Source organism: Gorilla gorilla, chromosome Y, assembly GCF_029281585.2.
Source record: "Gorilla gorilla gorilla isolate KB3781 chromosome Y, NHGRI_mGorGor1-v2.1_pri, whole genome shotgun sequence".
Lineage (NCBI taxonomy): Eukaryota > Metazoa > Chordata > Mammalia > Primates > Hominidae > Gorilla > Gorilla gorilla.
The window spans coordinates 41072186-41216364 of record NC_073248.2 but is presented as its reverse complement, the minus strand read 5'-3'; positions in this window follow the sequence as shown (position 1 = coordinate 41216364).

The following is a 144179-nucleotide window of genomic DNA, read 5'->3' as shown; positions in this document are numbered from 1 at the left end:
TGAGAATCATCTTTCCTAATACTTGTCAGTGCCTCAAGATTGTTAGGATAAATATAAAACTTCCAACCAAAGGATACTGGGTGACATCCAGAATTTTAAGAAAAGTTGTGAAATAAAATATCCAGCTTCTGGCTCTTTCCTCATGAGCATGCTCAATGTCTGGGAAATCCTTGGAACCTGGAAGAAGGGTAGAGCTGGGGTAGGTGGGGATGATCTTTGAAACCACTGCGGCTCTGGCAGCCACTGTTGCTCCTCGGGAAATGGCTTGGAGCCTCAGCCTTCAGAAGAAGTAACAGGGGCTCAGCAAGCAATATTTTGTGTGCCAGGTTTTCCATCTCCATATCTGTTTTGGTGATGTATCTATTCAGGTCTCTACTTATTAATTAGGTTATCTTATTTTTTTTTGTATATTTTGCATAAAAGTCACTTTTCAGATGTGTTTCCTAAACTTTTCTTAGCCTGAGGCTTGTTTTTTTCGGTTCTCTTAACCAGAACAAAGTTTTTGTTTGTTTTGTTTTGTTCTCTTCTTTTTTGTTTTTTGCCTTTTTTGAGATGGAGTCACACCTTGTCACCCAGCCTGGGGTGCAAAGGCATGATTTTGGCCCACTGCAACATCTGTCTCCTGGGTTGAAGGGATTCTTCTGCCTCAGGTTCCAGAGTAGTGTGGATTACATGTGTCTGCCAACAAGCCCACATTTTTTTTTTGTATTTTTAATAGAGACAGTGTGGCAGTCAGTTACTATGGGATGAAACAAAGGGGGTTGAATGCAGAAATGAAGACAAAGACAAAAAAGATCTGTTTTAAAAGAGGGGTCGGGGGCTCATTGCTTCTAATCAGCAAAGGCCCTGAGCTTCTACAGGCCTTCGTATTTAGTAGGCAGAATCAACAGGGAGGAAAGGTAATTGTTGGTCAGCTGCTTGAATTATCACAGGCTCACATAATTGCTTTCTATATACTACAGGCTTCAGATGTTCCTATATATAACCACAAGAAAGACTGTGCTTGGGGAATGACTGTCCTCAGCATTCCTTCTGACACCAGACGTGGTGTGTCAGGTTGCCAACATGCTCCATCAGGTCCTTTAAGGGCTTCTCTGCTTTGGTTATTCTAGTTAGCCATTCATCTAATTTTTTTCAAGGTTTTCAGCTCCTTTGCGATGGGTTCGAACTTCCTCCTCTAGCTCGGAGTAGTCTGATTATCTGAAACCTTCTTCTTTCACCTCGTCAAAGTCATTCTCCACCCAGCTTTGTTCCGTTGCTGGTGAGGAGCTGCGTTCCTTTGGAGGAGGAGAGGCACTCTGATTTTTAGAGTTTCCAGTTTTTCTGCTCTGTTTTTTCCCAATCTTTGTGGTTTTATCTACCTTTGGTCTTTGATGACGGTGACATATAGATGGGGTTTTGGTGTGGATGTCCTTTCTGTTTGTTAATTTTCCTTCTAACAGTCAGGACCCTCAGCTGCAGGTCTGTTGGAGTTTGCTGGAGGTCCACTCCAGACCCTGTTTCCCTAGGTATCAGCAGCGGAGCCTGCAGAACAGCCGATATTGGTGAACAGCAAATATTGCTGGCTGATTGTTCCTCTGGAAGTTTGGCCTCAGAGGAGTACCCAGCCGTGTGAGGTGTCAGTCTGCAGCTACTGGGGGGTGCCCCCCAGTTAGGCTATGTGGAGTTCAGGGACCCACTTGAAGAGGCAGTCTGTCCGTTCTGAGATTTCAAGCTGCGTGCTGGGAGAACCACTATTCTCTTCAAAGCTGTCAGACAGGGGATATTTAAGTCTGCACAGGTTTCTGCTGCCTTTTGTTTGGCTATGCCCTGCCCCCACATGTGGAGTCTACAGAGGCAGGCAGGCCTCCTTGAGCTGCAGTGGGCTACACCCAGTTCGAACTTCCCAGCCACTTTGTTTACCTACTCAAGCCGCAGCAATGATGGGCTCCCCTCCCCCAGCCTCACTGTCGCCTTGCAGTTTGATCTCAGACTGCTGTGCTAGCAAAGAGTGAGGCTCCGTGGGTGTGGGCCTTCCAAGCCAGGTGTGTGATATAATCTCCTGGTGTGCCGTTTGCTAAGACCACTGGAAAAGCACAGTACTAGTTTGGGAGTGACCTGATTTTCCAGGTGCTGTCTGCCAGCCCTTTCTTTGAATAGGAAAGGGAATTCCCTGACCCCTTGTGCTCCCTGGGTGAGGTGATGCCTCGCTGTGCTTTGGCTCACACTTAGTGCACTGCACCCACTGTCCTGCACCCACGGTCTGACACGCCCCAGTGAGATGAATCCGGTACCTCAGTTGGAAATGCAGAAATCCCCTGTCTTCTGTGTGGCTCATGCTGGGAGCTGTAGACTGGAGCTGTTCCTATTCAACCATCTTGGCTCCACCCCCCTTCTCTAACTTTTGACAGAAAAGTGTTTGGAATCAGAGTTTTTATCTAATTTTTCAGATCCTACAGTACCACCTAGTAAGATAGGATTTTTCTCTGTGTATAGCCTTGTCAGCCCTTTGCCTGAAACGTCTAGTTTCTAACTTTCTCTTCCTCCCATGCCCCACTAATAATTATAAGACTCTATGTCCCATCTGTAAGCAGAAAACCTCCACTTTCAACAGTCAAAAAGAAGCTTCCCTTGAGAGACAAATTCCAATCTCATTGCTGAAGTTTTTATAAAAGAAGGAAAAGAATGGAATCTTTTTTTTTGAGGCAGCTCTTCTACATCCAGCTACACTGATACCTAAATAAGAAGAGAATGTAAATTTTCAAAGTCAGTCCATATTATTTACGAGGATGTCAATGTTTTGCTAGGACCACAGTAAGGGAAGCCAGGGATAGTATAAAGACTCAAACTCCATTAAAGACTCTTGCTGCCATGTAACTACTGCACAATCTCTCTTAAGCTTCCCACATACCTGGAAGGTTTTGGGTTGAATGGGCTTAGGAGAAAAACAATGAATTTTATATATATATATATATACACATATATATATACACACATATATATATATATACACACACATATATACACACACACACGTGTATAAAATTTTATATATGTGTGAGGAATTAGGAATTATATATAAACATGTATAGACATACATATATACACATATATGTACATATACACATATATGTATATGTATATATGTGTTATATATATGTTTGTGTGTGTATACATAAACACATTTATAGACAGAGCATGCATATATATGTAAATATACACACTCACTTATATATCTGTCTGTATGTGTGCATATATGTGTGTATATATACACGTGTTATATATACACATACATATGTGTATGTGTATACGTATATACCTACATATACACATACCATCTATACACACATACCAGAGTGTATACGTATACATCCATAAACTCTGGGTATTGCATATTTGCATATTACATATGTGCATATTACATACATATATGTACACACATACACATGTGTGTGTATGTGTATATGTATATATATACACACATATAGAGATATATACACACATATACATATACGTATGTATCAACACAAGTGTAAGGTTTCAGCAAAATTTTAGTATATAAAAACAGACCGATTTGCCAGCAAGTTGCTACATGATTTGAGAGCGATTAATGCACAGATTTAATCAATGGGTTCATTACAGCAAGGTCTGCCATTCCTGGCAGCCATTCCAAGTGAGTCACCTCCTATAGTAGTAGATCTCAAAGATTATTTCCTTACTATACCCTTACATGAGAAGGATAAGCAAAGTTTCACCCCAAAGCATGCTCACCGGTCCTACGCTATTTCAGCGTTTTGTAGGACAATCCTTAAAGGAGCCTCATAATATATTTCCTACTGCCTACATCATTCGTTATATGGATGAAATTCTTTTGGCTGCTCCAATGGAAGGGTTATTACACCAATCGTTGAGAGAAGCAAAACAGGGGGACATCTCAAAATAGTTCAACAAAAGGTAGAAGCAACCTCCCCATACCAATACTTAGGCACTATTGTTACTGAAACAAATGTTCGACCTCAGAAAGCAGTCCTCCATAGGGACAGATTACAAACCTTCAGTGATTTCCAACAACTATTAGGAGATATAAATTGGCTGTGTCCAATCCTAGGTATTGCTACTCATCAACTCAAACACTCAGACACTCCATGGAAATTCTTCATTAGGAGCAATGGGCTTAGGAGACAACCCAGTTGCTGGTTTGTCTAAGGAGGCTGAAGCTGAGTTACAGCTTGTAGAGCAGATTCTTCAGCAAACACATGCCTCCCGGCTACAGCCACAAAAGCCCTTGGTTCCCTTTATTCTCTCTACCCCTCATTCTCTTACAGGACTTTTAGGCCAGATCATAGAAAAAATATGTAATTGTAATAGAATGGCTTTTTTTGAAATTCAATCAGAGAGTAAAATCTCTGCAAATTTATCTTTCTTTAACTACTCAGTTTATAACAAGGGGTAGGGATAGATCAAAAATGCTTAGGAGATATGATCCACACAAAATTATTTTTCTCCTTTTAGAGCCAGTCTAAAAGTATGAGGAGAAATATTGGATTCCCAGCAACAGGCTGCAGCATGGGAAATGTTGACTGTGTGGCAAATTGCTCTTTCAGATTGTGTAGGAATAATACATAAACATTATCCATCAGACAAAATTTTGCAATTTTAAAAGCTCAACCTTTCATCTTCCCTGTGATTTCTCAGCACAAGCCCATTTCAGGCAGCCAGACCTACTTACTGATGGCTCTTCCAAAGGTCGCAAAGTTACTTATGGTACTAAGCATGCTCAAACAATGAAAAACCCCGGAGTTTGAGATCAACGCTCAGAACTAATGGCAGTTATGCAGGTTTTACAGCTCACTGGTTCATCTCTTATTAACACTCTCTGTGATTCAGCCTATGTTGTAAATGTAGCTGGTCATATTGGGACGGCCACAATTAAAAGCACCCTGGAACCAGAGCAGTTTAACTTGTTTCTAAGACTTTAAGAAGCTGTTTGCTCTTGTGCTGCTTTTTATATTTCTCATATTTGCTCTCCCACTCAACTACCTACACCACTATATCTAGGTAATAATAGAGCCAATAAATTGGTTTGTTCTGCATTTCAACAAGCTCAACCTTCTCATATATTACTGCATCAAAACTCTGCCTTTACTCATATGTTTCATTTGCCTAACAGCCAGGCTGCAGCCTGTACAAGCCTGTCCTGCTTGCCAGCATGTCACTGGAGTCACACCCATAGAAGGCTGTAACCCATGAGACTTAGCTTCAAATGAAATCTGACAGATGGATGTTACTCACAAAGCTGCCATTGGTAAGTTCTCCTTTGTTCATGTGACTACAGACACATATTCTCATATGCGGCATGCTACGTGCAAACCAGGTCACACAGCTGGTTGTATGTAATGACATTGTCTTTCATCATTTGCTCATATGGGGGGTCCCTAAACAATTAAAAACTGACAATGGACAAGCTTATGTTAGTCATGCTTTTTAAAATTTTTTACAGCTATGGTCAATCACTCATAAAACAGGAATTCCTTACAAACCCCAAAGACAAGGAATTATAGAGCGGGCAAATCAAACATTACAAGCTGTGCTGAAAAAAATCTATAGGGGAAACAAGAGATCAGTTACCACCTCAAACAAAATACATTTACTTTTACTTTAATTTATTTTTTTACTTATTTACTTTAATTTTTTTGACTCCTGGCACAGATAGTAAGACTATGGCAGGATGACACTGGTAAATGTTATAGGGAAAAAGTAAAGTATACCCCAAAATATTATGAAAATCCCCCTAAGGACACTGGAAATGCTCAGGAGATTTACTGATGTAAGGATGAGGGTATGCTTGTGTTTTTACAGGAGATGGATAATCTGTGTGGGGTGCCCTCAATGTGTTTGTGACCATGTAAAGGGAGACTGGAGAGAGTCATGGATCCCAACTATGAATCCAACTCCTCCATTACAAGCCATGAGTCAGTTGAAATTGCTGGAGCACCAGGGTCAGGCAAACACCCCTGATATCACGTTTATGGCCATGCTGCCCATAACATCCTGTGCAGTAGGTTTCCCTTGTGCAGAGAGACAAAAACATATTGGGCATATATTCCCAATCCCCCAGTATTACGGAGTGTAATTTGGAGTGACACTCCCCCTGACATCTATCATGATCATGAAGCAGGGGCACCAGGACCCCTAACACCCCCTGACAAACAGTAATTAGACTCTCAGAACAATGATTATCAATTATGCTGCTCCATTGGAGGGACTTCCTTCATGAGTCACCCAGGGTACATCACTCAACTGCAGTGGCCTTGCAAATTAATCCCAAGTATGGCTGAGTTACCATGGAAAAAAAAATATGTACCTATTAGGACTTAGCTCTATTAACATTACTGGTGTAGCTACTAATCACTCCCAGCCCCATCTCCCAAATCGTATTAATTATACAGAATGGGCTCCCTTTGATAATTCTTACCCTCCTCCTTGGACCCAGTGTCTTGGTCCCCTAGCTAGACAAGAGTACATGCTAATGGGAGACGTTATTTTCTAGGTCCCTGTAGTCATTTAGGTGGGAGAGACGAGAATCCGACCTCATGGCATAAACTTCGCTGACACTGGTCAGCATCTCTTCACTACATTGCGCTGGGATTCAATCCCAACCTGCAGCAAGTTTCACTTGGCATGGAACAGGCTTCAGCCCAACTTTGCCTCAATGGCATTACCAAGAAAAGAGAGGTCCAACTCAGGAGTCGATAGGGAAGGCAGCACTCCACTATATGAATGGCAGCATTTGTGTCAGAACACTATCTAATTATAGTAATTGTGCTGAACACAGTTTTAATGTTACCGTTGTAGAAAACACTACCACTCAATTTACAATTTGTGTTTTTGAACTTATGTTTTTCTGGCAGCAAAAAGGACCAACTCCAGGTAAACGATGCCCGACTGACTTGTGATTCCTCTTAACTGTATTATTCCCTTACTCATAACACAGTACAAACATACAGCATATCCACCCTAGTAATTGTAGGTCGCAATCCCAGATTATGGATTCCTGTAAATCTGCCTGAGCCTTGGGTGGCCACCTCTGGTTTCCATTTTGTAAACTTTTTTCTTAGTCAGCTTATTCATTGTGCTTGCAGAGCCTTAGGCATGAAAATTTTGGGGAAAGTCTCCTTAGGTACATTAATAACTTCTGTTGTGGTGTCCTTAGTAGCAATGTACAGCTCCATTCAAATCACAGCTCAATATGTAGAAAATTGGATGTGTACAGCCGGACAGGCATGGGTGCTTAAAAATAAGCTTAACACTGAGATACACATGGAAGTAGCAATGTTAAAGAGTTAAAGATTACAGTTCTGTGGCTAGGAAACCAAGAACAAACTAGCAGTTGTGGCAGCAATTGCATTGTCATTTTAAGCATGCTCATATTTGTGTAACCAGTTTGGAATAAAACTGAAGGGAATATCCACGGAAACTTGATTTACAAAGCAAAATTCTTAACTTGAAAAAGCATACTCAAGTAATTCAGCCATCTCTGAAAACTTGGGCAGAATTGCAGCAAGGTTTAGAGAGCCTTAGCCTTTGGACCTCTTCCAAACATCACCTAAATGTCTTTTTTGTGATTATCAGAGTAACGTCATGATGTCCCTCTTTTATGTTCATTGTCTGTAAAAGCAGCTGGACCACCAAACAGCAGTGGAGAGCTGCACAGTCTGCAACTATCTTTACTCAATTAATGCAAAAATAAAAAGGAGGAGATGTTGGAGGCCAAAAGAATGAGGGTCGTGACCAACTCAGTAATGACTGGAGGGTCTATGAGCAGAGAGGGAACTGTTCTCATGAAAGCAGCATGTTGGCAACCTGACACACCACGTCTGGTGTCAGAAGGAATGCTGAGGGCAGTCATGCCCCAAGCACAGTCTTTCTTGTGGTTATATATATAGGAATATCTGAAGCCTGTAGTACATAGAAAGCAATTATGCGAGCCTGTGATAATTCAAGCAGCTGACCAACAATTACCTTTCCTCCCTGTTGATTCTGCCTACTAAATACGAAGGCCTGTAGAAGCTCAGGGCCTTTGCTGATTAGAAGCAATGAGCCCCCGACCCCTCTTTTAAAACAGATCTTTTTTGTCTTTGTCTTCATTTCTGCATTCAACCCCCTTTGTTTCATCCCATAGTAACTGACTGCCACACTGTCTCTATTAAAAATACAAAAAAAAAAATGTGGGCTTGTTGGCAGACACATGTAATCCACACTACTCTGGAACCTGAGGCAGAAGAATCCCTTCAACCCAGGAGACAGATGTTGCAGTGGGCCAAAATCATGCCTTTGCACCCCAGGCTGGGTGACAAGGTGTGACTCCATCTCAAAAAAGGCAAAAAACAAAAAAGAAGAGAACAAAACAAAACAAACAAAAACTTTGTTCTGGTTAAGAGAACCGAAAAAAACAAGCCTCAGGCTAAGAAAAGTTTAGGAAACACATCTGAAAAGTGACTTTTATGCAAAATATACAAAAAAAAAAATAAGATAACCTAATTAATAAGTAGAGACCTGAATAGATACATCACCAAAACAGATATGGAGATGGAAAACCTGGCACACAAAATATTGCTTGCTGAGCCCCTGTTACTTCTTCTGAAGGCTGAGGCTCCAAGCCATTTCCCGAGGAGCAACAGTGGCTGCCAGAGCCGCAGTGGTTTCAAAGATCATCCCCACCTACCCCAGCTCTACCCTTCTTCCAGGTTCCAAGGATTTCCCAGACATTGAGCATGCTCATGAGGAAAGAGCCAGAAGCTGGATATTTTATTTCACAACTTTTCTTAAAATTCTGGATGTCACCCAGTATCCTTTGGTTGGAAGTTTTATATTTATCCTAACAATCTTGAGGCACTGACAAGTATTAGGAAAGATGATTCTCAACCTACATTTGATTCCATAAAGAAATAAAGGAATTGGCATGGCCAGGCATGATGGCTCACATCAGTAATCCCAGCAGTTTGGGAGGCTGAGCCAGGTGGATGTCCTTAGGTCAGGTGTTTGAGATCATCCTGGTCAACATGGTGAAACAAACTCTCTACTAAAAATGTAAAAAAAATAGCCAGTAGTGGTGTCTGGGTCCTGTAAACCCAGATCCTCAGGAAGCTAAGACAGGAGAATTTCATGAACCCGGGAAGCTGAGGTTACCAAAGCTGAGATCATGTCATTGCACTCCAGCCATGGGAACAGACCAAGACTCCATCTCAAAACAAACAAACAACAACAACAACAAACAGAACAGAACAACAACAACAAAAGGACTCCATTGCATTTTTAGGCAGTTATTTTAGAAGGCTTGGTACAATGCATTACTATTTTGGTATTCTCAAGACAGAAAACACAGTGACAGTAGTAAGTAAAAACCAAACAGCAAGTCATTACATGGTTTCAGGTCTAACGCTTAAGTCTTTAATCCATCTTGAATTAATTTTTGTATAAGGTGTGAGGAAGGGATCCAGTTTCAGCTTTCTACCTATGGCTAGCCAGTTCTCCCCCCACCATTTATTAAGTAGGGAATCCTTTCCCCATTGCTTGTTTTCCTCAGGTTTGTCAAAGATCAGATAGTTGTAGATATGCGGCATTATTTTCTGTTCCATTAATCTATATCTCTGTTTTGATACCAGTACCATGCTGTTTTGGTTACTGTAGCCTTGTCGTATAGTTTGAAGTCAGGTAGCATGATGCCTCCGGCTTTGTCCTTTTGGCTTAGGATTGACTTGGTGATGTGGGCTCTTTTTTGGTTCCATATGAACTTTAAAGTACTTTTTTCCAGTTCAGTGAAGAAAGTCATTGGTAGCTTGATGGGGATGGCATTGAATCTATAAATTACCTTGGGCAGTATGACACTTAATTTTTTTATTTTTTACCAAGTAGAGCTGAGAGTACGTTTTTTAAAATTGGTTTTCTGTGGCACAACACGTGTATGCTTTTTGGCAGCAATCATAGATTAATGAACAAACAATAACAACAAAATAGTGCTCAACAACACCTGCCGTTCGGGGAAGGCAAATTAAAATAAGAGTGTGAGCACTAAACAGCTATACTATGTCTAAATTTCTTTTTAAATATACTCAAAACTGCAACAGAAAATCTCATTCATTGCTGAAGGAATGCATAATTGTACAGCAACTTTAAAATATGGTTGTTTTCTTCTGAAAGAGTTTGACAGTTTTTTCCAAAGGCGGACATGATCTCAAAATATAGGCTACCAATTGTTAACACTTAGGTATCTAGACAACTGATTTGGAAGCTCACATCTAACCAAAAACCGCAAGCATTTATGTATAACTGCTCTCTTGACAATGGCCACATACTTGAAGGAATCAGGATGCCCTTCAATATTAACCAAGCTAGGTAAATTCATAAAATGAAATACTATTCATCAAAACAAAAGGAGTGATTTATGAAGTCATGCAAAGCCGTGGATGAATCGGGCATTCATAAAGCAAAGTGATAAAAGCCAGTCTGAAGAGGTGACATATTGTATGATTTCATTTCTATTACGTTGCAGAGAAGAAATATTTATAGAGACAGTAAACTGGCCTGTAACTTACAGTTGTTTTTAGTGGGCAGGTAGTGAGTTGAAAAGGAGAATGCAATTATGGAAAGGAGCACAAATGGGCCAGGTGAGAAGAGACTCATTCTGCTTGATGAGGTCATGCTGGGCATGTGGAAGAGTCAAGAGTGTGTATAATGGCATGAATAAATAAATAGGCTTCTACTCATGATAGGAGAGGAGCGTCTTCTTTCATCACACATGGAACTATTTTAGGACAATTTCTGAGGAAGCTTTTGTTGTAAGTGGAAAATCATACATAAACAAATGTACCATTTCAAACACTTTGAGTGTATAATTTGGAAGCATTAACTACGCTCAAATTGTGCAAACATCACCACCATTTTACAATCTCACCAGCAATGTACAAGGGTTCCAATTTCTCCACATACTCTCAAAGTTTTCTTTAAAAAGAAAGAAAGAAAGAAAAATTTCAATGGGGATAAAGTGGTAATCTCATTGTGGTTTAGATATTCCTGCATTAAGTGGCTAGTGATTTCGAACATCTTTTCATGTGCTTATTGGCTGTGGATTTGTAAATGATTTCTTGGCTATGTCACTGACTGAACACAAAACATAAGAAAAAATAGATCACTTGAGCTTCATCAAAACTAAACGCTTTTGTGCGTTAAAAGACACTGTCAGTATAGTGGAAAGAAAACCAACAGCATGGGACACAATATTTGCAAGTCATATATATGGTATATATTCATATCACCCACTTGGATCTCTTCCTAATGCACTCTTCTTTTTTTCTTACTCTAAAATATTTTAAATAAACATCCCCTTTTGCTGTGAAACCTTTCTCAGTCTCCTTTGCTACTTTACTCCCCTCAGTCAAATTCTTTCTCCTGAGGAGGCAAGAGTTGAGGTTACTGCAGACCATGATAGATTTGACGCCAGTAACTCAGATAACTTCCACTGGTAACAGGTCGAGGAGCTGCTGGACAGGGTGGCGGGAGTTCATGTCTAGTGTGTGGCTGGCCTGGCCCCAGGCAGTTCTGGACTGTGGAGGGACCAGAACCCCATGCTGCAAGCACTCTGTGGAAAGAGCGCTCACGTTGCTGAGAGAATGCTGAGGAAAAAATTTTGTCTTTTTAGTGAGGTTAAATTCCTTCATGTAATATAAAATTAACTGTTTCTTAATGAATTCCTTAGTGATCTTTAGTACGTGCATATTTGTGTGCAACTACCACATCTTAGTTCCAAAGTATTTTCATTATTCCAAAAGGAAATACCCTACTTATTGAGAAGCTCCTACCCAATCTGTCCTCTTTCTGACACCAGCACCAATAATCTGCATTTTTTCTCTATGGATTTACCTACTCTAAATATTTATATAAATAAAATCATACACTATGTGACTTTTGGCTCAGCTTCTTGAGCCAAAATTTAAGTTTCTTCACATTGTAGCATTAGAGTTGTAATCCTTTTCACAGCTGAATAGTATGCCATTGTATGGACATACAACATTTTCTTTCTTGTTTTTTGTTGGTGGACATTTATTTGGCGTGTTTCCAGATTTTAGTCATTGTGAATGCTGCTATGAACATACGTATACATATTTTTGTTTGAATACCTCTTTTACATTTTTTTGTTTGTATATAGCTTGGAGTGCATTTTGGGGGTTCTATGGTAATTTTATGTTTAGCTTTTGCAGAACCACCAAACTATTTTCCACAGCAGCTGCAGCATTTTTCTTTCACATTTTCCCACTTCCATTTCCAAATGTGGAGGTGCACTTTTTTTTTTACCTTTTATATTGTTTATATATTTGTCTTTTCCTTAATCTTTACTTATTCACACTGCTGTTTCATGTCTGTTCATTTTATCCTAAAATACTCCATAAAGCATTTCTTAAAGGGTAGTCTACTGGTAAAAGACTGCAGCTTCTACATGGGAATTTTATAATATCTCTCTCACTTTTGATGGGCAGTTAGTGTAGGTATAAGATTTCTGTTAAAAGATTTTTTCTTACAGCATTTGGCATATCTTAGTCTACTACTTTCTGACCTCTGAATTTTCAGAAAAGAAATCCACTGATTACTCATGGGGGTTCTTTTTACATGACCAGTCACTTCTCTTGCAACTTTCAAGTTTCAAGTTGTTTTTGTTTTAGAAAGGTTAATTATCAAGTAAGTTTGAATGTGTTTGAGTTTATGCTGCTTGGAGTTTGTTGAACTTCTTTGGTGTTTATTTATTTCCTCAAATTTATGACCTTTCTGACCACTGCTGTTTTAGTCTCCTTTAGGAGGACTGCTTGATGGTGGCCCACTGGTTTCTAGGTTGTTTTCACAGTTATTTATTTATTTATTTATTTATTTATTTATTTATTCCCTTCTTGACCTAACAATTTCAACTGCCCTTTTCTTAGATCTGCTGATAGTTTGTTCTTCTATCTTCTCAAGTGTCCTTTTAAATCTCCATAGAGTTTTTTTTTTTAATTGAGTTTTCCTCTGTCACCAGGGTGGAGTTCAGTGAGGCAACCTTGGCTGACTGCAACCTCTACCTCCTGGTTTCAAACAATTATCCTGCCTCAGCCTCTCAAGTAGCTGGGACTACAGGCTCATGCCACCACACCCTGCTAATTTTTGTGTTTTTTAGTAAAGACAAGGTTTCACCATATTGGCTAGGATAATCTTCATCATTTGACCTCATGATCTAACCGACTTGGCCTCCCAAAGTGCTAAGATTGCAGGTGTGAGCCACTGTGCCAGGCTGTAGTAAATTTTAGTGACAGTTGTTTAACTTTTCAGCTCCAGATATATATGTATAAGTATATATATATATATATAAAATATATATACACACACATATATATACACATATATACACATATATTTATATTATATATTAAATAAAAATATATTATATATAATATAGAAATATATTTTTATGTATTCTATATATATAAACTAAAGTCTAACATAATCTAAAGTCTAAGATATATGTATATATAGATTAGATAGTTAGATAGATAGACAGATAGATAGATAGGTAGATAGATTAGAGAGAGAGACAGAGAGAGAGAGAGAACCACTGAACCTGGCCTAGAATTTCCTTCTTAGTTTTACTGTAAGTTTACTTTATTGTAAGTTTTGTTTATTGTAAGTTTACTGTCTATTAATAATTTTTTTCTGTTCATGGCTTTCTGTGCTTTTCTTCATTGCATTAGCTTTCTAAAAAAATCATGAATTTTAAAAATTATTTTTTAGTTAGCCTGCCATTTGGGCCACCTGGGAAAAGCTTCTGTTAGTGATATTTTTTCTTTCTAGGGTGAACCACACTTTCTTTTTTTTTATTATTTATTATTTTTATTTTTTTGAGGTGGAGTCTCGCTCTGTCCCCCAGGCTGGAGTGCAGTGGCGAGATCTCGGCTCACTGCAAGCTCCGCCTCCCGGGTTCACGCCATTCTCCTGCCTCAGCCTCCAGAGTAGCTGGGACTACAGGCGCTCGCCACCACGCCCGGCTAATTTTTTTCGTACAGACGGGGTTTCACCGTGTTAGCCAGGATGGTTCTCGATCTCCTGATCTCGTGATGCGCCCGCCTCGGCCTCCCAAAGTGCTGGGATTACAGGAGTGAGCCACCGCGCCTGGCCGAACCACATTTTCTTATTTCACCTTATGCTTTGTGATTCTGTTGGTGTCGAAAACAGGCATATAAATTTTTAAGTGCTGTACCTTTGAAAATCAGATTTTCTCCCTCTGTAGCTTGCTAGGGATTTGTTTATTCATCATCTAGGCTATTTCTGTCATGACTATCCGTCTTACTCATTTTGTTGGGGGTTTTTCTTGAGGCTGCATCATTGTGGAGCACAGATGTGTAGCAACACATTTTATTCTAAATTTTCACTTACATATGTTTTCTTTGAATGTTTTCTCTATCATTCTCTGGCCTCTAAAGAGAGAGAAAAAGAAAATAAAAATTAGGAAAAAAAGGCTCTGCCTTTGTAAATCGTCTGAAAGTTACTTGAGTAGGAGGAGAAAAAGCCTGTAAAAGGTTTGGAAAATGAAACAATGACTGTTCACCACTCGCAGGACCTCCGTAATAAGAAACAGCAAGTTTAGCAAGTCAAACTTGCTAAACTCGGTTAGCAAGTCCTCCTGAGATTTGGAGGATAAGGTCATTTTTGCCTATCGTGGCTACTGCCAGCTGCTCCAGAAGTATTTGCAAGGCTGCACACCACGGCAGTAGTTGATAGGAATAAATAACTGCTGTTGACCTATGCTGTAAAATTGATCGAACTTAATTGTTGTTGACTTTACAAATCATCTTTTGAAAGCTTCAAAACTTCAGATATGATCTATAATTCCAAACTATTTGCATCATAGCGATTCTGCCACTGCACATATTGAATAGTTGAAAGGACAGATACATAGTGCTCTGTAATTCATTGTCTCATTTTTCCAAGAACCTGTATCATTTTACTTTCAATCTCTCTCTTTGCACTTAAAGTAACACTTGCAGGGAAATCACATATGTGAACCCTTCTTTTAAAGTTACGTTCGCATTATTCTGTGCCTTTTTATGAAAGAGCTCACATTTAAAGTTATTAAACATAAAAAACTATTCACTCTGATATTTAATTACTTGCTTTCTGTATGTTCTTTACCTTATTTGAATTTTTTAATTTCTCCTTTGATCTCTCAGAAAAATTCCTTAATTTCTCAAAACTGTCTTTTTCTATATATTTTATATTATAGTTAGTTACATTTGGGACCTCAATAAATATTCTAAACTTAAAATAGCCTACGTTGGATAATACTACCTTATTTAAATAATCTAAAGTCTAAGTTCAACAATATAAAGGTACTCTGCTCCAGTACTTTTCTGTTCTTCTCAAATTATATTATATTGTCTCAGACTGTCTCCACACACAGAGTGTCCATGAAATTAAATTTGTATATTTTTTGTATGTAATAGCTGCCTATAATAAGCATAATAGTAGTAATTATCTTTGCTAGGTAATAGTAATAGCTTTATTTTGGTGGGGGGAGGGTTAGACACAGATTTCTCTAGCTTATTTTTATCTAGACATTTTCTGCTTGTGTATTATTTTACAAATTATAAATGTTCTTCATTTCTCCAAGGTGTCTTCTTAGTTATTGGCAGCTTAGTATCCACTTAAATAGCATTTTGTATAAGAGCAGTATATAAGCTATTATTTAAAATAACTGAATATATATTATCAGATTGTCAATTATATGAAGTAACTGCATTGTTGGTTCTCAGTAACCTAAATGTTTGTGACCAATTCCTGGCATTTTCAACCAAGAGTGATTTCTGACTTTGGCAAAACAGAAATAAAAATGACTAATCAATTCATCATTTATTCTCTAGAAAGACTAGAACAAACACAATAAATTAGCACATAAGGGCTGTTTTACTCCTTCTAGAATCAGGAATCAGGGCCTCAACTTGAAAATGTGGATTTCAGTTGTGCAGGCTTCATCTGTGTCTGGGAGGCAGTATGACAATCCAAAACATTAACTGTTTTAAAATTGTCTCTCTTGATTAAGTGTTTCCTTGGTTGATGTGAACTATTGGTGAACTATTGGTTTCCTGGGTGTAGACAGTTTTTTATTTGTTTGAGATTTCTTTGAATGGTTTGACGCTGCCTGCTCTGCAATTTTGTTTCAGTTTTATTTGTGAAGCATGAATTGTTTTCTAATCTCAGTTTATTTTTATTTAGGAGATCTAAATTTTGTCCCATGAAAATGTTGTTTCAAATGCTGAAGTTAAATGTTACACTTTTAATTTGGGTTTCTAGATTTTTTATTTGTTTGTTTTAGTGGTTATAGTGTAAGGTTTTTTGTTTGCTTTATATTAATTGATCCTATCAATTTCATATAAAATGCATGAGGTAAAATTCTCTATTGAGTACAGCTTGGTCTCATGTGAGACAAGCATAAAATAATTAGTCTCTAAAGTGACTTTGAAGTAAATATCTAAATAAAATAATAAGGGAATAATCACACAAGCATGCATCAAGATCAACAAGTTTGATGACCTCCGCCAGACGCCTGCTTAAATTGTCTGAAAAACAGCCAGGTCACTGTGTCCGGAGCAGACCGTGGAAGGCAAGCAGTTATAGACATTGAGCTCATGGAGGTAACAGACAGTCCATGTGCGTGGCTAGGGTTTCTATAAGTCAATAGATTTTAATTTCTTTTTACCTTAAGCCTGGTTCATGACTAGAAGTGGAATTGGTAAGGTTTTTACTAGCATCTAGCCCTGAGAGATTAGAAAAGCTGATAAATGTCTTAAAATCTAGAGTCTCAGGCCTCTCTCTGATAAATTAACAGTGATAGATCATCTCTCCAGAAAATTGTAAATAAAAAAAGCACACGTTGATTTTATATTTTCAAGATTACTTAACTCAATCTTTGGTTTCTATAAATAAGAAGAATTTTAAGAAGCTTTTGTAAAGTTCTGTTGATTCAAGTTAAGGTAAGTGTTAGTAAAGCAAAGTCAGTTCCGTTAGTCAATGATTACAAAGTAAAGCATATATTTATTTTTCTCCCCTTTTCTTTTCCCATTACTTTTTCAATGAATGGCTTTTGGGGTAGAACTAAACTTGACTACAGCTGGAAGGCATACAGAAAAGACATACACACTTGTGGATTGGCACACTACATAATGCATGCACAATGGGCATAATATTTATCGTAAGGCAAAAATTAAATATGTCTTATGACATAAAAGTTGCTAAGCCATTATAATAACCAAGCCAAATGAAAACAAAGATTTCAAGGATTATAGCTGGGGTTAGAGAACTCTTGCTTTTGCTAAAGTTGCTGAGTAGAATTAACACTGATGTACCTTCTACTTTTCTAAAATTGTTTTTGATAGAAGATTTTTATAGTGGGAAATTTTGATCGCAATTTGTTATGCTCTCTCATGTTCTAAATTAACCAGAAATAAATACATTCACAAAAATTTACATGAGCCAATTAGAGAAAAGAAAAACAAGTGAATGAAGAAGTAGACGTAATAGAAAAATGTACGTGGAAATGTTAAGATAAATCAAAAAAGGAGGTTAATTCGTACAGCGTAAAATCTTTTACATTTGATTAAAAAAAATTGTTTCCAAACTTTAGCAGCTAGCAACAACATGGTAGTTAACCATGGTTTGGAGGCTAGGCTCATCTCATGAATTTACATTTTTCTACCAGATTTATATTCACTAAAAGCTGATTAGATTGTGTCCACAAGAATAAGGTGGATCTGCATTCCACAGCTCACTGATTCAAAGATTGTTTCGGGGAAAACTTCCAACAGATACACCCAGGATTAATACCCTGTATACCTCAATCCAACGAAGTCAACACTCAGTATTAACCATCACAAATCCACCCCTTGACAACTTGAACCCATACACATCTCATAAGGGAATTCCTAATCCTCAAGTAAAGAAAATAATAACATCATAATTACACCTAACGTAATACAACTGTCTTTATTACAACCAGTAATTCACCAATCCCAAATCCAAACACTATTATGTGAAGTTAACCATACTCAAATGTTGATTTGGTGTCAATAAATCTAATGTCACATAATAAAGAAAAAGAAAAAATGAAGGTACTATTGCATGTGTATACATACACAAACTTTTTTTTAACAAAAAGAGGAACTATTTAGAACAATTAAAGTCCTCATTTCTGCAGCTGGTCACCTGGCTGTAGCTGGTGTTGATGTCTACCTTCTTCTACCAACCTTTATGTGTTCCCTTTGCGTTCAACAAGCACCTCAGCTGAGACCCCTAATCCCCTTCCTTCCTTCCTTATTTCCTTTCTTCCTTCCTTCTTTATTTCCTTCCTTCCTCCATTCCTTCCTCCCTTGCTTCCTCTATTCCTTCCTTCTTTCCTTCCTCCCTTCCTCCCTTCTTTTCTTCCTTCCTTTCTTCCTCCCTCTCTCTTTTCTTCTTTCTTTCTTGTTTGTTTGCTTGCTTGCTGGCTGCCTGGCTGGCTGGCTGGCTGGCTGGCTGGCTTGCTTGCTTGCTTGCTGGCTTGCTTGCTTGCTTTCTTCCTTTCTTTTCTGTTGGAGTAACCCAAACCTTAATTCCTGAAGGTTCTGGATCACTCACAGTCCTGTCAAAATCAGGCTGTTGTAATTTTCCGTTGATCTTAATCTCGGGGCAGTTAAATACTATCAGGCACCCTAATGGATCTCCTATGTTCCTTGTATATTCTTCCATACCTCCATTGTGAAATAGTAGAGTGATTTTATCTTGCTAATTCAAGTCAGTCACCACAGCCAACACTGTCATTTCCTTAGCCTGTTGACTGAAAGACAGGAGTAGCCCAAAATGCCAAGGGGACCATCTTCACTGTCAGTTTAATGGAAATGTCATTCTGTCTCCTGGTGGCAACATTTCTCCCTCTGGATCCAAGACCTGTAAGCCTGCGGAACATAATGAAGAGGAAACAGGAAGCAAACATTTTGCTAGTGGATCACTAGGGGTGACGGTGAGCGGGGACATTTTCACTTCCACACCTTGATTTCTGTACCCAATAATTCTGGCTATGGGAAAAACAGTATATGTTCAACACTGATTCAGAACATACATTGCCTTCTGGAGAACTTTTCCCCAGGTTTGCAAAGTCTTGTCACATGGTTGCTATTGCAATTGTAACTTTAAAAGGCCATTTCACCATTCTATTAATCCAGCTGCCCTAGGATGATGGGAAGCATGGTAAGACCAGTGAATTCCATAAGCAGGAGCCCACTGCCACACTTCTTTAGCCATAAGGTGAGTGTCTTTGTCAGAGGGAATGCTGTGTGGAATGCTATGTTGGTGGAAGAGGTATTTAGCGTGTCCACAGATGGTAGTCTTGGCAGAAGCATTGGATGCAGAATAGGCAAACGCATATCCAGTGTAAGCACCCTGAGAAATGGTGCCATATCCATGGATCAGTGTTGGACTCTGTTGCTTGCAAATGGGGCATGCAGCAGTGGCCATAGCCAGGTTAGCTTTGGCGAGTAAAAGTCCATTTTGCTGCACCCATGCATAATCTTCACCCCTGCAATCATGGCCACTTTGTTTATGGGCCCTCTGGGTGATGACAGCAGAAGCTTGGGAGAGAGGCTGAGTGGTTTCCACAGGACGGTTTATTCTATCCATTTGCTTACCAAATTTTTCCTCTTCTGAGGTCACCGTTGTTGAACACTCACATGAAATATAAATGTCCTCACAGTTTTTGACCACTCAGAGAGGCTCATCTATGTAACTCTCTCTGAAATTACTTTGCCACTTATTTACTGATAATGCTTCTTCCAAGTTCCTGATCATCCAACCAGAACATTCGTTATGGCCCATGAACCAGTATATAATCACACATCTCGTTATTTCTCCTTGACATTCAGTCTACTGGGAAGAGGTCCCTTCACCACTGTTCTTCACGGATATCCCAGCAAAAATCTGTACTGCTGCAGCTGTTCGTTCTTGGGTGGTGGCTCCATATATGGTGCAGAACCGTCTGGAGCCAGGCCATACTCTTCTCTTATTCTGTCAACTGACCACAAGGAACTATCCATGAGACTATCAGTGCAGGTTGGAGGAGAGAAGCCACGGTGGCAAGACTGGAGAACATGAGCATTTGAGCCAGTTACGCATGTAAATTACTTGTGCCTTCAGGACTGGCTCGAGACTGGTCACATATGCACCACTTCCATTTGATGGCAAAATTCTGCTATGGACAACCCACTTTATGGCTAGATGGATCAGAAAGCACCCAGTTCATGATAGGCATTTCAGTTCACTTGGTGACTTGATGACTTATAGACAAGGGTTCAGTTTCCACCAAACCCAGTAACAGGCCAAGAGCTGTCTCTCAATAGGACAGTGGTTATCTGCAGAAGATGGCAGGCCGTTACCTCAAAATCCTATAGACCTATGCTGTGATTCACCTGTGAGATCCTGGCATTAGGCTCCAAACAGCACCCCTATCTACCACTGACACCTCAGTCACCATTATATCTTCTGGGTCATATGACCCAAGTAACAGAAAAGCTTGCCTGGATCTTCTACACAGCTTTCTCCTGTTCTGGACACTACTCACAACTGGCAGCCTTTTAAGTCACTCAATAAAAGGGGGAGAGTAACAACCTCACATAAGGAATATGTTTTTTCCAATATCCAAATAAACCCACTAGACATTGTCCCCTATTTTTTGGTTTGTATCAGGGGCCAAATGCAGCAAATTGTTCTTTACCTTAGAAGGAACATGTCAACAGGTCTTACACCACTGGACCCCTAGAAATTTTACTGAGCCAGAAGGTCCCTGAATTTTAGTCAGATTTATTTCCTATAATCTGGTATAAACATGCCTCACCAATAAGTCCAGTGTGTTTGCTACTTCTTGCTCACTGGATCAAATCAGCGTAATGTCATCAGTGTAACAGACAAATGTGATATCTTGCAGCCACCAAAAGAAATCAAGATCTCTCTGAAAAAGATTAAGGCACAAAGGTAGAGAGTTGGTATACCCCTGAGGTAGGAGAGTAAAGGTGTATTGCTGGTATTGTCGGGTGAAGGCAAATTGCCTCTGGTGGGTCTTAGGGACAGGAATGCAGAAAAAGGCATTTGCCAAGTCAATGGCTGCATACCAGATGCCAGGAGATATATTTATTTGCTCAAGCAATAAAACCACATTTGGTACAGCAGCTGCAATTCGAGTCACCAAGTGGTTAAGCTTACCAAAATCTCCTGTCATTCTCCAAGATCCACTTGTCTTTTGCACAGGTTAAATGGGAGAGTTGCTTTCAGCTGTGCAGGTGATGATCAACTGTGTGTCTTTCAAGTCCTTAATGATGGTACTAATCTTCACAATCTCTCCGGGGTTGTGATATTGTTTTTGATTTACTGTATTTTCAGGTAGAGGAAGCTCAAGTGGCTTCCATTTGCCTTTTCCCATTTTAGTAATCCTCACCCTACAGGTCAGGAAGCAAATGTGGGGTTCTACCAGCAGCTAAGTGTGTCTATGTCAATAATGCATTCTGGCACTGGGAAAATGACCTTAGGATGACTCTAGGTACACGCTCGACCCACCGTAAGTCTGACGGAAGCTAAAACTTTATTAATTGCCTGACCTTCATAAGGTTCTATTTTAACTGTAGAACCACAATGATGTTTCGGGTCTCCTGGAGTCAGTATCAGCTCAGATCCAGGGTCCAGTAGCCCGAAAATTCTGATCATTTCCCTTTCTTCCATGCACAGTTACCCTGACAAACGTCCAGGCGTTACTTAAGGAACAATGAGAGAAAGATTCACTGCATAAATTGTTGGTAATGGAGTGGGGTCTTTCCTCAAGGGGATCCAGCCTCCCCTTCATTCAAGGGGTTCTGTGTCTTTAAATTGGCTCTGGTATGGAAATAGGTTGAGAAGCTGTGGTTCTGTCTTTATAATTTAGAACAGTTCTTCATCTATTTGACACCAGAGTTTTCTGTTTCTATAACTTAAGTAGGAATGCAGTGGGCTTTCTATCAATTTCACTTCCAGGAACACCCTGATTAATTAGCCAGTGCCAGGGTTCCACAGGTGTCAGACTCTTCTGATTGCTGCTTTGCGACAGCTGTCCATTATGGTACCTACACCCACCTTGCCTTTGATGGTCGAGTGTTGCCACTTGGTTCCTGCCACCTTGGGATTCAATTATCCCTAGTGTATTTAAATGTTATAGTTAGTGGCTGCAGTTCCCACCCTTAGATCTGACACACAGAGAAGAGTAATTACAGAGCTGTTCAAAGATGCTGGTACTGCTCTACTTCACAAGGCATTGATCAAGAATATATCCTCTGGACTCTCTCAGCTGGGATGAGTAGGTCTAAAGTGAACTAATCCACTCCACCATTCCAATCTCCCAAGGCCTTTGGATTTCATCCTTTACTTTAAACCAATGGAGAGCGGACATTTATAGAGCTCACTCACAGTGGGCCATCTTTGAATCCATATTTTAGCTAACCAAGCAGATACACTATTAGAAATTCTTAGCTCCCCGTGCTGCATCTTTAAATGCAGAGTCCCTACTAGGTCAGCCCTAGTCAGTAAATTCAGCCTGATACAACCCTGTGCTCCTTCTGCTATTATCCCATACCCTTAATATCCATTTGCTTCTGTATTCTCTAGCCTAGTGTTCATGTGTATTATAGAACTCAAACAGTTGTTTTTCAGTTTACCACAACTTCTCATGGGTTGCACTCTCAATATCACCTTAAAGAGCCCACCAGTACTTTAGTTTAGTTATAGGCTTAGAACCAAACAGAGATGTTGGGGGTGGCCTCTGAGAAGAATCAACATTATCATACCCGGCAACTGACTCAGGGGAGGCCATCACTGTGGCCTCAGCCAGCACATGGTTTATCTCTATAGGTAGAGGTGGAAAGACTGAAGGCAGCATGTACCTCTCTCGTCTGGGATGCAGAACAATAATTTGAGATCAGCTGACTATCGGGGCTGAATGACCTGTAACACAACTATGGATAAAACTCGCCCCCTTGCTTATCGTATTGTGGAACACAAAAATAAGAGGACAGCTGTGGCCCTTCAGGGTGCACAGACTTAGGGGCTCTCGATGCCATGACTGTGACACCCTCTTAGGGACTTTGCATCTTCTGGCATCTCCAAGCTTCTGGGCCCCATTATGTTTCACAGTATCAGCTGTGGATGCTGCCTGCAGTATCCCTGGCCCAGCTGCTGCTTCTCAGTGAGACGGAACTTCTGTTGGCACCTGAAATTTCTTGTTTTGCCACAGCTGGCATGCCTGGATGAGTTCAGTGGTGGGAGCCCACACTTGCTCATTACAACACTCACCACTCCACCATGCTTGCCCTTGGCAGGCGATAAATGCTGGCTCTTAATGCAAGCTGAGTGCAGCCTGTCAGGCAGAGTGGGTAGAACACATGTAGCAGGCCTGGGAAAAACTGGAGCAAAGGCACCACTGGCCACAGGAGTTTTCATCTGGTAAAGTGACTCCCCTAAAATTCTGTAACAAAAGAAGCATAGCTAATTGTGTTTAAATGCCTTACTTCTCTTAAATCCTGAGACACTGATAAGTCAGTGTCAATGCCCTGAATATTTTCGTATTTTACCCTTATTTGGAAACTATTATATTTCAACATTATTTAGAAATAAAATTTGAATAATTGGTATTTGCGTTGAACCACCTGAATCCCAAGAATATATTTGCATGGAACCACCTGATTCTCACAAAATATATTTCTGAAATATAAGCATTGGGCTTCAGATTAGCATTCTTTTAGCAGATTGTGAAACTTGCCAATGGAACACAATTTCTAATCCCTGTATTTTGACATTATATACTCACATAATTTTTTTGTTTTGTTTTGTTTTGTTTTGTTTTGTTTTGTTTTTTTGTGGAGGCACTTTTGCTGTGCATTGTAAGCGGGTGAGCAGCATTTCTGACCTTTTCCACTAAGTGCAATAGTAACATATTTTTTCCGTGGTTGAAATGTCCAAATATCTTAGTGTCTTCTGGAAGTTAAATTGTTGACATTGACTATTCTAAAGAGTTACGAAGAATGAATAAAAAAACCAGTTTTGACAATTTTGCAGAGGCTGTGCAGGGTGGTTCACACCTGCAATCCCACCACTTTGGGAGGCCAAATTGGGAGAATCATCTTAGGTCAGGAGTTGGAGACCAGTCTGGCCAACATGGTGTAACCCTGTCTCTACTAAAAATACAATAAGTAAACAAACAAACAAAATTAGCTGGGCATGGTGACAGTTGCCTGTAATCCCAGCTACGCGGGAGGCTGAGGCAGGAGAATCGATTGAAACCAGGTGGCGAGAATGAGCTGAGATCATACCATTGCACTCCAGCCTGCATCACAATGGCAAAACTCTGTCTTAAAAAAGCAAAACAAAACAAAACAAATACGCAAATTTTATATGAGATCTTATTTTTATCTAACTTTCTGCTGTTCTAATTAAATAAAACTAGAAGGGCTTTCTTTTCTTAGAAGTGAGGTTATAGTAACTGAAATGTGTGCCACATTTTATTTAAGACATTTTCTAATTACAAATCAGGGTTGTCACAAACTGCATTGAAAAGCAAATAAGTAGAATATCTCAATTCTTAATTGATCAAATTTATTTTCTTATATTCTTAGGATGGAATCCCACACTGTCTCATTGGATGGTGTGCAGTGGTGCAATCTTAGCACACTGCAGCACCCTGCCTCCCAAGTTCAAATGTTCATTCTTCCTCAGCTTCTTGAATAGCTGAGATTACAGGTGTGCACCAACACACTCAAAGGGTTTTCACCATATTGGCCATGCTTGTCTCAAACTCCTGGCTTCAAGTACTCTGCCTGTTTTGGCCTCTAAAAGTGCTGGAATTACAGGCATGAGCCACCAAGGCTTGCCGGCCCTCATCTAAGTTTCCAATTGAGAAATACACTGGTCTTACAAACCTTATTTTTTATATCATATTTTTGATGAGTTTCGTTTTATGTCTCATAATTCACAAAGATAACTTAAGTGCATTGTCTCTCTATTGGAAATGAATTTATTTCCAGTAATACATAATTAAAAGAGTAGGTTTATTTACAAAGTCATTTTTCTATGGTGAAGAGTTCTCACATCTTAGAAATTGCTTTACATATCTCATTTGGAAAAGTCATTGCATTCATTGATTACACTTGCACTTTTTTTCCTTTGGATTTTCTTTTGTAAGAGTATTCTAAATTGTTTCAAGATACAATAAGATGTTTAATTATGTAAAATAAACTTAAAATGTATTTTCTTTGAAAGACAACTTTTTCTTAAGCTATGTTTCTACTAATACCGTGTGATTACTTTTTGTATGTTACTAGGAATTAATTGATGTTTAAATTTTCCCAGCATCAAAAGTTCACCTGCAATATTTAAGAAATAAAGAACTGCTAGCAGAGCAGGCTGTTCTGGTCCATAGTTCACCCACTACCATCTACCCTGGTTTGAGCTACCTGCAGCAAAAGATTGGCTGGATAAAAAAAATCTCAAAAAGATATCAGTCTGTTTGATGGAGATATATTACATGGACAAAGAAATAACTAGTGGGTATTTAAAATCATAAAGAGGTTTTTTATCATGAATAACAGTTTTATTTGAAATTCTATATTTACATTTAGAAAAAATTAACTCATCGCTTTTGTTTTGTTTGTTTTTAATCAACTAGCTTAACAATTAGTAGCCATCAGGTATATAATTAAAACCATTTATATCAGAGAATATTATTATTTATTAAATAAGATGTATTACTTAAATATTCTCATATATGGTTTTGGTAATTTAACACAGTGGAATTGATTTATTCCTATACAAAAATAGTAAGACTTTTGAGTAAGAAGAAACCAAATTTAATGGTACAAAAACTTTGTACTAAAAATGTATACATTAAAAGATTTTTCTAACCCAAACTTTGAAGTTGCTTAATGTTGTTTTAGTTAAATTCCAAGGGAAGTATTATTTTAAAATCATAATGTGAAGAGATCATCTGAGTGCATGTTATTACTTTTAAATGTCCACATCAATTAAACAAAATGGATAGCAATGTTCAAATCTTACGCAGAACTGAAACTCATAGCGAGAGGTAGTGTAAGTAAATTGAGAAACAATAGGCCAGGCGCGGTGGCTCACACCTGTAATCCCAGCCCTTTGGGAGGCCGAGGAGGGCGGATCACAAGGTCAGGAGATCGAGACCATCCTGGCTAACAAGGTGAAACCCGTCTCTACTAAAAATAGAAAAAATTAGCCGGGCGTGCTGGTGGGCGCCTGTAGCCCCAGCTACATGGGAGGCTGAGGCAGGAGAATGGTGTGAGCCCGAGAGTCGGAGCTTGCAGTGAGCCGAGATCACACCACTGCACTCCAGCCTAGGCGAAAGAGCGAGACTCCGTCTCAAAACAAACAAACAAAAAACATAAAATTTAGTTCCTTTCAAGGGAAATCAGAGGGTTACAAATATAATTAACAACAGTATTCTGTACAGATATTTAATTGAAAATGTGAAATTATGTTAGTTTATATGTTTCTCTCTGTGAGTATATTTTTTGGCACATTGCAGGAGTTTCTAGCTAAACTCACTGTTGAAAAGGACAGATCTTTATTTGTCCTGTGGGATCTATGTAAAGAGGAGAGTTTCCGTTTTAAAAACACAGACTTTTGTTAATTGATTTAACTATTGTATTGGCAGAGTAAATAAATATTTAAAATTTTTTTAAGCAACCACTACTGTTATGAAACATTAAGTCAATCTTTTCTTTCCTTGTGGTTAATATATATTTCCAAATATATAAGACGGCATGCAAGAAAAATTATTAACTTGCCACGAATATTGTATTTCTGGTCCAGAGATGTTTTTTGAAGTATTTACACTTCTTCATACATAAAGCTATTTCCTCCTTTTCTTCCTCTTCTTCTTCTTCTTCTTCTTCTTCTTCTTCTTCTTCTTCTTCTTCTTCTTCTTCTTCTTCTTCTCCTTCTTCTTCCTCTTCTTCTTCTTTTCTTACAGAAATGAGAATATAAAATATACAATATAGTTATTTGTTTTTACTTAGTGACACACCTGTCAATACATGAAGATATGTTTATTTCTGTTCTGTGCTACATAACTTGGCATTCAATGTGCTCTAATTTATGCAGTCCACATCTAAGATGGATTGATGTGTAAGTTGTGTTCAGTTTTATAAGATAGAGAAGATTTCTGGTTCTCACAGGGATTTTAAATACACCACCTAATTGACTTTATCTCATAATAAAATGAACATAAATTAATCATCACTATGTAATGAGGAAAAAAGCAGATATTTATGTGAAGATTGTAGTTTTTGGTTTGAGAACAATAACTTGTATGAAGTGCTCAGTTTGAACTGAGAAAACTCTAATGTCCTATTTATATAAATTTCTGATGACAGTGTATGGAATACACTTATTTTAAGTACAAAAGTTTTCAGTCAGTTAACACATAATGATTAAAGTTAAGTCTGTGTTAGCACATGGAAATTTAATATTATACCATCTTATATGACTTTTTCAAATAAAACTGTTACCGAAGCAATGTCATTAAAAATGCAGAATTAAGACATCTCTAGGTAATGGTGCATATATTGGATCATGTTTCTGATGATATAAAAATTTAAGGTACCATTTGAGAATTGCTGTGTTAGCCTGATAAAATGAATTTCCCAGCCTGATTAGAAGAACTATGGACAGAGTCATCATTTTTGTAGCTTAAGCATAGTTTTTCTTCTCTGAGGTTGTGAAACACTCAGATAGTAGGAATATCTGCCCCCGATCAGACCCTGCCCACAAAAATGACTTGTGGGACTCAAAGAGGCTGGTGTGACTAGTCACATAAATTGTGTGATCTAGCAACTATACATAACGTTAGTGGTTCGAAACAGTAGTTGTACAATTAGAAACACATGTGCTGATGTAGACAATGATTGTTCAAAGATTAAGAACAAAGGTGTGAGTTAAATTTTAATTATTTATTAGTTTTTAATATTCTCATACTGGGTACTGTTTTTCTTCCTGAGATTACTGTACTTTCATGAGATTTTGCCAGGAATGCAATTTCACTATATGGCTAGAATATCTGAGATACTATGAATGGCATATTTTTCATGCTCACTATCTAATAACTTGAAAGTTTACTTGACAGTTTTTATTATTTTTTGTTTGTTTTCAAAGCACAATTGATACGATCATATTTGTATGACATGGTAAATGCAATTCAGAATTTCAAGAATAAAAAATATTTATTTTAATAAGTATATTCTCATCTTGTATTTGAAGTATGCTATTTACTTTTTTGACCCTAATTTTATCTGTGTTATATAAGTTGTGTTTATTTTTAGGATTTTTCTGTATATTTTCCTCAAATTAGCTATTCTTCTTCTTAAGAAAAAAATCGTTTTTCAGATAATGTTACATGGACCTGTTATCAACATTATTTCACAATTACAATAAGGCTACTAAAGGTATAAAAGCACCTGGTTGAAAATAAAAAAGTATTCGGTTGATCATAAGGCAGCAAAAAGTTAGGCTTTTGTGGCAGATCACATATTTAAGATGTAGCTATTAAGTAAGTTAATACAGAAAACCTGAATTTTGGAAATGTTTACACTCAAACTGTTTATCATTCCTTTACTTTTTTTTTTGCATAGATATTGATAGAAACTAAAGAAAGAAATTAGAATATTTTAACTGTAGTAAACAGTTCCAAAATTTCTACGTTTGTTTTCCTCAGTGGTCAGAAATAACTTTGCCTTCAAATAACATCTTAGCACTTAAAGTTTATGGAGATTACAAAACACACACTTGTCTCTGCCTTTCTAGATATGACAGATCACACTATGCAGGCATTACAACTTGGGTAGCATTCCTTTCAGTAGGATCTCCTTATGGGATGTCCACTCTTACTTGGTTAACAGCCACTACTGGACAAAAAAAAGATAGAATTTGGGTCCTGAACCTCTAGCTGGTTTTTCCTCTAGGGTTTGGAATTGAAAACTGATAGAGATGGCAAATTGTACTGGCAAGAAGCGAACAAGGTAGACAGAATATAGCATTCAAATTAAGTCCCCACCATTGTGCTTAGCTGCTTGTGCTTTATGTTGTCTCAGCCCTTCACTGTGGCACGCATGTCTGCCTAGCTACAATTTCTGTGCCATGAACTTCATCAGGACATGAAGCAGATAATTTTTATTTCTGTGTCATAAACCTCAGATGCATACCAAAGCATAGAGAAACATGTTGCATATGTGTAAAACAGCCGTATTTTGTTCTGTAGCTACAAGGGAATTATGACCTTTGGAGCTTCTGTGTATGCTCTCGATCTTTCCACAACTGCTCTTAATGGCCATATTTATTGATCTGTAATAATTCTCAATACGTCACATAAATTATACCATGTAAATGTCAAAAATGCATGATACTCACAAGAAGTCACTGCATTCCAGGAGAAAAAGTACTTAGTTCTTGTAAGTTATTTATGGCAGAGCACTGATTTCTTTCCAATCCTGTCGACTTGAGAAGATTGTAGTCTATTTTCTTACCTGTGAGGTATGTTATTATTTTATTATTTCTACTGATAAATTTTCTGTATACTCTTTATGATTGTCCACCTGTGAAATAAACAGTAACACTAAACATGAAACACAGTAAGTTCTTTGAAAATGCTACAAAAATTGCGAATCATTTCATTAACTCAGTTTTGGTATATATTTCATTCAACTACTTTCACAATACTTTTAAAGATACTGCCATTTGCCTTCTAGAGTAAGGCTCATCCTCACGATGATGTATTTAAGTATTGTCATAAATGTGAAGACAAACTAGCATTAAACAAGACAGAAGATAGTAAAGAGTACAATATTGGTGTCTTAAGACATCTTCAGGTCAATCTTTTGATTTAGCTGCTTTCTGACTACAATGCTACGTACCCGAAAGTTTTTGGAAACAGTTCAGGTAAATTATGGGTGAGTTATCATTTAATTTTGATGAAATCAACTCTACATAGACTAAAACTTTTAAATATATCTTAAAATCCATAATGTATTTCATGTTAAATATTTAAACAAAAGTAATATTATAGCTGTCTTTCTTAGTCATTTCTACTAGTATTATCCCAATAGAAAGAGACAAAAGTTGTCACAGCAAAGACAGGCCATGTATTCTTTCACCACTTAAGATACAATTAAATTCTTATTATAACAAGATTTACACTCTATATATAAACTAAACATTAAAGTGTAGCCATTTCCTTGATCTAACAGTTGTCTAATGAAGCAAATCTCAAGTATATGATTTTATCTCTATAAGTGTTTGAACACATCTGTAAAGATTTTCCTGAAAATTTGACCATGGTGCTGCCATCACACATAATTAAAATTATTTCATAAGCTTGGGCAACATGGCAAAAACCAGTCTCCACGAAAAATACAAAAAATTACTCAGGTGTGGTGGTTTGAGCCTGTAGTATCAGCTACTTGGCTCACTGTATCACTGACTTTCAGTGTATGCTTAAAGTTCCTTCATTACTCTTTCCAAATTCGATCAGTGCATGAATGACGTCTTTTAGTTTCTAGAGTAATGTTTATCCATGAGATTATGTATATCAAAGATCAACATTACTCATCATCAAATAAACATTTTTTCTTATCAAATCAACATTTTCATCACTGTCAAGAAAGTACCCCTTTCTAGCCCTGCAAGAAAATATATATATGATAAACTTATATATGCATATATAATGTATAACTTTATATAATGCATATATGTATGTGTATATATATGCATATATGTGTGTGTGTATCTATATATATATTTGCAAATACATATATATATATTTGCAAATATATATATATATATATATATATGCAAGCTTGTGCCAGGCACGTTCCTTCACACTGGTAGTCTTAACATTTTGGGAAGCCAAGGCAGCCAGATTACTTGATTTTGGGAGATCAAAACCAGCCGGAGTAACGTGGTGGTATATCATCTCTATTAAGATGCAAAAAGCTAGCTAGGTGAGTGTAATTGTCTGCACCTGTAGTCCCTGCTACCTGGGACAGTGAGATGAAAACTTCTCCTGAGCTGTGATTGTGTTGCTGCACTCCAACCTGTGCAATGAAGAGAACGGCTGCCCCTTCCAACCCTTACACACACACAAACCTTAATAACAGCTTGATTTTGTTTCCTTTGTCTCCTTCATTTTACCAAGGTCTAATTTGCGGCATGCATGACAATAAAACACTGCCACACAACTTTTTACTGTATACTGTAACATATAGCTCTTTCTAGTTTCTAAAACAAGCTGCAGCTTCTCATGAGAGTTTATTGTTCTTTCAGGAAGGTAATTCATAGATATCTCAGAGGTAGAAAGAAGAAGGGATCTTCTGATTTCTGGGCTTCCTTCTGTTTCACTCACAGCGGCTCCCTTCTCTGTATTAGCATATCACTTAGATTTCTTTTAAATGCCTGCAGTGCACCTGTAATGCATTGACTCCCCATTGTATCTCTCAGTTTGAGGTTCTAGATTCCATAGCTAAACTGTAAACTTAGGGTTGTAAGTGTAATTTGCATATGTAATTCTTATTGACCTATTTCAGTTCTATAGCCTCCCGTGTGACCAACACTCCCTTTTTCTTGCATCAACAAGTTATTTTCATTTATTTGATCTACTCAAAACATTTTTTTCTGAAATCTAGTCAACATTTCTGTTCTGTTTCATTCAAATTACTATAACACTATGAGTTTCTGTCTTCAAAACTTTTACTCAATAATTTATGTGTGCATGCATCTATGTGTGACTGTTTGCAAACAATTGGCACAAGGGGCCTGTTTTGTGAAAGGCAATTTTCTATTATCTTCACTGGAAAACCAAACCAAACCAAACCAAACAAAAACATAAAGAATATATATTTATAATTTGTTTCTTTAAAAATATCTTTAGGTACAAGTGTGAAAAATATTTTAACACTTTAAATGTGGACATTAACAGTCATCAAAATCTTCTTGATTCTTTGGAACAGTATACCCAATGGAAGGGGCAAATCCACATTGTTGTAAAATGGGATAAAATGCATGTTTTTTTTTCAGTTTTGAAAAAAACAAAGATCTCATTCAACAAAACCAGAAGACATTAGAGTTGTTTGTGCTCATCTACAAAATTAACTTCTGGTTTCTCTTTACTGTTTTAGTGGGATCAGACAGGTAGTTAAGATGATAATTTGTTCAAAGGAAAATAATGTTGACAAAATACAGCGACTGACTTGAAGAAAAATGATTCTTATTAAATGAATAATTTTGGATGTAGAAGATCTCACAGATGGTTTTCATCTGTCCTCTATGATAAATTGCAATTTAATGATTGAATATTGAAGAGTTGACAGAAGAAAACATTATTCTTTTTCTATTACGGATACCTCTTCATTTTATGCGGTTACAACAGATTTTAACAACCACGAGTAGTTTCACAAACAGATTTCATTCTTTAGGCCTAACCAGCCCATTTTATCTCTTTGGAACTTGTTTGGGAGATGGAATGAAGAACTATCTTGGAAGATGTAAGTTAAATAACATGGATGTCTTTCTTGGCCTTCATAACTTCTCACCTCCAAGCTGTCTGCATTGTTGTGAACTCAGCTGTCTTTTAGATTCTGGTTCATTTGTAACATCATATTGCCTGCTATTCACATCTCTGAGAAATGAAACAATTTCTTTTCACCCTCTCTCTCACTCTTAATGCAAACCTCTTAAAATAACTATATATAGGTCTTAATGTTGTATTTTATTTATTTCATTTTATTTACTTATTTTTTATTTATTTTTGAGATAGAGCCTCACTCTATCACCCAGGCTGGAGTGCAGTGGCCCGGTCTATGCTCACTGCAACTCCAACTTCCAGGTTCACGCCATTCTCCTGCCTCAGCCTCCAGAGTAGCTGAGACTACAGGCGCCAGCCACCACGCCTGGCTAATTTTTTAGTATTTTTAATAGAGACAGGGTTGAACCATGTTAGCCAGGATGGTTTGGATCTCCTGACTTCGTGATCTGCCCACCTCGGCCTCCCAACGTGTTGAGATTACAGGCGTGGGATTACAGGCCACCGCGCCCGGCCAGGTCTTAAACGTCTTTTTTTATAAGACAGCGAGACAGGCCAGGCCAAAAGGGTGAAACTCCACCTCTGCCAAAAATATGAAAATTAGCCAGGTGTCGTGGCCGATGCCTGTAAAATTAGATACTGGGGAGGCTGAGACAGGTGAATTTCTTGAATCTGGGAGGCATATGTTACAGTGAGCGGAGATCCTGCCATTGCACCGCAGCCTAGGGGAAGAGAGTAAAACCTTATCATCTCAAATAAATAAATAAATAAATAAATAAATAAATAAATAAATAAATAAATAAATAAAAAAGAAAAGAAAGAAAGAAAGAAAAGAAAAAAGAAAAAAACTGTGAGAATTAAACTCATTAGTATCTGTGTGTCTCTTAGTGTATTACCTCTTCTTTAAGTGCTATAAATATCAGCTGCTATTATTATTGCTTATCATGTATCTTCAATTTACTCACACCAAATTCTGCTTCATAGCATAAAAGAAAACATCAGAACAGTAACAGTCAGATAGTAGTGGCTATATGGAACCACAAAAGCATCAGTGTCTGTGTCAGTAATCTTTTGTAATTTACAACAAATAAGTGACCTTTTACACCTACAGATTCTGCAAACACAGATTTCTTAAAACCTAAACTGTACTCAGTGTAACAATTTAGATTTGCTTCTTATGATAAGTAATTTGTGTTTGGCTCGTAGGAGATTTTACAAGGTATCGAATGTGTTTAATCTATTTCTTCAATCTTCTTGTTCTTTCTTTATGAAATCATTAGATCTAATTTATATGAATGTGTTGCCTTTTTGGTTTAGTTATTTCAAGGTAAAATATTTAAGATATCTTTACCTTAGAATATTGGTTTTTTATATATGGAAATATGGAAGAGCATTTGTGTATTATATTAATTATTATTTTTTACTCAAGCAGTTTGAAATATGAGTCAGTGAAGCGGTGAGGTAATCACTAAGATTTGGCTTAACTAACAAATATTTTATTAACAGCTTGAAAATACAAATGTTTTTGACTCTATATATAATTTTTTTGAACAGTAGAATTATCTTCTGCATGAAGGAAAAGAATTTGCTATGATTAGCGTACAAACTGCCCCTATATTCATCATTACCACAGGATTTTACACCAAAAACTGTTTGTGTTCCTGCCAGTGACTGGTACATGGCTTTGGATTTCACTCATAATGTAATTATAATTGGTTTGATTGTCTATTATACTGCTTTATATTTCCTAACAGCAAAATTATTATTTCAATTTTTAAATACACAAAAAACATTTTTGCAGTAATTGTGTGAGAATTCTTGGTAAACACAAAATTCTCTAATCTAAATATGCATTTTTTAATTAAAAATTATCTCTGACTTCAAAAAATTTCTATCATAGCTTATTCTACTTTATCATTCAGTATTAAGCTTTATCTATTCTAAACAAAATCTTTACTTATAATTTAAAAAATGGATCCGTTTTTACATCAGATTTTGTTTCTCATGTTGATAATTCCAATAATTTGGAAGGGCAAGGAAAAAAAGGACAGTTGAGGCCAGGAATTTGGAACAGAGTTTGGCAAAATCCTGAAACACCATCTTTACAAAAAGTTTTTAAAAATGAGAAGATGTGGTGGCTTAACACTGGTAATCTTGGCACTTAATGAGGCCAAGATGGGTGGATCACTTTAGGCCTAGGATTTGAGGCCAGCCTGAGTAACACTGCAAGATTCTGACTCTAAGAAAAAATTAAAATAAATATATAAGTTAAATAATTAGCTGAGCCTACTGGCTTTTTTTCTAGATGTAGCTAACTGGGAGGCTGAGGAAGCAGGATGACATAAGTCCGGGAGTTAGAAGCTGCAGTTAGTGACGATGGCACCACTGTATTCATTCCAGCTGGAGCACTAGAAAATTGTCTCTTAAGAAAAGTAAAATGGCTTTAGTCTTAAGTTAGTACAAATTATACAAGTATAGAGTGCATTATAATAACGACCTCACAACTCTTTCTGCCTTGTTTTTATTAAAAGATGTTAATAAAATGTTGCTGAACTCAAAACGTGTTTGATATACATTTTCAGAGACCTATGTATACTTGCATTTTATTTACTTCTTGACTTGACTGTGAAACTAAAGTTTCAGAGCTTTATTAGTCAATATGACATTTGTACTATATTAGTACATTTTCATGCACTTATAAAGACATACGCTAGACTGGGCAATTTATAAAAGGAAGGGTAGTTTATGGACTTAGAGACTTGTGTATCTGGCAAGGCAAAGAGTAGCAAGTCACATCTTATATGATGGCAGCAAGCAAAGAGAGAGCTTGTTCAGGGATACACTGATGTTTAAAGCCATCAGATCTGATGAGACATATTCACTATCACAAGATCAGCACAAAAAAACGCCTGCCCCCACAATATGGTTACTCCCTATCTCATTCCCCCTCCACCACATGTAAAACTGCGAGGTAAAATTGTGATGGGGACAGAGTCAAATCATATCATTCCAACCCTGGCCCCTCCAAAATCTCACATCCTCACATATCAAAACCAGTCATGCTTTTCCAATTGTACTGCAATGTCTTAACTCATTCAAGCATTAACTCAATAGTCCAAAGTCTGAGATTTTATCTGAGACAAGGCAAGTTTTTTCTGCCTATGAGCCTGCAAAAATTAAAGTGAGTTAGTTACATCCTAGATATAATGGGGGTACTGGCATTGGGAAAATGCAGATATTCCAAATATGAGAAACAGACCAGAATAAAGGGATCACAGGACCTAAGTACATCTGAAATCTGATGAGGCACTAAAAATTTAAGGCTCCAGGATGATCTTCTTTAACTTAATGTCTCATATCCAGGTCATGCTGATGCAAGAGGTGGGTTTCCATGGTCTTGAGCAGATCCCCCCTGAGGCTTTATGGAGTACAGCCGTCCTCCCAACTGCTTTCACTATCTGGCATTGAGTGTCCACGGGCTTTTCTGGGCACACCATCAAGCTGTCAATGGACCAACCATTCTGAAGTCTGAAGGATGAAAACCCTCATTTCCCAGCCCCACGATCATCATCTATGTCACTACCTGTGTTTTCAATGGTAGAAATGCTGTGGCCGATGACAGGGATCAGGTATAGCTACTGGATCACAGAATGTATTTGATAAGTAGCACCAGCATCTTTGAGTCCCACGAATACTTTTGTTGGGTGGGGTCCAACGGGGGCAGATAGTCCCACTCAGTAAATATTTCACAAGCTGAGATAAGAAAAAAAAACCGCTTTCTTTGAAAGAGTTATAGAAGATGGCGTAGTATTAAATTTTCATGTGTTAAACACAGACTTAACTTTGATCCTTATGAGTTTACTCATTAAAAACTTTTACACTTAAAATGATTGTATTCAATTCATTGCCATTAGAACTTTACATTAAAAAGATGAGAGTTTTCCCAGTTTTAATTGAGCACTTCCTTTAAGTTATTGTTCTGACTCATAAAGCTATAACTTTCATGTAAATATCTGCTTCTTTCCTCAGCAAATAACGACAATCACTTTGCCTGCACTCTGAATTTTGTTGTGAGATGAAGTCAATGAGATGGTGTGTTTAAAATTATGGTGGAAGTGTAAATTATTCTTTATTTAGTGTAAAACTGAATACCACTTACACGTCAATCCATCTCAGCGGTGGACTGCATGAATTAGAGCACATTGAATTGCAAGTTATGCAGCTACAAAGAAAATTAAATGGATCTTCATATACTGACAGATGTGTGACGAAGCACAAAACAAAGTTAACAATATAGTCTATTGTATATATTCATTTGAGTAAGAAAATAAATAAATAGCTATATATATGGATTACTGCAGGCACAGAGATAATCTCTGGAACAGGAATATAAAACTGGTGATCAGTTAATAATTGTTAGCCTATATCATCCTGTATAGTGAAAATATATATATTAACTATGTAAAACAGTTAGCTAAATCATTTAACAACAGCAGTGTTTGTTTAAAAAAACTCATTTTCAAATATAAATTTACCATGTCAATACAATCATTAAATAATTTAACAAAAAAAAGTTTTTTAAAAGCAAATCTTTCCCTCTACATGGATCTCACAATGCAAATGAAGATTTGATCTTTTAAGCAGTGAGTTAGCTGGAAACTCCTACAATGTTTTAAAAAAAAAACTTACATGGAAATGTATATATAATTTCATATTTACTAATTACAGGCCTGTACTGAATATGTTTGTTAATTACATACTTAACACTTAGTTTAATCTTGAAATACACTAAGTTTTATGTTACTGTATGTTAATTTGCTTACATTACCTCCCACTTTGAGTTTCAGTTCTGTGTATGTTTAAACATTGCTACCTTTGTGTGGAACTTATTTGGACATTTAGAAGTAATAAAGGGCACTCAAATGTTTCCTTCTAATATCATGATTTTCAAAACCATTCCTCTTTTAGAATTTAATTCAAATAACATTAAGCAACTTCAGTGCATACATTTTAAATATAACATTTTATAGCATTAAGTTTGGCCCCTCGTTAATGTAACATTTCCGTATTTTTTCACATATGATAAAAACAACTCATGTGTTAAGTTACCAAAACCAGCTATAGGAAACCATTAAAGAAAGGCATCTTCTTCAAAAAAATTGTATTCTCTCACTAAAGTTCTTCTACTTACATACCTGATGACTACAAAATGTTGGGCTAGTTGACCAAAAACAAACAAACTCAAAAAAGTGAGTTACTTCTTTTTCTAAATGAAAAAGTAGTATTTCAAACCAAAGTAAATGAATATTAATGAAGAAAATCAGATTTATAATTTAAACTACTCACTAGTTATTGCTTTTTCTGTGTCATATATTGCCGTCAAAGAGCCTACTCTCATTTTTAGATTTTTTACACAGTCAATAGCTGGCGCAACAAGTAGCTCAAACTAGGATTCAAGGTAGTGGGTGACCTACATCTTGGAAATGCCTGTTCTGCTGGCAGTTCTTACTTCTTATACATTGCAGGTGAACTATTGATACAGGGAAGATGAAAACATAAATTAATTTTAGGAAGAGAAAGTAATCATAATATTATTTGTAGAAAACCTAAATTAAGAAAAACCTGTTTTCTCAAAGAAAATACCTTTACATTTATTTGATATAATTAAACATCTCATTGTATCTTCAAATAATTTTGAATTTTGTTACCAAAAAAAGATCCTTAAAAAACAACCATTTATGTCAAGAAATGCAATTAGTTCCCAAAGTTATAGTTTTAAAGAAATTTCTAAAACCCCAGAGTTTTACACAAAAGAAAAATGACATTCTAAATAGACTTTCTCTTTTAATTACATATAAATGGATATACATTCATTTCCAATGAAAAGAGAACGCATTAAAATTATATTATTTTTCTTGACTTATGGACATATGAAGAAACTCATAAAAGTATGATATAGAAAATAAAGTTTTGCAAGATGGGTAAGTTTCTCAATTAGAAATTCATTCAACAGCCAGACATCCTGACTCACACCTATAATCCCAGGACTTTCAGATGATGAGGCAGGCAGATTACTTGACATCAGGAGTTTGGGACTAGCCTGGCCAACATGGTGAAACCCCATCAGCTGTGTTGGTGCACACGTGTAATCTCAGCTAATCAAATGGCTGAGGCATATTAATCCCTTGAAGCTGGGAAGCAGGGGTTGCAGCATGTCAAGACTGCACCACTGCACTCCAGCTGAAGACACTGGGTAAGACTCCATCCTCAAAGTGAAAGAAAAGAAATTCAATTAACTGAGAATTGAAATATACTACTTATTTACTTTTTGGTGCAGTTTGTCAAAACTCTGATTTATAGTTATTTTATAAAATCTCTTAAATTCTGTTCCACTCTACTCCACTACACTGTTCTCCACTTCCCTCCACTCCATTCCAAACATTGCCATTCCATTGCGTTCAATTCCATTCCTTTCCACCACACTCCATTCTACTAAACTCCACTCTTTTCCACTCCTCCTCATTGCATTCCACTCAACTCCATTCCACTCTACTCCAACCCATTCAATTCCACTCCATTCCATTCCAGGCCACTACATTCCTTTCCACTGCTTTCCATTTCACTCCATTCCATTCTACACCACTCCACTCCTCTCCTCTTCATTCCATTCCATTCCATGACACTCCATTCCGTTCCATTCCATTCCACTCCATAACATTCCATTTCGCCGTATTCCACTCCACTCCAGTCGATTCCACTCCACTCCATTACACCCTATTCTACTCCACACCTTTGCATTCCATTCCAATACATTATACTCCCCTCCACTCCTTTCCACACCACTCCATTAGACTCTACTCCTTTCCATTATATTCCATGCCACTCCATTCCATTCCACTTCATTCCATTACACTCCACTCCATTCCACTACATTCCACTCCATCCCATTACCGTCCACTCCACTCCACTCTATTCCCCTCCATTCCTCTTCGTTCAATTCCATTCCTTGCCATTCCATGCATTCCATTTAATTCCATTCCATTCCAATCCATTCCAGTCCACTCCACTCCATTCCACTCCACTCCATTCCATTGCACTCCGCTCAATACCGTTTCATTCCACTCCAGCCCACTCCACTCCATTTCACTCCACTCCATTCCACCCCTATCCATTTCACTCTGTTACTTTCCATTCCACTCCAATCCATTCCATTCTAGCCCACTCCATTCCATTCTGCTCCTTTCTGTTCCATTTCAATTAATTCCACTCCATTCCATTCCTTTCCATTCCACCACAATACACTCCATGCCACTCCATTCAATTCCACTCCACTCCATTCCAGACCACTCCATTTCACTCCATTCCATTACACTCCACTCCATTCCATTCCACTCCACTCCATTCCACTCCATTCAGTTCCACTCCTCTCCACTCCACTCCACTCTATTCCATTCCATTCCATTGCATACCACTCAAATCCACTCCACTCCTTTCCATTCCTTTCCATTCCACTCCATTCCATTTCTTTCCACTCCTCTGATCACCTCTCCATTCTGCTCCATTCCACTCCCTCTATTCCATTCCACTGCATTCCACTCCACTCCACTACATTCCACTCCACTCCACTCCATTCCATTCCACTCCACTACACTATATTCCACTTCACTCCATTCCAATCCAATCCACGGCTTTTCAGTCCATTCTACTCCAGTCCATTTCATTCCATTGCTTTCCACTCCATTGCACTCCACTCCACTCCACGCCATGCCTTTCCACTCCTATCCATTCTATGCCATTCCATTCCATCCAATTCCATTCCATTTCCCTCCATTCCATTGCAATCCATTCCATTCCACTCCACACCATTTAATATCACTTCACTCCATCCAACTGCGTTCCATCACATAACACTCCATTCCACTCCTCTCCCTTCCAATCCACTCCATTCCTCTCCACTCCACTCCATTCCACTCCATCCCATTCTACTCTATCTTATTCTATTCCACTCCATTCCAATCCATTCCATTCCACTTTATTCAATTCCAATACTCTCCATTCCATTCCACTGCACTACGTTCCATTGCATTCCACCATACTCCACTCAACTACACTCCACTACACTCCACTCAACTTCATTCCTTTCCACTCCACTCCATTCAATTCTATTCCACTCCATTCCACTCAAATCCATTCCATCACACTTCACTCCATTCCATTCCATTCCACTCAATTACATTCTATTCCATTCCAGTCCTCTCCATTCATCTCCACTCCACTCCATTCCACTCCTCTCCATTCCACTGAACTCCATTCAACTCCACTCCATTCCACTCCTGTCCATTCCATTCCATTCCAGATCTCCCCACTCCATTAAACCCCATAATTCTCCACACCAGAAAACTCCTCCACTCCACTCCATTCCATTCCATTCCAATCCACTTCTCTCCATTACATTCCACTTCTTTCCAATCCATTCCAATAAAATCCATTGAATTCCATTACACTCTATTCCATACCATTCCACTCCACTCCATTCCATTCCATTCCTTCAATTCCACTCTACCCTATTGTACTCCACTCGATTCCATTCCGTTCCATTCCACTCCATTCCATTCCACTACACTCCATTCCACTCCATTTAATTCCAATCCAATCCACTCAAATCCACTCCATTCCATTCTCTTCGATTCTATTCCACTCCACTCCATTCAATTGCACTCCACTCGACTCCATTCCACTCCACTCGACTCCATTCCACTCCTCTCCATTCCATTCAATTCTCTTCCACTCCATTCCATTCCATTACACTCCAATCCACTACACTCCATTCCTTTCCAATCCATTCCACTGCATTCCATTCCATTGCCCTCCACTCAATTCCATTCCACTCCTCTCATTTCCGTTCAAATCCATTCCCTTCCATTACATTAAACTTCATTCCATTCCATTCCAATCCTTCCCGCACCAATTCAATCCACTCCATTCTTTTCCATTCCACTCCATTTCATTCCATTCCATTCCAATAGACTCTGTTCCTCTCCTCTCCATTCCATTCCACTCCAGTCCATTCAACTCCATTCCATACCACTCCTTTCCATTACATTCCTGTCCACTCCATTCCGCTCCATTCCTTTCCATTCCATTCCATTCCACTCCATTCAACTCCACTGCACTCTACTCCATTCCATTTTATTCTACTACATTATAATCCTCTTCATTCAATTCCCTTCCATGCCATTCCATTGAACTCCATTCCATTCGAATCCACTCTCATCCTTTCCACTCCATTCCATTGCACTCAACTCCATTTCATTCCACTCAACTCCACTCAACTCCTCTGCATTCCATTCCCTTCCACTGCATTCCATTCCAGTCCAATCCACTCAATTCCACTCTATTACACTCCATTCATTGCATTCCACTATATTCCACTCCACTACAATCCATTCCACTCCATTTCATTCCATTCCAATCCATTCCACTCAATTCCACAGAATTCCACTCCACTAAATTCCATTCCACTCCATTCCACTCCATTCCATTCCATTCCACTCCTCTCCACTCTGCTCCAATCCACTCCATTCCACTACACTCCAATCCCCTCCACTCCACTCCATTCCATTCCATTCCAATCCCCTCCATTCCATTCCATTCCATTCCATTCCATTCCATTCCATTCCATTCCATTCCATTCCATTCCACTCCATTCCATTCCATTCCACTCCACTGTATTCTACTACATTCCATTGCACTTCACAAGGTTCCTTTCCAGTCTATTCCACTCCACTCCCCTCAGTTCCACTCTACTCCATTCCATTCCACTCCAATCCACTCCATTCCATTGCTTCCACTCCACTCCACTCCACTCCATTCTAATCCACTCCACTCCATTCCATTTCAATCCTCTCAATTCCATTGCACTACACGCCATTCCATTCCACTCCATTCCACTCCACTCCATTCCACTGCACTCTATTCCATTCCACTCCACCCCATACCATTTAATTCCACTGCATTCCATTCCTCTCCACTGCATTCCATTATACTCCATTCCACATTTCCACATCACTCCACTTTATGCCATTCATCACCACTCTTCTATATTCCACTCAATTTCACTCCATTCCATTCCATGCCCCTCTATTCCACTCCATTCCACTCCATTCCATTCCCTTTCACTCCATTTTATTCCTCTCCACTGCATTCCATTCCCGTCCATTCCATGCCTTTCCATTCAATTCCCTTCCGTTCAATTCCATTCCATTCCATTCCACTCTATTCCTTTCTATTACATTCCATTACCTTCCTTTCACCTCCACTCCAATCCATTCCAATCCACTCAATTCCACTACACTTCATTCCATTCCATTCTATTCCACTCCATTCCATTCCACTCTGCTCCATTCTATTCCACTCAGCTCCATTCCACTCCTTTCCCTTTCACTCCACTCTACTCCATTCCATTCAACTCCTCTCCATTCCAGTCCATCCCTTTCCATTCCGCCGCACTCCATTCCACTTCAATCCTTTCCATTCCTTTCCATGTCATTTCATTCTATTCCATTCTACTCCGTTCGATTCCACTCCACCCTTTTCAACTCCATTCCACTCCATTGAATTCCAGTCTACTCCACTAAACTCTACACACCTCCACTCCATTCCACTCCATTCATTGCCATTCCATTCCATTCAATTCCATTCCATTCCACTATACTGCATTCTATTCAACTCCACTCGGTTTAACTCCACTCCATTCCATTCCACTCAACTCCATTCCATTCCACTCCACTACATTCCATTCCACTGCTCTACATTCCACTCCATGCCATTCTTAACCACTCCTTTCCACTCCACTCCAGTTTTATCCGTTCCATTCCATTCCATACCATCGCACACCATTCCGTTCCATTCCATTTCAATTCACTCCATTCCACTCCACTCCACTTCATTCCATTCCATTCCTCTCCATTCCATTCAATTTCACCCCGTTCCACTCCACTCCACTCCATTCCACTCCATTCCACCCCACTCCAAGCAATTCCACATCGCTCCAGTCCACTTCACTCCATTCCACCTCATTCCACTCCAATCCATTGCATTCCATTCCATACAATTCCACCCTCTCCACTCCATTCCACTGCACTCCATTACACTCCAATCAATTACATCCCATGCCACTCTATTTCATTTCATTCCACTCCATTCCATTCCACTCTTCTCCCCTAAAACATATTCCACTCCTTTCCATTGCTGTCCACTCCAGAACACTCCCCTCCCCTCCACTCCACTTCTTTCCATTCCATTCCTTGCCATTCCATACCGTTTCATTCTATTGTATTCTACTCCAATCCATTCCAATCCACTCCACTCGGTTCCATTCCACTCCATTCCATTGCACTCCGCTTGATTCCTCTACACTCCATTCCATTGCTTTCCATTACATTTCATTCAGTTCCACTCCACACTATTTCATTCCAATCCACTCCTTTCCACTCCATTTCATTCCACTCCTTTCCATTGCACTCCACTCAATTCCATTCCAATCAGCTAAATTCCATTCCAAGCTACTCCACTCAATTCGTCTCCATTCCACTACACTCCATTCTGTTCCACTCCATTCCACTGCACTCCACTCCACTTCTGTCCACTCCATTCCATTCCACCCCACTCAACTCAGTTCCACTCCATTCCACTCCACTCCATTACATTCTAATCAATTCCACTCCACCCCAATCCATTACACTCCACTCCATTCCATTCCACTCAACTCCACTACAATCCACTCCATTCCACTCCACTCCACTCTTCTCAATTCCACTCCACTCCATTCCATTCCACTCTACTTCATTCTATTCTACTTCATTCCATTCGTCTCCATTCTACTCCACTGCACTCCATTCCACTCCACTCCTTTCCATTCCTCTACACTCAATTCCATTCCTTTCCTCTACATTCCATTCCTTTCCACTGCATTCCATTCCACTCCACTCCATTCCATTCCACTCCATTACAGTCGACTCCATTCAATTCCACACCACTCGTCTCCACTCCACTCCATTCCAATCCATTCCACTCCACTCCTTTGCACTCCACTCCCACTCTATTCCGTTTCCCTCCACTCCATTCCACTGCACTCCCCAGCACTACAATCCACTGTAGTCTACTCCACCCCATTCCATTCCATTCCACTCCATTCCATTCCATTCCTCTCCATTCCACTCCATTCAACTCCAATTCACTGCCTTACACTCCATTCCAATCCATTCCATTTCATTCCACTCCATTCCTTTCCACTCCATTCCATTCCACTCAACTCCACTCAATTCCAATCCGTTTCTCCTCACTCTTCTGCACTCCACTCCTCTCCGTTCCATTCCACTCCATTCCATTCCACTCCACTCCATTCCACTCCACTCCAATCCACTCCATCCTACTGCACCCCGCTCCATTCCATTCCAGTCCACTCCATTCCCCTCCAGTACATTCCACTCCAGTCCATTCCATTCCAATCCATTCCACTCCATTTTATTCCATTCCACTCCATTCCATTCCACTCCATTCCACTCCATTCCACTCCAGTCCTTTATATTCCATTCAACTCCATTCCATTTCATTCCATTTCTGTCCACTCCTTTCCACTCCACACCACTCCACTCCACTAACTTCATTCTACTCCACTACACTATACTCAAATCCACTCCATTCCATTCCAGTCCACTCCTTCATATTCCATTGTATTCCACTCCACTCCATTCCAATCCACTCCATTCCATTGCAGTGAACTCCATTTCAATCCACACCACTGCACAAAGTTCCACTCTATTCCACTTCACTCCATTCAACTCCACTCCACTCCACTCCATTCCATTCCACTCCACTCCATTTCATTCCACCCCACTCCACTCAGTTCCACTCCACTCCACTGCGCTCCATTCCATTCCACTACATTCCACTCCACTTCACTCCATTTCACTCCATTCCATTCCATTCCACTCCAGTCCTTTCTATTCCGCTCAACTCCATTCCATTCCACTCCATTCCTTTCCTTTCCATGCCAATCCACTCCTTTCCACTCCACACCAATCCACTCCATTCCATTCCATTCTACACCACTACACTCTACAAAACTCCACTCCATTCCATTCCAGTCCACTTCTTCACATTCAATTGCATTCCTCTCCACTCCACTCCATTCCATTCCACTACTTTATATTCCTTTCAATTCCTTTGCATTCCATTCCATTCCATTCCATTGCATTCCGTTCCATTCCATAGCATTCCATTCCATTCCATTCCATTGCATACCATTCCATTCCATTCCATACCATTCCATTCCATTTCATTCTCTCCATTCCAGTGCATTCCATCCCATTCCACTCCACTCTATTTATTTCCACTTCACTTCGTCCAACTGCGTTCCATCCCATTTCATTCTGTTCGACTGGACTCCATAACATTCCACACCACTCCACTTCTCTCCACTCCATTCCACTATATTGCATTCCGTTCCACTCCACTCCAATCCATTCCATTTCATTCCACTCCACTCCATTCCACTGCATTCCATTGCAATCCACTCCATTCAATTCCACTGCACTCCTCTCAATTCCAATCCACTCCAGTCCACTCCACTCCGTTCCATTCCATTCCACTCCACTCCACTCAACTCCACTCTTCTCCACTCCACTCCTCTCCATTAGAGTCCACTCCATTGCATTCAATTCCACTCCACTCCATTTAACTCCAATCCACTCCATTCAAATCCACTGCAGTCCATTCCAACCCATTCCTTTCCATTCTTTTCCATTCCATTCTATTCCACTCCATTCCATACCATTCCATTCCCTTCGACTCTATTCCTCTCAAAATCACTCCATTCTACTCCACTCAATTCCACTCCACTACATTCCAGTGCAATCCATTACACTTCACTCCTCTCCATTCAACTTCAGTCCATTCCATTCCATTCCATTCCACTTCACTCCATTCCATTCAACCCCGTTCCACTCCACTCCAGTACACTATTCTCCATTCCACTCCATTCCATTCCGTTCCATACCACTCCACTCCATTCCACTCCACTCCACTCCACTCCAGTCCATTCCCTTCCATTCCATTCCACTCCATTCCATTCCATTCCACTCCACTCCACTCCACACCACTCAACGCCATTCCTTTGCAGTACACTCCATTCCATTCCATTCCATTCCATTCCATTCCAGTTCACTCCACTCCATTCCAATGCACTCCACTCCACCCCACTCCGCTGTACTCCACTCCACTGCATTCCATTGCAGTTCACTCCATCCCTTCCATTCCATTCCACTCCACTCCATTCCTTTCCACTCCACTCTACTCCACTACTTTCTATTCCACTCCACTCCATTCCATTCCACTCCACTCAATTCCACTCCACTCCAATTCACTCCATTCGATTCCACTCCATTCCAGTCAACTCCGCCCCCTCCATTCCATTCCAGTACACTCCATTCCCTTCCAGAACATTCCACTCCCGTCCATTCCATTCCAATTAACTCCATTCCATTCCATTAGCCTCCACTCCTCTGCATTCCATTCCGTTGAATTCTATTCCATTTCATTCCACTCCATATCATTCAATTCTATTCCACTCCATATCATTCCATTCCATTCCACTCCATTGCAATCCATTCCACTCCATTCCACTCCACTCCCTTTCATTCCACTCCATTCCATTCCATTCCATTCCATTCCATTCCATTCCATTCCATTCCATTCCATTCCATTCCATTCCGTTCTGTTCCATTCCGTTCCATTCCATTCCACTCCATTCCATTCCATTCCACTCCACTCCACTCCACTCTACACCACTCCACTGCATTCTGTTCCAGTCCACTTCGTTCCATTCCATTCCAGTCCACTCCACTCCGTTGCACTCCACTCCACTGCAGTCAACTGTAATCCTCTGCCCTCCATTCCATTCCAGTTCTCTCCATTCCTTTCCATTCCATTCCACTACACTACACTCCTTTCCACTCCTCTCTACTCCACAAATTTCTATTCCACTCCACCCCATTCAATTCCGCTCCACTTAATTCCACTCCATTCCACTTCACTCGAGTTGATTCCACTCCGCTCAACTCCATTCACCTCCACTCAATTCCATTCCACTCCACTCCATTCAATTCATTCTACACCACTCAATTTCACTCCACTCAACTCCACTACATTCCATTCCACTGCATTCCACTCCCCTACACTCCATTCTACTCCACTCCACTCCATTTCACTCCACTACATTCAATTCCAGTCCACTCCACTCAATTTCACTCCATTCAACTCCACTCCAAACCATTCCTCTGCATTACAATTCCCTACACTCCCTTCCAATCCACTAAATTCCATTCCACATCACTCCACACCACTCCACTCCGCTCCACTACACTCCATTCCACTCCACTCCACCCTACTCCACAGCATTCCATTCCATTCCAGTCCACTCCATTCCCTTCTAGTACATTCCACTCGATTCCACTGCATTCCGTTCCACTCCACTGCATTTTATTCCGCTCCACTGCGTTCCATTCCACTGTATTCCACTCCAGTCCACTCTATTCCAATCTACTCCATTACATGCCACTCCCTTTCATTCCATTCCAATCTATTCCTTTCCACTTCACACCACTACACGCCATTCCATTCAATTCTCCTCCATTACATTCCTCTCCATTCCATTTCATTCTACCCCATGCCACTCCAATCCACTGCATTCCACTCCACTACACTCCATTCCACTCCAATCAATTCTATTACACTCCTCTCAATTCCATTCCATTCCACCACATTCCGTTCCACTCCACTCTATTCCATTCCAATACACTCCATTGCTATCCATTCCATCCCTCTGTATTCCATTACATTCCATTCCACTCCACTCCAATCCAGTCCATTTCATACCACTCTATTCCTTCCCTTCCATTCCACTCCACTCCACTCCAATCCGTTCCACTCCAGTCGATTCCACTCCATTCCATTCCATTCAATTCCATTCTATTCCATTGCAATCCACTCCAATCCAATCCTCTACACTCCAGTCCATTCAACTCCATTCCATTCCACTCCAGTCCATTCCATTCCATTCCATTGCAATTCATTCCACTCCACTCCATTCCATTCCACTACATTCCATTCCATTCCATTCCACTCCATTCCAATCTATTCCAATCCATTCCATTCCATTCCACTCCATACCATTCCATTCCACTCCATTCCAGTGCACTCCATCCAAATCCACTACACTCCATTTATTTCCACTCCACTTCATCAAACTGCATTACACCCCATTCCCCACCATTCCACTCCAATTTACTCCATTCCACTTCATTCTCTCCATTCCATTCCACTCCATTCCATTCCATTCCACTCTGCTCCAATCCATTGCATTTCATTCCACTCCACTCCATTCCATTCCACTCCACTCCATTACATTGAACTCCATTCCATTGCATGCCACTGCATTTAATTCCACTGCACTACACTCCATTCCACTCCACTATACTCCACTCCACTCCATTCCATTCCATTCCACACCACTCCACTCAACTCCACTCCACTCCACTCCACTCCATTCGACTCCACTCCATTCCATTCATTTCCACTCCACTCCATTCCACTCCAATACACTCCTTTCCAATCCACTCCATTCCATTCCATTCCATACCATTCCATTCCATTCCACTCCATTCCTCTCCACGCCTCTCCTTTCTCCTCCACTCTACAACATTCCAGTCCACTCCAATCCCTTCCACTCCACTCCGTTTAACTCCATTCCATTCCATTCCATGCCATTCCTTTCCATTCCACTTCACTTCATTCCATTCAACCCCATTCCACTCCACCCCAGTAAACTCTTCTCCACTCCACTGCATTCCATTTCATCCCATAGCACTACACTCCATTCCACCCCACTCCACTCCACTCCAGTCCATTCCAATCCACTCCCTTCCACTCCATTACCCTCCATTCCATTCCACTCTACTCCATTCCATTCCATTCCATACCATTACATTCCATTCCACTCCAATCCAGTCCACTTCTCACACCTCCACGCCATTCCATTCAAGTCTACTCCATTCCATTTCCATTCCATTCCACTCCAGTCCACTCCTTTCCCCTACACTCCACTCCACTCTATTCCACTCAACTCCATTCCTTTCCAGTTCATTCCATTCCCTTCCATTCCATTGCACTCCTCTCCATTCCTTTCCACTCCTCTCTACTCCATTAGTTTCAATTCCACTCCACTCCATTTTATTCCACTACACTCAATTCCACTCCAGTCCACTTCATTCGAATTTACTCCATTCCACTTGTCTCCACTCCATTCCACTCCACTCCATTCCATTCCACTCCATTCCTTTCCATTGCCCTCCACTCCATTCAATTGCAGTCCACTCCACTCAATTTCACTCCATTCAACTCCACTCTAAATCATTCCATTGCATTCCACTCCACTACACTCCATTCCAATATACTAAATTCCATTCCACTAAACTCCAGTCCGCTCCTCTGCACTCCATTACATTCCACTCCACCACACTCCACTCCACTCTACTCCACTTCTCTCCATTCCATTCCAGTACACCCCATTCCCTTCCAGTACATTCCATCCCATTTTACTCCATTCCATTCCATTCCATTAGAATCCATTCCACTCCACTCCACTCCATTGAACTCCACTCCATGTCACTCCACTCCACAGTGTTCCATCCTACTCGATTCTGCTCACTTATACTCCATTCCACTCCATTAATTCCATTCCATTAATTATAATCCACTCCACTCCATTGCATTCCATTTCATTACATTCCACTCCACTCAACTCAATTCCACTCCATTCCACTCAACTCCATTCCATTCCACTCAATTCCACTCTAGTCGACTACAGTCCACTCCACTCTATTCAATTCCACTCCACTGTACTCCACCCAACCCCACTACATTACACTCAACTCCACTCTACTCCACTCCACTCCATTCCATTCCTGTCCATTCTATTCCATTCCAGTCTTTTCCACTTCACGCCAATCCATTCCATTCCATTCATCTCCACTCCTTTCCACTCCACCACATTCCACTGCACTCCACTCCACTCCATTCCACTCCACTCCATTCCATTCCTGTCCATTCTATTCCATTCCAGTCTTTTCCACTTCACGCCAATCCATTCCATTCCATTCATCTCCACTCCTTTCCACTCCACCACATTCCACTGCACTCCATTCCACTCCATTCCACTCTACTTCACTCCATTCCATTCCACACCTCTCCACTACACTCCATTCCACTACACTCCACTCCATTCTATTGCACTCCGCTTCATTCAACTCCACTCTTCTCCATTCCTATCCACTCCACTCCACTCCACTCCATTCCACTACACTCCACTCCATTCTATTGCACTCCGCTTCATTCAACTCCACTCTTCTCCATTCCTATCCACTCCACTCCACTCCACACCATTTCACTCCACTGCATTCCACGCTGTTGCACTCCACTCCACTACAATCCACTCCATTCCATTCCATTCCATTCCATTCCATTCCATTCCACTCCATTCCATTCCACTCCAAACTTTTCCATTCCTGTCAACACCATTCCACACCATTCCAGTCCACTCAACTACATTCCATTCCACTCTACTCCATTCCATTCCAATCCATTCCATTCCATTCCACTACACAGCAGTCCATTCCATTCCAATCCATTTCAATCAATTCCATTCCTTTCTAATCCATTCCATTCCATTCCCTTCCATAACATTGCACTGCACTCCACTCCATTCCCCTCAACTCCACTCCACTCGACTCGTACCCATTTCAGTCCATTTAATTCCATTCCATTCTCTTCCATTCCACTCCGTACCATAACACTCCATTCCACTTCATTGCATTCCACTCTACTTAATTCCAATCCACTGCCCTCCATTCCATTCCATTCCATTGCACTGCATTGCATTGCACTCCATTCCAATCCACTCCTCTAAATTCCTCTCTGCTCCACTTCATTCCATTCCATTGCACTCCATTCCATTCCACTCCGCACCATTCCATGTCTTTCCATGCCTCTCTTTCCATTCATTTCCACTCAACTTCATTCCATTCCACTCCACTTCACTCCATTTGACTCCAATCCAATCCAATCCATTCCATTCCTATGTATTCCACTCCACTCAATTCCACTGCACTCCATTCCACTCCACTTCACTCTACTCCACATCACTCCATTCCATTCCACTCAACTTCATTTCATTCCACTCTATTCCATTCCATTCCATTCCATTCCATTCCATTCCATTCCATTCCATTCCATTCCATTCCATTCCGTTCTTTATTATTCCATTCCACTCCAGTCCATTTCAGTTCACTCCATTCCACTCCACTGCATTCCTTTCCATCCCATTCCATTCCATTCCTTTCCTCTCCACTCCATTCCACTCCATTCAATTCCACTCCACTCCACTACACTCAACTCCATTGCATTCCATTTCATTCAATTCCACTTCACTCCATTCCACAGCACTCCACTCCTCTCAATTGCACTCCATTCCACTCCATTCCATTCCATTCCACTCCATTCCATTCCATTCCACTCCATTCCATTCCATTCCACTCCATTCCATTCAATTGCATTGCATTCCATTCCATTCCACTCCACTACACTCCTCATCCATCAATTCCAATACATTCCATTCCATTCCCGTCCACTTTATTCCGTTCCACTCCACACCATTCCATTACAATCCACTTCACTCCATTACGTTCCATTCCACTCCATTCCACTCAACTATACTGAGCTACACTACATTCCACTCCATTCCATTCCCTTAAATTCCACTACACTCCATTCCATTCCAATCCACTCCATTCCAATCCACTCCATTCCATTCCATCCCATTCAATTCTATTCCTTTCCATTCCGTTCCATTCCACTACATTCCATACTAATCCATTCCATTCCATTCTATTCCTGTGAACTCCACTCCATTCTACTCCACTCCATTCCACACCACTACATTCCAATCAACTCCATACCATTCCAATCCACTCTTTTCAATTCCAGTCAATTCCGTTCCATTCCATTCCATTCCACTTCACTCAATTCCATTCAACCGCGTTCCACTCCACTCCAATACACTCTTCTCCACTCCACTCCATTGCATTCCATTCCACTCCACTCCATTGCACTCCTGTCCCCTCCACTCCACTCCAGTCCATTCCAATCCATTCTCTTCCATTCCATTCCACTCCATTCCATTCCATTAAATTCCATTCCATTCCCTTCCACCCCACTCCACTCTACACCACTCCACTCCAATCCATTCCAGTCCACTCCATTCCATTCCTTTCCATTCCACTCCACTCCACTCCTTTCCACTCCACTCTTCTCCACTCCAATCCACTGTACTCAACTCCACTCCATTCCATTCCAGTTCACTCCATTCCTTTCCATTCCATTTCACTCCACTCCACTCCTTTCCACTCCTCTATAATCCACTACTTTCTATTCCACTCCACTCCATTCAATTCCACTCCACTCAATTCCACTCCACTCCATTCTACTCCACTAGATTCCACTCCACTCCACTCCATTCCACTCCACTCCAATCCATTCCATTCAACACCACTCCAGTCTATTCCATTCCTTTCCACACCACTCCACTCCATTCCATTGCACACTGCTTCATTCAACTCCACTCTTCTCCATTCCAGTCTACTTCATTCCACTCCACACCATTCCACTCTACTCCACTCCATTCCACTCTACTCCACTACACTGCACTCCATTCCATTCCATTCCACTCCATTCCATTTCACTCCACTCTCTTCCATTGCAGTCTACACCGTTCCACTCCCTTGCAGTCCACTCCACTCCATTCCATTCCCCTCCAATCCATTCCATTCCAATCCATTCCATTCTATTCCATTACACTGCATTGCATTCTATTCCATTCCATTTCATTCAATTCCATTCCTTTCCACTCCATTCCATTACATACCACTGCACTCCACTCCACTCCATTCCAGTCCACTCCACTAAACTCAACTCTGATCCATTTCATTCCATTCAATTCCATTCCATTCTTATCCATTCCACTCCATGCCATAACACTCCCTTCCACTGCCTTTCATTCCACTCTATTTCATTCCATTCCACTGCAATCCATTTCATTCCATTCCATTCCATTCCATTCCATTCCATTCCATTCCATTCCATTCCATTCCATTCCTTTGCAATCCATTACATTCCACTCCATTCCAATCCACTCCTCTGCATTCCACTCTGCTCCATCTCATTCCATTCCTTTCCAATCCATTCCATTCCACTCCACTCCATTCTATTCCAGCCCACACCTTTCCATGCCATTCCATTCCTCTCTTTCCGTTCAATTCCACTCAACTGCATTCCATTCCACTCCACTCCACTCCATTCCACACCATTCCAATCCAATCTATTGCATTCCAATGCATTCCACTCCACTCCACTCCTCTCCACTCCATTCCATTCCACTCCACTCTACTCCAATTCACTCCATTCCATTCCACTCCACTCCATTCCATTAGATTGCATTCCTTTCCATTCCATTCCATTCATTCCCTTCTTGATCATTCCACTCCACTGCATTCCATTTCACTCCACTCCATTCCACTCCACTGCATTCCTTTCCATTCCATTCACTCTATTCCATTGCTCTACACTCCATTCCTCTCCATTCCAGCCCACTCCTCTCCAATAAACTCAACTCCATTCCATTCCATTCCATTCCACTGCACTCCATTCCATTGCACTCCACTCCTCTCCATTGCACTCCATTCCACTCCATTCCAATACGTTGCATTCCATTCCACTCAACTCCACTTCATTGCATTCCATTCCATTCCACTCCACTCCACTACATTACACTCCTCTCCAATCCATTCCATTCCATTACACTCCACTTTATTCCGTTCCACTCCACACCATTCCATTCCAATCCATTCCACTCCATTCCAATCCATTCCACTCCACTCCAATCAACTATACTCCATTACACTCCACTCCACTCAATTCGACTCCATTCCATTCCATCCCATTCCATTCCACTCCATTCTTTCCATTCCTCTCCATTCCATACCATTCCATTCCAGTCCCCTCCCTTTCTCTCCACTCCACTCCATTCTACTCCCCTCCATTCCACTTCACTCCACTCAATTCCAGTCCACTGCATTCCATTCCACTCAAATACATTCCAGTCCTGTCCATTCCATTCCATTTCATTGCAATCCACTTCACTCAATTCCGTTCAACACCTTTCCACTCCACTGCAGTACACCCTTCCCCACTCCACTCCATTCCATCCCACTCCATTCCCTTCCACTCCACTGCACTGCACTCCACTCAAATTCAGTCCATTCCAATCCATTCTCTTACATTACATTCCACTCCATTCCAATGCACATCATTCCATTCCATTCCATTCCATTCCATTCCATTCCATTCCATTCCATTCCATTCCATTCCATTCCATTCCTGTCCACTCTATTCTACACCAAGCCACTCCATTCCATTCCAGTCCACTCTATCCCATTCCTTTCGATTCCACTCCACTCCACTCCCTTCCACTCCACTCCGCTCCACTCCCCTATACTCCACTTCACTCCATTCCATTCCAGTTAACTCCATTCCTTTCCACTCCATTCCACTCCACTCCACTCCTTTCCACTCTTCTGTACTCCACTACCTTCTGTACCTCTCCATTCCATTATATTCCACTCCACTCAATTCCACCCAATTCCAATTCACTCCATTCTAATCCACTCCATTCCACTCTACTCCATTCCCCATTCTACTCCATTCCATTCCACTCCACTCCATTCAATTCCAGTCCTCTCCATTCAATTTCCCTCCATTCAACTGCACTCCATTCCATTCCACTGCATTCCACTCCACTACACTCCTTTCTGTTCCATTAAATTAAATTCCACTCCACTCCACTCTGCTCCACTCCAGTCCTTTTCACTCCATTCCATTCCTTTCCTTTAAACTCCACTCCACTTCACTTGACTCTACTCCACTACACTCCATTCCATTACACTCTAGCCCACTCCATTGCATTCCATTTCATTCCATTCCATTCCATTCCATCTACATCATTCCATTCCATTCCATTCCATTCCACTCCACTCTGTTCTATTCCATTAAACTCCTTTATTCTCCACCACTTTACATTCCAATCCTCTTCATAGAACTCCACTCCATTCCATTCATCTCCATTCCATTAAACTCCACTGCACTACATTCCTGTCTACTCTACTCCATTCCTTTCCACACCGGTCCATTCCATTCCACTCCACTCCATTCCACTTCACTACATTCTCCTCAACTCCACTCAACTCCATTCCATTCCACTCTGCTCTACTCTATTCGGCTCCATTACACTCCACTCCAACCCATTACATTGTACTCCTCTCCACTCAATTCCATTCCATTCCTTTCCATTCCATTCCACTCCATTCCATTCCACTCCAATCCACACCAATCCATTCCACTTCACTCCATTCTATTCCACTGCATTGCATTACACTCCATTCCATTTCATTCCTCTCCATTCCATTCCATTCCACTCCACTCTACTCCATTCCAATCCATTCCACTCCACTCTACTCCATTCCACTCCTTTCCATTCCATTCCACTCCAGTCAATTCCACTATTCTCCACTGCTTTCCACTCCATTATATTTCTCTACCACCCACTCCACTCCCATCCACTGCAGTCCAATCCATTCTACTCCACTCCACTCCATGCCATTCCACTCCACCCCATTACACTCCTTTCGACTCCAGTCCACTCCACTCCAATCCACTTCACTCCAATCCATTCCACTCCACTCCTATCCATTCAACTCATTTCTATTCTAATACTTTCCATTCTATTCCATTCCATTCCACACCATTCCATTCCACTTCTTTTCACTCCATTCCACTCCATTCCACTCCATTGCATTCCACTCCACTCCACTCTATTCCACTTCACTCCTTTCCATTCCACTCCATTCCTTTCCACTCATTTTCATTCCATTCCATTCCATGTCATTCCATTCCACTCCACTTCATTCCACACCTCTCTAGTGCATTCAACTCTATTCCATTCCAATCCATTCCATTCCACTCCGTAACACTCCATTCCACTCTATTCCATTCCATGCCACTCCACTTCGCTCCATTTCCCTCCATTCCATTCCATTCCACTGCAGTCCACTACCCTCTTTACATTAAATTAAATTCCATTCCATTGCACTCCACTCCACTCCATTCCACTCCACTCCACTCTATTCCAATCCACTCCTTTCCATTTCATTCCACTCCACCCGACTCCACTCCACTGCACTCCCTTCTATTCCATTCCATTCCATTCCACTCCAGTCCACTCCACTCCGCACCACTCCACTCCATTCCTTTCCACTCCATTCCATTCCTTTGCAATCCACACCATTCCATTCTAATTCACTCCATCCCATTCCATTCTGCTCCATTCCATTCAATTCAGTTCCATTCGATTTGACTCCACTACACTACATTCCAATCCACTCTATTCCATTCATCCCACTCCTTTCTTTTCCATTCCTTTCCAATCCATTTCATTCCATTCCTCTCCATTCTTCTTCACTCCACTCCATTACATTCCAATCCACTCCTGTCCTCTCCACTGCATTCCAAACAATTCCACTACAATCCATTCCATTCATTCCACTCTATTCCATTCCACTACACTCCATTCCATTCCACTACATTCCATTCCATTCCATTCCATTCCATTCCATTCCATTCCATTCCATTCCATTCCATTCCATTCCATTCCATTCCATTCCATTCCATTCCATTCCATTCCATTTCATTCAACTCTTTTCCATTCCCTTCCATTGCATTCCACTCCACTTCACTACATTCCACTCCACTCCACTACATTATAGTCCACTCCACTTCGTTCCACTAAACTCGAGAGCACTCCATTCCTCTCGAATCCATTCCATTTCATTCAATTCCACTCCTCTCCACTTCTTTCAATTCCATTCCATTCCAGTACACTCCATTCCAATCCAATACATTCTATTCCATTCCAGTCCAGTCCACACCACTCAACACCATTCCATTCCACTTCACTCCATCCCATTCCACTCCAATCCTCTCTGATGCACTCCACTCCATTCCACTCCATTTCATTCCACTCCACTCCACTATACTCCATTCCATTCCATTCCATTCCACTCCAATCCCCTCCACTCCATTCCATTCCACTCCACTCCCCTCCACTCCATTCCAGTCCACTCCTTTCCATTTCATTCCACTCTTCTCTACTCCACTCCAGTCACCTGCATACCACTCCATTCCATTACATTCCACTCCATTCAATTCCACTCCACTGCTTTCAACTCCACTCCACTCCACTCACCTCCACTCAATTCCATTTCATTTCACTGCCCTCCATTCTTCTCAACTATACTCCATTCCACTCCACTACAATCCATTCCACTCCATTCCACTCAATTCCACTCCATTCCACTCCATTCCATTCCATTCCACTTCATTCCACTCCACTCCATTTCGCTCCACTCAATTCCATTCCACAACACTACAATCCATTCCACTCCATTCCAGTAGTAGCCATTCTATTCCTCTCCAAATCTTTCCAATCCACTCCTATATACTCCACTCCACTCCATTGCATTATATTCTAATACACTCCTCTGCACTCCAGTTCACTCCATTCTACTCAGCTTCAGTCCATTCCATTCCACTCCACTCCATTCTACTCCACTCCAGTGCATCAGACCCCACTCCTTTCCATTGTGTTCCACTTCATTCAATTCCATTCCACTCCATCGCACTCCACTCCACTCCATTATACTCCCCTTCATTCCACTCCAATCCATTCAGTTCCTTTCCATTCCATTCTCATCCCTTCCTTTCTACTCCACTCCATTCCATTCCACTCCACTGCATTCCAATCTATTCCACTCCATTCCATTCCATTCCATTCCATTCCATTCCATTCCATTCCATTCCATTCCATTCCACTCCATTCCTCTCCATTCCATTCCATTCCATTCCACTCCACCATAATCTATTCCATTCCATTCCATTCCATTCCATTCCATTCCATTCCATTCCATTCCATTCCACTCTGTTGAACTCCACTCAATTCCACTCTGTTACACTCCGTTGCGTTCCATCCCATTCCACTCCTCTCCACTCCATTCCATTCCATTATACTCCACTCCACAACCTTCCACTTTATTCCACTCCACTCCACTCCACTTCACTCCACTCTACTCCATTCCATTCCGTTGAACTCCACTCGACTCCACTCCATTCCACTGTACTTCATTCCCTTCTATTCCACTCCACTCCACTCCATTCCAATCCACTCCATTCCACTCCACTCCATTCCACTCCACTCCATTCCACTCCTCTCTAATCCATTTCATTCAATTCCACTCAATTCCTTTCCACTTCACTCCATTTCATTCCACTCCAATCCATTCTCATCCATTCCATTGAACTCCACATTACTCCACTCCATTCCATTGTACTTCATTCCCTTCTATTCCACTCCACTCCACTCCATTCCAATCCACTCCATTCCATTCCACTCCAATCCATTCCACTCCAGTCCTCTACATTACATTCCACTCCACTCCACTCCAATCCACCACATTTCATTACATTCCATTACACTCCTTCCGATTGCATTCCATTCCTTTCCGCTCCACTCCATTCCACTCCACTCCACTCCACTCCATTACACTCTACTCCACTCCATTTCACTGCATTCCATTCCATTCCTTTCCACACCACTCCATTCCGTACTTCACCCCTCCATTCCATTACACTAAATTACATTCCACTCTACTCCTTTCAATTCCACTGCACTCCATTCCACTCCAATACACTTCATTCCAATGCACTCCATTCGAATACACTGCATTTCACTTCATTCCACTGCATACCTTTCCATTCCATTTTATAAATATCCATTACTTTCCTCTCCACTACAATCCACTCCACTCTGTACCACTCCACTCCACTCTAATACCTTCCACTCCATTCAACTCCACTCCTTTCTGGTCCAGTCCACTCCACTCCATTCCACTCTACTCAATGCAACTCCATTCCACTCCACTCCATTCAACTCCATTTTACTCCACTCAATTCTGTTCCACTTCTTTCCTTTCCATTCCATTCCACTCCATGCCATTCCATGCCAGTCCATTCCATTGCACTCCACTCGATTATATTCCATTCCACTTCACTCCACTCAATTCCACTCCACTCCTTTCCATTCTACTCCACTCCACTTCACTCCAGTAGGATCCATTTTTCTCAACTCCGTTCCATTCCATTCCACTGCATTCCATTACACTCTACTCCATTCTATTGCACAATATACTACTCAATTCCATTCAATTCCACTCCATTCCACTCCAGTCCACGAAACTCTACAACACTCCCCTCCACTCCATTCCATTCCACTCCAATCCATTCCATTCTTCTCCACACCAACTTACTCCACTGCTCTCTATTCTATTCCACTTCACTCCACTCCATTCCAATCCATTCCACACCACTCCTATCCCCTCCATTCCATTCCACTACACTCCATTCTACTATACTACATTCCATTTCACTCCACTCCATTTAGGTCCACTCCACTCCATTCCACTTCACACCATTCCACTTCGCTGCATTCCACTCCACTCCATTCCACTCCATTCCATTTCATTGCATTCTACTCCATTTTATTCCCCTCCACTGCACTCCGTTCCCCTCCATTCCACTGCATTCCACTCCACTCCATTCCATTCCATTCCACTCCACTCTCTTTATTCGAATTCTCTCCATTCCACGTAACTCTACTCCACTCCACTCCATTCCATTCCAGTCAATTCCACTCCACTCTACCCCATTCCACTCCACTCCACTCCACTGCATTTCATTAAACTACAATCCACTCAACTCCACTCTGCTTTACTCCACTACACTCCATTCCATTCCACTCCTCTCCATTCCATTCCACTCCATTATACTAAATTACACTTTATTCCACTCCACTTCACTCAATTCCACTCCACTCCACTCCAGTCCACTGCATGCTACTCCACTCCATTCAATTTCACACCACTACCTTCCAGTCCTTTCCATTCCATTCCACTGCATTCCACTGCACAGCATTCCATTCCTCCCCATTCCTGTCCACTCAATTCCACTCCACTCCATTCCATTCTATTACATTCCTTTCCATTCCACCCCATTTCATTTCTTTTCATTCCAATTCACTCCATTCCATTCCACTCCAAACCATTCCATTCCACTCCATTCCATTCCTATAATTCCCATTCCACTTCACTGCACTCCATTCCACTCCACTCCATTCCACTCCACTCCAGTCCACTCAACTCCACTCCACTCAACTCCATTTCCTTCCATTCCGCAACATTCCACTCTTCGGCATTTCATTCCACTCCATTACACTGCATTCCTCTCCACTCCACTTCATTCCATTCAACACCATTTCACGCCACTGCATTCCAATCCACTCCATTCCACTCCACTTCACTCGATTCCACTCCACTCCATTCCATTCCTCTCCACTCCACTCCATTCCACCCCACTCCACTCAATTCACTCTACTCCACTAAACTCCGTTACATTCCAGCCCGTTCCACTCCACAGTACTCCTTTCCACTCCACTCCATTCCATTCCACTCCACTCCACTCCACTCCGTTTCATTCCACTCCACTCCACTCCATTCCACTCCACTCCACTCCAATCCACTCCACTCTATTCCACTGCACTCCAATCCATTCCACGTGACTCCATTAAATTCCACTCCATTGCACTCCAGTCCACTTCACTCCCCTCCACTCCACTCCATTGCAGTGCACTCCACTACAGTCTACTCCATTGTACTCCACTCCATTCCATTCCACACAACTCCATTCCATTCATTTCCATTCCATTCCATTCCATTCCACTCCACTGCATTTCATTCCACCCCATTCCACTTTATCCCACTCCATTCCACTCCAATTCAGTTCATTCCATTCCATTTCACTCCATTCCGTTCCACTCCATTCCATTCCATTCACTTCTCTTTGTTCCAGTCCATTCCACTTTATTCCATTCCACTCCATTCCATTCCACTTCACTCCATTCCATTCCCCTGCACTCCTTTCCATTCCACTACACTCCATTCCATTCCATACCATTCCAATCAACTCCATTCCATTCCATTCCATTCCACTCCCCTTCATTTCTTTTCCCTCAACTCCACTCCTTTGCACACCAATCCACTCCTCTCCATTCCATTCCACCACATTCCATTCCATTCCACTCAATTCCACCCCACTCCATTCCACTCCACTCCAGTCCACTCCATTCCTCTCTAATCTGTCCCATTCCACACCTCTCCAATCCACTCCAGTCCATTCAAATCCACTCCAATCACTTATATTCCACACCATTCCATTCCACTATTTACCACTCCGTTACACTCCATTCCATTCCATTCCACTCAACTACACTGCACTACACTGCATTCCATTCCTGTCCTTGCCATTGTATTCCATTCCATTCCATTCCACCCCATTCAACTCTCTCCGTTCCACTCCACTCCTCTCTGTGACACTCAACGGCATTCAATTCAACTCCACTCCATTCCACTCCACTCCATTGCATTCCATTCCATTCTACTCCATTCCATTCCAGTCCACTCCATTCCATTTCATTCCACTCCATTCCACTTCACTTCTCTCCTTTCCACGTCATTTCTCTCCTTTCCACTTCATTCCATTCCTTTCCACTCCACTCCTTTCCATACCATTCCAATCCATTCCATTCCGGTACACTCCATTCTGTTACATTACATTCCACTTCACTCCATTCCACTCCACTCCACTACATTCCTCTCCACTCCTTTCCATTCCACTCGATTCAACTCCACTCCACTCCATTCCACTTCCCTAAACTTCATTTAACTCCACTCCACTCAACTCTACTGAACTCCGTTCCACACCACTGCACTCCATTTCACTCCATTCTACTCCACTTCAATCCATTCCATTCCATTCCATTCCGCTCTATTCCATTCCACACCACTCAGTTCCATTCCACTCTATTCCATTCCATTCCATTCCATTCCATTCCATTCCATTCCATTCCATTCCATTCCATTCCATTCCATTCCACTCCATTCCACTCCACTCCATTCCATTCCACTTCATTCTACTCCACTCCAACCCATTCCACTTAAATCCTCTACATGTAATGCCATTCCACTCCACCCCAATCCACTCGATTTAATTACATTCCATTCAACTTCATTCCTTTCCACTCCACTCCATTCCATTCAACTCCATTTCACTCCACTCCATTCCACTCCACTCCACTCCACTCCATTCCATTCTACTCCACTCCATTCCAATCCACTCCACTTCATTCCACTCCCTTCCACTCCATTCCATTTCTCTCCACTCCATTCCCTTTCTTACCGGTCTATTCCATTACACTCCACTACATTCCACTCTACTCTTTAAATTCCACTGCAGTCCGTTCCACTCCACTCCACTCCATTCAACTGCATTGAACTCCATTCCATTCCATTCCACTCTACTACAATTTGCTCCACTACGTTCCACTCCACTCCACTCTAATCCCATTCACTCCACTCTCCTCCACTCCTATCCAGTCCACTACACTCCACTCCATTCCACTCTACTCAATTCAACTCCATTCCACTCCACTCAATTCAACTCCATTCTACTTCACTCCATTCCGTTTCACTCCTTTCCATTCCATTCCACTCCAATCCATTCCATTCCACTCCATTCCAATCCATTCCATTCCACTCCATTCCATTCAATTCCACTCCATTGCATTCCACTCTACTCCATTCCAGTCCAATCCGCTACACTTCACCCCATTCCTTTCCGTTCTACTCCACTCCACTCCACTCCAGTCCACTGCGTTCTACTCCACTCCGTTCCATTCCATTTCTCTCCATTCCATTCCACTCCACTTAATTCCATTCCACTCCTCTCCACTTCATTCCACTCCATTCTAATCCACTCCATTCCACTCCAGTCCACTCCACTCTATACCACTCCTTTCCACTCCACTACATTCCATTCCACTAAAATCCATTCCATTCCACTCCATTCCACTCCAATCCATTCCATTCCATTCCACTCCATTCCTCTCCACTCCAATCCACTCCAAACCACTCCACACCTCTGCATTCCATTCCATTCCATTCCATTCCATTCTATTCCATTCCATTCCATTCCACTCCACTTCATTTTATTCCCCTCCTCTGCATTCCATTCCACTCCATTCCACTCCACTCCGCTCCATTCCACCCCACTCCATTCCACTCCATTCCACTCCAATGCACTCCTTTCAACCCTTTTACACTCTACTCTACTCCAACACATTCCATTCCGTTCCAGTCCATTCCACTCCAGTCTATTCCATTCCACTCCACTCAATTCCATTCCACTCCACTCTACTCCACTTCCCCCCACTTTACTCCACTCCACTTCATTCCTTTCATCTCCACTCCTTTCAATTCCTCTCCATTTCACTAAAATCCACATCATTCCACTCCACTGTAATTGATTCTACTCCACTGCGCTCCAGTCCTCTCCATTCTACTCCACTCCATTGCGTTCCACACCACTCCATTACATTCCTTTCCATTCCATTCCCTTCCATTCGACACCACTGCATTCCATTCCACCCCAATCCACCCCATTCCATTCCACTCCACTCCACTCCGTTCCATTTAATTTCATTCAACTCCAATTCAGTGCATTCCATTCCATTCCACTCCATTCCGTTCCACTGCTCACCCTTCCACTCTATTCCGTTCCTCTCCATTCCACTCCACTCAAATCCACTCAATTCGGTTCCATTCTATTCCATTCCTTTCCATTCCACTAAATTCCATTTCATTCCATTCCCCTCCACTCCATTCCATTCCCCTCCACTCCTTTCCATTCCACTCCATTCCATTTCACTCCATTCCACTCTGCTCCACTCCATTCCACTCCACCCCTCTCCACTCCACTCCATTTCATTCCATTCCACACCATTCCACTCTGCTGCATTCCATTACACTCCGTTTCACTCCACTGCAATATATTCCACTCCACTCCATTCCATTCCTCTCCACTCCACTCCATTCCACTCTACTCCACTCTACTCCAGTAAATCCCATTCCATTCCAGTCCATTCCACTCCACTCTACTCCATTCCACTCCACTCCATTCTATTCCACTCCACTCCACTCCACTCGATTTCAATCCACTCCACTCCACACTAATCTACTCCACTCCACTCCATTCCATTCCCATCAACTCCATTCCATTCCTTTCCTTTCCACTCCACTCTGCTTCATTCCCTTCCACTCCACTCCATTCCACTCCACTGCATTCCAACACCTACACTCTATTCCACTGGACACCATTCCTCTCCTTTGCATTCCCTTTCACCCCATTCCATCCCACTCCTCTCAATTTCACTGCTCTCCATTCCACTCCACTCCAGTGCACTCCACTCTTCTCCATTCCATTCCACACCAGTCTGCTCAACACCATTCCACTCCACTGCAAACTCTTCCATTCCACTACACTCCATTCCATTCCATTCCACTACTTACCACTCCATTACACTCCATCCCATTCCACTCCACTCCATTCCACTCCACTCCATTCCACTCAATTCCATTCCACTCCACTGCATTCCACTCAATCCCATTCCATTCCATTCCACTCCAATCCATTATATTCCTTACCTCTCCATTCCATTACACTCGATTACATTCCACTACACTCCATTCCACCCCACCCCACTTCACTCCACTCTACTCCAGTAAACTCCATTCCATTCCAGTCCATTCCACTCCAGTGCACTCCTTTCAACTCCACTCCATTCCACTCCACTCCACTCCATTTCATTCCAGTCCACTCCACTCCACTCCACTCCTTTCCATTCCACTCTACTCCTCTCCATTACATTCCTGTCCATTCCACTCTTTTCCACTTCAATCCCTTCTAGTCCACTCCATTCGAGTCCATTCCACTGCAATGCACTGCATTGTACTCCACTCCATTCCATTTCTCACAACTCCATTCCATTCATTTCCATTACTTTCCATTCCATTCCACTCCAGTGTATTCCAGTCCACCCCATTCCAGTCCGTTACACTCCTTTCCACTCCACTTCAGTGCATTCCATTCCATTCCATTCCACTGTGTTCCAATCCATTCCATTCCATTCAATTCTCTCAGTTCCACTCCATTCCCCATCATTCCGTGTCACTCCACCCCAGTCCATTCCACTCCACTCCATTCCATTCCACTGCACTCCTTTCCATTCCACTCTATTCCATTCCACACCACTCCAGTCCTCTCCACTCCATTCCTATCCATTCCATTCCACACCACTCAACTCCACTCCACTCCTTTCCTATCCACTCCACTCCTTTCCATTCCACTCCACTCCATTCCATTCCATTCCATTCCATTCCATTCCATTCCATTCCATTCCATTCCATTCCATTCCATTCCATTCCATTCCATTCCACTACTTATCACTGCATTACACTCCATTCCATTCAAGTCTACTCTACTCCACTGCACTACACTCCATTCCGTTCCATTGCTTTCCGTAGTATTCCATTCCATTCCATTCCATTTAATTCTCCTCTATCCATTCCACTACACTCCCCTCTGTGCCACTCAACTCCATTCAATTCCACTCCACTCCAATCCACTCCACTCCTTTGCATTCAACTCCATTGCACTCCATTGCATTGGAGTCCACTCCCATCCAGTCCTTTCCACTCCATTCCCCTCTATTCAATTCCTTTCCATTCCATTCTATTCCACTCCACTCCATTCCATTCCACTCCATTCCACTCCACTCCCCTCTGTTCCACTCCATTCCATTTAAATCCATTCTACTCCACTCCATTCCAAACCATTCCACTCCACTCCATTCCACTCCATTCCACTCCACTCCACTCTTTTCAACCCCTCTTGACTCCATTCCACTCTACTCCACTACACTCCATTCCTTTCCAGTCCATTCCACTCCACTCTACTCCATTTCACTGCACTCCATTCCATTTCACTCCACTTCCCTCCGACTTACTCTACCCCACTCCATTACATGCCAACCCCCTCCTTTCCATTCCCCCCCATTCCACTAAACTCCATTTCATTCCATTCCACTCCAGTCAATTCCAATCCACTCCACCCCTGTCCACTCCATTCTACTACACTCCATTTCATCCCACTCCACTCCTTTCCATTCCTTTCAATTCCATTCCACTCAATTTCATTCCACTCCACTCCACTCCACTCCACTCCACTACATTCTATTCCATTCCATTGATCTCCAATTCAGTGCATTCCATTCCACTGAACTCCATTCCATTCCACTGCTCTCCCTTCCACTCCATTCCGTTCTCTCCACCCCACTGTTATTAACTCCACTCCACTCCATTCCTTTCTATTCCAGTCCTTCCCATTCCACTAAATTCCGTTTCTTTACATTCCACTCAACTCCACTCCTTTCCCCTCCACTCCATTCCATTCTCCTCCATTCCATTCCATTTCCCTCCATTCCACTCCATTCCACTCCATTCCACTCCACTCCATTCCACTCCATTCCTCTCCACTCCAATCAACTTCATTACATTCCACACCATTCCACTCCGCTGCATTCCATTCCACTCTATTACACACCACTCCTCTCCACTCCACTGCATGTCATTCCATTCCAAACTATTCCACTCCGCTGCATTCCATTCCTCTCCATTCCACTCCACTCCAATATATTGCAGTCCACTCCATTCCATTCCTCGCCACTCCACTCCACTCCATTCCACACCCCTCCACTCCACTCCACTCTACTCCACTAAACTGCATTCCATTGCAGTCCATTCCACTCCACTGCACTCCACTTCACTCCAATCCACTCCACTCCACTCCATTCCAATCCACTACATTCCATTCCACTCCACTCCTTTACTTTCCATTCCATTCCACTCCACTTCACTTGATTTACTTCCAATCATCTGCATTACTCACCACTCCATTCCATCCCCTATACTCCATACCATTGCTCACCATTGCACTCCATTACATTCCGTTTCACCCCATTCCATTCCACTCCACTCAATTCCTCTTCACTTCCTTCCACTACACTCCAATCTATTCCGTTACACTGCACTCCATTCCATTTTATTCCACTACTTACCACTCCTTTACACCCGATTCCATTCCACTCTACTCCATTCCACTGCACTCCACTCCACTCCATTCCACTCCACTATAATCTCTTCCCTTCCATTCCACTCATTTCCATTCCATTGCACTACTTACCACTCCATTACCCTCCATTCCATTCCATTCCATTCCATTCCACTCCATTCAACTATAATCCTCTCCACTCCATTCCACTGCTTTCCAATCCACTCCACTGCATTCCACTCAGTCTCTTTACATTTCATTCCACTCCACTCCATTCCATTCCTCACCCCTTCATTCCATTACAGTCCTTTATGTTCCACTCCACTCCATTCCACCTCACATCTTTCCACTCCACTCTACTCCACTAAACTCCATTCCGTTCCCGTCCATTACACTCCACAGCACTTCTTTCATCTCCACTCTATTCCATTCCACACAATTCCACTCCATTTCATTCCAGTCCACTCCATTCCACTCCTTTCCATTCCACTCTACTCCTCTCCGTTCCTTTCCACCCCATTCCACTCCACTACTATTCATTCCTCTGCAGTCCACTCTATTCCAGTCCACTCCACTGCAGTCCACTCCATTGTACTCCACTCCATTCCTTTCCACACCACTCCATTCCATTGCTTTCCATTTAATTCCATTCCATTCCACTCCATTGCATTCCATTTCACCCCATTCCACTCCATTTCACTCCATTCCACTCCACTTCAGTGCATTGAATTCCATTCCTCTCCATTCTGTTCCACTCCTTTCCATTCCCTTCACTTCTCTCCATTCCAATACTTTCCCCTTCATTCCGTTCCACTCCACCGCACTCCATTGCACTCCACTCCATTCATTTCCGCTGCACTCCTTTCCATTCCACTCCTCTCCATTCCACTCCACTCCAGTCTTCTCTACTCCACTCCACTCCATTCCATTCCAAACCACTCAACTCCACTCCACTCACTTCCGTTCTACTCCACTCCATTCCTTTCCATTCCACTACTTACCACTCCATTACACTCCATTCCAATGCAGTCCACTCTACTCCACTGCACTACACTCCATTCCATTCCATTCCTTGCCATTGTATTTCATTCCATTACAGTCAATTAAACTCAAGTCTCTCCATTCCATTCCACTCCACTCCCCTCAGAACCACTCAACTCCATTCAGTTCCACTCCTCTCCATTTCACTCCACTACATTGCATTCCACTCCATTCCATTCCAGTCCACTCCAATCCAGTCCTTTCCACTCCATTCCCCTCCATTCCATTCCTTTCCATTTGATTCTATTCCACTCCACTCCATTCCATTCCACTTCATTCCACTACACTCTTCTCCATTCCTCTCCACTCATTTCCACTCCACTCCATTCCACTCCCTTCCATTCCATTACACTCCAGTCCATTTTATTCCCCTCCACTTCATTCCATTCCACTCCATTCCACTCCACTTCACTCCATTCCACTCCACTGCAGTTCATTCCGTTCCATTACACTCCACTCTACGCCATTCCACTCCACTATATTCCATTCCACTTCATTCCACTCCACTGCATTCCATTCCACTTTATTACACTCCACTTAACTCCATTCCACTTCACTTCATTCCATTCCTCTCCACCTCACTCGACTCCACTCCACGCTAATCCACTAAACTCCATTCTGTTCCATTATATTCCACTCCACTGCACCCCATTCCACTCCACTACATTCATTTCACTCCACTCCACTCCACTCCATTTCATTCCTCTCCACTGAACTCCAATCCATTCCACTCCAATCCACGCCACTCTACTCCACCTAACTCCATTCCATTCTACTCTACTCAATTCCATTCTTCTCCACTCCACTCTATTCCACTTCATTCCAATCCACTCCACTCCATTCCTCTCCACTCCACTCCATTGCTCTCCACTCCACACCATTCCTCTCCACTCCACTGCAGTCCACTCCATTGAACTCCACTCCATTCCATTCCATTCCACAGAACTACATTCAATTCCTTTCCATGCCATTCCATTCCAATGCATTCCATTCCACCCGATTCCACTCCATTCCATTCCAGTCCACTCCATTCCAGTCTTTACCACTCCATTCCACTCCGTTCCCTTCCATTCCACTCCACTCTATTCTAATCCAGTCCACTCAACTCCATTCGACTTCACTTCTCTCCATTGCACTTCACTCCATTCCATTACACCCCACTCCACTCCACTCTACTACAGTAAAATCCTTTCCTTTCCAGTCCATTCCACTCCACTGCACTACCTTCCACTCCACTACACTCCTTTCCATTCCACTCCACTGCACTCCATTTTTTTCCACTCCACTCCAATCCACTCCACTCCACTCAACTCTACTCCACTCGCCTGCATTCCACTCCACTCAATTCCATTACACTCCATTACACTCCCCTCCACTTAATGCCCCTGCACTTCACTCCATTCCACTCCACTCCACTGCAGTGCATTCCAGTGTACTCCATTCCATTCCATTCGCCACAGCTCCATTCAATTCTTTTCCATTCCTTTCCATTCCATTCCATTCCACTCCACTGCATTCCATTCCACCCCATTCCATGCCATTTCACTCCATTCCAGTCCACTTCAGTGCATTCCATTGCATTCCTCTCAATTCCATTCTGTTCCATTCCATTCCATTAACTTCTCTTTATTCCACTCCATTCCATTTCATTCTGTTCCACTCCACTCCACTCCACTCCATTCCACTCCAGTTCATCCCATTCCACTCCACTCCATTCCATTAACCAACACTCCATTCCATTCCCCAGCACTCCAATCCATTGCACACAATTCCACTCCATTCCATTTCATTTCAACCGATTCCATTCCACTCCACTCAATTCCACTCCACTCCAGTCCACTCCACTCCAGTCCATTCCATATCACAACAATCCAGTCCTCTCCATTCCCATCCACATCTATCTCTTCCATTCCACTCCACTCCATTGCATTCCTTGCTGCTACTTACGACTCCATTACAATCCATTCCATTCCACTCCACTCCATTCCACTCCTCTCCACTCCACTCCATTCCACTCCATTCCATTCCAGTCCACTCCATTCCAGTCAACTCCACTCCATTCCCGTCCATTTCTGTCTCTTCCATTCCACTCCATTCCCCTCCACTGCATTCCACTCCACTCCATTCCAATCCACTCAACTCCTTTCCTCTTCACTTCTCTCCTTTCCACTTCACACCATTCAAGTCCATTCCACTCCGTTCCATTCCTTTCAACTCCATTCCACTCCATTCCATAACAGTCCACTCCATTCTATTCCATTTCATTACTCTCCACTCCATTCCTCTCCACTACACACCATTCCACTCCACTCCATTCGATTCCACTCCATTCAACTCCACTCCACTCCATTCCACTTCACTACATTCCATTTCACTCTATTCCACTCAACTCTACTGAACTCCGTGCCATTCCACTGCACTCCTCTTCTCTGCACTCCACTACACTCCAATCCATTCCACTGCATTATATTACACTCTATTCCATTCCACACCTATCCACTCCATTCCATTCCATTCCATTGCACTCTATTCCATTCAACACAACAGAATTCCCTTTCAATCTATTCCATTCCAATCCATTCCACTCTATTCCATTCCATTCCATTCCATTCCATTCCATTCCATTCCATTCCATTCCATTCCATTCCATTCCATTCCATTCCATTCCATTCCAATACACTCCATTGAATTCCACTCCATTTCACTACACTCCAGTCCATTCCACTCTAATCCACTACATATCTTTCCAATACACTTAACTCTAATCCACTATATTTAGTTACATTCCATTCAATTCCGTTCCATTCCACTCCACTCCATTCCATTCCATTCACTTACACTCTATTCCATTTCACTCCACTCCATTCCACTCAATTCCATTCCATTCCATTCCAATCCACTCCACTCCTTTCCACTCCATTCCTTTCCATTCCTTTCCACTCCACTCCATTCCATTCCTCAACCCTCTATTCCATTACACTCCATTACATTCCACTCCACTCCATTCCATTCCGCTAAACTCCATTCCACTGCATTCCATTCAATTCATCTCCATTCCATTCCACTCCACTACGATCTATTCCACTCTGTTCCACTCTTATCCCCTCTAATCACCTTCACTCCACTCCCCTCCAATCCATTCTGTTCCTATCCACTCCACTCCATTCCACTCCACTCATTGCAACTTCATTCCACTCCACTCCATTCAACAGCATTCCACTCCACTCCATTCCATTTCACTCCTTTCCATTCCATTCCACAGTACTCCATTCCACTCCACTCCATTCCACTCCATTCCATACCATTCCACTCCATTGAATTCCAATCCATTGCATTCCACTCCACTCCACTTCACTACATTCCTTTCCATTCTAGTCCACTCCACTCCACTCCCATCCACTGCATTCTATTCCTCTCTGTTCAATTCCATTCCAATCCGTTCCATTCCATTCCACACCATTCCTTTACACTCCACTTAGTTTGACTCCACTCCACTGCACTCCATACCACTCCATTCCACTTCACACTACTCCATTATGCTCCACTACATTCCACTCCACTCCATTCCATTCCAATCCCCTCCACTCCTCTCCTCTTCACTCCTTTCTTTTCTACTCCACTCCACACCACTCCAGTCCACTCCATTCCACTCCACTTAATTTCATTCCACTCCACTCCATTCTAATGAACTCCATTCTACTCCATTCCACTCCATTCCACTTCATACTTCTCTGCTCCACTCCAGTCCACAACACACCACTCCACTCCATTCCGCTCCATTCCATTGCATTCCACTCCACTCCATTTTGTTCCACTGCACTCGATTCCATTCCACCCCACTCCAATCTTTTCCACTCCATTCCACTTTATTTAATTCCAATCCTTTCCACACCACTCCGCTAAACTCCATTCCATTCCACTCCATGCCATTCTACTCTACTCCTTTCCATTCCACTAAACTTCAGTCTACTGCACTGCATTCCATTCCAGTCCAATCCACTGCAGTCCACTCTTCTCCACTCCACTCCATTCTACTCCACTCCACTCCTTCTATTCCACTCCATTCCACTCCACTTCACTCCATTTCACCCCACTCCATTCCTCTCCACTACTTTCTACTACATTTCATTCCATTCCAGTCCACTCCATTTTATTCCCCAGCAATGCATTCCATTCCACTCCATTCCACTCCACTTCACTTAATTTCATTCCACTCCACTCCATTCTAATGAACTCTATTCTACTCCATTCCACTTCATACATCTCCACTCCACTCCAGTCCACAAGACACCGCTCCACTCCACTCCATTCCACTCCATTCCATTGCGTTCCACTCCACTCCATTTTGTTCCACTGCACTCGATTCCATTCCACTCCACTCCAATCTTTTCCACTCCATTCCACTTTATTCAATTCCAATCCTTTCCACACCACTCCGCTAAACTCCATTCCATTCCACTTCACGCCAGTCTACTCTACTCCTTTCCATTCCACTACACTTCAGTCTACTGCACTGCATTCCATTCCAGTCCAATCCACTCCAGTCCACTCTTCTCCTCCACTCCACTCCATTCTACTCTACTCCACTCCTTCTATTCCACTCCATTCAACTCCACTTCACTCCATTTCACTCCACTCCATTCCTCTCCATTACATTCTACTACATTCCATTCCATTCCAGTCCACTCCATTTTATTCCCCAGCAATGCATTCCATTCCACTCCATTCCACTCCACTTCACTTAATTTCATTCCACTCCACTCCACTCTAATAAACTCCATTCTACTCCATTCCACTCCATTCCACTTCATACTTCTCTGCTCCACTCCAGTCCATAACACACCGCTCTACTCCATTCCGCTCCATTCCATTGCGTTCCACTCCACTCCATTTTGTTCCACTGCACTCGATTCCATTCCACTCCACTCCAATCTTTCCCACTCCATTCCACTTTATTCAATTCCAGTCCTTTCCACACCACTCCGCTAAACTCCATTCCATTCCACTCCACGCCATTCTACTCTACTCCTTTCCATTCCATTACACTTCAGTCTACTGCACTGTATTCCATTCAGGTCCAATCCACTCCACTCCACTCTTCTCGACTCTACCCCATTCTATTCCACTCCAATCCATTCTATTCCACTCCATTCCACTACACTTCATTCCATTTCACTCCACTACATTCCTCTCCACTACATTCTACCACATTCCATTCCATTCCACTCCACGTCATTCTACTCTACTCCTTTCCATTCCACTACACTTCAGTGTACTGCACTGCATTCCATTCCAGTCCAATCCACTCCACTCCACTCTTCTCGACTGCACTCCATTCTATTCCACTCCACTCCATTCTATTCCACTCCATTCCACTACACTTCATTCCGTTTCACTGCACTAGATTCCTCTCCACTACATTCTTCTACATTCTATTCCATTCCAGTCCACTACATTTTATTCCCCAGCGCTGCATTCCATTCCACTCCATTCCACTCCACTCCATTCCATTCCATTCCACTCCACTCCATTCGATCCCACTCCACTCCACTCCACTCTACTCTACTCCACTCCATTCCATTCCAGTCCATTCCACTCCACTCTACTCAGTTCGACTCCATTCCATTCCGTTCCATTCCACTGCATTCCTTTCCACTCCACTCCACTGCATTCCATTCCACTCCACCCCACTGCATTCCATTCCACTCCACTCCACTCGACTTCTTTCCGCATTACTCCACTCTGCTTCTCTCAACATTACTCCACTCCACTCCATTACATTCCACCCTATTTCATTCTATTCCACTCCACTCCACTCCACTAAACTCACTTTATTCCACTCCACTCCACTAGATTCCACTCCACTCCACTCAATTCAACTGCATTCCACTCCAGTCCACTCCATTCTACTCCACTCCATTCCATTACACACCACTGCATTCCATTCCATTCCATTCCATTCTACTCCACTGCATTGCATTCCACTCCATTCCACTCCATTCCTTTCAACTCCATTTCAGTCCATTCCATTCAATTCCACTCCATTCCATTCCACTGCTGTTCTTTCCACTCCATTCCATTCCTCTCCAATCCACTCCACTCGAACCCACTCCACTCCATTCCATCCTATTCCATTCCTTTCCACTCCACTTCATTCCATTTCATTACATTCCACTCCACTGCATTCCATTCCCTTCCACTCCATTACTTTCCCCTTCCCTCCATTCGATTTCACACCATTCAACTCCATTCCACTCTATTTCACTCCACTCCATTCTACTGCACTCCTCTCCAATCCACTACACTCCACTTCATTACATTCCACAACATTCCACTCCAATGCATTCCATTCCACTCCATTCCACTACCCTCCACTCCACTCCATTCCACTCCATTTCATTCCATTCTACACCACTCAAATCCATTACACTACCCTCCTTTCAATTCCAATCCATTTTACTCCACTCCACTCTACTGCACGCCACTCAACTCCATTCCACTCCACTCCATTCCATTCCATTTCATGCCTCTCCATTACATTCCACTCCACTTGATTCCATTTAACTCCATTCCATTCAATTTCATTCCACTCCATTTTGTAGAACTCCACTCCATTCCATTCCACTCCATTCCATTAAATTCCACTCCATTCCATTCCAACCCACTACTTTCCATTCCACTCTACTCCACTACATTACATTCCACTCCACTCAACTCCACTGCATTCCAATCCTCTTCATTCGATTCCGCTCCATTCTACTCCACTCCACTCCATTGCACTCCGCTCCACTCTATTCCACTCCACTGCATTCCATTCCACCCAAATCCATTCCTTTCCATTCTACTACGTTCCATTCCACTCCACTCCATTCCATTCCACACCACTCCACTCCATTCCACTCCACTACATTCCACTACCTTCCAATCCACTCTATTCCACCCCGCTCCTCTCTACTCCTCTCCATTCCATTCCACTCCATTCCATTCCATTCCACTCGCTTCCATTCCATTCCTTTACATTCTTTTCCTTTCCATTCTTTTCCTTTCCATTCCATTCGTTTTCTTTCTATTCCACACCATTCCTTTCCATTCCATTCCACTTCTTTCCAATGCACTCCACACCATACCATTCCACTCCACTCCCTTCCACTCCATTTCCCTCCATTCTTTTTAGCTGCACTCCACTCCACTCCCTTCCATTCCACACCATTCCTCTCCTCTCCACTCCAATCCATTACACTTCACTCCATTCCATTACATTCTTTTCCACTGCACTCGATTTCATTCCCCTCCACCCCATTCCACTCCACCCTACTCCATTCCACTCCATTCCATTCCACTTCTCTCCATTCCGTTCCTTTCCATTCCTCTCCATTCCATTCCGTTAAATTCCATTCCATTCCACTTCAATCCACTTCACTCCTCTCCATTCAATTACACATTACTCCATTCCACTCCACTGAAGCCCATACCACTCTGTTCCACTCCACGCCTTTGCACTCCACTCCACTCGCTTTCTCTCCACTCCACTCCACTCCATTGCATTCCATTCCTTTTCACTCCATTCCATTCCACTCCTCTCCACTCCATTCCATTTCATTCCATTCCATTCCCTTCAATACCATTCCACTCCATTCAATTCCTTTCCATTCCGTTACATTCCGTTCCACTAAATTCCACTCCACTTCTCTGCATTCCACTCCATTCCATTCCATTCTACTCCACTCAATTTTATTCCACTCCACTCCTTTACATTACACTGCATTCGTTCCATTAGATTCTATTTCATTCTATACCATTCCAGTCCATTCCATTCAACTCCAATCCACTCCAATCCACTCACTTCATTGCACTCCATTCAATTCCATTCCATTCCACTCCATTCCATTCTACTCCACCTCATTCCACTCTGTTATATTCAACTCCACTCTACTCCATTCTCCTCCACTCCAATTCACTTCACACCATTCGATTCGATTCGATTCCATTCGCTTCCACTCCATTCCATTCCATTCCATTCCATTCCATTCCATTCCATTCCATTCCGTTCGATTCCATTCTACTGCATTCCATTACACTACACTCCATTCCATTCCATTCCACTCAAATCCATTCCATTCTACTCCATTAAACTCCTGTCCATTCCCCTCAATTCCTCTCCATTCCACTTCACTCCATTCCATTCCTTTGAACTCCATTCCACTCCACCTCACTCCCTTCCTTTCATCTCCACTCCATTCCATTCCACTCCACTACTCTCCCATAACAACCCCTCCATTTCATTCATTCCATTCCTCTCCTCTCCATTCCACTCCACTCAACTCCATTCCACTCCATTCTTCTCCATTCCAGTTGATTCCACTCCATTCCATTCCACGCCACTGCATTCCATTATACTCCACTCTTATCTATTCCCATCCTTTGCATTACATTTCATTTGATGCCATTCTACTCCATTCCACTCCACTCCATTCCATTTTACTGGATTCCATTCCATTCCACTCCACTCCGTTTTATTCAACTCCTCTCCATTCCATTCCACTCCATTCAACTCTATTCTATTCCATTCCATTAAATTCATTTCTATTCCATTCCACTCCATTATGTTCCACTCCATTCCACTCCACTCTATTCCACTCCACTCCATTCCATTCCACTCCACTACTTTCCACTCAACTCCATTCCATGCCATTCCATTCAACTGCATTACATTCCAATCCACGCCATTCCATTCCACCCCACTTCTTTCCACTTCATTCCACTCCTTTCCATTTCACTCCACTCAGCTTCATTCCATTCAACTCCACTCAACTCTACTCCTTTGCACTCCACTACAATTCATTCCACTCCACTCCATTCCACTTCAGTCCATACCATAGTTTCCACTCCATTCCATTCCAGTCCACTCCATTCCATTCCATTCCAATCTATTCCATTCCATTCCACTGCATTTGATTGCACTCTTTCCGTTCCACTCCACTCCATTCCCTTATACTCCACTTCTCTCCATTCCCCTACATGCTAGTTCATTTCACTCCGCCCCACTCCATTACACTTCATTCCAATCCATTCCACTCCACTCCACTCCATTCCATTCCACTGCACTCCAATCCACCCCATTCCATTCCACTGCCCTCCAAACCACTGCACTCTGTTACACTCCGTTACACTTCATTCCATTCCGTTTCTCTCCATTCCACTCCACTCCACACCACTCTACTCCATTCCATTCCATTCTATTCAACTCCATTCCACTTTATTCCACTCAAATCCATTCCATTCACTCCTTCCACTCCACTCCACTCCATTCCATCTCATTCCATTCCACTTATTTCCATTCCATTCCACTTATTTCCATTCCATTTGACTCTACTGCACTTCACTTCCCTCTATCCCATTCCTCACCACTCCATTCCACTGCACTCCATTCCATACCACTCTGTTCCACTCTACTTCATTCCACTCCACTCCACTCCATTACACTCCACTGCATTCCACTCCACTCCATTCCCTTCCATTCCTGTGCACTCCGTTCCATTCCACTCCACTCTATTCCACTTCATTACATTTTATTCCAATCCATTCCATTCAGTTCCATTCTATTCCACTACACTCCATATTATTCAAGTTCACTCCATTCCATTCCACTCCATTCCATTCCATTGCACTTCATTCCTTTCTATTCCATTCCATTCCATTCCACTACACTACACTCCATTCCACTCCACTCCATTCCATTCCACTTCATTCGATTCCATTCCATTCAACCCAACTCCATTATATTCCACTACTCTCCTTTGCACTCCGCTGCATCCCACTCCACTCCAGTCCATTCCACTCAACCCCATTCCACTCCAGTGCATTCCTTTCCATTCCATTCCATTCAACTCCATTCCTTTCCAGTCCGCTCCAATAATCTCCATTCCATTTCACTCCTTTCCATTCCTTCCAATTCCTTTCCACTTCATTCCATTCCACTCCATTCCATTCCACTCCACTCCACTCCACTTCATTCCATTCCACTTCATTCCATTCCATTCCACTCCACTTCATTTTATTGCACTCCACTCCATTACTGTCCACTCCATTCCTTTACATTGCACTCCATTCCATTTTATTCCATTCTATTCCTTTCCACTCAACTACATTCCACTCCATTCTATTCCATTAGATTCCACCCCATTCTGTTTTTTCCATTGCAATCCACTCAACCGCACTTCTCTCCACTCCATTCCATTCCAATCCATTCCCTTCCATTCCATTCCATTTCATTCTATTCCACTCCACTCCACTGCACTGCACTCACCTCCACTCCAGTCCACCCCGTTCTACTCTACTCCACTCCATTCCACTCCATTCCATTTCATTCCACTTCACTCAACTCCGCTACACTCCACTTCACTCCAGTCCATTCAATTTCACACCACGCCATTCCATTCCATTCCATTCCATACCACTCCACTCCAGTCGACTCCAATCCATTCCACTCCATTCCATTCCACTCCATTCCATTCCATTTCATTCCATTCCATGCCATTTCATTCCACTCCACTACATTTCATTCCACTCCACTCTAATCTCCTCCACTCCATTCCACTCTACTCCAGTACACTCTAATCCATTCCAGCCCACTGCATTCCATTCTACACTATTCCTATCCATTCCATTCCACTCCGCTCCACTCCACTGCATTACATTACACACCACTCCATTCAATTTCTCTCTGCTCCGTTCCACTCCAATCCACTACATTACACTCCACTCCACTCCACTCCACTCCATTCCATTCCATTCCATTCCATTCCACCCCTTTCCCTTCCACTCCATTCCACTCCACTCCATTTCTTTCCAATTCACTCCACTCCATTCCGTTCCACACCACTCCACACCACTGCACTCCATTATGCTCTATTCCTTTCCATTCCACTCGCTTCCAATCCACTACAAACCACTCCACTCCACTACATTCCATTCCACTGCTTTCCATTCCATCCCACTCCTTTCCATTCCATGTAATTTCATTCCACTCTATTCCACTTTGAACATTCCATTCCATTCCACTCTACTCCACTCCATTCCATTTCACTCAACTCCAATCCACTCCATTCCACTGTACTGCACTCCATACCAGTCCATTCCTTTCTACTCCACTCCATTACATTCCACTCCACTCCATTGCACTCCACCCCACTGCATTCCACTCCAATCCATTCCAATCCACTCCACACCATTGCATTACATTAAACACCACTCCACTCCACTCCACTCCACTCCATTCAATTGCATTCCACTCCAATCCACTTTATACCACTCCACTCCATTCCAATCCACTCCATTCCATTAAATTCCACTCCATTCCATTCCAATCCACTCCATTCCATTCCACTACACTCATTCCATTCCATTCCACTCTACTTCACTCCATTCCAATCCACTCCTCTCCATTCAATTCCACTCCATTCTACTACACTCCACTCTATTCTTCTCCACTCAACTCGATTCCACTTCACTTCATTCCATTCCACCCCACTCCGTTACATTCCATTCCACTCCATTCTATTCCACTCCACTCCATTCTGTTTCTGTCCACTCCATTCCATTCCAAACCACTCCACTCCATTCCAGTCCATTACACTCCATTGCATTCCAAACCACTCCATTAGACTCCACTCCACTCCAGCCCTCTCCATTCCATTCCACTCTATTCCATTCCATTCCACTCCATTCCATATCATTCCATTCCATTCCATTCCATTCCATTCCATCCCATCCCATTCCATTCCTTTCCATTCCATTCCACTCCACCCCACTCCATTCCCTTCCAATGCTCTGCACTCCATTCCATTCCCCTCCTCTCAAATCTATTCCTCTACATTCAATTCCGTTCATCTCCATTCCATTCCACTCCACTCAATTCCACTGCACTTCATTCCACTCCACTGCACTCTACTCCCTTCCACTCCTCCCACTCCATTCCATTCCACTCCAGTCCACTCCACTCACCTCCAATTCAGTCCACTACATTTTACTCCACTCTATTCCATTCCATTCTACTCCATCCCCTTCCATTCAACTCCAATCCATTCCACTCCACTCTATTCCATTCCATTCCATTCCACTGCAAGCCATTCAATTCAAATCCACTCAATTCCGTTCCACTACATTCCACTACATTCCATTCCATTCCCCTCCATTACCCTCATCTCCATTCCACTCCACTCTGCTCAATTCCATTCCACTCCATTCCTTTCATTCAACTCCACTCCATTTAATTCCGCTCTACTCCATTCTATTCCTCTCCACTCCACTCCATTCAACTCCACTTCATTCGTTTCCTTTCCATTCTACCTCATCCCTTTCCACTCCAGTCCTTTCCATTCCACTGATCTCCATTCCATTCCATTCCATTTTACTCCACTCCACTTCATTCCATTCCACTCCAGTGAACTCGATTCCACTTCATTCCTCTCCTTTCCATCCCACTCCCCTTCATCCCTTTCTACTCCATTACACTCCACTACACTCCATTCCACTCCACTCCATTCTACTCCACTTATTTCCATTCCATTCCATTCCAATCAATCCCATTCCTCTCCACTGCATTCCATTCCACTCCCTTCCACTGCAATCCATTCCAATCCACTCCACTTTATCCACTCCACTCCATTCCACCCCTTTCTATTTAATTCCTTTCTATTCCACTTCATTCCATTTCGCTGCACACCATTCCATTCCAGGCCACCCCTTTCCACTTCATTTCTTTCCATTCCATTTCACTCCACTCTTCTCCATTGCATTCCACTTCATTCCACTCCACTCCATTCCATTCTACTCCATTCCACTTCGCTCCTTTCCACTCATCTCCAATCCGTTCGACTACAGTCCATTCCAATCCACTCCAGTCCATTCCACTGCACTCCATTCCACTCCACATCATTCAATTTCTTTCCACTCCATTCGAAATCCCTCTTCTCCATTCCACTCCACTAAACTCCTTTCCATTTCACTCCATTTCACTCCACTCATTTCCATTCTACTCCATTCCTTTCAATTCCACACAGTTCCACTTCACTTTATTGCATTCCAATCCATTCCAATCCATTCCACTCCAATCCATTCCATACCACTCCATTCCTTTCCACTCCAGTCCATTCCCTTCCACTCGAATCCATTCCATTCCACTGCACTCCATACCACTCCACCCACTCCATTCCACTGCAATCCACTTGATTCCACTCCAATCCACTTCATTCTGTTCCATTCCAATCCTCTCCACTCCATTCCATTCCATTCCATTCCATTCCATTCCATTCCATTCCATTCCATTCCATTCCATTCCATTCCATTCCATTATGTTCCATTCCACTTCACTCGATTTAATTCAATTTCATTCCACTCCATTCCTTCCCACTACCGTCCATTCCATTCTACTCCACTCCACTCAACTCCATTCTTGTCCACTCCGTTACTCTCCATCCTATTCCGTTCCTATCCATTCAACCCCACTCCTCTCCACTCCACTCCACTACATTCCATTACACTAATCTCCATTCCACTCCCTTCCATTCCATTCCACTCCACTCTAGTCTACTCCACTCCACTGCATTCCATTCCAATCCACTCAATTACACTCCATTCACTCCATTCCATTGCGTACCAATCCATTCCATTCCGTTGCATTCCACTCCATTCAAATCCATTCCACTCCTCTGCATTCCATTCCATTCCATTGCATTCCACTTCACTCTATTCCATTCAAATCCACTCAACTCCATTCCACTCCATTCCATGCCATTCCACCCCATTCCCCGCTTCTCCTTTCCACTCCACTCCACAATGTTCCATTCCACTCCAATCCTTTCCATTTCACTCCACTCTATTTTATTCCAATATAATCCATTGCACTCCATTGCACTCCACTTCACTCTGCTCCACTCCAATCCGCTTCACTCCATTCCATTCCACTCTACTTCATTCAATTCGTTTACATTCCACTTCATTCTTTCCACTCCACTCCATTCAATTCCACTGCTCTCCGTTGCATTCCATTCGAATCCACTCCTCTCCACTTCATTCCATTTCACTCCAGTAAACTCCCGTCCTCTTTATTCCTCTCCATTCCTTTCCACTCCACTCCATCCAATTGTACTCCATTGCACACTACTACACTCCATTACACTCCACGGCATTCCACTCCACTTCATTCAATTCCATTGCATTCCACTCCATTCCATTCCACTCCACTGCATTCCATTCCATTCCATTCCATTCCATTCCATTCCATTCCATTCCATTCCATTCCATTCCATTCCATTCCACTCCACTCCCTTCCACTGCACTGCATCCCAAACCACTCCACTCCATCCACTCCAATGCACTCCATTCCACTTAATTCCATTCCATTCAACTTCATTCCATTCCACTCCACATCATTCCATTACACTCGACCCTTTCTCACCCCATTCCCTTCCATTCTATTTCACTCCACTCAGCTACATTACATTCCAATCCACTCCATTCCACTCCTCACCTTTCCACTATTCTCCACTCCATTCCACTACAGACCATTCCACCCCACTCCACTCAATTCCTCTCCACTCCATTCCACTCCACTCCATTCCAGTCCATTCCACTCCATTCGAAAACCCTCTTCTGCATTCCACTCCACTAAACTCCATTCCACTTCACTACATTCCACTCCTCTCCTTTCCATTCGACTCCATTGCATTCCATTCCATTCCATTCCATTCCATTCCATTCCATTCCATTCCATTCCTTTCCATTCCATTCCAATCCATTCCACTCCATCCCTTTCCTTTCCTTACCACTCAATTCCCTTCCACTCCAATCCATTCCATTACACTGCACTCCATTCCACTCCATACCACGCCATTCCTCTCCAGTCCCCTTCATTCCGTTCCACTCCACTCCTCTCCAATCCACTCCACTCCGTGCCTTTCCTTTCCATTCCAATCCATTCCATTGCATTCCATTACCTTTCCATTGCATTCCACTTCACTCAATTACATTCCATTTCATTCCACTCCATCCCTTCCCACTCCCCATCATTCCATTCTACTGCACTCTACTCCACTAGACTCCACTGCAGTCCACTCTGTTGCACTCAATTCCATTCCATTCCACTCCGTTCCACTCCAATACAATCCGCTGTACTCTGCTCCATTGAATTCCCCTCCATTCCTTTCCATTCCGCAGTATTCCATTCCATTCCATTCCAATCCACTCCACTCCATTCCTTTCCACTTCATTCCATTCCACTGCTCTCCATTCCACTACCTTCCATTCCACTCCACTTCCTTTCATTACACTCCAATCCACTCCACTCCAGTCTACTCCACTCCAGTCCATTCCATTCCAATCCACTCAATTACATTCCATTCCACTCCAGTCCAGTACATAGAAATCCATTACATTCCACTCCTCTCCATTCCATTGCACTCCACTCCATTCATTTACATTCCACTCCTTTCCATTCATTTCCACTTCACTCTACTCCACTCGACTCCATTCCACTCCACCCCACTCCATTCCATTCCCCTCCATTCCATTCCATTCCATTCAATGCCACTCCATTCCATTCTACTCCTCTAAATTCCATTCTACTCCATTCCATTCCATTACACTACATTACATTCCAGTCCACTCCATTCCACTCCACTCCACTCCATGCCTCTCCATTCCATTCCATTCTTCTCCACTCCATTCTTTCCATTACATTCCGCTCCACCCCACAACTTTTCATTCCAATCGACTCCTCTCCATTCCATTACCCCCAACTCAACTCCTTTCCACTCCATTCCTTTCCTTTCCATTTCATTTAACTCCATCCCATTACACTCCACTCCATTCCACTTCACTCCATTCCACTCCACTGCACTCCACTCCCATCCACTACACCCACTCCATTCCATTCCACTCCACTCCCCTCCACTCACCTCAACTTCATTCCACAACATTGTACACCACTCTGTTCAGTTCCATTTTATTCCATTCCCTTCCACCCCACTTCAATCCGTTCCACTTCACTCCATTCCATTCCACTTCACTCCATTCCATTCAAATCCACTCATCTCCATTCCAATCCTTTCCACTTCATTCCGCTCCATTCTCCTTCTCCCCATTCCACTCCAATCCATTGCATTCCACTCCATTCCTTTCCATTCCACTTCACTCCATTTTATTCTACTCTATTACATTCCATTCCACTCCACTCCACTCCACTCCACTCCACTTCATTCAATTCCTTTCCATTCCACTTATTTCCTTTCCACTCCACTCCATTCCATTACACTCCACTCCACTTCATTCCAGTCCACTCCAGTAAACTCCATTCCACTTCATTCCTCTCCATTCCATTCCACTCTACTCCATCGCATTCCACTCCATTACACTCCACTACACTCCATTCTACTCCATTCCATTCCACTCCAATTCAGTCTATTCCAATCCATTCACATCCATTCCATTCCACTCCACTGCATTCCATTCCATTCCATTCCATTCCATTCCATTCCATTCCATTCCATTCCATTCCATTCCATTCCATTCCATTCCATTCCATTCCATTGCACTCCATTTGATTCCACTCTTCTCCATTACACTCGACTAAATTCCACTCCAATTCACTCCATTCCTTTCCAATCCACTCAATTCCATTCCATTCCACTCCATTCCACTCCACTCCGTACAATTCCACTCAATTCCAATCCATTCCACTCCATTCCATTTCATTCCATTCCATACCACTCCACTCTGTTCCACTCGACTTCATTCCCTTCCATTCCAATCCATTCCATTCCACTGCACTCCATTCCACTCCACACCACTCCATTCCACTTCAATCCACTTCATTCCATTCCAATCCTCTCCTCGCCTATCCACTCCCCTCCACTCCATTCCATTCCACTACGTTCCATTCCATTCCATTCTATTCCCTTCCATTCCATTCCATTACCCTTCAATCCATTTCATTCCATTTCATTCCACTCAATTCCTTCACACTTCATTTCATTCCATTCTTCTGCACTCCACTCCACTCTACTCCACTCACGTGCACTCCGTTGCACTCCATTCCATTCCATTCCATTCCACTCTGTTCCAGTCGTCTCAACTCAACTGTATTCCCCTCCATTCCATTCCACTCCATTCCATTCCATTCGTAACACTTCATTCCATTCCATTCTACTTCACTCCACTCCACTCCATTCCACTCCAATACATTTCATTTCACTGCTTCCCATTCCACTACTTTTCATTCCACTCCACTCCCTTCCATTCCACTTCATTCAACTCCACTCCAGTCTACTCTACTCCACTCCATTCAATTCCATTCCACTCAATTACATTCCATTCCACACCATTCAATTCCATCACAATGCATTCCATTCCACTCCAATCTATTCCATTCCATTCCACTCCATTCAATTCCATTCCTCTCCTTTCCATTCTATTCCTCTTCATTCTACTCCACTCCACTCCATTCCACTCCACTCCACTGCATTCCCCTCCACTCCCTTCCATTCCACCCAACTCCATTCTATTCCACTCCATTCCATCGCACTCCACTAATTTCCATTTCACTCCATTCCATTCCATTCCACACCACTGCGCTCCATTCCACTCTCTTACACTCCATTCCATTCCATTCCATTCCACTCCAATCCACTCCACTCCACCCCATTCCATTCCATTCCATTCCATTCCATTCCATTCCATTCCATTCCATTCCATTCCATTCCATTCCATTCCATTTCATTCCAGTCCTTTCGATTCCCTTCCTTTCCATTCCTCTCCAATCCATTATATTCCATACCATTCATCTCCATTCAATTCCATTCCTCTCCAGTCCGTTGCATTCCACTCCACTCAATTCCATTCTACTAAACCCCACTCCATTCTTCTGCACTCCATTCCACACAGCTCCAATCCATCCCACTCCACTCAATTGCATTCCACTCTACCGCACTCTCCTCGCCATTCTGTTCCACCCTATTCCTTTCCATTCCATGCAACTCTATTCCATTCCACTCCATTCAAATCCATTACATTCCACTACATTACAATACATGCCTTTCCATTCTATTCAATTTCACTGCACTCCACTACATTCCATTCCACTCCGTTCACATCCACTTGATTCCATTCCATTCCATTCCTCCCTAGTCCTTTCTATGCCATTCCACATCACTACATTCCATTCCTATCTACTCCATTCCACTACATTCCACTCCACTGCACTCCATTCCTCTCCAATCCATTCCATTCAACTCCATGCCATTCCACTCCACTCCATTCTAATCCACTCCTTTCCCCTCCACTGTACTGTACTCCACTCCACTCCGCCCACTCCATTGCATTCCACTCCACTCAACTCCACTCACCTCCACTCCAGTCCACTACATTCTACCCCACTCCATTCCACTCTACTCTACTCCATTTCACTCCACTCCATTCCAGTCGGATAGATTCCTTTGCATTCCTCTTTATTCAATTCCTCTCCACTCCATTCCATTACAATGCTCTCCATTTAAGGAGATTCTATTCCACTCCACTCCACTCCACTCTACTCGATTCAATTACATACCACTCTATCCCACTAAACTCCACTCAATTCCATTCCACTTCACTCCGTACCACTGTGATCCACTCCGCTCTATTCCACTCCATTCCACTACATTCAAACCCACTCCATTCCTCTCCACTGCATTCCATTTCATTCCATTCCAGTCCATTCCACTCCACTCCATTACATTCCACACCACTCTAATCCACTCTACTCTATTCCATTCCATTTCACACCACTGTAATCCACTCCATTTCATGTCATTCCCTTCCTCTCCATTCCACTCCACTCCAATCCACTCCATTCCACGCCATTCCACACCACTCTACTCCACTCCTCTCCATTATACTCCTCTCCATTCGATGCCATTCCACTGCACTCCTTTTCACTCCACTCCACTCCATTCAACTCCACTTCTCTCCATTCCATTCCATTACTTTCCTTGCCACTCAATTCTGTTCCATTCCATTCCATTCCACTGAACGCGATTAAACTCCATTCCATTCCAGTACACTCGATTCCACTCCATTCCACTCGACTCCACTCCAGTCCACTCCATTCCACTCCATTCCATCCCATTCCTATCTATTACTTTCCATTCCACTCCACTCCACTCCACGTCATGCCATTCCATCACACACCACACAATTCCACTCCACTCCACTCTATTGAATTCCACTCCATTCCATACCACTCCGTTCCATTCCACTTCATTCCAGTCCACTCCTCTTCATACAACTCCACTACATTCCACTCCACTCGATTCCATTCCATTCCTTTCCAATCCATTCCATTCCTCTGCACTCCACTCCATTCCACTCAACTCCACTCCTCTCCATTCCATCCCATTCCATTCCACTGCATTCTACTCCACTGCACTCTATTCCACTCCATTCGCCTCTTTCCATTCCATTCCACACGGTTCCATTCCACACTACTCCTTTGCTTTCCATTCCACTGTACTCTATTCGATTTCATTTCACTCTACTCCATTCCATCCCACTGGTCTGCATTCCACTCCATTCCATCGTACTCCACTCCCCTCCACCTCACTCCACTCTAGTTCAGTTCATTCCATTCCAATCCACTCCCCTCCATTCCATTCCATTCCATTCCATTCCATTCCATTCAACTCCAATCCACTCCATTCCTTTCCATTTCATTCCGTTCCCTTCCATTCCATTCCATTCCATTCCATTCCATTCCATTCCATTCCATTCCATTCCATTCCATTCCATTCCATTCCATTCCATTCCATTCCATTCCACTCGACTCCATTCCATTCTGCTCCATTCCATTTCATTCCATTTCATTCCATTCCACTCAATTCCATTCCAATCCACTCAATACCATTCCACTACACTACATTCCAAACTACTGTACTATACTCCATTCCACTGTACTCCACATTATTCCACTCCATTCCATTTCTCTGCACTCCATTTTATTCCACTCCACTCCATCCCATTCCATTCCAGTCCACTCCATTTCATTTCATTCTATTCCATTCCAATCCACTCCATTCTACTCAAATATACTCTTTCTCTCCCCTCCATTCCAATCCACTTCATTCCATTCCATTCCGTTCTACTCCATTACATTCTACTGCTCATCATTCCTTTCCACTGCTCTCCACTGGACTCCATTCCATTCCACTGCATTCCATTCCAGTCCACTGCATTCCATTCCATTCCACTCCACTTCATTCCATTCCACAACACTCCTTTCCACTCGATTCCACTCCCTTCCACTTCAGTCCACTATAGTCCACTCCACTACATTCCATTCAATTCCATGCCAATCCATTCAATTCCATTTCATTCCACTCCACTCCATTCCATTCTATTTCATTCCATTCCACTCCAGTATATTCCACTGCACTCCGTTCCAATCCGTTACATTCCATTCTGTTCCATTCTACTCCATTACATTCCACCCCAATTCATTCCATTCCAGTTCTCACCATTCCACTCCATTCCATTACTATCAACTCCACTCCAGTCCAATGCACTTCACTAAGCTTCACTCCATGCCATTCCATTCCAATCCATTCCACTCCATTCCATTCCGTTCCATTCCACCCCATTCCATTCCTGTGCACTCCACTCCATTCCACTCAATTCTACTCCATTCCATTCCATTCTAATCCATTCCATTCAATTTCATTCCACTGCATTACACTCCACTCTTCTCCATTACACTCCATTGCATTTCACTCCACTCCAATCCATTCCACTCCATTCAGTTCCACTCCATTCCCTTCCACTCTAATCCACTGCATTCCACTACACTACACTCCACTCCTCTCAATTCCATACCACTCCACTTCATTCCATTACTTTCCACTCGACTCCTTTCCACTCCACTCCATTCAACTCCACTCCACTCCAGTCCACTCCATTCCCCTCCAATTCACTCTACCCCATTCTTGTTCACTCCATTCCATAACACACCAACCCATTAAATTCCAATCAATTCCACTCCACCCCAATCCAGTCCACTGTAATCCACTCCATTCCACACCAATCCATTCCATTCCACTTCACTCTATTACATTCCATTCAACTCCATTCCATTCCATTCTATTAATGGGCACTCCATTACATTCCACTTCATTACACTGCACTCCACTCCATTCCACTCCAATCCACTACATTACATTCAATTGTACTCCATTCCATTCCATTCCACTCCACTCCACTCCACTCCATTCCATTCCACTCTAATCCATTCCTCTCCATTCCATTCCCTTCCATTCTCTTCCATTCCATTTCATTCAGTTCCATTCCACTCCAATCCACTCAACTCCACTCCATTCCATTCCAGTTGACTCCAATACACTCCACTCCTTTCACTCCACTGCACTCAATTCCACTCCATTACACTCAAATCCATTTCATTCCACTCCAGTCCACTCCATTCCACTCCACTCCAGTCCTCTCAATTCCACTCCTATCCACTCCATTCCATTCCATTAAATTCCAATCCATTCCACTCCACTAAATTCCATTGCATTCCACTCCATTCCACTCTACTCCATTCCATTCCATTCCACTCCATTCCATTCCACTTGACTCCTCTCCACTTGACTTTATTCCATTCCATTCCATTAACTCTCTTCCATTCCACTCGAATCCACTCCACCCCACTCCATTACATTCCACACCCACTCCACTCCGTTCCATTTCACACCTCTCCACTCCATTTCACACCACTCCACTCCATTCCATACCACTGCACCCCATTCCACAGAATTCCTCTCAACTCCATTACACTACAATCCATTCCATTCCACTCGACTCCATTCCACTCCACTCTCTTCCACTCCACTCCACTCCATTCCACTCCTCTCCATTCCACTCTAATCCACTCCACTCCATTCCCCTCCATTCCACTCCTTGCCACTACATTCCATCCTACTGCACTCCACTCCATTCCACTCCACTCCATTCCAGTCCACTCAATTCCATTGCCCTCCATTCAATTCCATACAATTCCACTCCATTCCATTCCATTCTATTCCACTCCATTCCACTCCACTGCACTGTATTCCACTCCATTACACTCCTTTCCATTCCATTCCACTCCATTCCATTCCATTTTACTTCACTCCACTCCACTCCATCACACTCCATTCCACACCATTCAATCCCACTTCACTCCATTCGATTCCACTGCAATCCTTTCCTTTCCATTCCACTCCATTCCATCCCATTCCTCTCAGCTCGACTCCATTCCGTTCCACTGCACTCCATTCCAAAACATTCCACTCCATTCCATCCCATTCCATTCCATTCCTACCCACTCCACTCCATTCCACACAGCATCATTCCAATCCACTTCATTCCATTCCATTCCATTCCACTGCATGACACTCCACTCCACTCCACTCCATTCCTCTCCATTCCATTCCATTCCATTCAATTCCATTCCCGTCCAATCCATTCCATTCCACTCCACTCCTTTCATTTCCAATCAACCCCATTCCATTCCATTCCATTCCTCTCCTCTCCATTCAATTCCACTCCATTCTAATTCACTCCACTCTATTGCGTTCCACTCCACTCTGTTCCACTCCAATGCATTCCATTCCAACACACTCCATTCCATTCCATTCCACTCCAATGCATTCCATACTATTCAGTTCCACTGCTCTAAAATCCACTCGATTCCTCTCCACTCCGTTCCTTTCCATTCTATTCGATTCCACTCCAATCAATTCCACTCAATTCCTTTGAACTCCATTCCATTCCATTCCACTCCACTCCAGTCCATTGCATTCCACTCGTCTGCATTCAATTCCACTCCTTTCTACTCCACTCCACTCTATTGCACTCCACATCACTCTTTTCAACTCCACTGTATTCCATTCCAATCCACTCCATTCCATTCGATTCCTCTCCATTCCTTTCAACTCCACTCCATTCCCTTTCACTCCACTGCATTCCATTCCACACCAGTAAACTCCAATCTACTCCATCACACTCCATTCCATTCCATTCCATTCCATTCCACTCCATTCCACTCCATTCCATTCCTCCCTACTCCATTTCATTCCAATGCACTGCAATCCATTCCACACCTCTGCACTTAACTCCATACCCCTTCATTCCACTCCATTTCATTCCATTTTTTTCCCACTCTACTCCATTCCATTCCACTGTACTACACTCCATTCCACTCCACTCCACTCCCTTCCACTCCACTTCATTCGATTCCTTTCCATTCCACTTCATTCCTTTCAACTACCCTTCATTCCATTCCACTGCTCTATATTCCACACCATTCCACTCCAGTAAACTCCATTCCACTTCTTTCCTCTCCAAACCATTCCATTCAACTCGATTCCCTTCCACTCCACTCCATCGCATTCTACTCCACTACACTCCACTACACTCCTCTACACTCCATTCCACTCCACTTCATTCAATTCCATTCCCTTCCACTCCATTCCATTCACCTGCAGTGCATTCCATTCCACCCCATTTCAATCCACTCCACTCCACTCCAATCCACTCCATCCACTCCACTCCATTCCACTCCACTCCATTCCACTCATCTCCCCTTCATTCCTCTCCAGTCCATTGCACTCTACTCCACTCCATTCCACTCCAATCCATTCCACTCCACTCCATTACATTCCACTGCCTTTGATTCCCTCTTCTCCATTCCACTCCACTAAACTCCATTCCACTTCACTCCATTCCACTGAACTCCATTCCATTTCACTCCATTGAATTCCACTCCACTCCATTCCATTCCACTCCACTCCATTACATTGTAATCTATTCCAATCCATTCCACTCCATTCTATTCCATTCCATTCCATACCACTCCATTCCATTCCACTGCTCTCCATTCCCTTCCACTCCAATCATTTCTATTGCACTGCACTCCATTCCAGTAAGCACCAGTCAATTCCACTCCAATCCACTTCTTTCCGTTTCACTGCAAACCTCTCCAATCCTCTCCACTCCTCTCCAATCCATTCCACTCCATTTTATTTCATTTCATTCCATTCCATTCCATTCCATTCCGTTCCATTCCATTCAATTCCTCTTCACTCCATTTCATTCCATTTCATTCCACTCCATTACTTACCACTCCAGTCCATTCCACACTACTCCACTCCATTCCCCGTGACTCCACTCTAGTCCACTCCGTTACACTACATTCCATTCCATTCTACACCACTCCACTCCAATCCACTGTATTCCACTCCATTCCATTCCCCTCCATTCCATTCCATTCCATAGCATTCCATTCCATTCAACTCCACTCCACTACATTCTCCTCTACTACATTCCATTCCACTTCTCTCCATACCACTCTTTTTCATTCCACTCCACTCTTCCCATTCCACTCCACTCCACTCTATTGTACTCCACTCCACTGTATTCTATTCAATTCCACTCAATTACATTCCATTGCACTCCATTCCATTCCATCCCACTCTATTCAATTCCATCCCACTCCATTCCATTCCACTCCACTCCATTCCATTCCATTCAATTCCATTAAATTCCATTGTACTCCTCTCCATTCAATTCCACTTCACTCTACTCGAATTCACTCCATTCCACTCCACTCCACTCCATTACGCTCCACTCCAATCCATTCCACTCCACTCCATTCCACGCCACTCCACTCCATTCCACTACACACCAATCCATTCCACTCCACTCCATTCCATTCCACACCATTCCACTCCACTCCACTCCACCCCACTCCATTCCATTCCAACCCATTCCAGTCCATTCCACTCCGTTTCATTCCATTCCTTTCCATTTCATTCCATTCCATTCCACTCTATTCCATTGCATTACTTACCATTACTCTCCATTCAATTCCACTCCACTCCATTCCATTGCAATCCACTCCACTCATTTCCATTCTACTCCACTCCTCTCCTTTCCACTCCACTCCTTTTCACTCCACTCCGTTCCACACCACTCCACACCATTCCACTCCACTCAATTCCACTCCACTCCACTCCACTCCACGCTCTCCTCTCCATTCCATTTCACCCCATTCCTTTCTATTCCACTCCTCTCCATTCTGTGTCACTCCATTCCATTCCACTTCATTAAAATCCATTTCATTCCACTCCATTCCTTTCCATTCCATTCCATTCAATTTCACACCATTCCATTCCATTCAATTCCACTCCAATCCACTCCACTCCATTTCACTCCACTCCATTAACTCCACTCGGTTCCAATCCATTGCACTCTATTCCTTTCCATTCCAATCCACCCAACTCCATTCAATTCTAATCCACTGTACTCCATTGCATTCCATTCAACTCCACCCCATTCCTCTCCATTCCATTCCATTCAACCCAATTCCATTCCACTCCACTTCATTCCAATCCACTCCATTCCACTCCACTGCACTCTACCCCATTGCACTCCACACACTCCATTCCATTCCAGTCCACTCCATTCTACCACACTCCATTCCATTCCATTCTACCCCATTCCATTCCACTCCACTCCACTTCATTCCATTCCATTCCCTGCCACTCCAAGTCATTCCATTCCACTTCAATCCATTCCACTCCATTCCATTCCACTCCAATCCATTTTATTCCACTTTACTCCTTTGCATTCCCTTCCACTCTACTCCATTCCACTCCACTACATTTCAATACAACTGATTAGAATCCTTTCCGTTCCACTTCATTCCATTCCTCTCCACTCCGTTCCATTACAATGCTCTCCATTACCCGAGATTCCATTCCACTCCACTCCACTCCATTCTTCTCCACTCCACTCCACCTCACTCGGGTTCCGTTACATTCCACTCCTATCCATTCCATTCCACTCCATCCAATGCACTCCACTAGATTCAATTACACACCACTCCATTCCACTACACTGCATTCCATTCCACTCCATGCCTTTCCATACCACTCTCTTCCACTCCACTCCGTTTGATTCCATTGCACTCCATTCCACACTACTCCATACCACTCCCCTCCATACCGTTTCATTACATTCTATTCAATTACATTCCACTCCACTCCACTCCACTCCATTCCATTCCATTCCACACCACTCTACTCCACTGCACTGTATTCCATTCCATTTCACACCACTCTACTCCACTCTACCGAATTCCACTCCACTCCACTCCATTCCACTGCACTTCACTCCATTCCATGCCATTCCACACCACTCAATCCACTCCATTCCACTCCACTCCAGTCCACTGCTATCTATTACCTGCTATACCACACGACTCTACTCCAGTACACTCCATTCCTCTCCACTGCACTTGATTCCATTTCACTCCACTGCTTTCCACTCCACTCCACTCCATTCCACTACACTCCATTTCACTTCTCTCAATTCCATTCCATGCCACTCCGTTCCATTCCTTTCAACTCCACTCCTTTCCACTCCATTCCACTCGACTCCTTTCAAGTCCACTCCACTACACACCATTCTATCCCATTCCACTACTTTCCATTCCATTCCACTCCACTTCACTCCACTTCACGCCATTCCATCACAAACCTCCCCAATCCACTCCACTCCACTCTATTACATTCTACACCATTCCATACCACTCTGTTCCACTCCACTCCATTCCATTCCAGTCCACTAAACTCCACTCCACTTCCACTCCACTCCATTCCATTTCCTTTAGTTCCATTCCATTCAATTCCATTCCACTCCATTCCATTCCATTCCACTCCATCCCATTCAATTCCACTCAACTCCACTCCAATCGAGTCCACTCCACTCCACTCCATTCCATCCCATTCCACTCCATTACTTTCCATTCCTCTCCACTCCACTCCACTCCAAGCCATTCCATCACAAATCTCTCCATTCCACTCCACTCCTCTGTATTCCTTTCCACACCATTCCATACCACTCCTTTCCAATACAATTCAATCCAGTACACTCTACTCCATTCCAGTCTTCTCCACTCCATTCCACTCCACTCCTTTCCACTTCACTCCATTGTATTCCATTCCATTCTTATCCATTCCATTCCACTCCACTCCACACCAATCAAATCAATGTCCTTCCATTCCATTCCTTGCAATTCCATTCCACTCAATTCCATTCCATTCCACTCCATTGCATTCCATTCTACTCCATTCTATTTTATTGCACTCCACTCCATTCAGTTCCACTCCTTTCCATTCCATTCCACTCCATTCCATTCTGTTCCATTCCATTCTATTCCCTTCCACTCCACTCCATTCCATTCCATTCCATTGCATTCCATTCCATTCCACTCCATTCCATTCCTCTCCTCTACACCACACTACATTCCACATTTTTCCATTCCGTTCCATTCAATTCCATTCCCTCCATTCCATCCCGTTCCATTTCGTTCCATTGCATTCCACTCCACTGCATTCCATTCCATTCCACTGCTTTCCATTTCATTCCACTCCACTCTATTTTATTCCACTCCACTCCATTCCATTCCTTTCCATTTCATCCATTCCACTCCATTCCATTCCTTTTTATTCCATTCCATTCCTTTAAATTCCATTGCATTCCACTACAAACCACTACTTTCCACTCCACTCCATTCCACTCCACTCCATTCCACTCCAGTTCATTAAATTCCACTCCATTCTTCTCCATTCCATTCCACTCCAATCCAAACCATTCCACTGCTCTCCATTCCACTCAATTCTGTTCCACTCCACTCCACTCCATTCCACTCTACTCCACTCCAATCCACTCCACTTCGTTTTGTTGCATTCCATCCAGTTCCTTTCCATTTCACTGTATTCCATCCTGCTACACTCCATTCCTTTCCATTCCACCGCATGCCATTCCATTCCATTCCACTCCATTCCACTACACTCCACTCAATTCCACTAAACTCCATGCCATTCCACTCCAATCCATTCTATTCCCCTCCACTCCATTCCAATCCATTGCACGTCATTCCATTCCATTCCATTCCGTTCCATTCCATTCCTTTCCCTTCAACTCATCTCCATTCCATTGAACTTCATTCCACTGCACTTCCCTACATTCCACTCCTGACCACTACATTCCATTCCGTTGCACTACATCCCACTCCACTTCTGTCCATTCCACTCTGCTCCACTCCTACCATTCCATTCCATGCCATTCCGTTCCCTTCCATTCTATTCCATTCCATACCATTCCACTCCACTCCACTCCATTTCACTCCAGTCCAATCCATTCCACTCCACTTCAATACATTCCATTCCATTGCACTGCATTCCACTCCATTACACTCCATTCAACTCCACTAATCGCCATTACACTCCACTTCATTCTATTCCACTCCATTCCACTGCACTCCATTCCCCTCCACTCCACTCCACTCAACGACACTCAACTCCACTTTAGTCTATTCCACTCCAGTCCTTTCCTTTCCATTCCAATACACTCCATTCCACTCCATTCCATTCCACTCCACTGCATTCCATTCCGCACCACTCCTCTCCATTCCAAACCACTCCAATCCATTCCACACCTCTCCACTCAATTCCCCTCAATTCCACTCCCCTCCATTCCATTTTAGTCCACTCCACTTCACTCCACTCCACTCCATTTTCCTCAACTCCTCTACATTCCAGTCCATTTCAACTCCATTCCACTCAATTCCGTTCCATTCATATCCATTCCATTCCACTCGACTCCATTCCACTTCACTTCATTCCACTCCACTCTGTTCCTTTCCACTCCACTCCACTGCATTCCACTCCACTCCTCTCCATTACACTCTACTCCACTCCTGTCCATTCCATTACACTCCACTCCTCTGCACTCAATTCCATTCCATTCCATTTCATGCCACTCCATTCCACTTCATTCCATTCCGTTCCATTCCACTCCCTTTCAGTGCACTGCACTCTTTTCCACTCCATTCCTTCCTTTCCATTCCATTCCAGTCCATTCCATTCTGATCTACTCCATTCCTTTCCATTCCATTCTATTTGATTTCATTTCACTCAACTCCATTCCATCCCACTGGTCTGCATTCCACTCCATTCCATTGAACTCCAGTCCCCTCCACTCCACTGTAATCCATTTCATTCTATGCCATTCCAATTCACTCCACTCTGTTCCATTCCGTTCCATTCAACTCCTTTCCTATCGTTTCCTTTGCATTCCATTTCATTCCACTCCATTCCTTTCCAATCCAATCCATTCCATTCCTCTCCTCTCCATTCCATTCCATTTTACGCCATTCCATTCCATTGCATTCTACTCTACTCAATACCATTCCACTCCATTACATTACAAACTACTCCACTCCACTCGATTCCACTGCACTTCACTTTATTCCACTCCATTCCATTCCACTGCACTCCATTTCCTTCCAATCCACTCCAATCCATTCCACTCCATCCCATTCCATTCGAATCCATTCCATTTCATTCCTTTCTATTCCATCCCATTCCACTCCACTACACTCCATTCCACTTCACTCCATTCCAATCCACTTAATTCCATTCATTCCATTCTACTCCATTAATTCTTCTACACATCATTCCATTCCAGTGCTCTCCGTTGAAATCGATTCCACTGCACTCCATTCCATTCCATTCCAATCCACTCCATTTCTTTCCACACCACTCATTTCTACTTGATTCCATTCCTTTCCACTCCAGTCCACTCAAGTTCACTCCACTCCATTCCATTCAATTCCATGTCATTCCATTCCATTCCATTCCATTCCACTCCACTCCATTCCATTCTATTCCTTTTCACTCCACTCCAATACATTCCACTCTCCTCAATTCCAATCCACTTCATTCCATTCCATCACATTCTATTCCACTACATTCCATTCCACTACTCGCCATTCCACTCCACTCCATTGCCTTCTACTCTACTGCACTCCAATGCAGTTCACTCCACTCCACTCCATGGCATACCATTCGTATCTAATCCACTCCATTCCATTCCACTTCATTCCACTCCATTCTTCTCCATTCCATTCTGTTCTACTCCATTCCATTCCACTCCATTCCAATCTTCTCTTCTCCTTTACACTCCACTCTACTCCATTTCACTTCTCTGCACTCCATTCCAAACCATTCCACTACATTCCACTCAACTCCATTCCATACCACTTCAATCCACTGCATTCCACTCTACTCAACTCCTCTCAATTCCATTCCACTGCAATCCACTCCATTCCATTGCACTCGACTCCATTCCACTGCACTCCATTCCACTCCACTCCAGTCCACCCTATTAGCCTCCACTCCACTCCACTCTTGTCCTGTCCATTCCATACCACTCCAATTCATTCCATTCCAATCCATTCCACTCCTTTCCATTCCTCTAAACTTAACTAGATTCCACTCCACACCACTCCAATCCACTCGACTGCACTCCTCTCCTTTCCACACTACTCCATTCCACTCCTTTCCATTCCAATTCACTCCATTCCATTCCACACCACTACACTCCTTTCCACTCCAATCCACTCCACTCTACTCATTTCCAATCCACTCCATTCCATTCCTTTCCACTCCATTCCATTCTATTGCTTTCCATTACACTCCACTGCATTCCATTCCACTGCACTCTACTCCACTCCACTCAACTCCTGTCAATTCCTTTCCACTCCACTCCACTACATTCCACTAAACTCCATTCAACTTCATTTCACTCCATTATATTCCATTCAACTCAAGTTGACTCCATTCCTTTCCACAGCACTCCACTCCATTCCATTTCATTCCACTCTACTCCACTCCGTTACATTGCATTCCACTCCAATCCACTCCACTCCCCACCATTCCATTCCATGACACTCCACTCCACTCTAGTCCTCTCCATTTCCCTCCAATCCATTCCAGTCCATTCCATTCCATTTAACTGCACTACATTTCATTCCACTTCATTCCAATCCATTCCATTTCACTCCACTCCTTTCCACTCCGCTCCAATTCATTCCACTGCACTTCACTCCACACCACTCCACTCCATTCCTATCCATTAAACTCCATTCCATTCAATTCCACTGCACTCCGTACCATTCCAATCTACTCCTTTCCATATCAATCCGTTCCATTCCACTTCATTCCACTCCAATCCACTCCTTTTCATTCCATTCCGCTACATTCACTTCCACTCCAATCCATTTCTTTCCATTCCAGTCCATGCCATTCCAATTCATTCCATTCCACTCCGCTCTACTACACTCCACCCATTTCCATTCCATTCCATTCCACCCCACTCCATTCTATTCCATTCCATTCTATTCCGGTCCACTCCACTCCACTCCATTCCATTAGAATCCATTGCATTCCCCTCAACTCCACTCCACTCCATTACACTCCATTCCACGCCATTCCATTCTATTCCACTCCAATCCATTCCACTCTATTCCGTTCAACTCCTCTCCACTCCTTTCCACTACTCTAGACTGCATTACACTCCCCTCCACTCTATCCTATTCCTTTCCATTATATTCCACTCCACTCCACTCCACTCCATTCCACACAACTCCACTCTACTCCACTCCACTTCTTTGTATTCCATTCCACTCAACCCCAGTCCACTCCACTCCACACCAAACCATTCCACTCTTTTCCATTCCGTTCCACTCAACTCCATTCCATTACACTCCACTCCATTCCATTCCAATACATTCCATTCTATTCCATTCTAATCCATTCCATTCCACTCCACTCCGTTGCATTCCATTCCTTTTCACTGTGCTCCACTCCATTCCTCTCCAATCCAGTCAACTCCATTACATTCCATTACATTCCTCTTCTTTCATTTGCACTCCACTCCATTCCTTTCCACTCCATTTGGTTGCATTCCTTTCCTCGCTGTTCATTTCCATTTTATACCATTCCATCCAATTCCATTCCGCTCGACTCCTTTCCCCTCCACTCCGTTGCACTCTACTCCATTCCATTCCATTCCATTGCATTGCATTCCATTCCATTCCATTCCATTCCATTCCATTCCATTCCATTCCATTCCATTCCGTTCCATTCCATTCCAATCCATTCCATTCCATTTCACTTCACTCCACTCCTTTAAACTCCACTGTACTCCACTCCACTCCATTCCATTCCGTTCCATTCCATTCCATTCCATTCCATTCCATTCCATTCCATTCCATTCCATTCCATTCCATTCCTTTCCATTCCATTGCATTCCATTCCATTCCACTCCACTCCCCTCCATTGCATTCCATTCCTTTCGATTCCATTCCATTCCACTCCACTCCATCTCTTTCTATTCCATTTGACTTCACTCCATTCATCTCCACTCCACTCCAGTCCACTCCAATCCATTTCACTCCTCTCCATTCCACTCCACTCAATTCCATTTCACTCCTCTCTTCCATTCCATTCCATTCCATTTCATTCCATTCCATTCCATCCCACTCCATTCCATTTCTTTCCATTCCATTCTAATATACTACATTCCAGTCCACTACATTCCACTTCAGTCCATTCCATTCCATTTCATTCCACAACTTTTCATACCACTCCACTCCATTCCAATACATTCCAGTTCATTCTACTCCACTCCATTCCATTTCAATCCACTCTGTTCCTATCCATTCCATTCCATTCCATTCCATTCCATTCCATTCCATTCCATTCCATTCCATTCCATTGCATTCCATTCCATTCCATTCCATTCCATTCCATTCCATTGCATTCCATTCCATTCCATTCCATTCCATTCCATTCCATTCCATTCCTCTGCTATCCACTTCATTCCAATCCACTCCACTCCACCCATCTCCACTCCACTACACCCCAATCCTCTCCATTCCATTCCAATAGATTCCATTCCATTTCAATCCATTCCACTCTATTCCACTCCACTCCATCCAATTCCACTCCACTCTATTCCATTCCACTCCACTCCATCCAACTCCATTCCAGTCCTTTCCACTCCATTCCATTCCACTCCATTCCAATTACCTCCATTCCATTACACTCCACTCGACTCATTTCCACTCCATTGAATTCCATTCCATTCCGTTCCATTCTACTTCACTCCATTCCATTCCACTCCATTCCCTTTCACTCCAGTATGCTGTAATCCACTCCACTCCATTCGATTCCATTATATTCCATGCCCTTTCACTTCATTTCATTCTACTCCACTCCATTCCATTACACTCCTCCTCTCTCTATTATTCTCCACTCCATTCCAATCCACTCCACTCCATTCATTTCCATTTCATTCCATTCCACTCCTTTCCATTCCATTCCACTCCACTACACTCCCTTCAACTCCACTCCATTAAACTCCACTCCATTCCATTCTATTCCATTCCACTCCTTTCTATTCCACCCCACTCCATTCCATTCCACACCACTCCATTCCATTCCATTCCCTTACACTCCTTTCTATTCCTCTCTGTCCTACTCCGTTCAATTCCAATCCATTCCATTCCATTCCATTCCAGTCCATTCCGCTGCATTCCCTTCCATTCCATTCCATTCTATTTCACTCTACTGTACTCAATTCCACTCCACTCCACTCCATTCCATTCCAGTCAGTTCCAGTCAATTCCACTCCACTACTTTACACAACATTCCACTCCACTCATTTCCACTCCACTCCACTCCTCTCCACTACCCTTCATTCCAATACATTCTATTCCTTGCTCTTCCAATTCTTTCCACCCCATACCTTTCCATTCCTTTCCATTCCAATCAACTCCATTTCTTTTCATTCCATGCCTTTCCATTCCTTTCCACTCCACTCCATTACACTCCCCTCTAATCCATTCCATTCCTTTCTATTCTGTTCCATTTCACTCCATTCCAATCAACTCCAGTCCCCTCCATGCCACTCAATTCCATTCTACTCCATTCAATTCCATTCCTTTCCATTCCATTCCATTCCACTCCATCCAACTCCATTCCAGTACTTTGCACTCGTTTCCACTCCACTGCATTCCTTTCCATTCCATTCAACTCCACTTCATTCCATTCTACTCCATTCCACTCCACTCAATTCAATCCCACTTCATTACAATCCACCTCACTCTATTCTTCTTCATTCCTCTCAATTACATTCGACTCCGCTCAATTCCATTCATTTCCTTTCCATTCCATTCCACTCCATTCCACTCCCTTCAATTCCACTCCATTATACTCCACTACTTTCCATTCCATTCAATTACCCTCCTTTCTATTCCACTCTACTCCAGTCTATAACACACGATTCTACTCCATTCCATTCCATTCTATTCCACTCCATTCAAGTTCACTCCATCCCATTCCACTCCATTGCACTCCACTCCATTCCATTCCACACCATTAGAATCCACTCCACTACATTATTCTCCATTCCTGTCTATTATATTTCATTCCATTCCATTCCATTTCATTCCACTCCACTCCATTCCATTCCATTCCACTCCATTCCATTCCATTCACTCCACTCCACTCCATTCCATTCCATTCCACTCCATTCTATCTCATTCCACTCGACTCCACTGCATTCTAATCCCTTCCATTCCTTTCCAGTCCGTTCCACTTCACTCCGCTCCATTCCAGTCTTCTCCATTACACTCCACACCTCTCCACCCCATTACATTCCTTTCCACTTCACTACACTCCACTCGACTACCCTCAACTCCACTCCATTTCAATCCGTTCCATTACACTCTGCACCCTTCCATTACATTACATTCCATTCCACTCCATCCCATTCCTTTTCATTCCACTACCCTACATTCCTCTCCACTCCACTCCACTCGATTACACTCTTCTCCATTCCACTACCCTCCATTGCACTCTCCTCCATTCCATTCCACTCCTCTCCATTCCATTCCATTCCACTCCATTCCATTCCAATCCATTCCCTCCCACACCATTCCATTCCATTCCATTCTATTCCATTCCATTCCACTCCACTGCCTTCCATTACACTCCACTCAATTCCACATCACTCCATTCGTTTCCAAAATAATCCATTCCACTCCATTCCATTCCACTCTATTCCTTTCCACTACACTCCATTCCATTCCACTAAACTCCATTCCACTCCATTCCATCCAAATCTGCTCCATTCCACTCCATTCCAATCTATTCCATTCAATTCCACTCCACTCTACTCCGTTCCACTCCAATCTACTGCACTTCATTCCGTTGCAATCCATTCGATTCCACTCCATTCCATTCAATTCCATTCCATTCCACTCCAGTCCTCTCCATTCCTCTTCACTCCTTTCCAACCACTCCGTTCCTTTCCATTCCATTCCATTACATCACATTGCACTCCACTCCACTCCACGCCATTACTTTCCATTCCACTCCATTTTATTCCATTCCATTCCACTCCATTCAATTGCTCTGCATTCCATTCCTCTCTACTCCATTCCATTCCACTCCTTTCCATTCAACTCCATTCTATTTTATTCCACTGCATTCCACTCCACTCATTTCCATTCCCCTCCATTCTACTCCACTTCACTCCATTAAACTCCATTCCAATCCATTCCATTCCACTCAATTCCATTCCATTCCACTCCACTCAACTCCATTCCAGTCCTTTCAATTCCATTCCATTCCATTCCACTACACTTCCTTCCACTCCAATTCTTCCCATTGCATTACACACCACTCCACTGCATTCCACTCCACTCCATTCCATTCGTCTCCACTCCATTCCATTCCATTCCACTCTACTCCATTCCACTCCACTACATTTCCCTCATCTCCATTCCATTCCATTCCATTCCACTGCATTCCGCTCCATTCAATTCGACTCAACCCCATTCCAATGCACTCTATTCCACTCCACTCCATTCCACTCCACTCCACTCCACTCCATTTCATTTCATTCCATTCCATTCCATTCCACTTCTGTCGATTCCATTCCATTCCACTCCACTCCACTCTACTCCACTCCACTCCATTTCATACCATACCATTCCAGTCCTTTCAAATCCATTCCATTCCATTCCATTCCACTCCACTCCAACTCTTCCCATTCAACATCACTCCATTTCACTCCACTCCATTCCATTCCAGTTCACTCCATTCCACGAAAATAAATTCCACTCCACTCCACTACATTCCACTCCACTGCCCTCCATTCTAATCCACTCCACTACACTCGACACCACTCGACTCCATTCCATTCCATTCCATTCCATTCCATTCCATTCCATTCCATTCCATTCCACTCCACTCCATTACATGGCATTCCACTCCAATCCGCTCCACTCTACTCCACTCCTCACCATTCCATTCCATGACACGCCACTCCACTGCATTCCACTCCTCTCCATTCCATTCCATTCCCCTCTTTTCCTTTATACTCCACTCCATTCCACTCCATTCCATTCCACTCCAGTACACTCCTCTCCATTCCACCCCCCTCCATTCCACTCCCCTCCATTCCAATCCATTCTATTCCAATCGGTTCCATTCCATTCCATTCCATTGTATTCTTTTGAATTCCATTCCACTCCGTTACGTTCCACTCCACTCCATCCAACTCCATTCCATTCGTTTCTACTCCATTCCTCTCCACTCCATTCCATTTAACCCCATTCCACTGCACTCCACTCAATTTCACTCCATTCCAATTCATTGTTTCATTCCATTCAATTCTATTCCATGCCCCTCCATTCCATTCCATTCCACTGCATTCCATTCCACTCCACTCCAATCTACTACATTCCCGTCCACTACATTCCACTTCCGCCAATTCCATTCCATTCCATTCCACACCATTGCATTCCACTCCACTGCATTCCACTACATTCCACTCCATTTTACTCTAGTCCGTTCCATTTCAATCCACTCCTTTCTTTATACTACTTTCCTTTCCATTCCATTTCAATCCATTCCATTCTGTTCGATTCCATTCCACTCCACTCCACTCCATTCCACTCCATTTCCTTTAACTCCTATCCACTCCACTACTTTCCACTTCATTCGATTCGACTCCACTCCACTAATCTCATCTCCACACCACCATACTCCCCTCCATTCCATTTAATTCAATCTGTTACATTCCGTTCCGTTTCATTCCATTCCATTCCACTCCATTCAATTCCACTCCATTCCATTCCACTTATCTTCATTCCGTTCCAATCCACTCTATCCGTCTCCATTCCATTCCTTTCCACTCCATTCCACTCCACTCCATTCCAATTAACTCCATTCCACTCCACTCCACCCCAATCTTTTCCACTCCATTGCATTCCATTCCATTTGGTTCCATTCCACTTCACACCATTCCATTCCACTCCATTCCACTAGACTCCATTACACTCTAATCCACTCCACTCCACTCCATTCCATTCCATTCCATTCCATTCCATTCCATTCCATTCCATTCCATTGCATTCCATTCCACTCCGTTCCACTTGATTCCATTCCATTCCATTCCATTCCATTCCACTTCACACCATAAAATTCCATTAGACCTCATTCCTTTCTACTCCACTCCACTCAACTCCAATCCACTCCTCTCCATTATACTCCACTGCATTGCATTCCACTCCACTCCTTTCCAGTCCTCTCCTTTCCATTCCATTCCACTCCTCTCCACTCCCTTCATTCCTCTCCATTAAACTCCACGCTATTCCATTACATTTTATTACACTCCTTTCTATTCCACTCCGCTCCATTCCATTCCACAGGATTCTACTCCATTCCATTCCAATCCATTCAAGTTCACTACCTTCCATTGCACTCCATTGCACTCCACTCCATTACATTCCACTCTATTGCACTCCACTTCATTACATTCCACTCCGTTACAATCCACTCCACTCCATTCTACTCCATTCCTCTCTATTATAATTCACTCCATTCAATTCCATTCCACTCCACTACACTCCACTCCATTCCATTCCATTCCACCCCATTCTATCTCATTCCACTCGACTCCACTGCATTCTAATCCCTTCCATTCCTTTCCACTCAATTCCGTTTCACTCCACTCCATTCCAATCTACACCATTCCACTCCACACCACTCCACCCCAGTCCATACCTTTCCACTTCACTCCACTCCACTCGACTACCCTCAACTCCACTCCATTTCTATCCATTCCATTACACTCAACAGCCTTCCATTCCATTCCATGCCTCTCCATCCCATTCCTTTTCATTCCACTACACTACATTCCTCTCCACTCCACTCCATTCCACTCCACTCCATTGCACTCTTCTCCATTCCACTCCCCTCCATTGTATTCCACTCCTTTCCATTCCATTCCATTCCATTCCACTCCTTTCCATTCCATTCCATTCAACTCAACTCCATTCCAATCCATTCCATTCCTTTGCATTCTATTCTATTCCATTCCATTCTATTCCACTGCCTCCATTACACTCCACTCTATTCCACATCACTCCATTCTTTTCCACAACAATCCATTCTACTCCACTCCATTCCACTATATTCCACTCCATTCTATTCTACTCCATTCCATTCCAGTCCCCTCATTTCCATTGCATTCCATTCCAAATCTTTCATTTCCAATCCATTCCATTCCATTCCACTCCACTCCATACCATTCCACTCCACTCCACTCCCTTTCACTCCATTTCATTCCATTCCATTCCACTCCTTTCAATTCCACCCCACTACACTCCTTTCCGCTCCACTCCACTCCTCTCTATTACTTTCCACTCCGCTCCACTTGAATACACTCTACTACATTTGACTCCGCTCCATTCCATTCCATTCCACTCCATTCCATTCCACTCCACTCCATTCCCCTCCACACTATTTCATTCCATTCCTTTTCTCTCCATTCCCTTCCATTCCATTCCACTTTACTCCATTCCATTCCATTCCATTCCACTCCATTCCACTCCAATCCCCTACACTCTAATTCATTCCACACCATTCCATTGCATTCCTTTCCATTACATAACATTATACTCCTTCCATTCAGTTCCATTCCATTCCACTTCACTCCCCTTCACTCCTTTCCACTCCTCTCCACTCCCTTCCAGTTCACTGCTCTCCATTACACTCCATTCCAATCCATTCTAATCTACTCCATTCCACTACATTCCACTCCATTACATTCCCATCCACTCCACTCCCCTTGATTCCTCTTTACTCCACTACATTCAATTCCTTGCTATTCCACTTTGTTTCACTACATTTCATTCTGTTCCAATCCACTCCATTCCATTCCATTCCATTCCTTTCCATTCCATTCCGTTCCTCTCTACCCCTTTCTACTGCACTGCTTTCCATTCCATTCCATTCCATTCCATTCCATTCCATTCCATTCCATTCCATTCCATTCCATTCCATTCCATTCCACACCATTGCATTCCACTCCACTCCGTTCCACTGCATTGGACTCCACTCCACTGCACTCCATTCCATTCCATTCCCTTTCAATTCATTCGATTCCATTCTACTCCACTCCTTTCCACTGCAGTGTACTCCACTCCGCTCCACTCGATTCCATTGCATTCCCTTCCAATCCATTCATTTCCATTCAATTCAGCTCCATTCCATTCCATTCCATTCAACACCATTCCATTCCATTCCATTCAACACCATTCCATTCTACTCCAGTCCCCTGCATTCGAAGCTGTTCCACAACATTCCATTCCATTCCATTCCACTCCACTACATTCCACAACATTCCATTCCAATCCACTCCACTCCTCTCCACTCCACTCCACTCCACTGCATTCCATTCCGGGGTATTCCATTTCGTTCCACTCTATTCCATTCCATTCCACTCTACTCCATTCCCTTCCATTCTGTGCCACTCTACTCCATTCCATTCCATTCCATTCCATTCCATTCCATTCCATTCCATTCCATTCCATTCCATTCCATTCCATTCCATTCCATTCCACTCAGTTCCATCCCAATCCATTCCACTCCATTCCATTCCATTTCACTACACTCCTTTTTAGTTCACTCCATTCCACCTTATTCCATTCACCCCCATTCCATTTCATTCCTTTCAGTTGCCTTCCATTCCATTCCCCTCCATTCCACTCCACTCCATTCCGTTCTAGTACCCTCCATTCCATTCCACTCCTCTCCATCCAAATCCATCACATTCCTTTTCACTCCGTTCCACTCCACTCCATTCCATTCCTTTCCACTCCAATCCACTCCATTGCATTCCATTCCATTCCACTCCGTTCTATCCGATTCTACCCCTGTCCACTCCGTTCCACTCCATCCCACTCCATTCCATTCCAGTACAATCCAGTCCCTTCCTCTCCACTCCGTTATATCCCATTCTACTACTCTCCACTCCAATCGACTGCTTTCCATTCCATTACACTCCAGTCCCTTCCACTCCAGTCTTTTCAATTCCACTCTACTCCGTTGCTCTCCACTCCACTCTACTCCCCTCCACTCCATTCCATTCCTTTCCAGTCGACTCCACTCCACTCAACTGCACTCCACTTCTTTCATTCAACTCCTATCCATGCAGTTCTATTCCACTCCGTTCCATTCCATTGCATTCCACTCCATTCCATTTCATTCCATTCCACTCCATTCCATTCCTCTCCACTTTACTCAATTCCATCCCACTCCATTACACTCCTGTCCATTCCACTCCACTCCATGCCTTTCCACTACACTTGATTCCATTCCATTCCATTCCATTCCATTCCATTCCATTCCATTCCATTCCATTCCATTCCACTCCATTCCATTCCACTTCACTCCAATCCACTCCAATCCATTCCACTCTATTTAATTCCGTTCTAATCCACTCCATTCCGTTCCTTTCCTTTGCACTTCATTCCATTTCATTCCATTCGTTTCCATTCCAAAATATTGTATTCCATTCCATTCCTTTGCCTTCCATTCCATTCCATTCCACTCCACACAATTCCCTTCCACTCGACACCATTCCATTCCAATCCATTTCATCCCATTCCATTCCAATCCATTCCAGTCCATTCCACTCCATTCCAATTAATTCTGTTCTATTCCTTTCCATTCCTTTAAATTCCATTCCACTCTGCTCCATGCTATTCCTTTCCATTCCAATCCGTTCCATTCCACTCCAGTCAATTCCATTCCATTACACTCAATACCACTCTATTACACTCCACTCCCTTCCATACCATTCCATTTCAATCCTTCCCAATCCTCTCCACCCCACTCCATTCCGTTCCACTCCATTCCTTTCTGTTCTACACCACTCCACTCCATTCCACTCCACTCTATTCCATTCCGCTACATTCCATTCCATTCCATTCCATTCCATTCCATTCCATTCCATTCCATTCCATTCCATTCCATTCCATCCTGTTCCACTCCACTCCACTGCATTCTTTTCCATTCCATTCATTTCCACTCCACTCCACTCCACTCCTCTCCATTCCATTCCAATCCATTCCTTTCCACTCCACTCCACTCCACTCCACTCCACTCCACTCCACTCCATTACAATCCATTGCACTTCATACCATTCTATTCCATTCCACTCAGTTCCTTTCCACTGTACTCCATTCTATTCCATTCCACTCTTTTCCATACCGTGTCTTTCCATTCCTTTCAATTCCATGCCTCTCCACTCGACTACATTCCACTCCCGGCCATTCAGCTACTATCAATTACATTCCATTCCAGTGTACTCCATTCCATTCCACTCCATTCCATTCAATTCCCCTACAATCCATTCGACTTTATTTCGTGCCATTCAAATCCATAGCACTCCACTCCTTTCCTTTCCAGTCTATTCCTCTAAACTTCACTCCATTCCGTTAAAATCTACTCCATTACAGTCCATTCCATTCCATTCCACTCCATTCCATTGTATTTCATTCCATTCCACTGCATTGCATTGCATTCCACTCCACTCCATTCCATTCCATTCCATTCCATTCCATTCCATTCCATTCCATTCCATTCCATTCAATTTCACTCCATTCCATTCTGCTTCATTGCACTCCATTCCACTCCACTCCAGTCCACTATATTCCATTCCATTTCAGTTCATTCCATTCCATTCCACTCCACTCCATTCCACTCAATTCTATTCCATTCCATTCCACTTCACTCCACTGCACTCCATTTCAATCCAGTCCATTCTACTCCAGTCCATTCCACACTATTCCTCTCAACTCCATTCCTTTCCAGTTCAATCCAATCTATTTCACTCCACACCACTCCTCTCAATACCGTTCCACTTAACTCCAACCAATTCCATTCCACTCCACTCCATTCCACTCCATTCTGTTCCTTTCCATTCCACTCCATTCCACTCCAACTGACTCCATTAAACCCCACTCCATTCGATTCCATTCCAGTTCACTCCACTCCACTCCATTCCATTCCATTCCATTCCATTCCATTCCATTCCATTCCATTCCATTCCATTCCACGCCATTCCTTTCCACACCACTCCAATCCATTCCACACCACTCCACCCCTTTCCACTCCATTCCACGACTTTCCAATCCATTCCAATCCATTCTATTTCACTCAACTCCATCCCAGTCTTTTACATTCCAGTCCACTCCACTCTATACCTTTCCACTCCACTCCCCTCGACTGCACTGCACTCCATTCCACTCCACTCCATTCCATTCCATTCCACTTCATTCCATTCAACTCCACTCCATTCCACTCCACACTATTTCATTTCATTCCTTTCCTCTCCATTCCATTTCATTCCATTCCATTCCATTCCATTCCATTCCATTCCATTCCATTCCATTCCATTCCATTCCATTCCATTCCATTCCATTCCATTCCATTCCACTTTACTCCATTCCATTCCACTCCATTCCACTCCAATCCACTACACTCTAATTTATTCCACAGCATTCCTTGCATTCCATTGCATTACGTTGCATTATATTCCTTCCATTCTGTTCCAATCCATTCCATTCCATTCGGTTTCACTCCATTCCATTCCATTCCATTCCACTTCACTCCCCTCCACTCTTTTCCACTCCTCTCCATTCCAGTTCCCTGCTCTCCATTACACTCCACTCCATTCCATTCTAATCCATTCCATTCCGCTACATTCCACTCCATTACATTACTTTCCACTCCACTCTAGTCGATTCCTCTTTACTCCACTATATTCAATTCCTTGCTATGCCACTTATTTCCACTCCATTTCATTCCATTCCATTCCATTCCTTTCCATTCCATTCCATTCATCTCCACTCCATTCCACGGCACTTCTTTATATTCCATTCCATTGCATTCCATTCCACAACACTGCATTGCACTCCACCCCATTCCACTGCATTGCACTCCCCTCCACTGCACTCCATTCCATTCCATTCCCTTCCAATTCATTCGATTCAATTCTACTCCGCTCCATTCCAGTGCATTGCACTCCACTGCACTCCATTCCATTCCATTCTATTCCCTTCCAATCAATTCGTTTCCATTCTATTCCACTCCATTCCATTCCATTCCACTCAACACCATTCCATTCCACTACCACTCCCCTGCATTCAAATCAGTTCCACACCATTCCATTCCTTTCCATTGCACTCCACTACATTCCACTATATTCCATTCCAATCCACTCCATTCCTCTCCACTCCACTCTACTCCACTGTATTCCATTCCAGGGTATCCCATTCGATTCCATTCCATTCCACTCCACTGCATTCCATTCCATTCCAATACATTCCATTCCATTCCATTCCATTCCATTCCTCTCCACTCCACTCAGTTCCATCCCAATCCATTCGACTCCATTCCATTCCATTCCACTACAATCCTTTCTACTCCACTCGATTCCACCGTACTCCGTTCAACTCCATTCCATTTCATTCCTTTCCTTCCCTTCCATTCCATTCCACTCAATTCCACTCCTCTCCATTCCGTTCCAATACACTCCATTCCTCTCCATCCAAATCCATTACATTCCTTTTCACTCGGTTCCACTCCATTCCATTCCATTCCTTTCCACTCCACTCCACTCCATTGCATTCCATTCCATTCCACTCCCTTCTATCCCAATCTACTCCTCTCCATTACATTCCACTATATTCCATTCTATTACATTACAGTCCCTTCCACTCCACTTCTCTCCATTCCACTCTACTCCGTTCCCCTCCACTCCACTCTACTCCCCTCCACTCCGTTCCATTCCTTTCCACTCCACTCCACTAAACTGTACTCCACTCCTTCGACTCCACTCCATTCCATTCTATTCCACTCCATTCCATTCTATTCCACTCCATTCCATTCCATTGCATTCCACTCCATTCCATTGCATTCCATTCCATTCCATTTCATCCCTCTCCACTTTACTCCATTCCACCCCACTGCATTACACTCCAGTCCATTCCACTCCAGTCCATTCCTTTCCACTACACTTGATTACATTCCATTCTACTTCATTCCATTCCACTTCACTCCAATACACTCCAATCCATTCCACTCTATTTAATTCCATTTCAATCCACTCCATTCCATTCCTTTCCATTGCACTTCATTCCATTCCATTCCATTCGTTCCATTCCACAATATTGTATTCCTTTCCATTCCTTTGCATTCCATTCCATTCCATTGCATTCCGTTCCATTCCATTGCATTCCATTCCATTCCATTGCATTCCTTTCTATTCCATTCCACACAATTCCATTCCACTCCTCTCTATTCCATTCCATTCCACTCCACTCCATTCCGTTCCTATCCATTTCATCCCATTCCATTCCGCTCCGTTCCAGTCCATTCCATTCCATTCCAATTAATTCTGTTCCATCCCTTTCCATTCTATTAAATTCCATTCCACTCCGTTCCATGTGGTCCCTTTCCATTCGAATCCTTTCCATTCCACTTCTCTCAATTCCACTCCATTCCACTCCACTCCACTCCACTCCATTCCATACCAGTCCCCTTCAATCTGCCCCACTCCTCTCCACTCCACTCCATTCCTTTCCACTCCACTCCATACCATTCCATTCAATTCCACTCCACTCCAATCCATTCCACTCCACTCCATTCCATTCCGTTCTACTCGGGTTCTTTCCATTCCATTCCATTCCATTCCATTCCATTCCATTCCATTCCATTCCATTCCATTCCATTCCATTCCATTCCATTCCATTTCACTCTATTCCATTCCATTCCATTCCATTCCATTCCATTCCATTCCATTCCATTCAATTCCATTCCATTCCATTCTATTCCATTCCATTCCATCCCACTCCACTCCACTGCTCTCGATTCCATTCCATTCATTTCCATTGCATTCTTTTCCACTCCACTCCACTCCTCTCCATTCCATTCCAGTCCATTCCTTTCCAATCCACTCCACTGCACTCCATTATACTCCATTGCACTTCACACAATTCTATTCAACTCCACTCAATTCCATCCAACTGCACTCCATTCTATTGCATTCCACTCTTTTCCTTTCCATTTCTTTCTATACCGTTCCATTCCATTCCTCTCCACTCAACTACATTCCACTCCCAGCCATTCAGGTACTATCAATTCCATTCCATTCCAGTCCACTCCATTCCATTCCACTCCACTCCATTCAATTCCACTACAATGTATTCAACTTTATTTCATGTCATTCAAATACATACCACTCCACTGCTTTCCTTTCCACTCTCTTCCACTACAATCCACTCCATTCTGCTAAAATCTACTCCGTAACACTCCAATTCATTCCATTCGACTCCACTCCATTACGTTCCATTCCACTGCATTGCGTTGCATTCCATTCCATACCATTCCATTCCGTTCCATTCCATTCCTTTCCAATTGAATTCACTCCATTCCATTCTGCTTCATTTCACACCATTCCACTTCACTACACTCCATTATCATCCATTCCACTCCACTCTTCTCCTCTCAATTCCATTCCACTTCACTCCAACCCATTCCATTCCTCTCCACTGCATTCCACTCCATTCCATTCCTTTCCATTCCACTCCATTCCATTCCAATCGACTCCGTTAAACTTCACTCCATTCCGCTCCACTGCACTCCACTCCACTCCTCTTCACTCCACTCCTTTCCACTCCATTGCACTCCACTCCACTCCACTCCACTCCAGTCAGTTCCACTCCATTCCACTCCACACCAATCCACTCCATTGCATTCCAATCCACTCCATTCCTTTCCACACCACTGCACTCCATTCCACACCACTCCACTCCTTTCCACTCCATTCCACAACTTTCTATTCCATTCCAATCCATTCCATTCCACTCAACTCCATTCCACTCTTTTCCATTACACTCCTCTCCACTCCACTCCACTCCACTCCATTCCATTCCACTCCATTCCATTTGATTCCATTTCTCTCCTTTCCACTACATTCCATTCCATTCCATTCCTCTCCATTCCCTCCAGGGCAATCCATTCCACTGCATTTCACTCCTTTCCAATCCATTCCACTCCATTCCATTTCGCTCCACTCCATTCCACTCCACTCCACCCTACTCCATTTCATTTCCTTTCACTTCACTCAGTTACATACCACTGGTCTCCATTCCACTCCATTCCGTCGCACTCCACTTCACTCCACACCACTATACTCCAATCCATTTAACTCGATTCCATTCCAATCCACTCCATTCCATTGCATTCCACCCAGATGAATTCCATCAACTGCATTCCATTTTATTCCAATGCCCACCTTTCCATTGCACTCCAGCCTGTTTCATTCCATTCCACTCCTTTCCATTCCATTTTATTCCATTCCATTCAATTCCATTCCATTCCATTCCATTCCATTCCATTCCATTCCATTCCATTCCATTCCATTCCATTCCATTCCATTCCACTCCACTCAAGTCCATTCCACTCCACTATATTCCAGTCCAAATTTTTACGTTCCATTCCATTATACTCCATTACATTCCACTTCACATCATTCCATGACACTGCTCTGTATTCCACTCCATTCCTCTCCTGTACATACCATTACATTCCACTCCACTCCATTCCATTCCACACCTCTTGTTTCCACTCCATTACACTCCCTTCCACTCCTGTCCACTCCATTCCACTCCACTCCACTCCATTCAATTCCATTCAATTAAACGGCATTTCATTCCACTCCACGCCACTCCATTCCATTCCATTCCATTCAAATCCTTCCCAGTGCTTTCCATTCCTTTCCACTCAACTCCATTCCGCTTTATTCCATGCCATTCCACTCCATACTACTCCACTCCATTCCACTGCACTCCATTCCACTCCGCTCCACTCCATTTTACTAAACTCTACTCCATTCCACTCAAATCCATTCCATTCCACTGCACTCCATTCCATCCCATTAAGCTCCATTCCATTCCATTCCATTCCATTCCATTCCATTCCATTCCATTCCATTCCATTCCATTCCTTTCCATTCCATTCCATTCCATTCTATTCCATTCCATTCCATTCCATTGCATTCTATTCCTTTCGACTCCACAGCACTCTATTCCATTCCACTTCATTCCACTCCACACCACTCCATTACACTGCACTCCACTATGTTTCATTCCATTCCAATTCATTCCACACCACTCCTCTCCATTACGTTTCACCCCACTCCATTAAATTAAATCCTCTCTATTCCATTCCATTCCATTCCATTCCCTTCCTATCTATTCCTGCACATTCCATTCCATTCTGTTCCACTCCACTCCACTCCACTCCATTGCACTCCACTCCATTCCAATCCTGTTCAATCCTCTCCACTCCACTACAGTTCACTCCACTCCACTCCATTCCACTCCATTCCACTAAATTCCACTCAATTCCATTCCTTTCCACTCCAATCCACGCCATTGCAATCCATATTACTCTTCTTAATTCAATTCCTCTCCACTCGTTTCTATTGCATTCCACTCCAATATATTCCAATCCATTCCACTCAACTCCATTCCACTACACTCCATTCCACTCCCCTCCAGTCCAATCCACTACAATCCCCTTCACTCCACTCTACACTAGTCCATTCAATTAAATTCTATTCCATTCCAATCCAATACATTCTATTCAACACCTCTCCAATCCATTCCACACCACTACATTCCATTCCGCTCCATCAACGCCATTGTATTCCATTCCAGTCCATTCCATTCTCCTCCACTCCTTTCGACTTCACTCCATTCCACTCCACTCCATTCCACTCCTATCTACTACATTCCACTATAATCCTCTCCTCTCCATTCCACTCTACCCCACTCCTCTGCATTGCATGGCACTCCACTCCACTCCACTCCATTGGATTCCATTCCATTCCACTAAATTGCACTTCATCACAATCCTTTCCAATTCCATTCCATTCCATTCCATTCCATTCCATTCCATTCCATTCCATTCCATTCCATTCCATTCCATTCCATTCCATTCCATTCCATTCCACTCCATTCCATTCCATTCCATTCCACTCCATTCCATTCCATTCCACTGCACTCCATTTCACTCTATTCCACACTTTTCCTTTGATTCCTCTCCATTTCATTACACTCCACTCCGTTCCACTCTAATCTATTCCATTTCATTTCACTCCATTCCTTTGCATCCCACTGGTCTGCATTCCATTCCATTCCTTTGCACTCCACTCCACTCCAATCCATTTCATTCCTTTCCATTCCAATCCACTCCATTCCATTCCATGCCATTCCGTTCCGTTCCATTCCGTTTCGTTCAGTTCCATTCCATTCAATTCCATTCCGTTCCATTCTATTCCATTCCCTTCCATTCCATTCCACTTCATTCCATTCCACTGCCTTCCATTCCACTGCACTGCTTTCCATTTTGCTCCATTCCATTTCAGTCCATTTTATTCCATTCCACTCCATTCCATCCCACTACACTCCAATCCATCCAACTCCACTCAATTCCATTCCATTCCACTCCCTTCCATTCTTTTTCACTGCACTCCATTTTATTCAACTCAACATCATTCCATTCCACTCCATCCCACTCTATTCCAATCCATTCCATTCCATTTTGTCCATTGCATTCCATTACACCCCACTCCACTCCATTCCACTCCACTCCGCTCTGAAGAACTTAATTCCATTCCATTGCGTTCTCTTCCATTACATTCCACTTCACATCATTCCATTCCACTGCTCTCCAATGAACTGCATTCCTCTCCGATCCATTCCATTCCATTTCAATCTACTCCATTGCATACCACACAAATCCTTTCCACTTGATTCCACTCCCTTCCACTCCATTCCATTACAGTCCACTCCACTCAACTCCATTCCATTCCATTCTTTGCCTTTCCATTCCATTCCATTGCATTCCATTCCTCTACACTCCCCACCATTCCGTTCGTTTCCATTCCATTGAATTCCATTTCACTCCACTCCACTACATTCTATTCCACTAAATTCCAATCCAGTTCATTCCATTCCATTCTATTCTGCTGCATTACATTCCATTCCTCTTCATTCCACTCCATTCCAGTCCAGTCCATTCCACTCTATTCCATTCTACTCCATTTCATTCCTGTCCAGTCTACCCAATTCCACTCAATGCCGCTGCATTCTACATGATTCGATTCCATTACACTCCATTCCATTTCGCTCCACTCCACTCCCCTCTAATCCATTCCAGTCCACTCCACTCCACTCAAATCCAGTACACTCCATTCTATTCCATTCCACTCCATTCTATTCCATTCCACTCCATTCCATTCCACTCCTCTCCATTCCATTCCATTCCATTCCATTCCATTCCATTCCATTCCATTCCATTCCTCTCCATTCCATTCCATTCCATTCCATTCCATTCCATTGTTCTCCACTTTTCTCCATTCTACTCCCCGCCATTCCATTCCTCTCCATTCCTTTCTGTTCCACTCCCCTGCTTTGCACTCCATTTCACTCCAGTCCATTCCATTCCATTCCATTCCATTCCATTCCATTCCATTCCATTCCATTCCATTCCATTCCATTCCATTCCATTCCATTCCTTTCCTTTCTATTCCATCTTTCTCCACCTTTCTCCATTCCACTCCCTGCCATTCCATTCCTCTCCAGTCCTTTCCATTCCGTTCCCCTGCTTTGCACTCCATTTCACTGCAGTTCATTCCATTCCATTCCTTTCCATTGCATTCCATTGCATTCCAGTCCAGTCCTGTCCACTCCATTCTATTCCAATCCTCTCCATTCAATACTACTCCACTGCTTTCCTATTTATTCCATGCCATTCCACTTCATACAAGGCCACTGCATTCCATCCTTCTCCATTGCACTCCATTCCACTCCATTACGATAAATCCAATCCATTCCAATTCTCTCCACTCCATTCCATTCAATTGCCGTCTATTCCATTCCATTCCATTCCATTGCATTCCATTCCGTTGTATTCCATTCTATTCCATTCCATTACATTCCAATTCCCCCCATTCCATTCCATTAAAATTCCCTCCATTCCATTCCATTCCATTCCATTCCATTCCATTCCATTCCATTCCATTCCATTCCATTCCATTCTTTTCCATTCCATTCCATTCCTTTCCACTCCACTCCATTCCATTCCATTCCACTTTATTCCATTCCATACCATTCCATTCCATTCTATTTCATTCCCTTCCATTCCATTACACTCCGTTCCATTACACCCCATTCCATTCTATTACATTCCGTTCTATTTCTTTCCATTACACCTATTTCATTCCATTAAACTCCATTCCGTTACACTCCATTCCATTCCACTCCATTCCATTTCGCTCCATTTCCTTCTATTTCATTTTATTCAGTTCCACTCCACTGCATTCCACACTGGTCCACTCCAATCCATTCAACTCCACTCCATTCCATTCCACTCAATCCCATTCCATTCTTTTCCATTCCATTCCACTCCATTCCACTCCCTTCCATTCCATTCCACTCCATTCCACTCCACTCCACTCCACTCTATTTCATTCCACTCCATTCCAATCCACTTCATTCCATTCCATTCCAGTCCAGTCCATCACATTCCACTTCACGTCATTCTATTCCACTTCTCTCCGCTTAACTCCATTCCACTCAACTCCATTCCATTCCGTTCCACTCCACTCCATTCCATTCCATTCCATTCCATTCAATTCCACTACACTCAACTGCACTACATTCAGCTCCACTACATTCCAATTAATTTAGTTCTACTCCAATCGTTTCTACTTCACTACTTTCTACATCACAACATTCCATTTCACTGCTCATCATTCCAATCAAATCTATTCCCCTCAACTATACTCCACGCAACTCCACTTCACTGCACTCCGTTACATACCATTCCTTTCCATTCCAATCCACTCCAATCCATTCCATTCCTGTCTACTCCAATCGTTTCCTCTCCATTCCTCTCCATTTCATTCCATTCCACTCCATTCCTTTCCACTCCACTCTACTACAATACGTTCCACTCCATTTCATTCTAGTTCACTCCACTCCCTTACATTCCACTTCACTCCATTAAATTCCAATCCATTAATCCCATTCCATTACACTCCATTCAAGTCCATTGCACTCCCTTCCAATCAATTTGATTCTATTGCATTCCATTCCATTGCATTCCACTCCATTGCTTTCCACTCCACTCTACTACAATACATTCCACTCCATTTCATTCTAGTTCACTCCACTCCCTTACATTCCACTTCACTCCATTAAATTCCAATCCATTAATCCCATTCCATTACACTCCATTCAAGTCCATTGCACTCCCTTCCAATCAATTTGATTCTATTGCATTCCATTCCATTGCATTCCACTCCATTGCTTTCCACTCCAGTCCATTCCATTACACTCCACTCAATTCAACTCCATTCCCCTCCATTCTATTGCATTCCACTCCACTACACTACACTCCATTCCATTCCACTCCACTGCAACCCACTACACTACACTCCATTTCATTCCACTCCATTCAATTCCATTCCACTCCAGTCAACTCCGTTACACTCCATTGCACTCCATTCCATTCTATTTCATGCCATACCATTCCATTCCATTCAATTCCTTTCCATTACACTCCAATCATGTTGAATCCATTCCACTCCATTCCATTGCATTCCATTCCATTCCATAGCATTGAATTCCATTCCATTCCATTCCTCTCTAGTCCACTGCTTTCCACACCCCGTCATACCACTCCACTCCACTCCATCCATTCCATTCTACTGCATGCCACTCGTGTCCACTCCACTCCTTTCGTTTCCATTCCGTTCCGTTCCTGTAAACTCCATTCCATTCCTCTCCACCCCTTTCAATTTCACTCCGTCCATTCCACTTTATTCCAAACCATTCCACTGCAAAATACTCCAATTCATTCCATTCCACTCCATTCCACTCCACTTCAATTTACTCCACTACACTCCACTCTTTTCCACTCCAATCCATTGCATATCACTCCACCCCATTCCATTCCTTTCCTTTCCATTCCATTGCATTCCGTTCCATTCCATTCCATTTCATTCCATTCCATTCCACTCCACTCCGTTACATTCCACTTCCTTCCACTCCACTCCACTCAATTCCACTCCATTCTACTGCAATTCATTCCATTGCACTCCATTCCATTTCATTCCCTCCATTCCACACTTCACTCAGCTCCATTCCACTCCAATCCATTCCAGTCCACTTCATTCCACTCCACTCCATTTCCCTCCACTCCACTCCATCCCACTGCATTCCACTCCATTCCACTCAACTCCTTTCCACTGAACTCTATTCAATTCCACTCCAATCCAATCCATTGGTCTCCAATCCACTACTGTCAATTCCATTACACTCTTCTCGATTCCACCCCACTCCACTCCACTCCATTCCATTTCATTTCACTCCACTCCGTACCATAACACTGATCTCCATTCCAATACATTCCATTGGAATACACTCCAATTCACACCGCTCTACTCCAATCCATTCCATTCCAATCCACTCCTTTCCATTCCATTCCATTGCACTCCATTCCTTTCCATTCCATTTAATTGCATTAAATTTCATTACATACCATTCCATTCCACTCCATTCCATTCTGCTCCACTCAATACCATTCCAATCCACTCCATTCCACAGTGCTGCACTCTGCTCCATTCCAATCCAATCCATTCCATTACAATTCATTGCATTCCATTACACTGCACTACATTTTATTCCACTGAACACCATTCCATTCAAAATCATTCCATTCCATTCCACTCCACTCGATTCCACTCCATTCCATTCCATTCCATTCCATTCCATTCCATTCCATTCCATTCCATTCCATTCCATTCCATTCCATTCCATTCCACTCCGCTCCAGTCCATTCCAGTCCACTACATTCCAATCCACTTCATTCCATTCCATTCCATTCTACTCCATTACATTCCATTTCACATCGTTCCATTCCACTGCTCTCCATTGCACTCCATTGCAATCCACTCCATTCCACTCCACTCATCTCCAATCCTCTCCATTCCACCTCATTGCATTCCATTTCATTTCATTCTATTTCATTCCATTGCACTCCACTCCATTTCATTCTATTCCAGCCCTCACCATCACTTACACCCCATTCCATTCCATTCCACTCCACTCCTCTCCACTCCATTTCACTCCACTCCACTGCATTACACTCCACTCCATTTCCCTCCATTCAAACGCAATCCACTCCTTTCCATTCGGTTCCGTTCCACTCCATTCCATTCCATTGTACGCCATTCCATTCCACAACACTCCACTCCTATCCATTCCATCCCACTTGACTCCTATGCATTCCACTCCATTCTTTCCACTCCACTGCTTTGCATTCAACTCCACTCCATTCTGCTGCACTACATTCCACTCCATTCAAGTCCACTCCACTCAACTCCACTCCATTCCATTCCACTCCACTAAACTCAACTTAAATTCGTTCCACTCTACTCCACACTATTCCACTCCATTGCATTCCACCCCACTCCATTCCATCCCACTGCACTCCACCCCTTTCCATTCCACTCGAATCCATTTCACTCCACTCCACTCAATTCACTAAACTCCATTCCACTCCGCTCCACTACAGTCCACTCCATTCTATTCCATTCCATTCCATTCCATTCCATTCCATTCATTTCCATTCCATTGCCCTGTATTCCACTCCACTCCACTCCATTCCACCCTCCTCCATTCCACTCCACTCCGTTCCATTCCACTCCACTCCTTTCCATTCCTTTCCACTCAACTCCATTCCATTCCCCTAGACTCACCTCCACTCCAATCCATTCCTCTCCATTCCATTCCATTCCATTCCTTTTCACTCCACTCCATTTCATTTCATTGTAGTCCACTCCATCCCTTTCCACTACAATCCATTCCATTTAACTCCACTCCTCTCCACTCTATTCCACTCCACTCCACTGCATTCCTCTCCAGTCCACTCCATTCAGCTCCATTCTTATCCAATCCACTCCACTCCATTCCATTCCATTCCATTCCACTGCACTCCAATCCAATCCACTCCACTTGTATCCATTCCACTCGATTCCATTCCACTCCACTCATATCCATTCCACTCCAATCAATTCAACTACACTCCATTCCTCTCCACTCCAGTCCACTCCAGTCCACTCCACTCTATTCCATTCCATTCCATTCCATTGCACTCTATTTCACTCCACTCCATTCCACTCCACTCTAGTCAACTCCTCTCCACTCCACTCCATTCCTCTCCGTTTCACTGCATTCCATTATATTTAACTCCATTCCACCCTAAGCCACTACGATACACTACTCTCCATTCCATTCCACTCCGTTCCAGTACATTCTGCTTCACTTCGTTTAATTCAACTGCACTCCATTCCATTCCATTCCACTCCATTCCGTTCCAGTCCAATCTATTCATTCCCACTCCACTGCATTCTATTCCATTCCACTCCATTTCATTCCATCCCAGGGCATTCTATTCCATTCCACTCTACTCCATTCCACTGCACTCCATTCCACATAACTCCCGTTCCACTCCATTCCATTCCATTTCATTCCATTCCATTCCTTTCCCCTCCATTCCACTCCATTCCACTCCACTCCATTTCATTCTTTTTCATTCCATTCAATTCCTGTACACTCCATTCCATTCCTTTCCATTCCACTCCATTGCATTCCTTTCCATTACTCTCTGTTCTCCTCCATTCCATTCCATTCCACTCCACTCCACTCCACTCCACACCACTCCATTCCATTACACTCTGTTCTCCTCCATTCCATTCCACTCCACTCCACTCAATTTCATTCCACTCCGTTCTTTTCCTTTCCAATTCATTCTATTTTATTACACTTCACTACATTCCTTTCCACTCCATTTCTTTCCATTCCACTCCATTGCATTCCATTCCATTCCATTCCATTTAATTCCATTTCATTCCACTCCACTCCTTTCCTTTCCACTCCACTCAGTTCCCCTCCACTTCATTCGTTTCCATTTCGTTCCACTCCATTCCATTCCATTCCACTCCGTTCCATTCCAGTCTACTCCATTCATTTCCACTCCACTGCATTTTATTCCATTCCACTCCAATTCTTTCCATCCCAGGGCTTTCTATTCCATTCCACTCCATTCCATTCCACTCCACTCCAATCCATTCCATTTCATTCCACTCCATTCCATTGCATTCCATTCCACTCCATTCCACTCCACTCCACTCCATTCCATTTCATTCTTTTTCATTCCTTTCAATTCCATTACACTCCATTCCATTCCTTTCCATTCCATTGCATTCCATTCCACTCCATTGCATTCCTTTCCATTACACTCTGTTCTCCTCCATTCCATTCCACTCCACTCCACTCCACTCCGTTCCATTCCACTCCATTCTTTTCCTTTCCAATTCACTCCACTTTATTACACTTCACTACATTCCTTTCCACTCCATTTCATTCCATTCCACTCCACTCCAATCCTTTCCACTCCACTCCGTTCCTCTCCACTTCATCCGTTTCCATTTCGTTCCACTCCATTCCATTCCACTCCACTCCATTCTTTTCCATTCCATTCAATTCCACTACATTCCATTCCTCTGCACTCCATTGCACTCAACTCCCCTGCATTCCACTCCAATCCTTTGCAATCCACTCCATTCCATTCCATTCCACTCCACTCCGTTACATTCCAATCCTTTCCATTAAATTCCATTCCACTCCACTCCACTTTATTCCCCTCCACTCCATTCCATTACATTACATTCCAGGCCTCTCCATTCCATCCCATTCCATTCCATTCCATTCCGTTCCACTCCACTTTATTCCCCTCCAGGCCATTCCATTCCACTCCATTCCATTCCATTCCATTCCATTCCATTCCACTCCACTCCACTTTATTCCACTCCACTCCTTTCCATTCCCCTCCATTCCATTCTATTGAACTCCTCTCCATTCCATTCCTTTCCACTCCCTTCCATTCCTTTCATCTCCAATACATTCCACTCGACTCCATTCCACTCTATTCCATTTCATTCCACACCTCTCCACTTCACTCCTCTACACTGCATTCCATTCCACACCACTCCACTACATTCCACCCCACTCCATGCTACTCCACTCTTCTCCATTGCATTCCACTCCATTCCATTCCACTCAAATCCACTCCACTCCACTTCATTCCTTTCCACTACATTCCTTTCCATTCCACTGCACTCCTTTTATTCCACTCCACTCCATTCCTTTCCACTCCGTTTCATTCCATTCCACTCCATTTCATTCCATTCCATTCCATTTAATTCCATTACATTCCACTAATCTCCACTCCATTCCACTCTACTCCATTCCAACCACTCTATTTCACTCCACTTCATTCGATTCCATTTCCTTCCACTCCATTCCAAACCACTGAATTCCATTCCAAACCACTGCATTCCATTCCACTGCACTCCATTCCATTCCATTAAATTCCACCGCACTGCATTCCATGCCACTCCACTCCATACAATTCCATTCCTTTCCACTCCACCAAACTCCATTCCACTACATTCAACTGCATTCCATTCCATTCCACTCCATTCCACTCCAAACCAGTTCACTCCACTCCACTCCACTCCATTCCATTAAGTTGCATTCAATTCCTTTCCACTCCACTTCATTTTATTCCACTCTACTCTATTCCATTGCACTCAATTCCACTACATTCCCTTCCACTTCATTGCATTGCATTCCATTCCATTCCGTTCCATTCTACTCCTCTGCACTCCATTTCACTCCACTCCTTTCCATTCCACTTCATTCTTGCCATTCCTATACACTCCATTCCATTCCACGTCACTCAATTCAATTCCACAGCTCTCCTTTCTACTTCGTTAAATTCCCCTTCACTCCACTCCACTAAGCTCCATTCTGTTCCACTCCATTCCATTGCATTCAAATCCATTATATTCCATTCCTTTCCACTCAACTCCATTCCATTCCACTCCACTCCACTCCATTCCACTCAATTCCATTCCACCGCATTCCATTCCACTCCAATCCAATCCACTCCATTGCATTCCACTCCGTTCCAGTCCTCTTCATTCCAATCCACTACATTCCATTCCACTCCTTTCCATTCCATTCAATTCTATTCCACTCCATTCCAATCCACTCCACTCCACTCCAATCCAATCCATTCCACACCACTTCATTCCATTCCATTCCTTTTCATTCCACCCCACTACGTTACATTCCAATCGATTCCACTGTATTCCATTCCATTCCAATCCACTCCACTCCATTCCCCTACATTCCATTTCACAACACTCGATTCCGTTCCACTACATTCTATTCCACTCCACTCCATTCCACTTTACTTCATTCCACTCCACTCCATTCCATTCCATTCCATTCCACTCCATTCTAATACATTCCACTACATTCATTTCCACTCCCCTCCATTCACCTCGAATCCATTCCACTCCAGTCCTTTCCACTCCACTTCATTCCATTCCATTCCCCTCCAGTCCATTACTTTCCAATCCATTGTACTTTTATCCATTCATGTCCACTCCATGTTACTCCACACCATTCCATTCGACTCTACTCCATTCCTTTCCATTCCACTCCAATTCTTTCCACTCTACTTCATTCCCTTCAATTCCGATCCAGTGCATTCCATTCCACTCCACCCCACTCCGTTCCACTCCATTCCATTCCATTCCAATACCCTCTATTCCACTCAACTCCACTCCACTCCATTCCATTCAATTCCACTGCATTCCATTCCATTCCATTCCAATCTATTCAACTCCACTCCATTCCATTTCACTCCACTCAACTCCACTCATTCCATTCCATTCTATTGTATTCCATTTCATTCCACTTCATTCCAATCCTTTCCATTCCACTCAATAAACCCCCTCCATTCCATTTCACAACACTCCATTCCATTCCACTCCATTAGGCTGCATTCCACTCCACTTCATTCCACTTCACTCCACTGCACTACATTCAATTTCATTCCTCTCTGTTCCATTCAATTCCATTAAACTCCATTCCATTTTATTCAATACCATTCCATTCCACTCCACTACACTCCACTCCGTTCCATTCCACTCCTATCCATTCCACTCCAGTCCACTCCATTCCTCGCCAATGCATTCAACTCCACTCGTTTCCATTCCACTAACCTCTATTCCATTCCATTCCATTCCTTTCCATTCCATAACACTTCATTCCATTCCATAACACTCCGTTCCATTCCACTCCACTCCATTTCATTCCTCTCCACTCCTTTACAGTCCGTTGCACTCCATTCCTCTCCTCTCCATTCCACTCCACTCCTCTCCAATGCAATACATTCCTCTCCATTCCATTCTATTCCATTCCATTACACGCAATGCATTTCATTCCATTCCAGTCCTCTCTATCGATTCCACCCCAGTCCCTTCTATTCCAGTCCACTCCTCTCCACTTCATTCCAGTCCACTCCAGTGCATTCCACTACACTACACTCCATTACCCACTATTCCAATCCAGTCCACTCCACTCCATTCCGTTCCATTCCTCTCCATTCTATTCCATTCCACTCCCCTTCTGTTCCTTCCACTACATTCCATTCCACTCTACTCCTTTCCATTCCACTCCACTCCATTCAACTGCACTCCATTCCACTCCACTCAAGTCCACTCCTCTCCAATCCACATAATTCCTCTCCATTACACTCCATTAAATTATATTCCACCCCATTCCACTCCACTCCACTCCACTCACCTCCACTCCATTCCACTCCATTCCATTCCATTCTACCTCACTGCATTTAATTCCACTCCGATGCATTCAATTCCATTCCACTCATTTCCATTACAGTTCACTCCACTAATTCCACTAAACTCCGTTCTTTTTCATTCCGCTCCATTCTGTTCCACTTCTCTCCATTCCATTCCATTCCATTCCATTCCATTCCATTCCATTCCATTCCATTCCATTCCATTCCATTCCATTCCATTGCATTCCATACCACTCCATTCCATTTCACTCCACTCCATGAGATTCCATTGCACTCAATTCCATTCCACACCACTTCACTCCATTCCACTCCATTACACTCCATTCCATTCCCCTCCATTCCACTCCAATTCATCCGACTCCACACACTCCGCTTCATTCCAATCCACTCCCATTCATTCCACTCCACTCCACTCCATCCACCTCAATCCCTTCCATTCCAATCCACTCAATTCCATCACACTACATTCGATTTCATTCCATTCCACTCCATTCCATTCCACACCATTCAACTCCATTCCATTCCACTCTTTCCATTCAACTCCACTCCACTCTCCACCATTCCATTCCACCCCATTACCTTCCATTCCACTCCAATCCATTCCATTCCACTCCTTTCCAATCCATTTCATTCCACTCCATTCCATTCCATTCCACTACATTCTATTCCACACCTCTCCACTCCATTCCATTCCACTCCATTCCACTCCACTCCTCTCCATTCCATTGCACTCCTTTCCTTTCCATTCCATTGCAACCCACTCCATTCCATTCCACTTCACTCCACTCCATTCCATTGCACTCCACTCCACTTCTTTCCACTCCATTCCTCTCCATTCCATTCCTTTCAACTACATTGCATTTCACTCCACTCCATTCCACTCCGCTCCAATCTGCTACACTCCACTCTACTCCTCTCCACTCCATACACTCCACTTCATTCCACTGCACTCCTCTTTGTTCTATTGCATTTCACCCCATTCCATTCCACTCCACTCCATTCGACACCAGTCCATTCCACTCCACACCAGTCCACGCCACTCACTACCATTGTATTCCACAAACCTCTACACCACTCAACTCTATTCCACTCCACTCCACTCTATGTCATTTCTTTCCATTCCTTTCCACACCACTCCACTCCATTCCATCCTTCTCCATTCCTCTACACTCTGGTTCATTCCATTCCATGCCATTCCTTTCCATTACTTTTAACTCCATTCCACTCCACTCCACTCCTGTCCACTCGATTCCACTCCATACCACAACACTCCACTCCACTGCAATCCACGCCTTTCCACTCTACTCCACTCTGTTCAATCCCGTTCCATTACATTTCATTTCATTCCACTCCACACCACTCTACTCATCTCCATTCAATTACACATCACTCCATTCCACTCAACTCCAATAAATTACACTCCACTCCATTCCATACCACTCTAATCCACTTCAATCCATTGCACACCACTACACTCCGTTCCACTGCACTACATTCCACTAGTTTCCATTGCATTCTATTCCATTCCAATACTTTCCATTCCATTTAATTTCATTCCATTCCAATCCTTTCCACTCCAATTCATTGCACAGCACTCCACTCCACTCCATTCCATTCCGTTGCATTCCATTCCATTCCATTCCATTCCATTCCATTCAATACCAATCCTGTCCTTTCCAATCCATTGCACAGAATTCCACTCCACTCCATTCTATTGCATACCATTCCATTCCATTCCTTTCCATTCCATTCCATTCGAATCCTTTCCATTCCAATCCATTGCACAGCACTCCATTCCATTCCATTCCATTCCATTCCATTCCATTCCATTCACATTCCATTCCATTCCATTCCAGTCCATTCCATTGCATTCCATTCCATTCCAATCCATTCCATTCCGTTCCATTCCATTCCATTCGGGTCCATTCCGTTCCATTCCATTCCATTCGGGTCCGCTCCGTTCCATTCCATTCCATTCGGGTCCGTTCCGTTCCATTCCATTCCATTCGGGTCCATTTCGTTCCATTCCATTCCATTCGGGTCCTTTCCGTTCCATTCCATTCCATTCCATTGCAATCCATTCCTTTCGGGTCCACTCCATTCCATTCCATTCCATTCCATTCGGGTCCATTCCGTTCCACTCCATTCCATTAGGGTCCGTTCCGTTCCACTCCATTCCATTAGTGTCCATTCCGTTCCATTCCATTCCATTCCATTTGGGTCCGTTCCCTTCCATTCCATTCCATTAGTGTCCATTCCGTTGCATTCCATTCCACTCGGGTCCGTTCCATTCCATTACATTCCATTCGGGTCCATTCCTTTCAATTCCATTCCATTCGGGTCCATTCCGTTGCATTACATTCCATTCGGGTCCGTTACATTCCATTACATTCCTTTCAAGTCCATTCTGTTCCATTCCATTCCATTCGCGTCCATTCCGTTCCATTCCATTCCATTCCCTTCGGGTCCATTCCATTCCATTCCATTCCATTCCATTCCATTCCATTTTATTCCATTCCGTTCTGTTCCATTTCATTCCATTCCATTCGGGTCAATTCCATTGAATTCCATTAAATTCGGGTCCATTCAGTTCAATTACATTAAATTCGGGTCCATTCCGTTCGATTCCATTACATTCGCGTCCATTCCGTTCGATTCCATTACATTCGCGTCCATTCCTTTCCATTAAATTCCATTCGGGTCTATTCCATTCCATTCCATTCCGTACGGGTCCAATAGATTCCATTATGTTCCATTCGTGTGAATTCCACTCAATTCGGGTCGTTCCATTCCATTCCATTCCATCCCATTCCATTCTGGTCCATTCCGTTACATTCCATTCTGTTCCATTTCATTCCATTCGGGTCCATTCCATTCCATTCCATTCCATTCGGGTCCGTTCCATTCCATTCCACTCCATTCGGGTCCATTACATTCCATTCGGGTCTATTCCATTCCATTCCATTCCACTCCATTCCGGTCCATTCCATTCCATTCCGTTACATTCCACTGCATTCGGGTCCATTCCGTTCCATTCCATTCCGATCGGTTCCATTCCTTTCCATTCGGGTCCATTCCATTCCATTCCCTTCCATTTTGGTCCATTCCATTCCATTCGGTTCAATTCCGTTCCATTCCGTTCTATTCGGGTCCATTCCATTCCATTCCATTCCATTCGGGTCCATTCCATTCCGTTCCATTCCATTCGGGTCCATTCCATTCCATTCCATTCCATTCCATTCGGGTCCATTACATTCCATTCCGTTCCATTCGGGTCCATTCCATTCCATTCGGGTCCATTCCATTCCATTCAATTCTATTCCATTCCATTCCATTCCATTCCAATCGTGTCCATTCCGTTCCATTCCATTCCTTTCTGTTGCATTCCGTTCAATTCCATTCCATTCGGGTCCATTCCATTCCATTCCCTTCCATTGGGGTCCAATCCATTCCATTCGGGTCCATTCCATTCTATTCCATTCCATTCTGTTCCCTTCCATTCCATTCGGGTCCAATCCGTTCCATTCCATTCCATTCGGGTCCATTCCATTCCATTCGTTTCCGCTCCATTCCATTCCATGCCATTCGGGTACATTCCTTCCATTCCATTCCATTCGCGTCCATTCCGTAGCATACCATTCCATTCGGGTCCATTCCATTCCATTCCCTTCCATTGGGGTCCAATCCATTCCATTCGGGTCCATTCCATTCTATTCCATTCCATTCCATTCCAACCCATTCTACTCCATTCCGATCCATTTCATTCCATTCCATTCCATTCCTTTCGGGTCATTTCTTTTCCATTCCATTCCATTCGGGTCCATTCCTTTCCATTCGGGTCCAATCCATTGCATTCCATTCCATTCGGGTCCATACCATTCCATTCAGGTCCTTTCACTTCCATTCCATTCCATTCGGGTCCATTCCATTCCATTCCATTCCATTCCATTCCATTCCATTCCATTCCATTCCATTCTGGTCCATTCCATTCCATTCCATTCCATTCCATTCCATTCCATTCCATTCCATTCCATTCCATTCGGGTCCATTCCAATGCATTCCATTCCATTCGGGTCCGTTGCATTCCATTCCATTCCATTCTGGTCCATTACATTCCATTCGGGTATATTCCGTTCAATTTCATTCCATTCAGGTCCATTCCATTCCATTCTATTCCATTCTGGTTCATTCCATTCCATTCCATTACATTCGGGTCCATTCCATTCCATTCCATTCCATTCATGTCCATTCCATTACATTCGTGTCCATTCCATTCCATTCCATTCCATTCCATTCCATTCCATTCCATTCCATTCGGGTCCATTCTGTTCCATTACATTCCATTCGGATCCATTCGGGTCCATTCCATTCCATTCCATTCCATTCCTTTCGGGTCCGTTCCGTTCCATTCCTTTCCTTTCCATTCTGGGCAATTCCGTTCCTTTCCATTCCATTCGGGTCCATTCCATTCCATTCCATTCCTTTCAGATGAATTGGATTCCATTCCATTGCATTCGGGTCCGTTGCATTCCATTCGTGTCTGTTCCCTTCCATTCCATTCCATTCAGGTCCATTCTGCTCTATTCCATTCCATTCGGGTACATTCGGTTCCATTCCATTCCATTCGCATCCATTCCTTTCCATTCCATTCCATTCCTGTCTTGTCCGTTCCACTCCATTCCATTCGGGTCCATTCAATTCCACTCACGTCCGTTCCGTTCCATTCCATTCCATTCGCGAACGTTCAATTCCATTCCATTCCATTCGGGTCCGTTTCATTCCATTCCATTCCATTCGTGTAACTTCTGTTCCATTCCATTCCATTCGGGTCCATTCCGTTCCATTCCATTCCATTCGGGTCCATTCCACTCCATTTGGTTCCATTCCATTCCATTCCATTACATTCCATTCCATTCTTGTCCATTCCATTCCATTCCATTCCAATCCATTCGGGGACATTCCGTTCCATTCTATTCCATCTGGGAATATTCCATTCCATTCCATACCATTTGGGTCCATTCCATTCCATTCCGTTCCATTCGGGTCCATTGCATTCCATTCGGGTCCAGTCCATTTCATTCCATTCCATTCCATTATGGTTCATTCCATTCCATTCCATTCCATTCCATTCCATTCCATTCCATTCCATTCCATTCCATTCCATTCAATTCGGGTCCATTTCATTCCATTACATTCCATTCAGGTCCATTCCATTCCATTCGGGTCCATTCCCTTCCATTCCATTCCATTCGCGTGTGTTCCGTTATATTCCATTCCATTCGGGACCGTTCCGTTCCATTCCATTCCATTCGGGTCCCTTCCATTCCATTCCATTCCATTCGGGTCCCTTCCATTCCATTCCATTCCATTCGGGTCCATTCCATTCCATTCCGTTCCATTCGGGTCCATTGCATTCCATTCGGGTCCAGTCCATTTCATTCCATTCCATTCCATTATGGTTCATTCCATTCCATTCCATTCCATTCCATTCCATTCCATTCCATTCCATTCCATTCAATTCGGGTCCATTTCATTCCATTACATTCCATTCAGGTCCATTCCATTCCATTCGGGTCCATTCCCTTCCATTCCATTCCATTCGCGTGTGTTCCGTTATATTCCATTCCATTCGGGACCGTTCCGTTCCATTCCATTCCATTCGGGTCCCTTCCATTCCATTCCATTCCATTCGGGTCCCTTCCATTCCATTCCATTCCATTCGGGTCCATTCCATTCCATTCCGTTCCATTCGGGTCCATTAGATTCCATTCGGAACCATTCCATTCCATTCCATGCCATTCCTTTCCGGTCCATTGAATTCCATTCCATTCCATTCCATTCCATTCTGGTCCATTCCATTCTGGTCCATTCCATTCCATTCCATTCCATTCGGATCCATTCCATTCCATTCCATTCCATTCTGGTCCATTCGGGTCCATTCCATTCCATTCCATTCCATTCCATTCCATTCCATTCGGGTCCATTCGGGTCCATTCCATTCCATTCCATTACATTCAGCTCCATTCCATACCACTCGGGTCCATTCCATTCCATTTCATGCCATTCGGGTCCATTCCGTTCCATTCCATTCCATTCGGTTCCATTCCAGTCCATTAAATTCCATTTGTGTCCATTCCGTTCCAATCAATTCCATTCGGGTCCATTCCTTTCCATGCCATTCGGGTCAATTCTGATTCATTCCATTCCACTCGGGTCCATTCCGTCCCATTCCATTCCATTCGGGTCCATTCCATTCCATTCCATTCCATTCCATTCCATTCCATTCCATTCCATTCGGGTCCATTCCGTTCCATTCCATTCCATTCGGGTCCATTCCGTTCCATTACATTGCATTCGTGTCCATTCCGTTCCAATCCGTTCCATTATGGTCCATTCCATTCCATTCCATTCCATTCCATTCGGTTCGGGTCCATTTCGTTCCATTACATTCCATTCGGGTCCGTTCCGTTCCATTCCATTCCATTCGGGTCCATTCCATTCCATTCCATTATATTCGGGTCCATTCCACTCCATTCGGGTCCACTCCATTCCATTCCATTCCATTCCATTCCATTCCATTCCATTCCATTCCATTCCATTCCATTCCATTGCATTCCATTCCATTCCATTCCATTCCATTCCATTCCATTCCATTCCATTCCATTCCATTCCATTCAGGACCATTCCATGCCATTCCATTCCGTTCCATTCAGGTGCATTCCATTCCATTCGGGTCCATTCCATTGCATTCCATTCCACACCTTTCCGGTCCATTCTATTCCATTCGTTCCCATTCCACTCCTTTCTTGTCGATTCCGTTCCATTCCATTCCATTCGGTTCCATTCCTTTCCATACGGGTCCATTCCATTCCATTCCCTTCCATTCGGGTCCATACCATTCCATTCTGGTCCATTCCATTCCAATCCATTCCATTCCATTGCATTACATTCGGGTCCATTCCATTCCATTGCATTCTATTCGGGTTCATTTCGTTCCATTCCATTTCTTTCGGGTCCATTCCGTTCCGTTCCATTCCACTCTGGTCCATTCCGTTCCTTTCCATTCCATTCTGGTCCATTCCGTTCCATTCCATTAGATGCAGGTCCATTCCGTTCCATTCCTTTCCATTCGTTTCCATTCCATTCCATTCTAGTCTATTTCATTCCATTCCATTCTATTCCATTCCGTTCCATTCCATTCCATTAGCGTCCATTCCATTTCATTCCATTCCAATCGGGTCCCTTCCATTCCTTTCCATACCATTCGGGTCCAATCCTTTCCATTCCATTCCATTCGGGGCCATTCCGTTCCATTCCATGCCATTCGGGTCCATTCCATTCCATGCCATTCGGGTCCATTCCGTTTCATTCTATTCGATTCTGTTCCATTCCGTCCCATTCCATTCCATTCGGGTCCATTCCATTCCATTCCATTCGGGTCCATTCCATTCAATTAAGGTCCGTTCCCTTCCATTCGATTCCATTCGGGTCCATTCCGTTGCATTGCATTCCATTGAGGTCCATTTCGTTCCACTACATTCCATTCGGGTCTATTCCGTTCCATTCCATTCCATTCGCGTCCATTCCTTTCCATTCCAGTCTATTCGGGCCATTTCGGTTCCATTCCATTCCTTTCAGGTCCGTTCCGTTCCATTCCCTTCCATTCGGGTACGCTCCCTTCCATTCTATTCCATTCGGGTCCATTCCGTTGCATTCCATTCCATCCGGGTCCGTTCCATTCCATTCCATTCCATTCGGGTCCATTCCGTTCCATTTCATTCCATTCCCGTCCATTCCGTACCATTCCATTCCATTCGGGTCCGTTCCATTCCATTCCATTTCATTCGGGTACGTTCCGTTCCATTCCATTACATTCGGGTCCGTTCCACTCCATTCGATTCCATTCCGGTCCGCTCCGTTCCATTCCATTCCATTCGGGTCCGCTCCACTCCATTCTGGTCCATTCCATTCCATTCAATTCCATTCCATTCCGTTCCATTAGGTTCCATTCCATTCCGTTCGGGTCCATTTCATTGCATTCCATTTCACTACATTCCGTTCCATTCCATTCTATTCCGTTCCATTCCACTCCATTCGGATCCATTCCTTTCCATTCCATTCCATTCGGTTCCATTCTTTTCCAATCGGGTCCATTCCATTCCATACCCTTCCATTCGTGTCCATTCCATTCCATTCGTGTTCATTCCATTCCTTTACATTCAATTCCATTCGTGTCCATTCCATTCCATTCCATTCCATTCCATTCGGTTCCTTTCCATTCCATTCCATTCCGTTCCATTCGGGTCCATTCCGTTCCATTCCTTTCCATTCCATTCCATTCCATTCCATTCCATTCCATTCCATTCCATTCCATTCCATTCGGGTCCGTTCCGTACCATTCCATTCCATTCGGGTCAGTTCCATTCCATTCCAGTCCATTCGGGTCCGCTCCATTCCATTCCATTCCATTCAGGTCCGTTCCGTTCCATTCCATTCCATTCCCGTCCGTTCCGTACCATTCCATTCCATTCGGGTCCGTTCCGTTCCATTCCATTTCATTCGGGTACGTTCCGTTCCATTCCATTACATTCGGGTCCGTTCCACTCCATTCGATTCCATTCCATTCCATTCCATTCCATTCCATTCCATTCCATTCGGGTCCGCTCCGTTCCATTCCATTCCATTCGGGTCCGTTCCATTCCGTTCCATTCCATTCCCGTCCAGTCAATTCCATTCGGGTCCGTTCCCTTCCATTCCATTCCATTCGGTTCCATTTCTTGGTATTCCATTCCATTCGGGTCCATTCCGTTCCATTAAATTCCCTTCGTGTCCATTCCATTCCAATCAATTACATTTGGGTCCTTTCCATTCCATTCCATTCCATTCCATTCCATTCCATTCCATTCCATTCCATTTGGGTCCATTCCGTTCCATTCCATTCCATTGCATTCGGGTCCCTTCCATTCTATTCCATTGCTTTCGGGTCCGTTCCGTTCCATTCCATTCCATTATGTTCCGTTACATTCCATTCCATTCCGTTACGGTCCATTCCCTTCCATTCCATTCCATTCGGTCCATTCCATTGCATCCCATTCCATTCGGCTCCGTTCCATTCCATTCCATACTATTCGGGTCCTTTCCCTTCCATTCCATTCCATTAGCGTCGCTTCCATTCCACTCCATTCCATTCGGGTGCATTCCATTATATTCCATTTTATTCGGGTCCATTCCATTCCATTACATTCGGGTCCATTCCATTCAATTAAGGTCTGTTCCCTTCCATTCGATTCCATTCGGGTCCATTCCGTTGCATTGCATTCCATTGTGGTCCATTCCGTTCCACTACATTCCATTCGGGACTATTTCATTCCATTCCATTCCATTCGCGTCCATTCCTTTCCATTCCAGTCCATTCGGGTCATTTCCGTTCCATTCCATTCCTTTCAGGTCCGTTCAGTTCCATTCCCTTCCATTCGGGTCCATTCCGTTGCATTCCATTCCATTCGGGTCCGTTCCATTCCATTTCATTCCATTCGGGTCCATTCCGTTCCATTCCATTCCATTCCCGTCCGTTCCGTACCATTCCATTCCATTCGGGTCCGTTCCATTCCATTCCATTTCATTCGGGTATGTTCCGTTCCATTCCATTACATTCGGGTCCATTCCATTCCATTCCATTCCTTTCTGGTCCATTCCTTTCCATTCAATTCCATTCGGGTCCATTCCATTCCATTCCCTTCTATTGGGGTCCATTACTTTCCATTCGAGTCCATTCCATTCCATTCCATTCCATTCCATTCCATTCCATTCTATTCCATTCCATTCCATTCCATTCCATTAAATTCGGGTCCATTCTATTGCATTCCATTCCATTCGGGTCCATTGCGTTGTATTCCATTCCATTCTGGTCCATTACATTCCTTTCCGTTCGGGTGCATTCCATTCCATTCCAATCCATTCCATTCCATTCCATTCGGGTCCATTCCATGCCATTCCATTCCGTTCCATTCGGTTCCATTCCATTCCATTGGGGTCCATTCCATGCCATTCCATTCCACTCCATTCCGTTCCATTCCATTCCATTCCGTTCCATTCCACTCCATTCGGATCCATTCCTTTCCATTCCATTCCATTCGCTTCCATTCCTTTCCAGTCGGGTCCATTCCATTCCACACCCTTCCATTCGTGTCCATTCCATTCCATTCGGGTCCATTCCACTCCAATCCATTCCATTCCATTCCATTCCTTTCGGGTCCATTCCGTTCCATTCCATTCTATTCGGGTCCATTCCTTTCCATTCCATTCCATTCCATTAAATTCGGGTCCATTCCATTGCATTCCATTCCATTTGAGTCCATTGCGTTGCATTCCATTCCTTTCGGGTCCATTCCTTTCCATTCAATTCCATTCGGGTCCGTTCCATTCCATTCCATTCCATTCCCGTCCGTTCCGTACCATTCCATTCCATTCGGGTCCGTTCCGTTCCATTCCATTTCATTCGGGTACTTTCCGTTCCATTCCATTACATTCGGGTGCGTCCCACTCCATTCCATTCCATTCGGGTCCGCTCCGTTCCATTCCATTCGATTCGGGTCCGTTCCATTCCGTTCCATTCCATTCCCGTCCATTCCGTTCCATTCCATTCCATTCGGGTCAATTCCATTCCTTTCCATTCCATTCATGTCCAGTCAATTCCATTCGGGTCCGTTCCCTTCCATTCCATTCCATTCGGTTCCATTTCTTGGTATTCCATTCCATTCATGTCCATTCCGTTCCATTAAATTCCCTTCGTGTCCATTCCATTCCAATCAATTACATTTGGGTCCATTCCATTCCATTCCATTCCCTTCCATTCCATTCCATTCCATTCCATTTGGGTCCATTCCGTTCCATTCCATTCCATTGCATTCGGGTCCCTTCCGTTCTATTCCATTCCTTTCGTGTCCGTTCTGTTCCATTCCATTCAATTATGTTCCGTTACGTTCCATTCCATTCCGTTACGGTCCATTCCCTTCCATTCCATTCCATTCGGGTCCATTCCATTGCATCCCATTCCATTCGTGTCCGTTCCATTCCATTACATTCCATTCGGGTCCATTCCCTTCCATGCCATTCCGTTCGCGTCCCTTCTGTTCCACTCCATTCCATTCGGGTGCATTCCATTATATTCCATTTTATTCGGGTCCATTCCATTCCATTCCATTCGGGTCCATTCCATTCAATTAAGGTCCCTTCCCTTCCATTCGATTCCATTCGGGTCCATTCCGTTGCATTACATTCCATTGAGGTCCATTACGTTCCACTACGTTCCATTCGGGTCTATTTCGTTCCAATCCATTCCATTCGCGTCCATTCCTTTCCATTCCATTCCATTCGGGTCATTTCGGTTCCATTCCATTCCTTTCAGGTCCGTTCCGTTCCATTCCCTTCCATTCGGGTACGCTCCCTTCCATTCTATTCCATTCGGGTCCATTCCATTGCATTCCATTCCATTCGGGTCCGTTCCATTCCATTCCATTTCATTCGGGTCCATTCCGTTCCATTCCATTCCATTCCCGTCCGTTCCGTACCATTCCATTCCATTCGGTCCGTTCCGTTCCATTCCATTTCATTCGGGTACGTTCCGTTCCATTCCATTCCATTCGGGTCCGTTGCACTCCATTCGATTCCATTCGGGTCCGCTCCGTTCCATTCCATTCCATTCGGGTCCACTCCACTCCATTCTGGTCCATTCCATTCCATTCAATTCCATTCCATTCCGTTCCATTCGGTTCCATTCCATTCCATTCTGGTCCATTTCATTGCATTCCATTCCACTCCATTCCGTTCCATTCCATTCTATTCCGTTCCATTCCACTCCATTCGGATCCATTCCTTTCCATTCCATTCCATTAGGGTCCATTCTTTTCCAATTGGGTCCATTCCATTCCATACCCTTCCATTCGTGTCCATTCCACTCCATTCGGGTCCATTCCATTCCTTTCCATTCCATTCGTGTCCAATCCGTTCCATTCCATTCCATTCGGGTCCATTCCGTTCCATTCCATTCCATTCGAGTCTATTCCATTCCATTCCATTCCATTCCATTCCATTCCATTCCATTCCATTCTATTCCATTAGCGTCCATTCCATTCCATTCCTTTCCATTCCATTCGTGTCCAATCCCTTCCATTCCATTCCATTCGGGTCCATTCCATTCCATTCCATTCCATTCGAGTCTATTCCATTCCATTCCATTCCATTCCATTCCATTCCATTCCATTCCATTCCATTCCATTCCATTCCATTCCATTCCTTTCCATTCCAATCCATTCCATTCCATTCCATTCCATTCGGGTCGATTCCGTTCAATTCCATTCCATTCGGGTCCATTCCGCACCAGTCCATTCCATTCGGTTCCATTCCGTTCCATTCCATTCCATTCGGGTCCATTCCATTCCATTCCTTTCAACTCCATTCGTGTCCATTCCGTTCCACTCCATTCCATTCCATTCGGGTCCATTCCATTCCATTCCATTCCATTCCATTCCGTTCCATTCGGGTTGATTCCGTTCCATTCCATTCCATTCCATTCCATTCCATTCCATTCCATTCCATTCCATTCCATTCCATTCCATTCCATTCTATTCCATTCGGGTAAGTTCCGTACCATTCCATTCTATTCGGGTCAGTTCCATTCCATTCCAGTCCATTCGGGTCCGTTCCATTCCATTCCATTCCATTCCATTCGGGTCCGTTCCGTTCCATTCCATTCCATTCCCGTCCGTTCCGTACCATTCCATTCCATTCGGGTCCGTTCCATTCCATTCCATTTCATTCGGGTACGTTCCGTTCCATTCCTTTACATTCGGGTCCATTCCACTCCATTCAATTCCATTCGGGTCCGCTCCGTTCCATTCCATTCCATTCGGTTCCGTACCATTCCTTTCCATTCCATTCCCGTCCATTCCGTTCCATTCCATTCCATTCGGGTCAATTGCATTCCTTTCCATTCCATTCATGTCCAGTCAATTCCATTCGGGTCCATTCCATTCCATTCCATTCCATTCAGTTCCATTTCTTGGTATTCCATTCCATTCGGGTCCATTCCGTTCCACTAAATTCCCTTCGTGTCCATTCCATTCCAATCAATTACATTTGGGTCTATTCCATTCCATTCCATTCCATTCCATTCCATTCCATTCCATTCCATTCCATTCCATTCCATTCCATTCCATTCCATTTGGGTCCATTCCGTTCCATTCCATTCCATTGCATTCGGGTCCCTTCCATTCTATTCCATTGCTTTCGGGTCCGTTCCGTTCCATTCCATTCCATTATGTTCCGTTACGTTCCATTCCATTCCGTTACGGTCCATTCCCTTCCATTCCATTCCATTCGGTCCATTCCGTTGCATCCCATTCCATTCGGGTCCATTCCATTCCATTCCATTCCATTCGGGTCCTTTCCCTTCCATTCCATTCCATTAGCGTCCCTTCCGTTCCACTCCATTCCATTCGGGTGCATTCCATTATATTCCATTTTATTCGGGTCCATTCCATTCCATTCCATTCGGGTCCATTCCATTCAATTAAGGTCCGTTCCCTTCCATTCGATTACATTCAGGTCCATTCCGTTGCATTGCAGTCCATTGCGGTCCATTCCGTTCCACTACATTCCATTCGGGTCTATTTCGTTCCATTCCATTCCATTCGCGTCCATTCCTTTCCATTCCAGTCCATTCGGGTCATTTCCGTTCCATTCCATTTCTTTCAGGTCCATTCCATTCCATTCCCTTCCATTCGGGTACGCTCCCTTCCATTCCATTCCATTCGGGTCCATTCCGTTGCATTCCATTCCATTCGGGTCCGTTCCATTCCATTTTATTCCATTCGGGTCTGTTCCGTTCCATTCCATTCCATTCCCGTCCGTTCCGTACCATTCCATTCCGTTCGGGTCCATTCCGTTGCATTCCATTCCATTCGGGTCCATTCCATGCCATTCCATTCCGTTCCTTTCGGTTCCATTCCATTCCATTCGGGTCCATTCAATTGCATTCCATTCCACTCCATTCCATTCCATTCCATTGCATTCCACTCCATTCGGATCCATTCCTTTCCATTCCATTCCATTCGGTTCCATTCCTTTCCAATCGGGTCCATTCCATTCCATACCCTTCCATTCGTGTCCATGCCATTCCATTCGGGTCCATTCCATTCCAATCCATTCCATTCCATTCCATTCCTTTCGGGTCCATTCCGTTCCATTCCATTCCATTCGGGTCCATTCCACTCCATTCGCCTCCATTCCATTCCATTCCATTCCATTCGGGTCCATTCCATGCCATTCCATTCCGTTCCATTCGGGTCCGTTCCATTCCACTCGGGTCCATTCCATTGCATTCCATAACACTCCATTCCGGTCCATTCCATTCCATTCCATGCCATTCGGGTCCATTCCATTCCATTCGACTCCATTCCTTTCCATTCGGGTACATTCCATTCCTTTCCATTCCATTCTTGTCCAATCCGTTCCATTCCATTCCATTCGGGTCCATTCCGTTCCATTCCATTCCATTCGGTTCCATTCCGTTCCATTCCGTTCCATTCGGGTCCATTCCACTCCATTCGCCTCCATTCCATTCCATTCCATTCCATTCCATTCCATTCCATTCCATTCCATTCCATTGCATTCCATTCCATTAAATTCGGGTCCATTCCATTGCATTCCATTCCATTCAGATCCATTGCGTTGCATTCCATTCCATTGTGGTCCATTACATTCCATTCCGTTCGCGTCCATTCCGTTGCATTCCATTCCATTCGTGTCCATTCCATTCCATTCCATTCCATTCGGGTCCACTCCACTCCATTCTGGTCCATTCCATTCCATTCCATTCCATTCCATTCCATTCCATTCTATTCCATTCGGGTCCATTCCATGCCATTCCATTCCGTTCCATTCGGTTCCATTCCATTCCATTCGGGTCCATTCCATGCCATTCCATTCCGTTCCATTCGGTTCCATTCCATTCCATTCGGGTCCATTACATGCCACTCCATTCCACTCCATTCCGTTCCATTCCATTCCATTCCGTTTCATTCCACTCCATTCGGATCCATTCCTTTCCATTCCATTCCTTTCGCTTCCATTCCTTTCCAATAGGGTCCATTCTATTCCATACCCTTCCATTCGTGTCCATTCCATTCTATTCGGGTCCATTCCGTTAAACTCCATTCTATTCGGGTCCATTCCGTTCCATTCCTTTACTTTCGGTTCCATTCCATTACGCTCTTTTCCATTCTGGTCCATTCCGTTGCATTCCATTCCATTCGGGTCCATTCCATTCCATTCCATTCCATTCGGTTCCATTCCGTTCCATTCCGTTCCATTCGGTCAATTCCATTCCATTCCATTCGGGTCCATTCCACTCCATTCGCCTCCATTCCATTCCATTCCATTCCATTCTATTCCGTTCCTTTCCATTCCATTCCATTGCATTCCATTCGGGTCCATTCCATGCTATTCCATTCCGTTCCATTCGGGTCCGTTCCATTCCATTCGGGTCCATTCCATTGCATTCCATACCTCTCCATTCCGGTCCATTCCATTCCATTCCATTCAATTCCATTCCATTCCGGTCCATTCCATTCCATTCCAACCCATTCTACCCCATTCCGATCCATTCCGTTCCATTCCATTCCATTCTATTCCTTTCCATTCGGGTCATTTCTATTCCATTCCATTCCATTCGGGTCCATTCCTTTCCATTCGGGTCCAATCCATTGCATTCCATTCCATTCGGGTCCATTCCATTCCATTCAGGTCCTTTCACTTCCATTCCATTCCATTCGGGTCCATTGCATTCCTTTCCATTCCATTCCATTCCATTCCTGTCCATTCCATTCCATTCCATTCCATTCCATTCCATTCCATTCCATTCCATTCCATTCGGGTCCATTCCATTGCATTCCATTCCATTCGGGTCC